Raw genomic sequence first — 122,119 nt, forward strand, 5'->3', positions numbered from 1 at the left:
AAGTTGCCACAGGTGTTATCTACAGTGTATGAAGTTCATATTTTCGAATTAACATGCAGTGTAGCTATATTCTGGCACAGCTAATAATAATTAACTGTAGCTATGTTAGGTATAGTTACTCATATCTTGCTACGTAGCTAATTCTGTTACAATTTTCCACAGGTGAATTTTGCTATTAAAATAAGATTATAATGCTAAAGCATTGCAGCTATAAAGATACATGGCATGGTTGCAATTATTCAAAGTCATTAATCTGGTGAATGTCCTGGGAGCATTCGTGGCATGAAAAAGTTTTTACATTCTTGGCCTCTTCAGGCTTCAGGTTGGTACAGATGATGTGTGACCATTGCTTACATTTATCACATCGTACCTGTAAAAATACATTAAAATGTGCATATATTATTGTGTATTAGTCTTACCCAATCAACATATTGTGGATGACTTATACTTTGTTCCCCTGCACCACACATTATACACCTTTCGGTCATATCAACTATAGAATGTGTATATCAAATACCATAATGCAGGCACATTCGTTTGTAGCTAGAGGTCATTATGTACTATAGTACCTGAGTATGAAAGCAATGCAACACCTATATCAATCCGTGCTTGTGTAGTATTCATTCTGCACAGGCTATTTTCTTCAACGCTTCCTGATAGAAACAGCTGCTCAGCCATCTAACAAAAAACTATAATGCTATACTTATAATGATTGTATGATTATACCTTCATGCAGTATACACCACAGTTGGAGGTATCATACTGAATCTTTCTCTTCAGCTGCTTCAACTCAAACTTAGTGATGTCTAAATGGTCCTTTCCTAATATTTCACCCCTTCTCTTGAAGTAATTCCTGTATAAACAGGTGTTCAGCAATTGAAGTCACATTTTCAAGTAACGTGTATGCCAAAAAACTTATTTGCCATGTAACTAACTAACTTTACAGCAGCAAATGCACCACGGCTTGACCGTGAAGGTCCATAGGGATCAAGATAATAAAAGCTTTTCTGCTCCAAGTCCATAGCCTAAAAACATAATAGCGTAACAGATGACAATGTTACTGATGAGCAGACTTACAATGAGAATCCAATGGTTACTACCTTGGTTGTAGCATCCTCCAATGTACTTATACGTGCTCAATGATTCCTAGCAACCAAGGGAACAACTCTCATTGCAATAATTATACATAGCTTAATTACTTTGTTATTGTGTGCAAAATGTTACTAACCGTCATTGTAACTGTACCTTAGACAATAGGTGTGAATGCTTCCAAGCAGAGGTATGGCTGAGTATGCAAGATAGTGTCTGAGAAATCATGGCAAAAGTATTTCCTTGGATATTTGATAACAGTTCAAGGTATGTATGGATTATCTTTGGAATTTAATACATTTAAATAAGCACATACATGTCAGACATTAATGAACCTCATCATTTACATCTTGATTTGGTTTTAGGCTGTGGAAACTTCTGTGGTGAACTGCATTTCTACCTATCCTTGCTTTAACAACATGACATGGTTTTCCATTCCAAATCTTAGTAAGCTGTTTCTTGAGGAATAAAACACATGATAATATTTTGTGCATACATACATAACATATATTCATTATACATGTGCTCCATGTAGCATAATGTATAGCTGTATAACTACTGTATAGCATTGTTATTATACCTCTGCATTATTAGTGGATCCTGTATCCATCTCACAGTCATTCTTATGAATCTCCTTCACTGGATCACTCTTTACCTTCTTGCAAGCACTCTCATTCTGTACAATGTGCCACATGTAGCAGCACCATTATGCAGATGAATATGCCAAACTTACAGTTTTAAAAACATCTTTCAGCAATTTGCGCTTCCTCTGTGGTTTCACAAGATCAGGACAATTCTTATCAGGACTAGAAAACTGCAGTAATCTTTTACATTTAGTAACTCCTTTAGGCGAATCAAAAATTGCATCTACAATTCTATTCTCTGTAATTTGTGATGAATCAAAATAATACAGAAATATCACATCACAAATAATACGCAAATATCACGCAAATATCACATCGTTGCACCTATGCATTCCGTACAAGATATGGCATCACATTTGTATTACATGCTCATGCAGAGTGCATCTTACAATTTCTTTAGCATCCTTAGATACCCCTTTCCACATAAACCTCTCAGTAATTCTTGCCAGTGTCTTCCTGTATCCAAGATGGCCAGAGGTCTGATCTCCATGACAAGCTTGTACAATCCTAAGCTGTTCCTTTCTTTCTCTAATGTATCGAACTTGTTGCACCTGAACATGCAAATTAAGAAATGATATGGCTACATATACATGCATGTATGTGCACTATAGCCACACCTCATCCTTTCCTTTATGTTTTTTTCTAAACACCAATTCTCCATCAACCACACAAAAGTTTGCTGCCTTTCTTCTTACAATTCGCTTCTGATTTTGAGTAAGGCCTTCTCTATACTGCTTCCTTGTCACATAAACATAAACATCATCTAGTGTGTCAGTTTCCAATTCGTCCTCGAAATGGTTATCCTCCTTATCAGTATTATGAGCCATCACTGGAAGCAAGCAACTTGCGCCACTTCAAGTTGCAGATTATTCACTCTAAACTTGATCTCTGAGCCTTTCGTGTTCGTTAGAGCTAGTATATAGTCCTGCTGTAGCTGCAGTATAGCCGCGGATCCTCAGTCAGTAAATTGAACGCCGGCACGCGACTGCGTCGTATCGAATCTTGCTCCTTAGCCGGATATGCTGTATAAGCTAACTACCAGACTCCCTATACCAACAAGATACGGCCGCAACAACCAGTTATACAGTCTATACACTCCAACTCTGTCTGCTATTTGAGCTAACTAAGCAGTACTGAGATATCTATTGGATTTAGTTTATGTCAGCATGCTGAGAGATTTTGCGAGATTTCTTTGAAGGCACCGCTTCAAAGAGATGAGGCTAACCTATATTTGGTGTATATAGCTATTCTTGTCGACTGTACGGTGGAAAATAGTCGTTGCAGTTTAGTTTGGTAACCCGGACCATTTATGTTCGGGTAGGACCATTTATGTCGTCATAGATGGTCCGGCCGGACCATTTATGTCGAACATATTTGGTCCAGCCGGACCGTTTATGCACCCGGACCAAATATTTTGTTACAGTCATCTGCATACTGTAATAGCTAATCTACCATGGACAATCTGCGAGTACGTGTTGTTCATATATACTAAAAATAGTAACTTAAAGGTCCTAAACCACTGCCTTGTGGTATCCCACCCTGTACTGAACCCCCCAAAAGAGTAGGAACCATTGTACTTCACCCGCCATATCAAAACTTGTGTAAGATATTCCGGATTTCCCAATGGGTTACGCCCGTTTCGTATAAAATAACACCGTCCTCTAAACAAGGCGCCATAACTTCCGCGTACTTTGGTTGACAGACACGAAGTTTGGTTTATCAGATTCCTTGATGAAAGGCGATTCGATTCATGTGTAAGTTCTTTGTGTAGTAACGAAGGGGAAGCTAGAAAGGAGCCTTGTACCGCGAAATTTACGTGTTCAAAATGCCCGTAAAAACACCTGTTTTTAAACATATTTCTATAAACTAACCTGTTTAACAATTTGTACGGTCGGAGTCTTATTAAGCATCCTTCGCTGCGTAGAATGATACCAAATTTAGCGAATTTGGTTGAGGATAACAACTTGTAAATTGGGATTTTCCCGGCGAGATAATTAAATTTTCCAATAGGCTAATGTATGGAGCGCGTATTATGTCATCATCAGCAGTAAATAACTGTCGCTACGGCGACATTTTCCCATTTGTACGGTCGGAATTGGATAGAGAAATTGAAGGGCTTTCTTTTATTGTATGGTGTGCTGTAGAAATTTTGTGAGTTAAAGGTTGTAAATTAGTGTTTTAGCGTGTAGTGTAAAATACATGTATTTTGTATTGGACAAAAAATGACATGGAATGATGAGATTTTATGACCAGCCTGTTTTACCAAGTTAAGGTTTCAAAAAGGATATTAAACAGATATTAGATTTATTTAATGCATAATTCTTAATTTTTAAAGGTTTAACCCATTGTTTGAAAACTTTTAATGTTGACCACCTGAAAATGCTTGATTTTACAAATCCCATACATATGTTTTGATATGCTCACCGAATACCATGCGAGGCTCATCGTTTTGACCTTTGCCATTTAGACTGATCACGTGAGGTAGCTTAAATAAACTTATTTGACGTTTCGATGTCAAGTAATCAGTTTCCTAGTGGATTAGGTCAAGTATAATCGTCGTCCGACCGTTGTTATTGGCCCGGTCTTCTGTCTGGTGGGGATTTTCGACATCACCTGCTGTTGTTGAGTTGTTAATTGCGGCACGTGCAATCGGAGTCTTCACTCCCGTTTGGCCCGTGGCATTTTGGACAAAGTAAAACACGTTGCAGATCTTCACATTATAATACAGTAACAGACTTGCATTTTCATAACCAATCAGTCGCGGTAAACTGAACTACCGTAACTGAAACTTTTTGAGATCCGGTAGTATTCACAGCAGTCTCCTCAGTGCTAGCTACCGACAGTATAGCGAAAACTCGTCCAGAGTATTTCTGATAAACCCAAACTTGTAATCAACGTTACAAAGCTAACACCTCGTATCAAGTAGCCAGTTTGAAAAGCTGACAGTTGATAGCTAGTTGAATCTCAATTCTCAGTGTAATAGCTCAGTAGCTAGACTGACAGTGATTACTTAGCTACCTGTTGGATCACTTCTCCGAGGCATCAAGCAATAAGAATAAATCAGGCTAGCTGCACTTGTGTTGGTGTGTTAGTAGCTAACAGTGTAGGCTTTGCTGTTGTCAACAACTGACCACCCTGATTTGATTACACATCAGTCATTTTTCAAGTACAGTAGCTGCATAATATAGCTAATTCAGTGGAAAGCTTTGACTTGTACAATATATACAGTAAACAGCTAGTTACAAAACTATCTACAGCTATAATTTGTGACTACAACAATACACTGGACAACAGCTAGTGGTGGAGAGTGTAGCATAAACAGGACAAGACTTAGTATATTATAAGAAGTTATTAAATTATTAATGTAAAAGAGATAATTATACAGATATATCAAGTGATAAACTCCAAACTTTTGGTGGTACGTAAGTTTGTGTCATTTGCCAATTTGCTATTTTATTGTAGTTTTCTAATGTGCAGCTGAGTTCCCATTAGTCGTAAACAAACAAAACATCCAAGGACATACTGGTACTGAGTGTATATAAACATATGCGTAGCTAATATAAGAAGTTGTTCAGACTGGTGTTTTGGACTTGACTGAAGAAGATCATCTCATTGGACAACAGATTTAATTTTTCACCAGACTGTTTTAAGATAGTTGTAGGGTTACACTACACAAGTAGTGACCTACCAACACTGACCGCATTTTAGTAGTAGCTATTGAAGTGTCACTTGTGACGAATTTCCTTGTAAGGCCATATGTATAAATAGTCTACATGTGCTGTATTGTATGATTGCGTTCGCAAAAGTTATAGCTACTGTAATCAGTAACAAAATTTAATGTATTGGCATAGTATTTTCCTGTGAATGAATTGTTTGCATAACCACAAGGGAAGTAGTAGCTATGCATGGTAGTAATCATTTCATATGTATATTCAACTGATGTAACGTAATTCATATACAAGTTATTAATACTGCCAGTATTTTTCCGTCTTTGTTTTTGTCTTGAAATTAATGTGGAAAAAACTCACAGCTAGTTAGTAGTTAGAAACATTTATTGTGATTTATTTGTACCTACAGTATAGGACCTACTGGTTATATGTGTTTTATGTATTACTATGGATGTATGTACTTATAAGGAATATACTTTGCTTTGGCCATTTACTATTAACCAAAGTTTGAATATGGCTTCAGTCATGGGATATCCAGTCATGGGATTGGGTAATTTTTTATGATCATAATCATTGCTATTGTTTATTTTATGGTATATGCTGCCACCTGGCCTTGAACCATCCTGTATAATCATTGACAACCTTAAATGGTGTACAATTTAATAAAAATGAATAGCTACTCTCTGTTTAGTGCAAGCTGTTCTTGTCCACCTACTGAGTTAGCTTAACATGTTTGCACTTATATTGCTCCTTTAGTTCTCCTTACCATAAACTTTCAAGACATCAAAAGGATACTTAAAATCTTTCTCATATAGCAATCCCTCAACAACCCATGCACTTGTTTAAGTTTTATAAAACCAATTGGCACAGATTGATATAGAATTTTAAAAGCACAAACAAACTCAATTAGAATTTGTTTATGCAATCAAAGTTACAGACTGTATGATGAAAATTGTGACACACATGGTATCATTTAGATGTTTTGAAAGTTTATGGTAAGGAGGACTAAGGAGCCCCATAAATTACTATAGATATTGAAATATACACCCAAGTAAACAAGCTTTGCTAAAATGGCTCTGTTATTTTTATACCCATAAAATAAAGTCTGTTACCAGAAAGGAATGTTGTTCTCTCTGCAGTGTAATGCAACCACACATCTTCTGAAATCAGCAGCAAATTTACAGTGTAAACTGATTTAGATTTCCTGAGGATTTTCTGGAAAGGGGTTTGAATTTAAAGTGCATGGCATGTCTTTGGGGGAAGGTCTAGGTACTTCCCCTTGACCACATTAGAACAAAAATGATGCATGGACAAAATGTGCTCTTAGGTATAGTAACAATAAAAGGTGCTGTTTGTACATCTAACTACTACACACCAGTGTTTATGGAGCTTACAGAAACTGTAATACTAACTAATCTTCACTTCCAGACAGCATTCATATGACAGCTAACTTTAATTTCCTAGCACAAGGAAGCCCACCACATTTGGCAATACTTTCTTCCGGGTACATATTATTCTTGGCCAGTCCTCCGGTTAATGGTCAGTGACTTCAATAGTTGATGTATATTTACATGATAAATGCTTTGTTTATTTGTCCCATGTTGCGGGCACATGATGTCTCAAATATATTGGAGTACATGTCTCACAGTTTGTGCTAATCTGAGTATAACACAACCACTAAAGTTTATCATAGCTGCTACTTTGTACTATGTCTAGTCCTTCACCATTTCACCATCCATCATAATAATTATGCACAATTGATCATGTGATGCAGTATACCTGATTCATCGATGATTCAGCAATGTGTCAACCCTCAAAAGTAGTACAAAGCCATGCCAGTGTGCAAGTAGCTACTGGAGAACTCTAGGGCTGTAAAATTTGGTCAAATATATTTTAGAAATTTCATAACTATGTTTTACAAGGTATATACATCTAATCCAAAACAGCCAAGCTGTAAAAAAAGTGTGCGGCTCTCAGAAAGGCTATGGTGAAAAAAGATGTGAAATCCAAGGTGGCGGCCAAGAAATGGCTGTGATGGTAGGTTAATGGTAAAAATTTTAATAACGACAATTCAGGTGAATTTTTGTGCCGCTTCACAAAATTTACCTAAATTGTCATTATTAAATTTTTTACCATTAACCTACCATCACAGCCATTTCTTGGCCGCCACCTTGGATTTCACATCTTTTTTCACCATAGCCTTTCTGAGGGCCGCACACTTTTTTTACAGCTTGGCTGTTTTGGATTAGATTTCATTTCTTTTTGTATTTGTATACCCCAAAGCCGGCCTATGGCCGGCTTTGGGACTATTTTAACCTATGTTTTTTTCTTTACTACAGGAAGAAGAAAAGATGAAGTAGATGGACTTTAAATATTTTATCAGTAAATGTACAAATTATATATACTGTATAATACATATGTGACCGGATTTGCGAAAAGGGGTCTTCCACACACATCCAATTTGCCAACTTTGACAATTGATAACTTCAGATTGAAAAGAGCTATTGCCTTGAATTTTGGGCAGTGATGAGCAGCACTATAGCTGAATACATGGTAAAATTGTCAGGTTAATATGTTACTTGAACACTGAGTTATGGTTTCCAACGGTTACGGAATTGGATGTGTGTGGAAGACCCCTTTTCGCAAATCCGGTCACATAATATTATATTGATTACAGAAATCTCCATGGTGGTTTCTTTGTAACTGAACACTCTACAAGGTGACTTCTTCTAATTGCTCTCTCTACAGGGTGAATTGTTTGTAGCTGAACGATCTACAAGGTAACTTCTTCTAGCTGATCTCTCTACAGGGTGATGTGTTTGTAGCTGAATTCTGTATAGGTGATTTGTTTGCAGCTGAGCTCTTTACAGAATGGTTTCTTTGTAGCTGAACTCTCTAAAAGGTAACTTCTTCTAACTGATCTTTCTACAGGGCAATTTGTTTCTAGCAGAATTTTCTACAGGGTGATTTCTTTGCAGCTGAACTGTCTACATGGTGGTTTCTTTGTAGCTGAACTCTCTACAAGGTAATTTCTTCTAGCTGATCTCTCTACAGGGAGATTTGTTTGTAGCTGAACTATCTACAAGGTAACTTCTTATAGCTGATCTCTCTACAGGGTGATTTGTTCGTAGTTGAATTCTGTACAGGTGATTTGTTTGCAGCTGAGCTTTTTACAAAATGGTTTCTTTGTAGCTGAACTTTCTCCAAGGTAACTCTCTACAGGGTGACTTGTTTCTAGCTGAACTCTCTATAGGTGATTTTTTTGCAGCTGAACTCTCTACATGGTGGTTTCTTTGTAGCTGAACTCTCTACATGGTGGTTTCTTTGTAGCTGAACTCTCTACAAGGTAACTTCTTCTAGCCGATCTTTCTACAAGGTGATTGAGTTTTTTGCAGCTGAACTCTTTACATGGTGGTTGCTTTGTAGCTGAACTCTCTAAAAGGTGACTTCTTCTAGCTGAACTCTCTACAGGATGATTTGTTTGCAGCTGAACTCTCTACGTGGTAGTTTCTTTGTAGCTGAACTCTCTACAATGTGACTTCTTCTAGCTGAACTCTCTACAGGGTGACTTGTTTTTAGCTGATCTCTCTACAGGGTGACTTGTTTCTAGCTGAACTCTCTACAGGTGATTTGTTTGCAGCTGAACTCTCTACATGGTGGTTTCTTTGTAGCTGAACTCTCTACAAGGTAACTTCTTCTAACTGATCTTTCTACAGGGTGATTTGTTTGTAGCTGAATTCTCTACAGGGTGATTTATTTGCTGCTTAACTCTCTACAAGGTGACTTCTTCTAGCTGAACTCTCAACAGAGTGATTGATTTTTTTTGCAGCTGAACTCTCTACATGGTGGTTTCTTTGTAACTGAACTCTCTACAGGGTGATTTGTTTGTAGCTGAACTCTCTACAGGGTGATTTGTTTGTAGCTGAACTCTCTACAGGGTGATCTGTTCATAGCTGAACTCCCTATAAGGTAACTTCTTCTAGCTAATCTTTCTACAGGGCGATTTGTTTGTAGCTGAGTTCTCTACAGGGTGATTTGTTTGCAGCTGAACTCTACATGGTAGTTTCTTTGTAGCTCTACAATGTGACTTCTTCTAGCTGAACTCTCTACAAGGTGACTTGTTTCTAGCTGATCTCTCAACAGGGCGACTTGTTTCTAGCTGAACTCTCTACAGGTGATTTGTTTGCAGCTGAACTCTCTACATGGTTTATTTCTTTGTAACTGAACTCCCTGCAAGGTGACTTCTTCTAGCTGATCTCTCTACAGGGAGATTTGTTTGTAGCTTAACTCTCTACAGGTGATTTGTTTGCAGCTGAACTCTCTACATGATGGTTTCTTTGTAGCTGAACTCTCTACAAGGTAATTTCTTTTAGCTGATCTCTCTACAGGCCTATTTGTTTGTAGCTAAACTCTCTACATGATGGTTTCTTTGTAGCTGAACTCTCTACAAGGTGATTTCTTCTATAGCTGATCTTTCTACAGGGTGATTTGCTTGTAGTTGAACTCTCTACATGATAGTTTCTTTGTAGCTGAACTCTCTACAAGGTAATTTCTTCTATAGCTGATCTTTCTACAGGGTGATTTGTTTGTACCTGAACTATCTACATGATGGTTTCTTTGTAGCTGAACTCTCTACAAGGTAATTTCTTCTAGCTGATCTCTCTACAGGCCGATTTGTTTGTAGCTGAACTCTCTACATGATGGTTTCTTTGTAGCTGAACTCTCTACAAGGTGATTTCTTCTATAGCTGATCTTTCTACAGGGTGATTTGTTTGTAGTTGAACTCTCTACATGATAGTTTCTTTGTAGCTGAACTCTCTACAAGGTGATTTCTTCTATAGCTGATCTTTCTACAGGGTGATTTGTTTGTACCTGAACTATCTACATGATGGTTTCTTTGTAGCTGAACTCTCTACAAGGTAACTTCTTCTAGCTGATCTCTCTACAGGACAATTTGTTTGTACCTGAACTCTCACATGATTGTTTCTTTGTAGCTGAACTCTCTACAAGGTGATTTCTTCTAGCTGATCTTTCTACAGGATGATTTGTTTGTAGCAGAACTCTCTACAAGGAAACTTCTTCTAGCTGGTCTCTCTACAGGGAGATTTGTTTGTAGCTGAACTCTCTATACATGATTTGTTTGCGGCTGAATTCTCTACATGATGGTTTCTTTGTAGCAGAACTCTCTACAAGGTAACTTCTTCTAGCTGATCTCTTTACAGGGTGAATTGTTTGTAGCTGAACGATCTACAAGGTAACTTCTTCTAACTGATCTCTCTACAGGATGATTTGTCTGTAGCTGAACTCTCTACACGGAAACCTCTTTTAACTGAGCTCTGTACAGGGTGAATTGTTTGTAGCCGAACTATCTACAAGGTAACTTCTTCTAGCTGATCTCTCTACAGGATGATTTGTTTGTAGCTGAACTATCTACAAGGTAACTTCTTCTAGCTGATCTCTCTACAGGGTGATTTGTTTGTAGCTGAATTCTGTATAGGTGATTTGTTTGCAGCTGAGCTCTTTACAGAATGGTTTCTTTGTAGCTGAACTCTCAACAAGGTAACTTCTTCTAGCTAATGTATCTACAGGGTCACTATAGTTTGTAGCTGAATTCTCTACATGGTGGTTTCTTTGTAACTGAACTATCTATAAGGTGACATCTTCTAGCTGATCTTTCAACAGGGTGATTTGTTTGTAACTGAACTCTCTACAAGAAAACTTCTTCTAACTGATGTCTGAACAGGGTGAATTGTTTGTAGCTGAACTCTCTACAGGGTGATTTGTTTGTAGCTGATCTCTATAGAGGTTACTTATTTCTAACTGATCTCTTGAATTCTGTTCAGGGTGACTGCTCTATTAGGATGACTGCTCTATTAGAGTATCTCGATCTTGCACTTGTTACACCAAGTTGGATTCGTGTTATGGCTTTATGTCTGATTCTTCTACACCATTGAAGAGCCTTTCTAAGTTGATAACTCCATCTGTACAGCGATTTTCAAAGCATTACCCCAAGTGGTTTATCTGGTAGGCGTGGCAAGCATAATAATAATAATAATAATAATAATAATAAAAATTAGCTAATCTCGATTGCGTAATTGTTACACACTGTTGATTTTTTCGCTGTATCTTCCTGGTTTTTAGCTCGATTTCTTTCAAACCACAAAAGGTTTGAGGTTCAATAGTTAACCTATTCACCCACCGATTTTCAGCTTCTTCCCATACGCGGTTTACCCTGTAGGCGTGACAACATATTGGTGTTATTTTTCGTGCATAATCGCTCATAACTCTTTGCCTGTTTATGGTATTCCAGCCAAAGTTGGTACAGAGATGCGCCTTTATACCCCCCTTCTGTGTGCCAAATTTCAAGGCAATCGGATAACGCGTTCGCGTTTTATAGCAGTTTTTGTAAGTGTGCGAAAAGAGGAAGAAAAATAAGAAGAAAAAAAACGAAGAAACTAAGCCAATTTTTGAAGTCGCATATCTCAGGAATGCCTGAAGCGATTTCGCTCAAATTTGGAATGTGGAGTACTGAAGTTGGAGGGAATGTACACAGCAAAATTTGTCTTGTTTCATCAAGGCAGCACAGAGCTACGGAGGTGCGAAAATTACGTTTTCTTTCTTCCTGTCAATATACTCACGGGGTTGCGCGCCGGCTTCTTGGGCCGCACGACACACTACCGTGTGTCTTGATTTTGCACAATAAAATTTGCTTGAAGTCTGGATACCTCAGCATGTTTCTAACCAACTCAAGCAGACCGAGCTTTCATAATGACATTAGAGACTTGATTAAATATCAACATACAGTACAGCTCACTGGTAACGTCGCATGTACACACACGACGCGCATGAGGTGTGCTGTTAGCAGATTCGCAAATTAACCTGACAATTGACTACAAAATAGCTTTTAATCAGCAACTCAATAAACAGTGTCACACAGTGTACAGCTACTCAATTCTACTCTAAAGTATTAAAAGTTACAACTGCTTTTATACCTACAAAACCACAGAAAAGTTCTGTACAGGTCCAGAAACTTCTAGAAGCATGTGAATACAATTACAAAACTAATTCAAAACCTTAACTACATTATGTGGTAATTTACAGAGACAACCTGTCTGATTACATAGCTACACAGTAATACACACATGTATTATGTCATATTACAACACTCCCACTTAATCGACAGGTTACATACTTAAAAGTTCAGTTAGTCCCATAGCATCACGTAACATTGTAAAACGTTCTCTTGGTAATGGTTTTGTTAACAGATCTGCTATCATGTTCTCAGATGGACAAAAGCACAAGTTAATTGTACAGCTTCACGGATATAGTGATAACGAATATCAATGTGCTTAGTTCGAGCATGTGCAACAGGATTCTTGGCAATTGAGATGGCACCTTGATTGTCTTCCATCAAAACGGTTGGTTTTTGTGAAGTAGACTTGAGATCAGTAATCAATAATTTCCTCAGCCATACAACTTCCTGGGTGGCAAAACTAAGAGCAACATATTCAGCTTCAGATGTAGATAATGCTACAATTGCTTGTTTTTTGCTCAACCAACTAACTGGACCTCCTCCCATCATGAAAATATTACCAGTTGTAGAATGACGATCGTCCAAGTCTCCTGCCCAATCTGCATCTGTATAACCAATCAATTCTTCATCTTCTAATTTTTGATATCTAATTGCTAAATTCAAAGTTCCTTTAAGGTATCGCAATATTCTCTTGGCAGCTGTTAAGTGGGATTGATTTGGTGAGGAACTAAACTTTGCCACTACTCCCACTGCTTGAGCTATGTCTGGGCGAGTTGCTATCGCAGCATACAGCAAACTTCCAATGATTGATTGATAGGTAACTGAATCAACTTTGTTGCTGACACCATCATCTTTCTTAAGTTGAACACTAACATCTGCAGGAGTAGAGACAACCTTTGCATTGGAGAGTGAATACTTCTCCAGCATATTCAGAATGTACTGCTTTTGGTGTAACCACAAACATTTCCTTTCTTCATCCTGCTCAATACTTATTCCCAGACAATAATGTAATTTACCCAAATCTTTCATCTGAAAACGTGACTTCAGGGTTTCTTTGATCTGCTGCATTTCTTCTAATGTACTGGCCATTACAATCAGATCATCCACATAAACAGCAAGAATGGCAATTGCATCAGTCATCTTGACATAGATACAAGGATCTGCCGTACTTTGTTTGAACTGAATTACTTCCATATATTCTTGAAATGCTGTGTTCCAGCACCTAGGCGATTGCTTGAGCCCATACAAGGACTTTTGCAGCTTACACACAGGATTTTCCTTTCCAGGCTGAATGTAACCATCAGGTTGCTCCATGTATATTTCTTAAAGGTTTCCATTCAAAAATGCTGTAACTACGTCCATTTGATGGACCAGTAGGTCATTCTGTACTGCATAGGCTAACAATGCTCTGATTGAGGAAAATCTGACAACAGGAGAAAATGTCTCATCATAGTCAATACCATACTTTTGAGCATAGCCTTTTGCTACCAGACGTGCCTTGAAACGTTCAATTTTGCCATCGCTACAGTATTTGACCTTGAATACCCATTTACAACCAATTGGTTTACGGTCACTTGGTAGTTCCACAAGTTTCCATGTCTCATTCTTCATTAATGATTCAAACTCAGAATCTGCAGCAGCTCTCCACTGATTGGCATGTTCTGTAGCTAAAGCCTCCTCTAATGATTTTGGCTCTTGAACCTGGTTGACATTGTATGCAACATGATGAACAAACTCATGCATCACTGTGTCTGCATATTCGTCTTGACCATACCTAACAGGAGGTCTTCTCTGTCGCTGTGGACGCTGCTGCTGTTCTACTACAGGTGTGTTAGCTTCTCCTTGGCTAACATCTACATCAAACTTGTCAGTAAGCTTCTCTTCAGCTTGACCAAAATCTGTCTCGTTAAAGACCACATCTCGTCTTACAATCACCTTCTGATTTTCATCAAAGAGTCTGTATCCCTTAGACTGTATGCTATACCCAACAAATCGCAGCTTCTCTGATTTCTTGTCAAGTTTCTTTCTCTGTGATTCAGGTATGTGAGCATAAGCCATACACCCAAATACCCTCAAATTACTTACATCTGGCTTTCTTCCATACCACTTTTCATAAGGTGTTTTATCTTCTCTGATTGCTGCTGTTGGCATGCGGTTTCTGATGTATGCAGCTGTGGCTATTGCTTCTACACAGAAACTCTTGGGAAGCCCTGCATGTGACAGCATACTACGAGCAGACTCTACTAGGGTGCGATTCATTCTTTCCGCTACCCCATTTTGTTCAGGTGAATGAGGAACAGTAAACTCATGAAAAATTTCTCTTGATTTCAAATAATTCTCAAACTCTTTTGAAACGTATTCACCACCATTGTCAGTTCGTAGCCTTCTGATTCTCTGACCACTGCTAGTAGTGGTAGCTGTTTCAAACTCTTTGAACTTTTCAAACACTTCATACTTGTGTTTTATGAAATACACAGAACAACAACGTGAGTAGTCATCAGTAAAGGTGACAAAATACTTTCTTCCCCCAATGGAATCTGTGGACATGGGACCACACACATCACTGTGTACCAATTGTAATTTCTCAGTTGATCTAATTTCTCCCACTGGCTGAAAAGATTGACGGTGTATTTTTCCTTCGACACACCCTTCACAAAAAGATAACTCTTCCATTTTTGAAACATTAATACCACTCACAAGTTGCTTGTTCACAGTCAGTGAAAGACGTTGTTTTCCAGGGTGTCCTAATCTCTGATGCCATAAATCAATCACACGACTTTTCTCAAATGCCACTGACACACTCTCTGAAGGAACCAGTTCGCAATCAAGATGATACAATTTGTCTACCAGCGAGCCCATGCCACAAACATCCCCAGCTCTATTGTAAATCCAGCATTTGTCATCAATGAACTTCACTGACTTCCCCTTTGATGCTGCTGCTCTCACTGAAAAGAGGTTGCACGCAAGATTTGGAACATATAACACTTTGTGGATCACAAACTCTTTGGATTCACCTTTTGCTAGCTGCATTCTAATATAAACATTTCCCACTCCAATTGCATCAACTGTGTGGCCATCTCCTAGGCCAACTTTTTCAGGTTTCTTAAATTCACGAAAGTTAGCCAGTGTCTTCTTATTTGATGTCATGTGACTAGAGGCACCTGAATCTACCAGCCACTTGTCTACCTGAGGTAATCCCTTTGAACCAGCTGATGTACATGTAGCGAACGCACTTTCGTGTGGATGGTCATTAAGTTTGACTTCAGGAGGTTCCCCAACTACAGTTTTTGCTTTGTGCTCTGAGTTGTTTCTCTGCTTTCTTTTGGGACAGTCTCGACGAAAGTGTCCTGCTTGTCCACAGTGGTAGCACCTCAAATTCTGTGGCTTGACTGTCTTCTTGAATTTACCGATTAATGCAGAATCACCCTGCTCTTCACTGTTGTTCTGCCCTTTCATCTTCAGCTCTTCGTGTATTAATGCCTGCTGGACGAAATCTAACTTGATGTCGTCTACTCGAGCTTCAAGGGCTGTTACAAGAGTAGAATAGCTCTGGGGCAAACTACCTAACAAGGTAACTACCTGATCTTCCTCAGTAATGGGAGCATCAATTGCTGCCAGCTTGTCAGTAAGCTCTTTCATATGCTTCAGGTGGGATTCCATCGAGGTACCCTCCTTCATTTCAGTTCGAAAGTATCGCTTCTTCAAAAACAGTTTATTTGCTAGGGTATCTCGCTCGAAATGCTTTTTCAAAACATCCCACGCATCTTTAGGTTGCTCACATGATGTGATCAGGTACAGCTGTGACGTACTGACAGCTAAAACTATTGTGGAAAATGCCCTCTGAGATTTTTTACGAAATTCAGCCTGTGCCTGAGCATTTGCATCCTCAGCTAGTACCTCAGTACCATCCACATGCCCCCAGAGCCCCTTCGCGAGTAGCAAGTGATGCATTTGAAATTTCCATGTAGTCCAGTTTGAGCTGTCAAGTTTCTCAATTGACCACTTTTCATCTATCGCTGATCCTGCCATTTCCAGCCTATTTATCAGCTGATACAGCACTCGATACCAATGAAATTAAACCAGTTACGTATGCCAGTAACTCCTGTCGATTACTTAAAGCTCAAACACTTAGCTACAATACTCAGTTGCTATGAAAGTTTAACCACTTCGCTCTTCCAATGTCAGATCAGTTAACAACTCCAGGTGTCTGGGCCCATAACCTGTTAGCAGATTCGCAAATTAACCTGACAATTGACTACAAAATAGCTTTTAATCAGCAACTCAATAAACAGTGTCACACAGTGTACAGCTACTCAATTCTACTCTAAAGTAGTAAAAGTTACAACTGCTTTTATACCTACAAAACCACAGAAAAGTTCTGTACAGGTCCAGAAACTTCTAGAAGCATGTGAATACAATTACAAAACTAATTCAAAACCTTAACTACATTATGTGGTAATTTACAGAGACAACCTGTCTGATTACATAGCTACACAGTAATACACACATGTATTATGTCATATTACAACAGTGCTCAAGTGACCCGCGTGGATACAGCAAGGCTATAGTAATGCTCCATGATAGTAAATTTCACTCTAGAGCACCACACAAGGTGAGATATAACAGGACTCACCTAATGATCAACTGAAGTTTCAGCTCTATGAGCCAAAAACTTTCGAAGTTACATCGCTACAAAGTGGCAACAGCATAACTCGCTTTGTACAGTGATAATAAGCTACAGGCGCTCAATAAAATGATCATAACTTATGAATGCAGTCCTCTACCATAGGGTCCGCAATCCTAAAAATCAACTTCTACAAATCAATCCCCCTACCATTGTGGGATGTTCATTGTAGTATCCCATTGCTTGATCCACCATGAAACCGGAGGCACGATTGTTGTCTTCACAGAAATATTGTTTTCAGTATTTCGCAAGATGCAAACTTTATTTTTAAAATTTCGTGCTCCACACATAGGACCGGATGAAACTTGCTACTTAGCCAAATGGTATCCAGAGTTGTTGCAGTTTAAAAGTACTCACAGAAATAAGTAAATGACTCGCTGGGTGCCCGGCACAGGGTTGCTTTCTTTGAAAAAACAGACAGAAATACGACGTTTCGAATTCAAACTGCCCTACCACCCAGGGCAAGAGAAGCCAACTCTTCCTCATAGTGTTTCGATACGGTTGGGTGCATAGTTTGTCTATGCTGTTAGTTTGGAAAAGATCTGAGACTTCTCACCATCTGGGTGACGAACGTCAAAATTTTCTGCAGCATCAAAGAATTGTGTCGCGCTTTCTAGCCAATTCCAGCGCCTCTGCAGCCACAACAATCATCAATTATAAACTAAAACTATGGCAAAAGATGTCCCTGAACGTTTGGTAGCAGCGGTTGTCAATTATTATTTCATCCACGGCTTCCACGCCTCGTTCTAAGCTATGCATCAAGGGAGGCAGCAAAATCGTCCAAATTTGACTTCACCTCTTACGCTCCACAGCGGCTTCAAATCTTCACTAGATCACCCTAAATCACCATTATGCTGCAAAACATCCAAAAACAAACCGAAAAAAGCACATAATCTGTCATTTTTGATTCGAGCTGGGTGGAGCTCCTGGTGAGCTGCTGGTATACTGCATCATATGAAATCACAGAAACACCAACTACTACTACTACCAAACGTTTTGATCCATCATTTATCATCATTCTAAACAAAATTAAGTGACCAGTGTGGCATCAGAAGTACTGGAAAGCACTTTGGTACCATTGAGAGAATCCCTTGAAATGACGCACGAAAATTTTGACGTTCTTCACCCAGATGGTGAGAAGTCTCAGATCCTATCCAGACTAACAGCATAGACAGACTATGGATCCAACCTTATCACATCACTATGAGGAAGAGTTGGCTTTTCTTGTCTTGGCTGGTAGGGCGGTTTTAATTCGAAAATTTGTGTTTCGTTTTCTGCTTTTTGAGAGAAAGCAACCCTGTGCCGGGAACCCAGTGAATCATTTGCTTATTACTGTGCGTACTTTTTAACTACATTAACTCTAGATAATATCTAGCTAAGCAGCAAGTTCTATCCTGTTCTTTGTGTGGAGCACGAAATTTAAAAAATAATATTTGCATCTCACGAAATACTAAAATCGATATTTCTGTGAAGACAACAACCGTGCCTCCGGTTTCATGGTGAATCTTGCAATGGGATACCACAATGAACATCCCACAATGGTAGGGGGATCGATTTGTAAAAGTTGATTTTTCGGATTGCGGACCCTATCTACCAAGACGCAAGTTGGACCATCGGATTTGCCATGAACAAGCGAATCCATTGCTGGGTAAGTTTTGTCTTCCAGGCCTTTCCTACAACCAGGGCGAACCGGCGAAGGCAAAAACGTGAGAAATAAAGTGACAGTGAACCGATTGTACTACACAAGGCAGACTAACGCTCATATTTTCTGTGTCCTTAGGCATACTGACACGAAAGAAAGATATTGGAACTCCTCTTGCTTTTGGTATTATCACTTTACTTCATTGTGAAACAAATGTTTTAAAATTTACGGAATGTTTTTTTCGATTTTGTAAACATTCCACCCATTGTGTCCTGCAAACCCTGCGTTTATTGCATTCTACTGGCTGTAAAATTATAGCTACTGTAGCTACTGTAGGCTTGCACAAACACATGGGATTCTTGCAGCAGTGGCGTAACTAGACTTGTACCGATACCAGGGCCCAGTGCAATAAGTTAAAGTTGTATTCACAAGTAAAGCTATTAAAGTAGCTAAAGTATCGAAGTGATAGTTATTTTTAGAGGCGCTTATACCAATAACCTGGCAGTTTGAAGTGATTTCACAATAGCGAAAGGTAATATAGCTGTTTTGCAGCCAAAAATGTGTGCTTTTGTCAAGGTCTCGATTGATTATTCAGTGAAATAGTCTTTTCTACTACTCTATTGCTAATTCCGTGGGCGTGACTTGATTGCTGACACCCGGGTAGGCCCGGGTTTAGTTTCGCCACTGTCTTGCAGATCCGGTCACAGTTACTAAACTCAGTGGCGAGCGTTCTCATGCGTGTCGAGCTTTTCACGTGGCTAGTGCTTATCCACGCGATGTTCCACAGGTCTTGTACAGTACATTGCAAAGAATGATCTTGTGAGAAGACATGAGCACTACTCGCATGTGTATACTCGCGACGTTACCTGTGATCTGTACTGTACTATTCCATGCTCAATACCTTTTAGAAGTTGTTTATCATAATGATTAATGTGATACCTGCAGAATTGTTCATCTTGATGCAATAATGTGTATTTGTATGGATGTAGGTAATATTAACATCACTGTAGTGTACTATACACTAACATTTACTGTTAACAGTTACAGTGTTCACTGTCACATGTCATTACACGTTATTATAATTACAGAATAATTACACATCGTCCATATGGAAGATCACTGTGACATGGATAACCCTACTAGTAAGTGTTGTGGTGTTTATCAGCTATAGCACTGTTTTTGTATGTATTGACATACACATGCATACACCTTAATCATCTCTTGCTACGTAAGTAGTAAGATGTTATTCAACTCTCTCCATATTAGTTTGAAAACGATTGATACTGCATTTTGTTTTTAAATGTCAAGGACACCAATTGGTGTTCTCGTGCTACAATGTATATAGCAATAGAGATGGCCTGTTTCCACCTTTAGGGAATTCATATACTTCTCTCAATTGCTTCACGATCTCTTCCAATTCCCTCATCTTCTTTGGTGACCTTTCATACAGGTAAAACAGCTATATGGACATGCTATAGCATTAAACCAACAAATAAGCCTATCCTGAAATAGTCACATACCTAAAAACACAGGAACATAGGTAAATGGATCAAATGTGCACAGCAAAAATCATGTTCAAAGATTAATATTGCTTGTATTTATTAGAACTCTCTTGATGTCAGTATTGTAACTACTAGTACAAAATACCTACACTAAAGCAAAAACCTTTTATTTGATCCCTATTTTATATAGTGTGCTAAAAGCAGCGTATATGTAAGTGCAGAACTCCATTGCCATGAAAGTTGGCATACATTATAATGTACTCACGTACCAACTCTAGTGTAAATCTTCACAAAGCTATCGACAATTAAAAATAATATGATTTTTTGTCATGCCTGTAGGATAAACTGCCTAAGGGAATAATAGCTTGAAAATCATTTTGTGTATAGGTTAACCATGATAGCTCAAACCTTTTGTAGTTTAAAAGATCACTGAGAACTACAGGGTTACAAGGAAAAACAACATAATGTAAAACCATGGGGTAAAAACACTCTAATAGAGCAGTCACTAAGTATCAAAAAAAATAAAAATAATAATAAATAAATAAAAAGTGAGAAACAGGGTAGTGGACCCAGGGACCAAGGACCTGTGACCCAAGGACCCACAAGAATCCAACTTTTTTGGAATTTTGTACACTTCACAATAATACTTTTACTAGGTACGTACCTCTGTAGGTACACTGTTAAAAATAGGGTGTAATCCAATCACCTTTGGGGGAGTTCTAACTGCTGTTTAAATTAAACTCCTTTGAAGGGAGTTGTAGTACTCCCCAGGGGTGCTCTAGGAGCAACTAAAAGGTGTTACAAGGGCATTGCAACACTCCCTAAGGGTGTTCTAGGAATAGCTATAAAGGTGTTCTAGTGCTCTCCATGGTGGCATTTTGTTGAAAAGAAATGTAGGCTTGCTATAGCATTCCAGTAACCTTCATGTTGATTTCAATTTATACTCAATGACTACCAACAACAAAGCACATTAGCAGTACGCAATAATATATTTGCAACACCTTATACTTACCACATAGTTGTTTCCAAGTCACTCTTATAGAAGTTAGCAAACTGTACTTATAATCTAATTTTCAATAGAGCATCCAATTGTGGGTTTCAATATACCTAGGTGTAGGCAAACACCCTTACAGTGGCTTAGCTATTATTGGGGAGTAAAATGACATTTGTGGTGTTCAACAACACCCCAAGTGCTACAATACTCCCCTAGGGTGTTGTAAATACCATGGGTGTACATGAACACCTTTACGATGGGTGTACCTGTAACACCTCGTTTTAACAGTGTACTGTAGTCTTGCATGGCCAGTCCACTTTTTCCCAGTCATGGTGTCTCACACAATGTTTAAAACTTACAAGTGCCTCTGAAAAGTGTCTGAAGCTGACTGCATTGATAGGCCACTTGTCTGTTGCATAATAAGCATACTAGTCTATTATGTCACCCATCTCTATAAAGTTTAGAAATATTATGCAAGCACTTATTCTGGAGAAATGACAATTACTAGCTAAGCAAGTTTCAGTCCAGGAGTTTAACAACTAGATCTCATACAACGTGGTGCACATTGCCGTATTATCACAATTTTCTCATCATTAACACTTGTTTATGTAGCAAACGTGTTGTGAAAATATGGGCAACAATATATTCTCCAATATTGCAGTACACAAACTTTATTGCAAAATGAATGACTTTAAAGCTGCATATTTGGTCAAATAAATAGCAATACTATACTATTGCAATTTCTGGTTTCCAAAATAGAATCATAATAATCAGTACTGATAAGAATAACTTTGGTGCAAAACCACCCCCAGAACCAGTTTATGGCTTGGGTTGGGACATTTAAAAAAGAAAGTATGGTAAAAGCAAGCCCCCAAAGTCAGTTTATAGCTGGCTTTGAGATATTTAATTATACCAAAAGAAATGAAATCCATGCAAAATCATCTAGACTTTAAAACAAAAGCCTGGGTGGAAAAGGTTGTGAAATTAAAGATGGCGGCCAATAAATGGCTGCAACAGTGATTATGCCAATTAAGTTTTAATCATACCCTGGCAATTATTAAAATTGATTACCATTTCTTGGCCACCACCTTTGATTTCCTGACTTTTTCACCCTGGCTTTTGAAGGCCACACCCTTTTGTTTTGCATGGATATAGCCTTCTTGTAGGTCCCTAGCGAAACAGTCATTACAATATTAGTGTAAAATTGCAAGATCGAAATACATTAAGAGTCTAAGAGCAACCATCCAGAAGCAATAAAGAACTGTACCAGGCAGATCTTTATTGTCTGTGATAAACAGCCAATGCTTAACTATCAAACCACTCTTGTCAGTTGTTTACCTCACTTAATGTGTACCTTGTAAAATTAATAAAACTTCATGTCTACAAATTGAACAGTTCTACCAATAAAAGTTCTACATGATTATGTGTGCTGCATTAAAAGCTTGTAGCTACAGTGCGTATAAAAATGAGTCAAAAATCTTTCTCTGTTGATCATTATTGTGCTTTTAGGTAAGGTATGGAGCCATAGAGTTATACACTATGGCTCCTTTAAAATACACACAGTGATATTAATGCTAAAACAGCTAAACTGTGAAAAAAAATGTAGCCTTCACTCACGGAAAGCATAAATCATGACGGCCAACAAATGACTATATACAATGATAATAATGTTAGTGTAGTCATCATTCAACTCTTGTTTCACTACTTTTATCACATGAATTCTTTTTAAATTAATAAAGCTACTATTTATTTTAGTGCTCATTATTGTTGTGTTTTCTGGTACAATTTCTCTTTATGTATATGTTAAAGCATTGCCGCGAGTACTATATGAAAAACAAAGCATGACGCGTGTGGCTGAGATGCTAATAAAGTACGAGGTGAAGCCGAGTGCTTTATTAGCATTGAGGCCAAGTGCTGAGTGCTTTATTTTTCATATTTCACGAACAAGGCTATGCTTTAAATGATTTATGCAACTTTGTAGTTGTGTAGCTTCACCATACACTAAGACTCATAATTAATATGCATTACATGAACTATTAGCAGCCTGAATACACACAAGCTAGTTTAACAAAGTAACTCACACGTAGTTCACCATAGTTTGCCATGATAGACATTCATCGCATATTTTGGCAGGTTTGTGTCATAACCCATAATCGATTCTATTGTGACACATAGTGAAGTATTTCCATGACATCTCCAGGACTTGTCTGCTTGCATCAACAAATGTAACAGCAACGTTACCTTCTCCCACCCATCATCGAACCATTTAGGTATGTCTATAAAAGCAATCCAATGGTAGAACTTGTATTGGCTGGGGTGATTTATCACTCAGCGCAGCGAGACTATCAGCCTTCACCAGCTTGGGTGATTAGTCATACTGGCATGAGCCCCGAAGGCTATTAGCCTGCACTAAGGCACGTGGGCAACTGTGCTTTATTGCCCACAAAGAGTGCTTTATTGCACCGCAAAGAGTGCTTTATTGCACCGCAAAGAGTGCTTCATTGCAATAAAACACTCTTTACGGTGCAACAAAGCACTCTTTGTAGGAAATAAAGCACTGTTTTCCCTGAAGTGTACTTTATGAAATTTAAAGTACACCTTTTCCTTTGATCTCACCACGCAAAGTTCTAATAGTATTAAATAAGCACATGTACATATTATATATCACAATTCATCCTATACAACAGATACTGGATACAGTAGTTTACCAGACAACACAACTAGTGACCCAACAGCCACCAGTACACCAGACTGTTTGTATGGGCAACAAGTGATTGGTGTGATTATGAGAAAACCTGGTAAGATAAAAATTATATTTGACCTATTATAGTATTATTAATATCGTTAACAGAGTTTTCATTTCTGATCAGATACTACAACTTGTTGTATCAGAGTTTAATACCTAACTGTAAACTGACCATCAAAATTCTAAAACATCGTTTAGAAATTCCTAGTGATGTGGAGAGTTTTATTGTCAATGGAGAAAGCTCAAGAATCAGATGTCAGAGGATTATCAATCTTCTACTAGTTCAGTTAGACACTACAAGAGATTACAAACATTTCTGTTACTTGTTCAACATGATATCAGTAATGACTGATCTCCCTGATAAACCAGAGACAGGTATAAACACATTAATTAAGTCAATCAGATACAAGTTAAAGTTAAGACAGTTGGCTAGATGATTCCTGGGATGGCCACTAATGCTTCAGTAGACAGAGAGCTCAAGATTCCACTGGTCTTAAGCATAGCCTGATAATTTCTCTATTCTATTGTCTCCATTTTAATACAGTACTCCTATAAGTTGCCCAGTGGCACCCCCCACCCCCCCTTCCTTCATCCCTTTCAAAAACAATTGCATACAAGATCAAGATACTCTAATACAGCAGTCACTCTAATAAATGAGTCACAGTATTCATGAGGCAGTGTAGCTTAACTATGAAGATATAAATAAGGATCTTTATATACTTTATAGTAAACACATTTAGTAAAGGGCAGCCGTTATTTCCGGGGCCCTTTTTTTTGCTCTTCAACTTTTCAGCAAAGTGCACCCCCCTTCCAACTTCTGGATCCGCTTCTGTTGCCCACCCACTTCTCCCACCCTTGCACTATCCTATTCCTACCAGCTGTACTATAATACAAGAAAAATCCTTGCAATGTGTTAAAATTTTTAGTAATATTATTGTACCTTAGGAAAACAATAGTTACCTATGATAAACTCCAAATTTTGCATGCACCACTTTAGCCTTCGCAGTGATAGTGTATGAAAAAGGTACCTTTTCGTAAATTAGATCACAATTGTTGGATCCTAATAAAATGGTCTCCTTAAAAAACAGTTAAATGAATTGTTGTAGTATTATTCACAACTGAGGAGTATTAATATCAAGACACACGGTAGTGTGTCGTGCGGCCCAAGAAGCCGGCGCGCCACAACGTGAGTATATTGACAGGAAGAACGAAAAAGTCATTTCCACACCTTTGTATCTCGGTGATCACTTATCTGATTGGAACCAAATTTGCTACACAGTTGCCCGCCAGCCAAGGGAGTCTACATTCCAAATTTGAAGGAAATCGCTCCAGCCATTTCCGAGATACGAGCTGCCAAAGTTTCGTTTTTTTTCTTCGTTTTTTTTTTTCTTCTTCTTCGTCTTTTCGCACACTTGCAAAAATTGCTATAACACGCAAACGCGTACTCCGATCACCTTGAAATTTGGCACACAGAAAGGGAGAACAAAGGCGAATCCTAGCATCAAATTTGGTACAAATCCGATGAATGGTTCAGGAGTTATGACCGATTATTCGCGTAAAACAAGATCGATTTGTTGTCACGCCTACAGGGTAAACCGCTTCATGGAATGAGTTGAAAATTGCTATGTAGATGGAGTAACCATCGTAGGAGTGCCTTTTGGTGGTTTGAAAGGAATCGAGATAAAGACCACGGAGATATGACACAAAACCCAACCTGTGTCACAATTACGCGATCGATTTTTATGAATAAAAAAGTATTAGTTTTCACGCCTACTAGGCAAACCGCTTAGAGCAATGAGCTGAAAATCGGTGTATAGCTGGAATAATCTTCATAGAAAGTCCTTGCAGTAGTACAGAAGAATCGGATTACAAATCACTGAGTTATGATTCGAAAGCCAACTCCGTGTAGCAAATGCGAGATCGAGATACTCTAATAGAACAGTCACCCTAATAGAGCATTCGGCTAATTTATTATAGAATTTTATTACATCACAAGTTATTCTGTAGGGAGTTCAGCTGCAAACAGTTAATCTTATAGACAGTTCAGCAAGAAGACAGTCACCATGTGGAGAGTTAAGCAAATATATCACTATAGAAATTCAGAACATTATTACAAGTCACCCTGAAGAAAGTTCAGCTATAAACAAGTCATGCACTGTGTAGAGAATTCAGCTACAATTAAGTCACTCTCTAGAGAATTCAGTTACACAGAATTCAGCTACACACAAGTCACTGTGGAGAGAGTTCAGCTACAAACAAATTATCCTTTAGAGTGATCAGCTACAAACAAAACACTTTGCAGGGTGTTCAGCTGCAACAAATCAACCTTTAGAGCAATCAGCAATGAACAAATCAACACAAATCTACCTGTAGAGAGATCAGCTAGAAACAAATCACCCTGAAGAGAGTTCAGCTACAAAAAATCACCCTGTAGAGACATCAGCTAGAAACTAGACACAATGTAAGGAGTTCAGCTACAAGCAATCACCCTGTAGAGAGTTCAGCTAAAACAAATCAACCTACAGAGAGATCAGCTACAAACAAATCACCTTATAGAGAGTTCAGCTACAAACAGATTACCTGTAGAGAGATCGGCTTCAAACAAATCAACCTGCAGAGAGATCAGCTACACACAAATCAACTTGTAGAGAGATCAGCTACAAACAAATCACCCTGTAGAGAGATCAGCTAGAAACTACACACAATGTAAGGAGTTCAGCTACAAACAAATCACCCTGTAGAGAGATCAGCTACAAACTAGACACAAAGTAAGGAGTTCAGCTACAAGTAAATTACCCTGTAGAGAGTTCATCTACAAACAAATCAACCTGTAGAGCAATCATCTAGAAACAAATCACCCTGAAGAGAGGTCAGCTACAAAAAATCACCCTGTAGAGAGATCAGTTAGAAACAAATCACCCTGAAGAGAGGTCAGCTACACAAAAATCACCCTGTAGAGAGATCAGCTACAAACAAATTGCCCTGTAGAGAGATCAGCTACAAGCAAACACCCTGTAGAGAGTTCAGCAACAAAGAAACCACCATGTAGAGAGTTCAGCTACAAACAAATTACCCTGTAGAGAGATCGGCTACAAACAAATCAGCCTGTAGAGAGATCAGCTAAAACAAATCAACCTGCAGAGAGATCAACTACAAACAAATCACCTTAAAGAGAGTTCAGCTACAAAAAATTACCCTATAGAGAGATCAGCTACAAACAAATCAACCTGCAGAGAGATCAGCTACACACAAATCAACTTGTAGAGAGATCAACTACAAACAAATCACCCTGTAGAGAGATCAGCTAGAAACTACACACAATGTAAGGAGTTCAGCTACAAATAAATCACCCTGTAGAGAGTTCAGCTAAAACAAATCAACCTGCAGAGAGATCAGCTACAAACAAATCACCTTTTAGACAGTTCAGCTACAAATAAATTACCTTGTAGAGAGATCGGCTACAAACAAATCAACCTGCAGAGAGATCAGCTACACACAATTCAACTTGTAGAGAGATCAGCTACAAACAAATCACCCTGTAGAGAGATCAGCTAGAAACTAGTCACAATGTAAGGAGTTCAGCTACAAGCAAATCACCGTGTAGAGAGTTCAGCTACAAACAAACCAACCTGTAGAGCGATCAGCTAGAAACAAATCACCCTGAAGAGAGGTCAGCTACAAAAAATCACCCTGTAGAGATATCAGCTAGAAACAAATCACCCTGAAGAGAGGTCAGCTACAAAAAAATCACCCTGTAGAGAGATCAGCTAGATACAAATCACCCTGAAGAGAGGTCAGCTACAAACAAAACACTTTGCAGAGAATTCAGCTACAAACAAATCAGCTTGTAGAGAGATCAGTTACACACAAATCAACCTGTAGAGAGATAAGCTAGAAACAAATCACCCTGTAGAGAGTAGCTACAAGCAAAACACCCTGTAGAGAGTTCAGCAACAAAGAAACCACCATGTAGAGAGTTCAGCTGCAAACAAATCACCTTATAGAGAGTTCAGCTATAAACAAATCACCCTGTAGAGAGATCAGCTAGAAACTAGACACAATGTAAGGAGTTCAGCTACAAGCAAATCACCCTTTAGTGAGTTCAGCTACAAACAAATCAACCTGCAGTGAGATCACCTACAAAAAAGCACCTTGTACAGAGTTCAGCTACAAACAAATTACCCTGTAGAGAGATCGGCTACAAACAAATCAACCAATAGAAAGATCAGCTACACACAAATCAACTTGTAGAGAGATCAGCTACAAACAAATCACCCTGTAGAGAGATCAGCTAGAAACTAGACACAATGTAAGGAGTTCAGCTACAAGTAAATCACCCTGTAGAGAGTTCAGCTAAAACAAATCAACCTGCAGAGAGATCAGCTACAAATAAATCACTTTACAGACAGTTCAGCTACAAACAAATTACCTTGTAGAGAGATCGGCTGCAAATTAATCAACCTGCAGAGAGATCAGCTACACACAAATCAACTTGTAGAGAGATCAGCTACAAACAAATCACCCTGTAGAGCGATCAGCTAGAAACTAGATACAATGCAAGGAGTTCAGCTACAAGCAAAATCACCTTTTTAGTGAGTTCAGCTGCAAACAAATCAACCTGCAGTGAGATCACCCACAAAAACGCACTTGTACAGAGTTCAGTTACAAACAAATCACCCTGTAGAGAGATCAGGTAGAAGAATTCACCTTGTAGAGAGTTCAGCAACAAAGAAACCACCATGTAGAGAGTTCAGCTGCAAACAAATCACCCAGTAGAAAGATCAGCTAGAAGAAGTTACCTTGTAGAGAGTTCAGTTACAAAGAAACCATCGTATAGAGAGTTCAGCTACAAAGAAATTACTCCGTAGAGAGTTCAGCTAGAAGAAGTCACCTTGTAAAGAGTTCAGCTACAAAGAAAACATCATGTACAGAGTTCAGCTACAAAGAAACCACCTGTACAGAATTCAACTACAAACAAATTACCCTGTATAGAGATCAGCTAGAAGAAGTTACCTTGTAGATAGTTCAGCTACAACAATTCATCCTGTAAAAAGATCAGCTAGAAGAAGTCACCTTGTAGAGTGTTCATTTACAAAGAAACCATCATGTAGAGAGTTCAGCTGCAAACAGATCACTCTGTAGAGAGTTCAGCTACAAAGAAACCGCCATGTAGAGAGTTCAGCCTCATACAAATCACCTTGTAGAGAATTCAACTACAACAAATCACCCTGTAGAGAAGAAATTACCATGTAGAGAGTTCAGCTACAAAGAAACCATCATGTAGGGAGTTCAGCTACAAGAAACCACCATGTAGAGAGTTTAGCTGCAAACAAATCACCTGTAGAGAGTTCAGCTAGAAACAAATCACACCGTAGAGAGATCAGCTGGACGAAGTCACCTTGTAGAGAGTTCAGCTACAAAGAAACCATCATGTAGAGAGTTCAGCTGCAAACAAATCACCCTGCAGAGAGTTCAGCTACAAACAAATCACCCTGTAGAGAGTTCAGCTAGACGAAGTCACCTTATAGAGAGTTCAGCTACAAAGAAACCATCATGTAGAGAGTTCGGCTACAAAGACACCACCATGTAGAGAGTTTAGCTGCAAACAAACCACCTGTAGAGAGTTCAGCTAGAAACAAAATACCCTGTAGAGAGACCAGTTAGAAGAGGTTACCTTGTAGAGAGTTCAGCTACAAAGAAACCATCCTGTATATAGTTCAGCTACATTTCAAGTCACCCAGTAGAGAGATCAGCTGCAAAAACTATCCTGTGGGGAATAATGGGCATGTAATAAATATATGTATATAATTAATTTTGTATAATACTAATAAAATCAAAAAATAATTGAAGTACTAAAATTCTTCTTTAAGTTCTTCTTCCTGTAGTAAAGAAAAAAACACATGGGTTAAAAAAGCCCCAAAGCCAGCCATAGGCCGGCTTTGCAGTATACAATACAAAAAGAAGTGATATCTAATCAAAAACAGCCAAGCTGTAAAAAAAGGTGCGGCCCCCAAAAAGGCCATGGTGAAAAAAGATGTGAAATCCAAGGTGGCGGCCAAGAAATGGCTGTGATGGTAGGTTAATGGTTACATTTTAATAACGACAATTCAGGTGAATTTTGTGCCGCTTGGCCTTGGCACCAAATTCACCTGAATTGTTGTTATTAAAATGTAACCATTAACCTACCATCACAGCCATTTCTTGGCCGCCACCTTGGATTTCACATCTTTTTTCACCATGGCCTTTTTGGGGGCCGCACCTTTTTTTACAGCTTGGCTGTTTTTGATTAGATTATAGCTACATGTATATACTAGCTATACTAATGCTAAAGAAAACTTATAATTTTAAAGGTATTAAGTACGTAGGACCTCGATTATCTGAATGATGTAAATGACTGCTCTATACATAAGTTCACGTGAAAATTGCGCATATGGGTACGTGACTCATTGTTTTTACTCTGGTTGGCAACGGAGATTAATGTTGTAATTAGTTAGGCAGTGTTTACTATAGAATGAGTGACCATTTCAACTCTTTGAAAGACGAAGGAGAGATACGAAGAGAAGCTTAATGCCATTGGTTTGCAGTTAGATAGGGATCCTTATCGAGGTGAACACGACTATGAGGCTGACATGACCAGTTGGCCACCAGTGGAATACAGGCATATATTTGCCTATTTCATTGCATGACCAGGTGTTTACACATTTGAACAGTTGCTATCTTGGAAACAACTTGATGGTTACAATTATTTTGCAAGTAACTACGTGAGGACAGTGATGTCAAGAAAAATTGGAACTAGGGGTGTAATGTTAAGGTGGCGGTTACCTCACAATTTTCGGTTTAAAGGATATTTTTAAAATTCAGTTATAAACAGATTTGGAGAACTACACTAAAGTGAACACAGCCAGATTGTAGACCAGCTCTTCCTCTATTTACATACTGGTCTGTATGGCCATTTGAGATTGAACAGCGATGCTAGAAAACCGATTGTACAAGCATGTAAAAATCCTTTTGGTGTCAGTTTACGCAAAGCTCGTTGCACATTGCGGCAAGATAAATCATGGAATCTATTCTTTAGCAGCATAAGCAGGGTGTGATCAACAATGCTCCAGCCTACACCAGGCTGAAACATAGCTATGGCACTATGAAGTCCTTTTGGCCACCGCAAAATGGTCTAAAACCTGCTGTAACTTCGACAGGTGATACAAAAACCTTTTTTTCTTGACATGCGGCCCTGCTACAAATACCAGTCGCCTATTTTACACAAATACAGAGGTCTCCCTCACTAGTGTACTAAAAAACACTGATGCAGAAAGTTGTACTAGCACTCTACATCTTGCTTTACATACCATGCTAAAACCACAAATGACGTATGCCGCCAAAGTTTTGTGCGAAGCACCCGAATCTCGGTGAATAAAGGTTCTAAACTACTCTACTTACTTTAGTGGATGTCTTCTTTAATAATATTCACAAAGCAGTAACGAATTTCATCTTATTACAGGGCAATGGGCCTTAACACACGCAACAACATATGTATCGTGGAGTGACGTTGGATTATCACCTTTCATAGTCTACCCATGTTACTAATGTTGCTAGTAAGGCTACAGGGATGTTAAACTTTCTCAAACGCCACCTTACTAAATGTTCAACTGATATCAAGACATCTGCATACTTATTATTAGTTCGACCATTAATGGAATACGCATGTGTTGTTTGGGACCCACATTACAATGTACAAATAACACTTTTAGAAAAAGTCCGGAAACGTGCTGCAAGATGGGTCCTTTCTGACTATAACTATCACAGTAGTGTCAGTACTGTGCTGGAACAGCTTAATAGGTTGCCATTAGCAAAGAGAAGGAAGCGACAAAGACTAAACATCTTTTACCAAATAATGCACGACATAATTGGCTTATCTCTACCTGACTGCTATCACTTTACCACCACACATACTAGACAACATCACCCATTCCACCTAATGATACCATCCACAAGTACCACTGCATATATGACAAGCTTTTTCCCGAAGACGATCAGAGAATGGAATGCACTACCAATACCACTGATAGAAAGAACAATTTAACTAAACTTTCAGAGGCCATAATTGAATGTCTGTAATGTATTTACTTGTACCTTGTAGGGCCTAATCAGCCTCAGCTGTCTGCCCTATTTAACCAATAATAATAATAATAACAACCATTTTAATTATTGCATAAACACTAATTACATGATGCAATAAATGAATATTTGTGGTGCAACGTATGGCTTCATTTGCAATGGCTTCAAAACCACGACTTCCAGGTAACCACCACCTTAAAAGCATTTGTCAACCCAAGCCAGAAAACACCAAGTAAAGCTAACTGGGCTTGGGTAATGATGAAGTCAGACGGAACAGTTGTAACAGCTCATTGCACTTGCATGGCTGGGTAGATTGCATTATAGCTATACCAAGAGTTCATAATATAGTAGAGCCCCAGTGGCAGATCCAGAGGGGTCACATGGGGCATGTACCACCCTCCACTTCAAATAAAAGATCGAGATACTCTAATAGAGCAGTCAAGTACTCTAATAAAGCAGTCACAGTGTTCATGAGACAGTGCAGCTTACCTATGAAGCTGTTAATAAGGATTTTATTTTACATACGTGATATATATATATATATATATATACACATATGGTAAAGGATAACTGACTATTATTATTGCTGTGACCGTTTTTTTGTGCTCTTCAACATTTTTCAACAAGGTGCCCCCCCCCCTCTTTCTAAACTCTGGATCTGCCCCTGAGCCCTCTCTACTATATTATGAACTCTTGGCTATACTGTATGTATAATCAGTTGCCATACTATTATACATTCAGGTTAGGTGAGGGGTGCTCTCATATTGCAGCAGTCTTGTTTAAAGTAGAGTGTGCAGTTAGGTTAGGATACACTGCAGGAACATCACAGCCTTGTCAATGGAATGAAGCATACTCTCAGAAAGTTAACTTGTGATATTCACACGCATATAGCCATTATATTTATTGTCATAAACAGATTGAACTTACTTGCGTGATTGATATGGACTTCACTCAACCCAAGCGAAAACGATCCAATGAAAAAGGCACCATTACTTCAACTACTTCAAGACAACCTAAGGAACTCAAGACTATCTCACAGAATGGTGAAGACATTTTTTTGGGAAACTGAAAGAAATTTTACCTGATTCGGGAATTTTGACTGCAGTAGAAGCTAGGGAACACACTACAGTTGATGCTACCATACGTATAGTAAGAAAACTACCTCCACTGTTGGCTGCTTTGCAAGATAAGAAATGCAAGGAACTTAATGAAGAAAACTTAAGCCTGGAATGTGTCAAAATATTTCAAAGATTAACTGTTGATGAGCATGAAGTTCAGTACCTTGAGGAGTCAACAAAATTGCAGTCTGAATGTTTCTTATGGCACAAGCATCGTATTGGTCGTGTAACAGCTTCCAAGTTTGGTCCTGTTAGCAGAGCAAAAATAAAGTGTCCACCTCAGTCACTAGTGAGAGATATTTTGTCACACAGTCAGTTCAATTCCATGAAAGTACTTGCATTACACTGAGGAATAACAAATGATCCAGTTGCATACGAAGCTTATGTTCATAAGATGCAGGCCCTCCATGATGAGTTTATGTTTGAATGTGTTGGGCTATTCATCAACCCAGCATTTCCACATCTTGGAACCTCACCAGATGGATTGGTGTCATGCAAATGTTGTGGAGATGGTTTGGTAGAAATAAAATGTCCTTATATACATAGACTCCTAGATCCAAATGAATATATAGATGATAAGTTTTATCTGCAGCCAAGTAGTGAGGGGAAAATGCAACTCTCGCATACTCATGATTATTACCTACAAATGCAAGGAAATTAATGAGTATTACTAATAGAAATTACTGTGATTTTGTTTGCTGGACTCCTGTTGGTGTGCATATTGAACAAGTCAAAGTGGATCAAGATGTTTTTGATAGGATAAAGCTATCACTTAAATCTTTTTTCAGAGATGTACTCCCACCACTCCTGTTGAAGGGGGATTTTACAGCTTCAGCAGCTTCTGAGCTGAAACCTTTTACTTCAGATGAGACTAGTTCTGTGTACTGCAGGTGTAAACGCAATGAATTTGGTAAAATGATTGACTGTGACAATAGTACATGCCCCAAAGGAGTGTGGTTTCATTTTAAGTGTGTCCAATTAACACGTAAACCGCGTGGTAACTGGTATTGTAGTGAACAATGTAAAAGTGTTGCTACTAATGATTAATAATATTGTATACATATGATACATAACAACTGTACAGTGAGTTTATGTTGGTACAACAGATGGCGACAAATTGGTGAGAGCTGCACATGTTATTAATATTTTATCTACATTGGCTAATTCCGTATCTGCTTTGTGTTTTAAACAATTCACAGGTATAGTGCCTTGAAGTATCATGTACTTATTTTTCATTTCCCCAATAACTCGTTCGACATGAATGCAAACTCTTGCTATTCTCTGTGATACTTCCATCTCCTGCTGTGACAATTGCATTTTACCTTTAGTGAATGCTGGCATTATCAGCCTAGCTCCAACATCATCACCTATATCGAATCCTCTGTCAGCAAGTATGGTGTCACCTGGATCTATAAGTTTCAAAAATCCACTCTGCTGTGTTAAAAACTTGTCTGAAACACATCCTCCCCACACAGCTGACACACATGAAATTGTTCCAGCAGGAGTCACAGCAATTAGAAATTTAACTGTGTTGTGTTTTTTATAGTTTGAGTAAGTTTGAGCTCGTGCCTGAAATGAAAGTGGTCTTTCAATGAATATCTCAGAACAGTCGATTATACAATGAGCATTAGGGTAAGTTTCTTTAAATAGCTCTGGCATGTTGGATTGTATTATCTCCCGAGGAGGCAACTTGATTAGAAACTTCAGATGGACAGCCATGACATTGATCCAATCGGTGAAAATTGAACTAGCTGTTGACTTTGCAATATTAAAACAGTATGCCAGATCTTCAAATAACAAGCCTAACCGGAGTCTTATCATTACCAATAGAAATTCATCTTTGAAATTGAGTTTTGTGTTGCCATTTTGTCTTGGTATGAAGGTATATAAAAGAGAAAACACATGTAAAAGAAATTTCCTAAGATGGTAATCCTGTGTAAAACTTTGTTTTGTTGTTGTCTCCTTTAATATCATTAATACCAAATGGTGGTAAATCAGTTTGAGTTGCTTTATCTGCAAAATGAATTTTAGGTGGTGTTTGAATGGAGCTTTCAGTTGCGTTGTCTTCAGTCTGAGTGTGAATGGATGCTTGTGTTTCTAGTTCATCTGTATTACGTTCATCTTCACACTGTGTTTCAGTACTACTAGTACATGTGCTAGACATTACTAATGGTTCAGCAGCACTCTCTTTCGACTTAGCAGCGAGTTTTCCAGCTTTCAATTGTCTATACTTATTATTATTAGCAGCTTGTTTGTCAACTTTCCATTGCCTTCTCTTCATTGCTCTTTCTAAACGGTCTTGCTTTTGTTTCAGTGCTCTTAAGGGGACAGGTTTGTGAGAAAAGATACTTGGAACATAGTCAGTATGAAGAGGGTTGTCCACTGGCATACCTAAAAGGTACAAAATTTCTAATAAAACATGCTTGCCTAGATATTCTACCAGGCTAAAATCAGTAAATATAATTATAGTACAGCTGAGATTCTAATGACCCACCAAAAAGCTCACACCAAGGTCAACTCATTTTTACAACTCTACCATTGAATATACACTCACCACTACATATGCAAATGCACGCAATGATGATATTTTCGAAATACTCTAATAAAACAATTACTAGCTACCCTAATACAATGCACATGAGTCTAACTACCCTGTTACTTATTGATAACTGAAATAAGATTCATGTCCATTGTCCATTCAAAACTTATCTACTCTCAACAGAGCAAATGTACTTGATACAAAATGGTCGCCACAAATACGCAAATGCTCATTCGGCTGCCACACCTTTCTCTTCATTGCCACTACCCATTTCCATCCCCTTTCCGTTTGTGTAGAAGGAACCCTATAGAAACCAAGTCCTTTATGCTTTCCATGTCGGTTCTTCCACCCATACGCACAGCAACTAATAACCATTCTGTACTAGGCCAACTTCAAGCTTGCCAACCATGTGGCCTACCGCGTATTAATAATAACATCACCTTGCGCTAATAGCAATGCATTAACTTATCTATTAGAGTATTTCGTCATTTGGTGAATGTTCTATTAGAGTAGTGTGTGTCCTATTGGAGTAGTTGAACAGAACTCTCTACTGTATGGAGGGAAAATTTGGCGCCGTTAAAATTTGGCAAATGACCATGAATTTGCCAAATTTTCCACATCCAAATATTTTGCTGGTGAAGAAATTAGCAAACCAAGCCTTGAGCTAACCAATTTTTTACTCGACCAAGGGCTACTGGGCCAGGCATTACGCTAGAGCCAAGTCTGCTTTGACTACCTCACTAGGTAACTAGCTCATTACTGTACATGTCAAGGTACACTAGTGTGGTATCCTCAAACCTCGCCTCGAAGCGGGCATGACAAGCAGCGAGTCCTACCATATTAAGTATGATATTCACTATTCCAGAGGGTGTAAATCTACTGTTAGTTGATAGCTGAATGCAGGTGCTGAAGAGGTGTGGCACTCCAAATTCTCGCTTCATACACAGCAATTAGTAATCTAATTAATTAAATAGGGTGTGCGTTTTGCTAACAATTCACCAAATTTTATTTCGCCAACAGTGATATTTTGCTTGATTCGCCAAATTTTTCCTGCTCCAAAGTTTCCCTCCGTACGGTATATAAATGAATGGGCTTCATTTATCTGAGAAATTCACTTATCTGAACACGTTTATGATTTAACTGGCACACAGGTGTTCGGATAATGTAGGTCCTACTGTATTGCTATAAGTAATATATTCGAAATTGTTATCAATATTTTGTCAAATTCAAGCAAAGTATAGCCTGAAAACCACACAAATTGTTTGGTGGCTGAATGAATGGGCCTGGGAATGGAGATTTACAACATTAATTCACTCCTTTGAATACTTTATATTGTACTGAGGTGTTGGGGTAAGTTTACGTATCTTTTGAGACCACGAGATGTTTGTTGATACATGATCAATGGTATAAAGCTAAAAGTAGTGAAACAAGAGCTATAATTGTGTAGCATGATTTATTTAATTATGCTACACAATAATTTATGTGGAAATCCCTACTTTGGCTTGCAGAGAGTGCACATATACATACAATATGATAATATAGTTCAATATACACTTTCCTATTGTAACTATTGTAACTACACACAATTTGTTTTTTCAATAACAGACGTAACCCATAAAACTTATCCATCAAGACTAGTCACTACTAGCCAATTAGACAATTATGCAGTAGACAATATCATTATCCAATGTGTTGATGATGGACCATCAGATGACAGAGCAGACAACTACTCCGTTAGTAGTCACCATCAGATTGTTGGTAGAAGGAGATGTAGACCTGTAACTACTGCTACTAGTAAGTGTAAGTGGTTCATACTAGGTGAAAATTATTTGAATAGTTTTATTATTTGAGTAATTTTATTACTGTTACTACTTGTAGATTAGTAGTCTGTAATTATAGGCTGAGACAAACAGTTTGAACATTCGACTGTTTGTTTGATTCCTTGCTATTTGTATACTTGAATCACTATTCAATCATCCGTGTTTTTTTCAATTGGTGAACTGTTTCATTTAATTACCTTATTGCTGAATTTATCCATCCACAAGGTTTCAAACTCTTGATATTAATCCCAAACACTTACATTGGTTTTGTTACAATGCTATAAAACATCAATTAAGAAATAATTTAGTCTTTTGATTTGCTTGATTTTTATTGCTAAACAATGTTGAAAGGTTTGTTAGGTAAACAGAAGACCGCAGTCACAACATTCAGTTTTAAAAATAGTATTCGTGCCAGGTCTACTACAATTTACATCATCATTACACATTTCACAGATCATCCAGTGAACATGATGAGAACTATTAGAATTTTATCAAGTGTGGACTTGTCATGTCTCATGAACTTGTCAGGTATAGTACAGTAATATTGTACAGCCATGCATAACATTTATGTGTGTTAGGCCTGAGCCTATTGAACTTTTGAAATTGCCTATATATTATTCTTTTGAGCAGTGCCCTAAAATTCACCCTATTATTCTTCAATTATGCACAGTTGTGTCCCATTATGCTCCAAATGTGACCAAATTTTTGATAATCTTTGATCTACGCACACACACACCAGTAAAATTCACTTTTAACCATGATTGAATAGCCACATCAATACTCTACACTTTTACACCACAGCCATGCCTCTAATTTGCTCAGGTTGCTTTTCTTGAATGGATTTCTAGAGATGTGTGCCATCCTCTGGGAATGCTGTGGCACCTTGTACCGTAAACAGCCGAAATTTGTGGAAATTCACCAAACTTTATTCATCAATCAGCTAGTTCCATATTAGCTGTACGGCAAATTCTGCAAACTTTTGTCCACCAACCTGCTTCTCATTCTGATTTGCCAAACTTAAATCTCACCAAACTTTCATTGTTTACAGTTATGCTACTGGTCAGCTGAAACATGAGACATGAACAGCCTTGGACAGTTGTCCAGATATTTCTACATATATTTCTTGAGGGCCCAATATTAAGGCTGGACGCACCATATGACCCACTTGGCTATTTAATGTTCATAATTATATCAATCACCCACCCACCACCCCACTACCACCCATGGTGACATACTTGCGTTACAGATACCGTCATGAAAAAAGGTGCTTAAAATCATGGTTATATCAACAGCTACAGTAGCTTGCTATGGATTAAGGTGGCTCGGAACAGTTTTCATAAGGTTTCAACAGTGTTATGCAAGCAATCACATTAGTTATGAGGCTTAAATATAATCATTACTGTGGTTGACCACCAGTTCCTGTCATTTGCAAATGAATATAATTATGTTGTGTAAGCACACATCATCACAGTGTTTAATAAGATCGCTGCGCACTATTATTACAAGCCTCCATACAAAAATGAACTAGTTGCCGGTTTTTCAAGATACGACTATCGAATTTTGGATAGGCAAGCAGTGGTAAATAAGCTGTCATTGTGCAGAAGCCGATTTTTAATATTCACTTCGACCTGGCAGTGGCGAATTGTAAAAAAAAAACCGTTTCAAATCTTTGTGTGACGTGGGTAGAATTAATGCATGAACTAAAGACCTGGTAGGAAAAGTAGCTCCGCACAATGATAGATAATCAGGTAAATAGTGTCTGACAGCGAATCCAGCCCCATAGCGCTAAGTGCGGAAGAAGGGTTCACTTTGAAGGGCTAAATTTGTAACTTGCGCTACACGCATCCCAGAGAGCTCCCGTTTGTTGTAAACGGTAGAGAACAAATTGTTTCATAGATTTCTGTTAGTTCAATGCACTTTGTGAAGATAGCTTGCTTGTTTTAGGCCCTGTAAATTTCATGGTGAAGCCATATGGAAACTGTTCTCAGCCACCTTAAACTGAAATAAACAGTATGGTTGGCTACATTCACTATGAAAATTTCAAACTCGTAGTTATTGACTTTCCCAAGTTATACTGGATTGAAATGCTTAAAATCACATATCTCGTAATCTATGGATGTGCGTGGATCGATGGTTCTCCAAAATTAAATCACAAATATGCTCATTTAAACTGTGTCTTGACTGTTGTATTAGAGTATCTAATGCATCTGTGAACATCATACAATACGATAGTACTGTATATTAGGGACATCAAAGGTGTGGGAGCGATCCGTGATATAATATAACCCAAAAACCTGCCACGATTTTTCCTCACAATGACATGACAGTATTGGTTGGGTAAAACCAAGCCCAAAAGTGTCTTCAGATCGACCCGAAACGTTTGCGTCTAGTTGTTACAGAATTTAGAAAAAAATTTATTCAACAGAATTTTCTACTGCCTGCCTGCCTGCCTGCCTGCCTGCCTGACGCCTTCAGTCAAGCGTAGTGGAAAAGTGGCTACAGCTACAGCCCTAATTTTTTCGCTGAAACGTTTCTAGTTCGCTTAAGAAAAAATCTTTGGTATATTGATAAACATACAATGCTTGCGCTATTGTCTTACCTTTTATCCTTCTTTACAATGGCCACCAGTCAAGGTTCTACTGCTGAGTGTTAATAGACCACAGTACGGCTTCCATACCAGTGTATATTGCATCAAACTATTTGAATACGTGTGATCTCCGGGTGCACCAAAGACACATGCGTACGTGACTTGCTGTTGTTATCAATCAGAGAGAGCAACTCACAGCAAACTGTATAGCAATGTGTATATACGTAGTTTATTTAGTAACAATGTTAAACCGAGTCAGGTCCTGCTTTACAGATTATTCTGGTCTGACCCCATGTACTAAATTAAATGTGGACGTGTTACTACACGTCATAATGTAGCTCTGCTTCTTTCGTGAGCCACACCCACTTACGTAAATTACAGTCTGTAGACATATGGTAGCCACGTCCATTCATCAGTGTGTAGGTATGCATGAATCCATGCCCACTTACGTAAATTACTGTCTGTAGACATATGATAGCCACGCTCATTCATCAGTATGTAGGTATGCACGAATCCACGTCCATTATTGTCTGCAGGTTTATGTACACTGATCAGTTGTTATTGTATGAGTCATAATCTAGTATAATAGTGCTGTGAGTAACTCAGCAGATATTTAGTGGTCATGAGGTTGCAAAAAATCTTCACAAACAAGTATAAAATTTTTTTTGAATTTTAAATTACATTAGGGACATTGTATAATGCTGCAATAAAAAGTACTGAAATAAGCTGGATCGGAGTAGTACGTAATGTCCAAATACTGTAAAACAATAAGAAGTGAATATCCCTACTGTGCAATTTCTTATACTTGTTCTATTAGGATATTTCAACATGCAGTGACTGTTCTATTAGAGTATATCAATCTTTAATAGTCTTTCCTTCACAGGTAGCTGTATAAATGTTCTGAAAAGGAGCAGAGGCATCCAATATAAAGCATTGGCTGTTGAAGGGTTAAAACAGAGCCATCCTAAATATAAATCAATCTTGTAAACTTCATGAAATAAATGTGTTGGAAATATAAGGATTAAAATCTTGAAAACAAGAAAATCACTAGTAGTAACTACACCAATGATTGCTCAAATCTGGTAATTTATTAAAGCACACACACTAGGCCTGTGCCGATTATACCAAAATAATTTGGGGCTTATTAGGTAGTGAGCATAATGCCAGCATAATAGGCATTGATTATCAGAGAGGCAGAACTTTGCATATTTTAGATGTTGTAGATTGGTTGGTGTGCATAATATATACAATAGCGGAATAGATAACTAAATAAATCACACAAATATAGGAGTTCCTGACATCTGGAACAATTTCATTAGTGATCACTATGTGTTTCCGATCTTTTTCCTCTTTCTTTTCTAATAGCTTGACAGAATAAACGGAGAGTAATTAAATGAAACTCACAAATTTTGCTTGCAAAACAGTATAAACTTTTCTTGAAAACATTTTTCAAACACTGCTAGCATAAAACTGAAGTAAAAGATTGAGGTACCATTCAGCTACTGTAATAAAGCAGTCACTCAAAAAGTAAAGTGACTGCACTATTAAAGCTTAAAGTGTTTGCTAGTAATTGCCTCAACAGTTGCAAATGGAAACGGTTATAATTAGCTGTATTTCAAGGTTCACTCCAGGAAGTTTTAGGGAATAATTTGAGGATTAACAAAACTAATGAAGAAAACAATTGCTAAAAAGAACAATAGGGAGACTTAAAGGCATCTTCTGCAGATCCATACTTGTGACTTAAGTGCATGTGGTTGGTGTTGACAATAAATTTTATTCATGTATGTATTCATGTGAGTTCTCAAAATCAAACCTACTGTTATGGGTGTTTTATATACACAGATCTAGTTTACATCTCTATACCTACAGATTGTAATTTGTAACTTGTGATATTTTTACAGATTGGACAATACTGGATGAACACTTTTCTCTGTTGTGTAATTGCTTACCTGATGATTACCAGTCTACACTGGTCAAGTTGAAGAGGTTACCCCAATTATCAAATGATGACCACCAACCACTGGGTACTATGATATCATCATCATGTGAAGCCCAACTGGTCAATGAGAAGATTGTCACTTTCCTTGTAGTAAAATTATGTTACAATGGAAATAGTGGTAGTCTAGTAGGATTGTGTGATGTGATGGATAATTTACTTGAGTCTGATCAATCAACTGGTTGTGTACAACAAGTTAGATGTGGTGCGTATGTTTGTTAAAATCGTGTAAAGTAATTTTCTGCTATTTAACTGTCATTAAAGAACTTTGAAGGGAAAGTTCAAACCAAAAATAGTGCTATATATGCCATACAGAACAGTTTACGAGACAACAGAGCTATAATTATACCCCCCACAGTGCTAAACATGCAACCTCAGTGCTATATATTGGTGACTGCAATACTATATCAAGGTAGTTATAGCACAGTGCGTGGGCAGAATACGATTTTTCATGCACTGCTAAACCTCAAAATCGAGATAACGAGGATGATTAACTGGGGAATAAAAAACTCCAGAGGTTTGGAGTATAAAAACCAATTCAAAGTGTCTTCAAGATACAGTACGTCCAATTGTTATCCAGAGCAAAGTTGACAGAAGGCTACTTGAATACTTTCGCTTATGTTTTTGTTTCAACACCATGATTCAGCTCAAACTTGGAAGTTTTTAACCCAGTTAAAGCACTTCCTTCCTCATGCTATATATATGAAAAATATGGCATTTAAAGAGTGGTCTCAAGATGAAATATAGCACTTGGTTTTTCCTAGTACTTATTTGTTTCTCACCCTCTCTTTTGCATGCTGTTTTTGTATTGTACTCACAGCAGTGCTTTAATTAATGCTAAATGATACTTGTAACATTGCATATTGCTTCAACTGTGTTTTGAATGTCTTACATGGTTTATACATGCACAATCATGTGTTACACATAAGTATTAGATAAAGCACTGTCGCAAGTGCTATATGGGAAATATAGCACGAAAAGAGTGGGCAAGAGACAAATATAGCATGAAGCAAAGCCGAGTGCTATATTTCATCTTGAGACCACTCTTTGAGTGCTATGTTTCCTGTATAGCATGAGTAAAGGCAGTGCTTTATCTGGTATAGAGAACTGTCAACTTGAGGTACACACAAGACACAAAACAATTAGAAACTCACGGAGTAGTGTTATCATCGGTAGAATAGGCATTGTGCTTGAGATTTGCCTGTGTTGCTCTGTGCTGCGCCTTCATTAGTCGTTTTGTGAGTCTAGTCCGTCTTCTCAACAATTGAAAGTTTTTGATTACGGTACTTTAATAAGCATACTTCCATGATATTCCTAGGACTCATCCGTTTATGTGAACAAAACGTAGTAAGAACATTGACCACAAGCAACCATCATTGAAAGTTAATCTTCAAGTGTGTCTAAATTAAATCCAGTGGTTTTGCTCTTACTAGTTGGGTTGACTGGTCAGCCAGCTCAGTCAGGCTAACAGCCTACACTGGCTTGGTCGATTGGTTGTAATGGCCAGAATAAGTGATTACTCACTCAAAGTAGGCTATCAGCCTGCAAAATAAACCTGGCAGTTCTATAACTACTTGATATAGAACTGTGGTCTATTAAAGTGTTCTAGCTATAAAATACCCAATATAGAACACTTGTGCTTGTATGGCGAATATAGAACACTTTTTTGCTTTGATCCTCCTATGCAAAGTTCTTTATGTTCTGTTATGTGTGGTAAGGGACTTTATGTACTGTACTTATATAGAGTGTCTTCATCTACTGGTGCTCATGTTTTATGCTTGTGCATAATTGTGTGTTTCACATGTCTAGCTATTACTAGAGATTTGTCTTCACAAAAATCACCTTCCACTATACCAGTCGATTTCTCACTTCGGGGACCATCGGATAGTTTAGTTGTGAGGTCACTCAGTCTGAAATGTACACCACAAGTTGTATCAACCGGCTCCAGTGTGGTTGTTGCTCAGAGTTTACCTACTAGCGATAGTGTGATTAGTTGCCAGATTGCTAAAGGAGTGGATTCTTCATCAATTACTACTGAAAGTGCAGAATCAGGTATATTTGTATAAAAAATTACTTTTAAGGTTACGGGATACTGTAAACCCCACATGTACACTATCGATCATTTTTCATGATTAGGGGTTGGATTTTTCTTAATGCATTGTTATCAAATATTTATGCATTCTTAACTTCTCATAAATCGACATGGAATTCAAACGTTGTTATGGAAACATGAGTTGTCCCCATGCCAAACAGTGAAAACTGTGAACCAAAAATCAGACCAATGAAGAACCATGAGAACTTACTAACAATTCTAAGGTTTGAAGAACATCACTTGTGAGGGACTGACAAGAGGATTTGTGAATAATGTGTATAGTTGCTGAAATATGACTACAATATGGCCTAAAGCAAGACACTGTGGTCACAAAATTAATTTTTAAATTGATATCACAAGCACTAGAAACATTATTTCTAACAAATGGCTCCGTCAGGACCTAGACAAGAAGCCAGACTAGTAGTCTGTTTATACAAAATGTTAACAACTAGTTTGACAGTCCTGATTTTTGGTTCAGGAAAATATCGCCATTAGTCAGCAAAACTACGCATGCGCTTACAGGTGCGCCAGTTGTTAAGTGTGTTGTATCCATGTTATCTTGTACTGTTACATGTGTTTTCTTGTACCTTGTAACTGTCCAGTCAGCACGCTATTATTCTCCCAACAATTTAAGCCTGTTACCAGCTGATAAAAAACACAACAACACCAAGCCCGCCTTAATTACGTAAAAAAATTTTGTTTGACAGTCGCTCACTATCCCGTAACCTTAAGGGGTTCTAAATTGGTTAGATTGTGTCACATTGAATTAACCAGTTGCCTTTGAAAACAATGTTACAAATGTATATATTGGTAACAACTGCGTAATAGCTCAGACATTTTTAAATGTCCTGATGGCTTGTATTTCTTGTGCTCTTTTGGCTGGTTATGGATGAGAAAGTATTTTAAAAAGTAATATACATACAGTAAGACAGAATAAGATTGTGTGGAAAAATGCTAGGTTGTCAGATTTTATTGATTTATTATTATTGCCTCTCAATTGTTTAGATAGAATTGATAAGTACAGTAGATATACCAGTTACGTTCAATAGCATTCGATTTATTTTGTCAGGCAGTTGGAAAAACAAAAAAAAAAGTACTATTACAGCAACTGCACACACAAGAAGTATATTACAGGAGCTTAATGATGACTTTCCAGTGCACAGACTAAGATGACTGGGCTTGGGTTAGGGTGTCTCTGGTGAATTCATCAAGTTATAGTGCTTTACCTCTATTCATTGAAACATGAAAGCAACACATATCAAGGAACAATGACAGTACCTGCTGCTTCATTGTTTATTCATAATAGAACTTTCTTATCTGAAATAGATGAAACATAAAGCTAAATATTTCACAGTTGTCTGGTCTAAGCCCAACAAAGATCTACATAGATCAATAATATATATGTACACATCTATGTCACAATGCAGAAAAGAAAAGATAAACAACACCTTAGTAATGGTAACAAGCACATAAAACTCACAAGCCACATTTCATAACCAAAAACTTAATCTTACCCCTGTTAGCCAAAAAAATATGATGGTACAATTATGGTTTTTGTTGATTCAAGCATAGTTTCTTTGCATACTAATAAATAAAGCAATTAAAACATGCATTTTTTTGTGTAGTATTTGTAATTCAAGGAGTTTTATTAGCAAAGTATCAAACAGTACAGTAGTACGGGTTGCTCTCTAAAGTGATGCGTGCCGCTTAAGTGCCATATTTAAAAACCATCATAGAAACATCATACGTAACAAAAATAGCATAAATTCTTACTCCATTCAACATCAAATACACCAGTACAGTGTTAGGAAACTACGTAGAATCACTTACACGCAGGGGGCAATATATAGAATTTAATATAATCATAAAAACCCTTATTTGGTCTGTGCCTCACTATCCACTTGACTACAGTAGCAAGGCTAAAGGCCAAATAAAGCAGTGCACGATCACAGCAACAAACTCATGCATGGTATATGCCTTTTGTAGTTCTGATGAATGTCTGCCTTCTGCGCATTGCTGTTCATTTTATATGGTCATCTTCTTCATGCTAGAAAATCATACCACGGCACATATCAAAACATATGTATTGGATTTGTCAAATCAAGCATTTTCAAGTGGTCAACATTAAAAGTTTTCAAAACACTGGGTTAAACCCATAAAATTTAAGAATTATGCATTAAATAAATCTAATAGCTGTTTAATATCTTTTTTGAAACCTCAGCTTGCTGATCATAAAATCTCATCATTCCTGTCATTCATTGTCCAATGTAAAACACATGTATTTTACACTACATACAAAAATACTATTTTACAATCTTTAACTCACAAAATCTCTACAGCACACTATACAATAAAAAAAGAAAACCTTTGAATTTCTCTATCCAATGCTGACTGACTGTACAAATGGGAAAATGTCGCTATAGCAACAGTTATTTACTGCTGATGATGACATAATACGCGCTCCATACATTAACCTATTGGAAAACTTTATTATCTTGGTGGGAAAACCCCAACCAAATTCGCTACATTTGGTATCATTCTACGTAGAGAAGGATGCTTAATAGGACTCCGACCATACAAATTGTTAAACCAGTTAGTTTACAGAGAGATGTTGAAAAACAGGTGTTTTTAAGGGCATTCTGTACACGTACATTTCACGGTACAAGGCTCCTTTTTAATTTCCCCTTCGTTACTACACAAATATCTTACACATGAATCGAATCGCCTTTCATAGAGGAATCTGATAAACCAAACTTCATGTCTGTCAACCAGAGTACGCGGAAGTTATGGCGCCTTGTTTAGAAGACAGTGTTGTTTTATACGAAACTGGTGTAACCTATTCAGAAATCCGGAATATCTCACACAATTCAAGTTTTGATATGATAAGTTTTCTGCATCAAAATTTTCCTTGAAAGAACATTATTTGAATAGTAGCACTTTCCTGTGACTTTGAAGGTGATATTGTAATAAATTCATGAGTTATGGAGAGTTTTACCAAAGGTATTGTATCGCCTATTTCACTAATGGATGCAAAAATAACCACAAGAGGCAAACTTTGAGTTGCTGTCTGAGACAATTGCTTGCGTTAAACTGCACAGGATATTAGTTTATACTTGTATCAGTTTAAGAACAGCAGACTATCTAATGGTTTTGTACCAACAATCTTGTATTCCTTGCGTATGGACCCTGAATGACTGTCATTCTTTTAGAAAAAGTTTACCTACAATTGTGCCAGAATACTGAAGAACATAAGATAAGGTAAATAATTTTCTTCTTGTTCTGCCTTCTTGTTCTAAGACTTGTTAGTGCAAAAATTTATGGTAGTGTAAATTTGAAGGTGACAATGATTATCTGGTCAGTGTACCATCAGTACTGCTGTGAATATGCATGAATAAGAAGAATGACGAATAGTTTAACTGTTATATATTTTAGAATTTTTACTAGCTCCATTGCATGAAACAAAAGGTTGATGTTGTGCTACTTCCATACACCATGCAGCTAGCTAACTCATCTGGAATTGACCAACTATGTATTATTTTAACTTTGGTTTTTTGCAATAATACATCAGTTAATTAAGTCATTGTAATTTTATATTGTAATTCATGAAATTTTCATAGTTCTTCAATTACATTTCTATGATAACATAGTTACGCACAGAAGTATCTTCTAAACTGTTATAGTTTTACTGTCAAGTGTTTTTTTCCTGCAAAGCTTCAAAACTTATATTCATTTTTGTTTGCATATAGAGGGGGCACACCCGTTTCAACTCAAAGAGATAGAATATTCCCGGTAGTCTACAAGGCTTACATCATTGTTGTTCAGTTGTTAAATGCCTGTAGAGCTGGAAGGGAAGATAATTTACAAAACCTGAGAAGAGCCACATACCACACTCGTATTTCAGACCACCAGAAAAAAACCACTTCAGAGCAAAACTTTACCTCTTCAGAAATTTAATTCAGACTTCAGTTCACTTTCACTTTTATGTGCAAGCTGCTTTTACCATTAACAATTTTGCTCATGTGGACGTGTACGGACAAACATAGATAGGTGGATACACACACACATACGCACGCACACACATGCACACCCCCACACACCCACACGCATGCACACACACGCACGCACACACACTTTTAAGATTGAAAAGCAAACAAATCATATGGCGAACTTTTTTCAAGCACAACAGGCTCTTTAACCAGAATTACTAATCATGTCAATGCTACAACTCACTGATTTGCAGGTTCTGAAGTGACTTTCCAGCATCCAAAACTGATTATATTTTCCTAGTGCAGATAAAAGGGATTGCAAAGTGCCTACACCTTACAGTAACTGCAAGATCCATGAAAACCCATGTATAATTATTATACCAGTCTTGAAAGGCAACCGTACATAATTACTATGTACTCTAACATAGCAATCGATATAGGATTATTTGAAGTTGAAGCATCAATGTGATACAGCATTGCAATAAACTGACATTATTGGCCAAAGGTAGTGAGTGGCATAATAGGGCAATTTTTAATAACATATTAGGTGGTTTTTTGAGTACTACTCAAAAGCACACAGTGTATTAATGCTCAATTTTATGAGCACAATAGCCTTGTGCTAAATACAATAACCCCTTTGTTTGTATGTAATACATGTACATATTATGTTATCTAATGATATAATGATCATTATTAATTGTAATCACTTTTTTCAGCTCTTCAGCTGATGAGGTCAAAGTATGATGATATAGTTCAGTCACTACCTAGTCACTTTGAGAAGACACTACAAGTTGTACAAAATCATTAACTAAAGTGCTCACTAGTCCCAACAAGACTGCTGCTAATAAAGCTGTAATGCAGAAATGTACATCTAGCATTGCGGAACTATCTGATATGGTGGAGGAGTTCAATTCACTGCTACCTGACCTAGGAAAATTAGATACAGTTTTTGATGAATTAAAAATGGGTGAGTACGTACGTTATGTATGTTAATACATTCCATATATTGTTGAATATGGTGGTCTGTATTATGTATGTACTTAATAACAAGGTACATAAAAGTTTGCAGGTTCCTTGATCAAAGTTATTACCATAGGTGCTTAAAACCAGCAAAAATTAGAGAAAAAAATACACTAAAAGAATTAACACAAACTGTATGGATTTGTACAGCTACATACATAAATCTAGCTATTTCTCCCAAGTTAGTTAAACGGCTTCAAACTGGTATACTGGTGGGAATTTAATTGCTGCTTCGATAGGGTTTAACCATGACTGAAATGTAGGAATTAAAGTATAGCTGCGGGTATAGGTAACCAGCCTTGTCAATTACTTTTATTTCTATGACCACGACTCGAATTTGAAATCCTAATTTTTCCTTGTATATATACTTGTTTATTGAAAACATAATAATTGTGAGTGATGAATCACTTCATACTTCATAAATGGTAGAATCAGACATGTCGTAAAGCAAATTTCACTTCTACAAATGTGCATCCTGATTGTTACTTACTGAAAAGCTAAGTGACCAGTCCATTTTCACCTACAGTACCGCTCAGCTACAACTTGACATCGGCACGCGATTTCACTACTAGTTACACGCGGTTTCAACTGGCATGAACTACTGTGCTCACGCAGACCACACGCGTTTCTCTGCATAGCTGGCTCAGATGATACGCCTGGTGCAACGCAGTGGACACGCCACCGCAGCCAGTGCACACGCCACCGCAGCCAGTGCACACGCCACCGCAGCCAGTGCACACGCCACCGCAGCCAGTGCACACGCCGTCTGGCATCACCGCAACTAGTGGACACGCCATCACACGCTAATATCCTTGCGTGTAAACTACAGTACTAACTGGGCGTGTATTCGCGTTGAACCATCGCTGCATACGTGCTCACGCGTTTCAGTTTGCCATATAGATATAATTCTAACATTTTAGTGCGTAAGGCACGTGGACAGCAGGATAAGCCGTTTTAAAGATGTCCCGGACTGGTTGAGTCTAGAACTCGGAAGAGAAGCACATGGATCCAGAAATTCAGTAGTAAGTTATTTTAACTCTTATAAACTGTAAGCCAGCAAATCTTACTTTGTCTGAGAAAACAACTTCAGTTCGACATTTATCTCGGCATTTATAACAATTGCTTAATGATGAATATACTATTAAGACAAGCGTACATACCTCTGATAGAATTCTTTTTTTTGTTCTATTCTATTTAATACTCATCGCTTCTATGCTATTTAATGCCTATCGCGAGATTATGATAATGGAATCTCAGCTGTGTGTGCTACAGTTGTTTGTTGTTGTAGCATGAAAGTTATCTAATACTTTATCTACACTTAATTGACAACCAAGAAGTTGGCTTAAGGGTTTACTATTAAAATAGGTAAGACCTTGATATGGAATGCTAACAGTATGTAGGTATATTCTTTATTGTACTGTCAAAATAATAGAGATTGTATTTATATTCCAGTATGATGCGGTATAGTTTCATGGATGATTGTACGTTTGCTTTCTTACCGGCTAAATAATGTATTTCTTTGTACCTTTATGGCATATTTACAGTGTGGACTTTATCCCCCAATGATGTCATAATTGACAAGATGGCCATCTTAGTAGGGGCAATTTGTCAATTGTTCATCTGTAGTAAAGAAAGCTAACTTAGTTTGCGATTTAGGACATGGAACCATTGGATAATGAAAGTAGGAGACCAGTTAGTATAATGTGGCAATGCCAAATAATCCCACCAATCAAAACCAGTGTGATATGGATGCAGAACAGTGCGCATTTGGCTTATTACACACCTTTTCCCTTGCTGCTGTATGTAACCACTTATATGTTCTCCCAATATCACTGTGTACAAAGTTCCCCTGCTATCACTGTCATTTTTGTGTTGTGATGTAATTGTGGATAGAAGTGTCTTAAGAACAACCCAGGGAGGTTGCCAGTGTGTGTGTGTATATTAAGTTAAGGCATAATGCATCTTCAACAAATAAAAATGCCATTTTTACTTGAACAGAATCAGTCACCTGTGGATTTATATTCCTATCATTGATCTCAGTCTATGTTTTAGCATAATTAAATATCGTATTAAGGTTACGGGATAGTGAGCGACTGTCAAACAAAAATTTTATTACGTAATTAAGGCGGGCTTGGTGTTGTTGTGTTTTGTATCAGCTGGTAACAGGCTTAAATTGTTGGGAGAATAATAGCGTGCTGACTGGACAGTTACAAGGTACAAGAAAACACACGTAACAGTACAAGATAACATAGATACAACACACTTAGCAACTGGCGCACCTGTAAGCGCATGCGTAGTTTTGCTGACTAATGGTGATATTTTCCTGAACCAAAAATCAGGACTGTCAAACTAGTTGTTAACATTTTGTATAAACAGACTACTGGTCTGGCTTCTTGTCTAGGTCCTGACGGAGCCATTTGTTAGAAATAATGTTTCTAGTGCTTGTGATATCAATTTAAAAATTAATTTTGTGACCACAGTGTCTTGCTTTAGGCCATATTGTAGTCATATTTCAGCAACTATACACATTATTCACAAATCCTCTTGTCAGTCCCTCACAAGTGATGTTCTTCAAACCTTAGAATTGTTAGTAAATTCTCGTGGTTCTTCATTGGTCTGATTTTTGGTTCACAGTTTTCACTATTTGGCATGGGGACAACTCATGTTTCCATAACAACATTTGAATTCCATGTAAATTTATGAGAAGTTAAGAATGCATAAATATTTGATAACAATGCATTAAGAAAAATCAAACCCCTAATCATGAAAAATGATTGATAGTGTACAGATGGGGTTTACAGTATCCCGTAACCTTAACTCTTATTTCTGGTACCACTTCATTGCAACCTTTCATCCTGATGATCCTCATAAACTCCATTCCCTTTATCCTTGTAGCTCCTGCATACCCATCAATTTTCCCGTCAATTCCAATCATCTTTGACTTAGGTAGAGAATGAAATATAATTATTAATATTGAAATTATCGGTGGGTTTTTTGAGGTTCTTTATCAGAAAAAGAATGTCAGATATCTCAAGAGTGTACATGAGAGGAAGAATCTGAAGTCAAGTTAATGGGGTATCCACACTAACAGTCATTTGTCCAGTCTTGAGTCCCACCAAATGCTATATTTTGAGAATTGGCTTTACTGTTTATTTTGTAAAATCACTTGTATGGGTGTATTAATGAAAATTACTTCTTGTTTAGAATTTTGGCTTCAATAATAAAGACAATTCATTCAGATATTAAAACTTACCAGTGAAAGAAGGTAGACGATGACCAACTATCTGTATAAACAATGAATGTTATGTTTCATGATAAAGTCATTTGGTATGTATATATGTCACCAGGTCAGGCAATTGTTAGGACAAAACTTATCACCTTCACTCAAGGGCTGGATCATGTGGCCTCCGCAAGAGATGCTCTTGACTAATGGATCAAACGTTGCATCCGGAGTTTTAGCCAAGAATGGTTAGAAGGTGTGTGTACGTACGTGCGTCTGTGCATGCGTGTGTGTGTGTGTGTGTGATCAGCATAGGCAAATAAAACATTCAGGAATAGACCCACCATAATGTCCTATCACATGCAAACTTGGTCGATCGTGGTAGGACATTTTCAATCAAAAGTCGGAATGTACTAGATAAATCAATGCTATTAATAACTTTACACAGCTTTGGTGGTTGTTGCTATGAGCTAACAGGTGCTGCTAATTGAATGGGAGTAAGCCTAGTACATTCATGGCCACCCCCATAGGGTTGTAAGAATGTACTGTATCCAAGCAACCAAGTGGTAGTTATGATTAGCAGTACAAGTCATATATCAAACAGATAAACTGTATAAGTTAGGTTTCTTTTGATGGGTTGGTGTAAACTCTGGACCATGGACTGGACTCTGGACTGTAATATGGACTGCATTCTCTTGCAATATGTACAGGAATTATTCATGCTAGATTGTTTTGCCATTAGGGAACCCATATAGACAGGGTAATGTGGCTCTTAGGCACTCCGCCAGCTGCTTTGGGGATCCGACAAGTCATGATCACTGACTGGTACATTGCAGACACATTAAATTTTTGCGTTGCATCTGGTTGTTCTATTACAACATTCCTCTGAGAGCTTAAAGCAGTATTATACACTGTTTTGAACTTCGTGGCAGTTCATTCCAGAGCAGTCGTTCGTCTTGAATTTCGTATGGCTTGACCAGTTTTCTGTCTAATACATGGTTAGGGTTTTCCCCATACAGAATGCAGTCCCAAGTTGCACTGGATTATCTTGCAGGGCCAAAATACCATGACATTATTTAATCTTGACCGTTGATCTAGATTACTGGGTACTTCTCAGCTCACTTCTCAGGTTTGCATGTGCTTTGACAATCAGCCAGGACTGCAACTGGCCTTCAGTTTCAACCATAATACCTGTTAATGTTAGAAAACTTGGCCTGAAAATCATCAAGCTGCAGTCCAGAGTGCTGCTGCCTAAGGGTACTAAGGGTAAAATGATCCAACATGAATAATTAGAGTACATATGGCGAGAGAATGCAGTCTATATTACAGTCCAAAGCCCAGTCCAGAGTCCAGTGTTAACACCAACCCTCTTTTGATAGCTAGGACATTGTGTCTGAACAAACTGAGTTATGGTCAGACATGTAGACTATTTGGACGGAAATGTCCAGTGACTGACTGTTATATTTGCCTCTGCACTGCGTGTGGTTTGTGCACACACATGCGTGTGTGTGCGATGCGTGTGCATGCGATATGCATGTGTGTAGGTTATTTAGGCGTGTGTGTGTGTCAGGTTAGCAAATTTGGCAAATCAGTGGCAATCTTCCAAGCTTTTCTTTTGCCAAATTTCAGGTTTCACTGATAACGTGGGTAAACACATCAGAACATGTGACGTTGAAACTGTGAGCAGCAGAGTCTCAGTGAAAATAGTTGTGAAGTACAGTATTTCAATTGTACCAGTGAATCTGTGTCATTCACCACAAGTAGTGCCACATTACCTGGTGCTCAGAGTTATCATGCATGGCTCTCAAAGTAATTAAATGTTGTGTGAATTTGCCAAGTCTTCTTTTTCCAAATTTCTGATCAATATAGGTTCCCGAAGTTTTTCAACACTACTGTTCAGTATTTGTGACCCACTGAGTGAAAACCTGACTAGTTTGCATTTTTATCAAACTTTTTTTATAACATCTTTGTTATCCAGAGGTAAAAACCAATGGGCTGTCAAAGGTTTCAGCCTTATCTGGTGAATAGTTGTGGAGTTATAATGATAGACAGCAGGAAGTGCAAAACAGTCGGTTTATACGGTGACTAGACGGAAAAAAATTGCAGGCGCTTGTATAGTCAATCATAACTCACGAAGGAAACATACTACGGAGATGGGACTTGGCTCATTGTCTTCACCATGAATTGGGGCACTCAGCAAGGTATAATGTTTGCCCTACACACACCCATACATTTAGCTGTTTAAACTTAGAAATGGCAACATTTATGTAATGTTTCACCACATTGTAAACAAATGCCCATAACTCACGTTTGCGTCATGACACTGAAATGAAACAAGGATATAATTACTCACCATTAACAGGCGAATCCATTGGTCACTTAGTTTTATCAATTAGAGCCTTGTTTCACTGTTTGCTGAAGTGATTAAAATGCATGTAAAATTATTTATGTAGTCCTTTATTTACCCCGTGTATTTCAATGCTGATTTTCTCAAAAACAGAATTATGCTAACTAGTTGGGTTTTTGCTCAGCGGGTTACATTTGCTATAATTATTATTTCACATATTAAGGTGTCAATAAGTCATAGAGATTATCTTCCAGATTTTACAGATCAGTTCATACAGAGTATCATCCAAACAAATTATTTGAAGTATTTAAATACAAATACATTATGTTTCAAAGGTACAAAATACAATTGCAAATAGTATTTCAATCCAAACACTTGTGTATTTGATCCCAAGACTGGTTTGCGTACGTGTGCGCGTGTCTGTGTGTAAGTGCTTGTGTCTGTGTCTCTGCTTGTGTCTGTGTAGATTGTGTATGGGTGTGTAGTTTGTGTGTGTGTGTGACTGTGTGTGTATGTGTGTGACTGTGTGTGTATGTGTGGTCCCAGGTTTGATTTCCGGTTGAGCCACTTTGGTGTTGTTGTTTCCTTGAGCAAGAAACTTTACTTACATTGCTGCTGTAAGGGGACCTGGTGTCAACTGGGGAAGCAGCCCACCCAGCTGCATCATAAATGGGTGCCTGGTGTAAACTGGGATAGCAAATTCCCAACTTCCCTTGTCTCGCTTGGTGGTGTTGAGGTCATTGTAGAACTTTAGGTCCCGTGACCTCTCTCCATGAGACCTGTACAGTCCTTCTGCAGGTTACTAGTCCTTCTGCGGGTTACTAGCCCTGCCCCAGGAGGTTTTGCCTGCACACGGTTCAATCACCTGAGTAGTGCCAGTGCTGGTTCAGTGGGCAGCAATAACTATGTTTCGCATGGCTGCCATAGGCTTTGCTGTTTGTGTGTGTATGCAGTTTGCGCATGTGTATGTTGTTTGCACGTGGGTGTGTAGTTTGCGTATGTATGTAGTTTGCGTGTGGTAATAGGCAGGTGTGTTTGCATGCGTGTGTGTATGTAATTTGCCGTGCATGCGGGTATGTATAATATGTACTGTAGTTTGCATACATGCTTGTAGTTTGCGCGCGTGTGTGGTTTGCGTGTGTGGGGAGGAGGTTTGTGTGTTGGTATGTGCAGTAGGGGTCATTAAAAAGTTATACTCTGTTTTGTTTTAACAATACTTTACTCTTTGAATGGTTACAAGAAAACAATTAACTATCTTTCATAACAGAAAACGTTCGTTGTATCAACAGAACCTTCTATAGCTGATTTTAACCTCTGATTACAGTGGAACCCCTCTAAGATGGACACCATTGGGGAAATGAAATATGTCCTTTATATGGAGGTGTCCTTATTTAAGGGGTTTTCTAAACTTATCAGTTTTAATGCACAAGAGTGGTGGAGCAAGATAGGTTATGGGTGGCTACCATGTGAACCAGGTGTGATCATGCATTGTTATAGCAACAGAAGTGATGTTATTGAGCATGGGTTACTTATGGTGTGTGGCCTCTACTACACTATCCAGACAATTAGGCACCACAAGAATTTTTTATGCATGCTCCCATAAAGACTATATACTCAGGATTACTCTGTATTTGATTTGTTATCAAGATGGTTGGCTATACAGATTATGTAGTTTACATCCTGTGGTGTATTTTATTTATTCTTAGACAATGGTATGCAGCATTTCGTTTGATATGTGGAGGTCTCTTATTTGCGAAGAAACCTGGTATCAGGTGTCTTACTTGTAAGACACCTGACAGTTGTTTATAACCACAATGTGGCCTACAGTAATGCAATTAGCCTTTTGTGGACAATTAGTATTTCACACATCAGTAAACACCAAGCGATTGCGAGCAGATTATTACAAAGAAATTACACTCAGGTATGCTGTTATTGTGGGTAGCTCAGCGGATTTATAGACCATCGTGATACAAGCCATTAATTCAGTTTGTGGCCATCACCATATTAAAGCACGCTCTGTAGACCATGCAAGACAGCCATGTTGGCACTGGCTATTCCCATTTGCTGCCATTCACACGTATCTATAATGCCTCAAACATACTTTTTATCGACTTTACAAACCTTCAGTTAGCTATTCGCGTTTCATTTGGGCAACCTCACATCTTTTGCTCGCTGAAATACCCTAGGTGTTTACAATGGGAACTCTCTATACTAACTCACTGCTTCTACGCTATTGTCTAAAACACTTAGACACTCACAATAGGCATCTTCGAGGATTTAAAAACCATCGGTGACGTCAATAATTACCGAGGCGCAGCCGAGGTAATTATTGACGTCACCTCAGGTTTTTAAATTCTCGAAGACACCTATTGTGAGTGTCTAACTATTACTTAGACAATGGTATGCAGTGTTTCGTTTGATGTGTGGAGGTCTCTTATTTGCGAAGAAACCTGGTATCGGGTGTCTTACTGATAAGACACCCGACAGTTGTTTACAACCACAATGTGGCCTACAGTAATGCAATTAGCTTTTTGTGGACAATTAGTATTTCGTACATCAGTAAACACCAAGTGATTGTGAGCAGATTATTACAAAGAAATTACACTCAGGTACGCTGTTATCGTGGGTAGCTCAGTGGATTTATAGACCATCGTGGTACAAGCCATTAATTCAGTTTGTGGCCTTCGCCATATTAAAGCACGCTCTGTAGACCAAGACAGCCATGTTGGCACTGGCTATTCCCATTTGCTGCCATTCACACGTATCCATAATGCCTCAAACATACTTTTTATCGACTTTACAAACCTTCAGTTAGTCGCGCTTCATGGCTTGCGCGACCTCACATCTTTTGCTCGCTGAAATACCCTAGGTGTTTACAATGGGAACTCTATACTAACTCACTGCTACTACGCCATTGTCTAAAACACTTAGACACTCACAATAGGCGTCTTCGAGGATTTAAAAACCTGAGGTGACGTCAATAATTACCTAGGCTGCGCCTAGGTAATTATTGGCGTCACCTCAGGTTTTTAAATCCTCGAAGACACCTATTGCGAGTGTCTAACTATTACTTAAAGTGCACCAGCTACTATTTTCAGAAGACTCTGTTAAGAATAGTAACAGCAGTGCTTGTACCTATAGAAGCATTTGTATGGCTTCTGATTTCAGCACTTTGTCTTGCACTTTGTAGAACAGACAATAGTTACAGAGACAATGCTTTTTGCATTAAATGATATAGTTTGATTGATTGTTGTAACTGGAAATTAACCTTTGTTGCTAGCGTCTGCGATTAGCGAGGTGTTGTACTGTAGTGTTTACCATGTTTGAGATTTATGTAGTGTTCGGTTTACGTAGTAGAGGGGTGTCCGCTATTGAGGGGGCATTAATACACACAGGTATTGGAAGTTGCATTCGGGAATTTATTAATTGTCCGTGTACCCCAGGGCAGTGCTCTGGGGCTTCTCTTGCTTTTGGTTTACATGAATGACCTTCCATTTCAGGTCACTAATGGTTCAGTATGCAGAATCTGCAGATGGGTAGTTGGAAAAGGCGGATACGGTCGGACACGGACGCGGACACGGACACAGACATTTTCAAAAAGGACTTTTACATTTATATAACAGTTATTTTTCATACCTAACGCTGTTTTTACAGTAGTCTTCGCCTCCAGACCCAGGCGTCGATCTTTTCATAGCGCTTATCCATTTATAAGCGCACGTGCGAAGGACTAGATCAGCACTCCACAGCATGCCAAAGACCATAATGGTGTTGTACACATGTTCTAAAGTCTAATAAAGAGTTATATAGTTGTAGAGCAACTTAGCTTAACAGGCCAAATCCACAATCCTACGCCTTTTAGTATAAGGCGCAGGCGCTTATACCAAGTGTTGAGGATTTCAAGGACCTGGCCAACGAGATTAAGTTGGGACATGCTAGATTAATCTCTGTGACTCTGACTTAGATTTCTAGAGCACGTACACAACACTATAATGGTCTTTAGAATGCTAGTCTATCCTTCGCACGTGCGCTTATAAATGGATAAGCGCTATGAAAAGATCGATGCCTGGGTCTGGAGGCGAAGACTACTGTAAAAACAGCGTTAGGTATGAAAATAACTGTTATATAAACGTAAAAGTCCTTTTTGAAAATGTCTGTGTCCGTGTCCGCGTCCGTGTCCGCGTCCGTGTCCGCGTCCGACCGCATCCGCCTTTTCCAACTACCCTCTGCAGATGATACCACTCTTATGTGTAGTGGTTTTACAGTTGACGAGGTTGCTGCCACATTAAATACTCAATTGTCTTTATATTCAAGATTAGGTTATAGCTAAACTAAATTTGAAGAAGTCTACAGTTATGTGGTTCTCTGTAAAAGCCTCTAAAAGGCACCAATATATATCCCTCTATTGTTGTGGGAGATTCATTGTTGTGGGAGATTCTCCTCTTTATGTTGTTGATGGATGGAAGTACTTGAGACTAATTTTTGATAAAATGGCATACTGTCACCATTAAGCATAGACATGTTATGAATTCTGCTGTTTTGAAAATGCTAATAAACTGTTTCACACCTCCTCTATGCTCTCACAGTGTGGAGACCACAGTTGAACATACAATCGCAGTCTCATGCTCAATAGAGTAGTACGTATTACTGTTTCTCTCCATAAATATGACGTTCCAAGTTATTTTAACCATCTTGGATTGCTACCCTTACAGGAACTTATTCAGTTTTGCTGTCTATATTCTATGTTTGCTCAGTACCGTCAGCACTGACTGCTGTATCCCACCAATTGTATTTGGACTCCAACATGTATACAATACTAGAAGACCTGCGAGTGTTCCACTTTGTCATCTTTCATTTACTCAATGTTATAAATCTATTCAAATGTGGAATTCTTTGTCCTTGGAAGTAAGGGAAGCATCATATAGTGACTTTGTCTCCTACATTTTATTGCATATTTATTGTATATGTTATCGTGTATGTTGCTGTAGTTGTTATTGTAAGTATGGCTATGCATTGTGGATTGTAATGTGTGTGTGTTTATACCTCTTGCAGGGAAGAACGGCTATTGTTGACTGTCTGGAGTTTAAGTCATCAATAATTTCAGCCACTGATATCCTGACACAGTTGAGTGTTGAGCACAAGTGCTGGGCAAAGCAATTCTGAGGTAGGTGCCACACAGTGTATCATGCTAGTAATGTCACATGTTTGTGTTGCAGTCAGCTCATCGTTTATAACACTTGGTAAATTCCAAGGTTTGCTGACATACACCAACTACTGAATGTGGGCCCAAAGCAGGACTTCTTTAAGACCATCTAACGCATTCAGGTAATAAAGGGATGTCAATTTCTCTTGTTTTTAGTTATGGTGGCTTATGTATCTGCAGCATCATCATAGAACATGGGTTATCTGCCGCTTGTCAGACTCTGCTCTTCCGGGACGTTCACAGCTACCTACATCCCAAAGAGGAAAGCAAACTTGAACAAGTACGAATACTGTATAGTACCTGTATTTGTTTATATCTAATCTTAAGTACGTATGTTAAATACTTGCTTATACTTAGATACTTATTTTTTTTGTGACTAGATTCAAGGTGCAGGATGACAGAGAGTCAGTTTTGGAAACATCTGTAACGTTTGCTAAATTCCCAAAGGTAATAATGTGGTCTGTTTACTAAGCTCATATTTACTTTCACCAGACAACTCTCTGTAAAAGGGGAACATACTTGTTGTATGACTCATAGCAGGCGTCTATACAGTCTGGACGTTGTGATGTGAAAAAACTACAAATGAATAATTGATGTTATATCTCTGTATATTTAGTGCTGTACAGCTTTTTTTACTTGCATGAAGTCATGACTTATTTTTGATGTACGACTTGAAGCTATATGGTATGTACTTGTGCATGCATTAGATAATCAAGTGTTGACACAAATGCATGCACTTAAAAGAATGAATCTCACCATACGCTTATAGAGAACATTCTTTACCACCTATGTGGAAAGTGTGGTCTGATGGTCACTATGGTAACCTTTTGCTTTCCTTTCCACTTCTGTTTGAAGTGAACTGTATCACTGAAAACAATTGGCAATTGTAAAGCTGACACTATACTTGACAAGTTTCTGAGCCATGCATGCTTAACCAAAGTCAAGAAATTCGTCCTCAGCAGTTAAGGAATAGTGGCAGGGTATCAAAATTACAGTGAATACACAATTGCAAGAAAACCAACATTATTTATATTGTGTTCATAGAGTATTAATTGCCATCATTGGCCACTCATCAAATTTTGAGGTTAATGATGTCCATGAAACTACTGTGTTCTCTGCTAGATCTGATTATCTCAAGTCATGCGAGCAACGCCATGTTGCAAGTGTCCTTCAACAATTTGATTCTTTTCATCAACGATCTATTCAACATGCTCATGATAACACTATGTTAGTTTGGCTTTCTGTTGTACCTGTTGAGCAGAATCATTTTGGCTTAACTGCTCAAGAATTTTGTGATGCCTTAGCAGTGAGATACCGAAAACCTCTGTTGGGCCTTCCCTCCAGTTATGATGGTTGTGGCTCTCCTTCAACTTAGGACCACCTCCTTACTTGTAAAAAGGGCGGCTTAATTGATAAGTGCCACGATGAGGTTCGTGACTGTATTGGAGATTTATCTTCAGAGGTTATTAAGGAACATATTGTAAAGGAATTTTAGGAATCTACAAGTGATGAAAGTCAGAGTGCCCTTGTTGCTGATCTTGGTGTATGTGGCAAAGTCAGCCCGAGTCATTGTTTGACATATTATTATGTGTTATTGACACTGACGCCCGTTCTTATTTGTCTCATTCCCCGCAATCCGTACTGGTGTCTGCAGAAAATAGGAAGTATTCTTTGGCTTGTGGTGATCATAGGGTAAGCTTTACTCCACTTTGTTTTTCTGGGATGGTCTCTGTGGCCCAGAGACAAGAAGTCATCTGAAACACCTGGCTTATTGCCTTTCTTTAAAGTGGGAGCAATCTTCAGCACTAGTTATGGGGTGGATCTGGCTTTTGCCATCTTACATGCCAGTGGAATGTGCATCCATGGATCTCGTACCAAGTGGAGGTCCATTGGGCTATAGATGGTGTTGCCATCACTTTGAATTAATTAATAGATGTGTTTGTATTTTAGTATTAATTACCTAATTTGCAATCCTAATTCTGGTCAGTTTCCATTCTATGACAACTGCATTGTCTTCTTATCACAAACATGGTTAGCTACTGTAAGTATACATGTACATCGTGTCCTCTTAAATAATGGATTATTTGTGGATGCATGATGATAATGCATCTTACATACAGGTTTGCTTGTAATATGGTTAACGACCCTACCCTCTTCCCTATAGCTACTTGAGTAGTGGAAAGCCAATGACTTTGTAGCATTAGCTATAAAGTCAAAAGGAAAGGAAAGGTTAGTGGAAAGCTTATGTGGAGAACCAATGACTTTTTAGCATTAGCTATAAGACAGTGAATTGTGTACTGCTGTGTTGTCAGAAAATGAAATGTGCCTCACTGTACACACTAATTATATAAACCACAATATTGTAGCCTTTCTTGGGAGAACACAATTCCACTGTAGATCTAAATCTCCTAATGTTGAAGATGGCCATGGTGCCCAGCTTTAGAGAGCTTTGGGGGTCAAGATAAGATTGATCTAAAACTGGTTGAATTAATAAGCCTTTGGTCACTCCTTATACCTCCTCAAGTTGGTTCGGTTGCAATTGGACACCTCAAATTGGGTAGGTCACATGAGTAAGTGCCTAACAAAACTGTAGGGGAGGGGGTGTGCTACTCCACTTCATGAACAATCGCATGACATCTTGCATCATGATCGTGAACGTCCTAATTATGCACTACCGACTCAGAGGTGTTAATCCTGTGGATCTCATATACGCACAAGAACCAATGTTTATGTCCTGGCTTCTGGAGGAAAAGTATTAGTTAAAATAAATTATCGTGATATCATGCATGAGCTGGTCCTCTTTCAGGTATACAGTAGCTAGTAGCTATAGACTCCTGCTCTAGATCAAGTGGCTACATGGCCATTATACTCACTCCCATCATATCTCTGCATGAATAGGCACCAGCCTATTATGCTTTTAATTTCATCTATTATGCTATGCTGCAGTGCTAAAAAATGTAACCCATTATGCTCAAAATTATGTGCTTCAACCTTTATGTTTAACTAATAATTTTATGCTTTTATGTAGTATATGGATGACCTGAAAGCAATTGTTTAAAATTAACCATAATTTATTTGGCAGATAAATGGCTCTAAGTCAAATGTTTATGTACCTGACTGCTTTGCTAGAATTGCTCATTAGGCTACATCCATAATATACTCACCTTTTTAGTATGTAGGAAAGTAGTGGTATGGCTACACAAGAGTTTACAGATAGAATAGTTATGTTGATCTATTCCATGATGTGAATTTTTGGTTCATTTTTCACTGGTAACAGTTTACTGTATGGCAAAATCTACCCATTATGCTAGCATTATGCTTGATGCTTCAAAGCACCTATTAGCTATGCTAAAAGTTATGCTAGCATAATAGGCCGGTGCCTATGAAGCAGTGTATCTACTCTCAACAGGTGTCATGCTGTTTGTGTCATGATGGGTAGGACTGCGACTACCCCAGCCTCAGCTAAACTAGTATGTACGTATTGGATGCAATTGTATGATCTTGAAATTTGGCTCATTTGTAGTAGCTACTGCTTGACCTGCTAAAAATATTTCAAAATCTTTTCGTTCAAATGTCTGTTTACGACCAATCAAAATTTTCACCATACATTTCCTATGTGGAGACCATAAAAGTCTGGTATTCATTACAGTCCTTTCCCTAACTTATATAATATATACTAGTTGAGCTATATGTATGTTCAGTGTTGGGAAAGTAACTCTTTACATAATACTTGCAACTGAACTATTTAGTTACAATTACATATTACCCATAAAATAAAGCAACTATAATAATACTGCATATTATATTACTGTGTGTCCACAGCCTTAAGCTGTCACGTGTGAAACTACCACCTTATCACGTGACATGATTGCGTTGTTGGACAATGTGCAAATCTTGGTTATAAGTAAGAAGCTGGTGAGTAAGCTTCATTCAGTAGGCCTCGTTACTTTGTTGTGCTAGACGTTACTCAGAGGATAACTAACAAAATTCGTAAGTTCGTTACGAGCGTATTTCGTTATATTACTTTGTTACTTAAATCAGTTACGTAACGCGTTACATTACGTAACGCGTTACCGGCTCCCAACACTGTGTATGTTGATTTTCTAGCTTTGCTGTTATATACCACCAATCGACTAAATGAAATGTTAAGAAAAAATCCACTTTTAGTTTGGAGCTGTTTTTCAGGATTCAGCTCAACTTGTCGTGCTTTAGCTAACAAGCGCTTTATCTAAAACTGACTCAGTCCTCCCAGTTCAGCAGATTTACGGGCTCCCATTCATTGAGTTCTCAGCTGAATGTTACTGGCTTGATTCTAGATCAGCTAGCTTACTGTATGCAATATGTACCATAGAAATAAGTGCTTACGATGTGAGTTCCTTGTGATGCAAAGGTTAGTTGTTGTGTTTATCGCGCGGGGATCGGGTAAAGGCGCGAGTTCGATTCCCGGCTGAGACCCGATTTTTTTTTCACCCTGCTTTTACCAACATTAGGGTTTAAATAGCTCTTAAATTTGCTTGGTTTCTGAGCGTGTAACTAGTGTCAAGTGTCGAGGTAAGCTGGCTGTGAAAGCAGTCAGTGTGGTGCTGGCAAGGGTTCAAACCCAGGGCTAGGAACGGCCAGTCTCCTCCCTTAACTCCTCAAAAAGTACACAAGACAATGAACTAGTGAAGTTTCGTTATAATTCCTCTCATTATTGAAGGTCTTTGAAGCAGCTATGGAGAGTGACTCCTGCACGCTCTTTTTAGCTTTTTCACACTGGTGAGTATGAGTTTTTAGAACCAACAGAACGGATGAGCTGGTCTTGTTCTTGCTAAGCTTTTCTTGCTAAGCTGTTCTTGCTAAGCTACCACAATGTAAACTATTGTTTATTTTAGACTGTGACTAAACTGATTGCCCAGTGAAGCTGCAGAAGCTATTTTATTATTTATGTGATTATTATGATAGGCCATTTATCGTATACATAACTGTTTAATTTATCATGTATGCAATGGCAATAAAATTTTTAGCCATTTTTAATCATCTAACCTGCAGCATGCAGGATGTTTTGTTCTGTTTTCAGAAGCACAGACAAAGTTCCACAGTTTGAACATGGTAGAATAAAATTCAGGCCGTTCATGTGTCAACTACACTGTAGCCTGGTGTTGAAAGGAAGTTATGCATCAAAAATAATGTTGTCTCAAATATTATGTCTAGCTACCATTGTTTCCGTTTGTGGCTGAAGCAAAGAATTAACCACTATATTGTTGACCCATGGCCAAACATGATGTAAACTATAGTGCTTGTAAGCATTCCGCAAAGTGCACTCAGGTTTTTTGCTGATTGACAGTGCAGCAATCATTATAATTATGCACATATGGTGCATCTATAGCTGCACAAAAATGTCACAATGGTTTCTGGTATATCTAGTACCTCCTCGAGGAGTGCACATGAGAATTACAGTGTCCAGCTGCAGGCTTCCATGGCCACCTACTGTTTTGTGGTGACTTATTTGTACAGTGTTAGACCTTCTACCTCTTAATATGCTCTCTCCAACCCTTGATGAACCATAAGGCAACATGCATATGCAGTCTTGCAGGTTTTAGTTCATGAACGTACAACTCCAACAGCAATGTTTTATAATACTGACTTTATGCTGACCTTTCTGGTTTTTCCCGTTCCTCTTCTGTAATTAGTTAATCTACTAACAGTAATGAATCTTTGGTTGTAAGAGCTTTCATAAAATTAAACTGGCATGAGCTTCCAAAAATGTAAATCAGGTTTTTTTGATTATAACTTCATGATCAGATGTACAGCACATCATTATTATGCTAATTCTGTTTTTTGTACATGATTACTCTCATGTCTTCATATATATGCACAGGTTACCATGGCAACAATCACAGTTATGTTGCCATTTGTATATTAATTTTATGGTTTAGCTTGTCAATGTGAAATTCAAGGTTGGTGGGCGGTCTCCTGCCGAGATCAATTCCTGACCACGACTTTTAATGCACACTAACTGAAGTGTATTTGTGATGTTAATAGTGGTAAATGACATAATTAGATCACCAAGAAGCTTTACGAAATGCAAAATTAAGAGTGTGGGCATGTCTTGTGGTCAAACTGCAACCCTTGATTTTCAAAAACTCCACTTCATAATTATATACTTGTTGGCTGTCTCAAAACATGTAACTGAAATAATATTATTACTTGTGCATTTGAAAGATAAAAAGTTGAGAATCATTAATTTTTGTAAATTTAAATTACTGAATTTCACAGATTTTTAATTTGGAATTACTGAGAAAATTGATATAAATTTTGTTTTGACAGATGAAACTTACATGGGTACCTTATTTCAAAATTTGAAGTGTCATAAAGAAAAATCTTTAAACTAGCTATAGCTAGCTATAGATTGTCATGAGAAAACACTATCAGTGATGCTGGTCAAAAAACCAATGTCCCTAGCAATCATTCATATTATAATAATAAGTACTGAAGGTTATGTCAACCCATCAATGAGGTTTCGATAGTCACGAAATGATAGTCAGTAGGTCAAGTCAACGGCTCAATAGTCTCATGATGATAGTCAGTAGGTCAAGTCAACCAGTCAGTGAGGGCTCGATAGTCACAGGATGATAGTCACTAGATTAGGTCAACTAGTCATTGAGGGTTAAATAGTCATGTGATGATAGTCAGTAGGCCACGTCTACCAGTCAATGAGGGTGCAATGGCCATATGATCATATAGTTAGTAGGTCAAGTCATACTGTCAATGAGGGTTTAATAGTCATGTCATAATATAGTCACTAGGTGATGTCAACCAGTCAATTATGGGTTCAATTATAGAGTAAGTCTAGTCAACCAATCAATGAGGGCTCAATAGCCATGTGATGATAGTCAGTAGGTCAAGTCATATTGTCAGTGAGGATTCAATAGTCATGCCATGCATAGTCAGTAGGTCAAGTCATAGTCAATGAGGGTTTAATAGTCATGTCATAATAGTCACTAGGTGATGTCAACCAGTCAATTATGGGTTCAATTATAAGTCTAGTCAACCAATCAATGAGGGCTCAATAGCCATGTGATGATAGTCAGTAGGTCAAGTCATATTGTCAATGAGGGTTCAATAGTCATGTCATGCATAGTCAGTAGGTCAAGCCACAGTCAATGAGGGTGTTTGTGAAAAATGGCTTGTCCTGTGCTGTGTGTCGAAGAAAACACTGCTTGAACTGCAGGCCATTCATATTGCCATCTCCTGCTAATATAAAAGTTTTATAATTCTCCCTCCAATTAAATTGATCATGTCAAGAGTACATTTTTTTTTGCATTATGAACTCTTGATCACGTGCACTGTTATCAGAACTGTCACAGTTAATATCTAATCAGTAACCACATCAAACAGGCCAGACAATATGCAGATCATGACCTCATTATGGCATCTATGTCAAGTAGGCCCCTAACATATGTATGTACAGTACTACTAGGGGTGGGCATATTTTAAAAAACTGTATCACTAAAGTAATGTACCACGTACTGTATGGTTTTCAAAAAGTATTATAGCGCAACTTCTTAGCAACACTGGAGCAAAGAGCCTACCATGGGAGGTACCTCTTTCTAAATTGAAGGGCCAGACACCACCTGAGAATCGTGTTCAAGATTCTGAATCTTACTTAAGCACTGAGCTGGCTTCCAAGCTAATTGGAATACTAGCAAGGCTTGCGTAAACATTCACACAGCGCACAAGTAACTAAATTTATTACAGCACAGCACATGAGATAATATACAGCATAATTTACAAGAAATAATATGGACTTGTAGAACATCTGTTGAGATCCCAGATTCCGTTCTTGCCCAAAGTCCAGATACCATTGTGGGATTCAAAGTGACTTGTGTTGTATCTCAGTCCCTGGTATTAGGTGAAGGTCCAGGTGCCTACACCTCCACCCGTGGAACACGGTACATCCTCATTTGGGTTACTATAGTCCTGCCCCAGGAGGGTTTGTCTGCACTGATCACATAGCACCTCAATAGTGTACAGCTTATGTCTCAGTGTTGGTTCGCTGGGTAGGTGTGATCATGCTAATACAGTAGCCAACGAGTTTGCTCTGTCTTGTGCACATATTTTAGTCAAATATTTGTATGTTATTTTGATACTTCTTTTTATCAGTGCTATTGACTCTGCATGTGCTATATGCATGATGTCTGTATATGGTGATCATTTTTTATGTTTAATTTTCATAGCAACCCCTGAAGTATTTATTGTCTACTGTAAAGAAGATGGTGATAATGTATTGGTTTTGTCAGATTTTTTTCCGTAGAAATGGCTAACACCTCCAATTTGTTTTTCCTACTTGAAGTGAAAGCACTGTATGGTCTACAATGAGGCTGTTTTGTACAGATTTAACACAATATTTATAATAATATTCTGTGGTATGACATTGATCAATACCGCCCATCCCTACATACTATTTATTAGACAACAAGCTAAGCTTCACTGAATGAATAATTATTGTGAAGATGTGGTCAGAAATACAAATGAAATGTAAAATTAACTTTAAACGTAAACCTATATATAAAAGTTATTCTCCCGTAATTCTTGCTGGTTGCAGCAGTGTAGAATCCAGGAAGACAGCCTTTCCCACTAAAAACATCACATGTATTATTCTGGATGCAGGGGAAGTATATGTACTTACATTAGTAATCAAGAGTAAGAGGCACGTGTAGTGTCATCCCATCCAACACCTTACGATAATTCCATCCTGAGGGATCACATAAACAATGAAAATATCTACCGTAGGAGCTATGTAATACTACTGCACGTACCTTCAGATTTCAGGTGCCCTAACAGACTCCTGCAGTGGCTGGACAAGTTCATGTTGTGCTGGTTCTAAAAAAATAAAATATCATAAAACATCTTTGGGAAGGGTTTGGGTAGCCATGCAGCAGTGTTAGGAGTACCGCTTTACATAAGTGACGTGTTACGTAATGATATAAGCAAGTACACGAAAAATGAGGAGTTTTCAACAAGAGTAGGGACCATATCTCATCAATAAAAAAAGTACTGAAACAAGTTTGAGTAGTCTATGATATTAGATCACAGTAAAACAATAAGAAGTGTTATATCCCTACTGTGCTCGATACCATTATGAAAATGCACAGTAGGGGTATAACACTTCCTATTCTTTTACTGTGATTTAATATCATGGACTACTCCAACTTGTTTCTGTGCTTTTTAACCAGGCGTGTGCCCACTTTGGCCGGCTGTGGGCATGCGCCTGGTTACTGAAATTGTTTTCCAAAAAGTGTGTGTGTACGTATGTATGTTTGTATAATTTGTTTGTCTTTCCGCACCCACATGAGCAAAACTTTGTTGGTTAAAAACAGCTTTTATGTTATAAATAAAGGTTATTATAGAGCCTCTATTAAACTTCTGGGCAGGTAAGCTTTGGTTAATACTGCTGAAATACGAGTGACACAAGTTTATAAGGACGAGGTGAAGACCTGTCCCAATGGACTCTATGGACATCAAACAGCCAAAAAACATCACAGATGACCACCTAGGATATCGGATAAAATGAATTCCTTTGAGTTGATAAGGGGGCGTGCCAGTACATATGTGAACAAAAATGAAGAGCAGCCTTGAGGCTTTGCCTGGAGAATTTGTGCAAGAAAATTTTATAGACGAACTATAAAACAGTTAAGAAGATACTCCTGTACATTATTAGTGGGTTAAAGTGTTTCGTTTCAGGTACACCTCCTTAGCAATGTAATTACAGAATTACAAAATATTTAATCTATTACAAAAAATACAAATTCTACAATTCAGTTATGCACACTGAAAGACCCATTAGTATACTGCTAATTAATTCCAGTTAGGTTTGTTTGCTGCACGGCAACTGGTTTTTAGAAGTATCAACTTGTTTTAAATGATGTGCTATGGTCCCTACTCTAGTTGAAAAATTCCTTTTTTTCGTGTACTTGTTTGTTAACTTTTTTTGGTAAATAATTTTATTATAATTGGTGAACATAGAGAGAAAATCTAGTAATATAACTTGAGTTACTTTGCTTAAAAAGACATGTTACATAAGTAATGAAGTTACAATAACGAGTCTAATATATTACATAATACAAGTAACAAAGTTGCTAATCTTGTTGCTAACCGCTGAGTAACGCCTAGCCACAACGAAGTAATGAAGCCTACTAAATGAAGCTTATTCACCAGCTTCTTACTTATAACCAACATTACATAACACTACCATGTCACATGATAAGGTGATAGCTGCACACACGACAGCTTAAGGCCGTGGATGCAAAATAATGTAATATGTAATAATAGACTATGGTATGCATAGTATGCTTTGATGTTTGGTCACTAATGAGGTATTTAAACTGCAATAGATACTTGGGGTAGGCATCTAAACTTTGATACCTGTGACAAAAAAAAAATTCGTCATGTGTGTCATGTGTTTTGCTGGATTTTAGTCTCAGAAATCATCATTATACTATCAAGAAAGCATTGTTGGATAATACAGATGATGGTATACGTCTAGGAAGCTTACCAGTGAGATATTTTAACACTAATTTGATCAGGAAGCTACCAATGTTGGTAGTGACCGGAGCCACACGAACTATGGGTCTAATTCGGTTATTGCCCAACTCCACAGTATCTTTGCTATTATTAGAGACCTTCAGAATGGCACATAATCACCCTCAGGTGTCTGAAATAGTAAAGGTACTTTGATTTGTGCAATAATCTACACAGATCACAGTTACTATATTTTACGAGTAATATGTAACTGTAACTAGTTACTTTTACTAAGTAACTTGCTCAACACTGTCTGCAGACATTTTTGTGCTTGAAAGCTCAACGTGGGAGGGGGGGTGGAGAGGAGACCATGATGTCACAACGTGTAAAGTTTTGTGTAATTTAGTTGAATTCCAAATTTACAGTAATTGAATTACAATAATTTTTGCATGATGAAAAACTTTATCATTGTAGACGCCAAACTTGATTGCATTTTCTACTGGTGATTAAGAATAGCGAAATAACACAGGTGTCTGAAATTACTATCAGAATTTATTGTAAATAAAGCACTATTGCAAAATCCACTGCAGTATCACTGGGGCTGAACAATTTCTACACCAGTGCAGAGCCAAATATAACAATCAGGCACTGAACATTTATGGCCCAAATAGTCTACATGTCTGACCATAACAGTAAACACAGTTTGTTCAGACATAATGTCCTAGCTATCAAAAGAAAAGAATGGAGCCTAAGGAATACAGTTTATTTGTTTGGTTTATGGCTTGTACTGCTAATCATAACTACCACTTGGTTGCTAGGATACACTACATTCTAACAGTGCGTTTACAATTGTCTCATGTCGCGCACTGGCTCGGTTTGGCATGACTCGTCTCGGTTTTCACTACAGTATAAACGCCCATCGAACTGAGCCAAGCCAAACCAGCCCGCATAAAACTGGTGTGCCAGCACGACTTGGTTTGGTTCGGTTTTCTATATTCAATGTGTCCACTAGATATTATATCAAAATAAAGCTTAAATAGATAAAAGAAACACTATATCAAACGGAACAATTCAACACTTCATAGCAGGAAGAGCACATGATTACGGCAAGAGTTCATAACATATATTATATATATATATATATATATATATTTAGGAAAGTATCCAACGCCTATATTACCCCTTCAAAACACACTGCATAATAATTGTGCAACATTGTGTAACATATCTGGAATATTTTAGTACAATTTCAGTAAACTCCAACACATGGCTTCAACATGAAAGACTTGTTGATAGGCATTGATATACCAAAGCAAAGACCTGCAAGCACTTCAAGGCCCTTATAGCTCTTGAAGCAAGTTAACACCTTTGGTGATGATGACTATTGCTTAACATTATTATGCAGTGCGTTTTGAAGGGGCAATACAGCGTTGGATACTCTATATATATATTATGTACTCCTGCTTACCGGTATCGACCACATTGTTATAAGGATATTAATGGCTTGTATAAGCCAACAACCATCCCTAGAGCACAATCGTGCAATTCACCACTGCCTTTCTTCTCAACCACCCAATAAAAGAGCCCTACTTTACGCATCTTCCAGGCCAGCATGCTTTATTATTGTGTGTCTAAACATGTGCCAATAAACGGGATGTTGCAGTTTCATAAACCAGGTTCCAAAACTGCGCGAAGTGTAAACGCAGTATTACAACCCAATGGGAGTGGCCATGAACGCACTAGGCCTCCTCCCATTCAATTAGCAACAGTAGTTAGCTCACAACAATAACAACCACCAAAGCTGTGTACAGTTGTTAATAGCATTGATTCAACTAAAGTGGAAACTGTTAATCAGGAGACTTGCATAATCAGGACACTTGGCAATGGTCCTTTAGCACGTAAACTGACCTGGAAAATCAGGACACCTTGACAGTCAGGACACTTTGGCTGGTCCCAAGGTGTCCTTAATACACAAGTTTCACTGTAGTACATTTTGACTCTTGATTGAAATGTCCTACCACAACCAACCAAGTTTGCACATGATAGGACATTATGGTGGGTCTAATGCTGAATGTTATATTTGCTTCTGCAGTGAAGTACAATTTCTGAAAATAAACATAGTGCTGAACTTCATCGTTAAGACACCTCACACACACATTACACGTGAGACACATGCATTGGATCGTTGTCTCATGCATGGTTTCCCATCTCACGCCTTGCAACTCCTGGAAAATTAAGCTCTAACATGATTAATTTCACTCCAGAATTCTTGGTAAAGTACTTTACAGTGCTGTAAAGGCTAAAAATGGACAGGTAAAAAATAGCTGGGAAAATAGCAAAAACGTGACAAATTTTGCAAGTTTTAAAGGAATTTTTCTACTAAGAGAGAGAAAACGAGGGATCCCATGCATAAGTAAGCAAATATCCCTCATTTTACCCTCAGGTCTCACTCCAAATGCACTTTACAGGTTGAGGTCTCTGATCGTTTACTAAAACTAAACCCTATTGGCAAAATGTACAGTACGGATACATGTATCCTGACATCATGTTCTACCTCCTCTGATTAAGCTAGGGGAGGGCAAAGTAAGCCACATAGGATTCTACTGTCATTCTAGGAGTCTGTGGGCATGTTCCCCCAAGAAATCTTTGAAAATGTAAGTGTATAAATATATTCAATTTTGGTAAAGTTTTAGTGTGATGCGATTAAATATTTAGTTATTTACCATTAAATGGGATCAGTTGAACTCTTAAGGCTTTTATCCAAAAATGAGATTGGGAGCACTGTTTATGTACCAAGTTTGAAACTTTCTTCCTTCACAAACTGCACAAAATCAATATATTCAAGCACTACTGTATGCTGCTCTACTAAATTGAATGTGTCACAAAAGTTTCTTCATGACACAGGAGAAGCAACTTTCTAAAGATATAATAGATGCCCTCCAATAGGTTCTACAGTGGAACCTGTCTAACTTTTCACTAGAATCTCTACATGGCAGGTGGTTTACCAGTGTATAAACTTCTCAATTATAGAGTTTAAGCTTATATAGCCTATATGGAAAGGTGGCAATATATTATACAGGTGGCTTCTACACAAAACATGGTTTCACTTTACTGTCACTTACTGTAATTAACAGAAAATGGCTAGTCATGTACACTATAAGTAGGCAGCAGTGTAGGTTATACTGGGGACAGTCCGTTAGTACAGATTATACTGGGGACAGTTAGCCCAATACAAATGTAATGGTGCAAACTCATATGGAGGCGGTTGTATTGATGATTCTCTGCTGAAATATCCTAATAAGTTGGACAACGAATCTCGGGTTTGTGTCAGTTCAGCAGCCCCCCCTCCACACACACACAAAGCAAAGCCTACGACAGCCATGTGAACATAGCTATTGCGGCCCAGTGAGCCAGCACTGGGAACACATACTTGCACAAACAATGTAGGTTTTGGTTGAGATGGTCAGAAACATTATATACCCTTAAGGGCAGTTACTGACCTTGAAACCTTTCCCAGAGCGTCTTCATGTAAAGACGGTATCTGACACTGTAGAGTCAAGCTGAGATGAGGCTCGACATCTGCAGATGGGGGTATGGCTAACAACATCATCTATTTGCAACCACTTTCAAGTCAGTAGCTGCCTTATGACTGATCACCTGAGGTCAGATCACATGGTTATTTAATTGATCACATGACTACTTACCAATTGTAGGTACTTGCACCAGGCTTTAATTGGAATAGACACTGACTTCTGTGTTTGATGTTAACACCTGGCCACCTCGTCGAACCAGTCCATCCTGTAAAACCAAGAGTACAGAAAATAATAGAATTGAATGGTGTATTATGCTGTGATTAATGACTACGTAAAATAACACAGATATTTCTCTAATTGTTTGTTTGCACAGAGAACTTAAACATCCCCTTTCATGCTATTATGTTTTTGCTTGGTTCAGTGGCCAAATTGGGCTAAATACAGCAACCCTTAATGGCAATATACTGTAAACGAACAATTACTGAAATATCCGTGTTACTTTAAGCATTCATTAATCATGGGGTAATACACCCGTTAGATACTCTTGGTTACTATTATTATACTCTTGGTAAATATTGATGTCACATACTCACACACAAGGTCGCCTCAAGGCACACACACTTTATATAAAAGCATTCTTTGAACTACATGATGGGAAAGTAAATTTTTGCCTATTTCAAATTAATCAGGAAATTTCATAATTATTGTACCTATAGCCATGAATTTTTGAAAAAGGTTCTTGCCCTCCTCAGGTTAATTGTCATGAGGCTCATTGTTCCACCACAGTTTACACAGTTCTCTTGACCCAATCAGAATTGGGTATGGGTAGGTTCAACCATACATACTTAGATCAGAATAAAAAAACTAAGTCCCATTTTTTTTGCACCAATTATGAGCGTGCCTTGTACAAAGTGCCATAACCTTTGAAGCATTCATCCTATGGCTACGCAATTTGTCATTCTACTTGTGATCTAACAAGGAGTAAAAATTGACACCTAGGGTTTTACCCCAGCGCTAAATGGTGAGGCCAACACTAGCCATGAAAATAACTTTTCAGTAAGGAAATAAGGAAAATTGCAAACCCTTTTCATATACCTTTATAAAATATTTGATAACTTGCTCCTCTCCAGGTGCCATCATAATCCAAGCCAATTAGTTTCTATATAAGGAAAGTAAAATCTTGTTATTTGAAACTGCTTCCATTCAATCCTGCGTAAAATTTTGTAACAAACCATATATGACTCACGGGAGTAAATCCACAATCGACATTAAACATGTGACAAGAATTTTGACACAGAGACATGACAAGTTGCTGTTCATCACTTCATAACAAGTAAGCCATTGTTCATTTAACCATAGCCCAGTGAGCAAATTTTTAGTTGATGCATACTTGTAGACTGTAATAATTAAGTTTCCCCACCTAGTGTCGCCACGCGTGTCCATATTGTATAAAAACACACATTCCCAAAAGTGCTCTGCTGGTTTAAGGGTTAAGACCTTGGTATGATACTACTGTAGGTAGACTTCTGATGAGGCTTTAACATATTAAGATATTATAGTGCAAATATACTAGGCTAAAAATATACTAGTACTCAGTGAGTACAGTTTACAATCACATGACCCAGCTCACATGATGTATTTGTCAGGGAGTGAGTTTCATAGGCATGATTTTTCGCCAGGGACACTAACACCAGTAATATTTTTTGCCATTGTTGTTACTTAAAAAGCTGTAAACTGTAACAAAACTAAATGTTGAATGGGTTTGACTACAAGTAGCTAGTATTCATGAGTACTAGATCATTATCAGATTGTGACTATTTTAGGTACGTACCATGAGTATGGTAAATACCCATGGTAATACCATGAGTATGGTATGTAATTTATGGTAAATACCCATGGTACGTACCATGAGTATGGTATGTAATTTATGGTAAATACCCATGGTACGTACCATGAGTATGGTATGTAATTTATGGTAAATACCCATGGTACGTACCATGAGTATGGTATGTAATTTATGGTAAATACTCATGGTACGTACTGCACCATGAGTATTTTAGGTACGTACCGTACCTTGAATTCAAGGTACGTACTGTACACAGTATATTTTAGGGCTAAAGCAATCATGGTTTTTTGTATTCAACTACTCTCTAGAGAATAATTAATTTCATGGTTTTTTGTATTCAACTACTCTCTAGAGAATAATTAATTTAATTATTCTCTAGAGAGTAGTTGAATACAAAAAACCATGATTGCTTTAGCCCTAAAATATACTGTGTACAGTACGTACCTTGAATTCAAGCACTCTTGTGGTGCCACCCTTGTGGGGAATGACTGCAATCGTCCCAGTCTAACTTCTCTAGGTATGTAGTGTGTGTTGAAGAAAGTGCCAGCTAAGGTGGTACATATTATACAGTAAGAGAATGCACACACAGCCTTAAAATAGTCACAATCTAAGGTGTACAGCACCCAGCCAACCCAAAAAATAAATTCTCGGCAGGTAGTCTATGTACAGTAGGTTAACCATGCAAAGTAACACCGTATCTGTGGACATTATAATCCACTGTTTCTCCAGAATTACTTTGAAGAAAAAAGAGACGACAAGACTGAGTACTGCAGTATTAGTGTTAATGTTGAAAATTGATTGGGTTGGCTCAGTTAAGATTTTTCACTTTTACCGATACTGATTATTTGTCTATTCCTGTAACTAATATACCGATATTAACCAATTATTCATAACAGGAGAGTAGGGGCAGAAAATCACCTAGAGTTCATATAGCCTGTATGTGTAAACTGAAATTGTCACGATAATGTATTTAATGTATTGCCGTTGACTTTTTTTGCTATAGTTTTGTCACTATAACCTTTTTTATGGAAAGAAGCCAAGTATAGTTATAAAGCAGCTAAGTCAACATATCAAACAGTACTTTTAGTGGGTTGTGAAGAGTGATCAACTACATATACACATCCTGCTACAGCTTTGCTGCCATCTTTTTGCAAACAAACAAGCCTAAACAGCTACAAAACAGTTACAGTAGACAAACATTGTATTACTTACTGCTGCATTCACCTCTTTCTTTACTTTGCCAGTTCTTTGCCATCACCATTAACTGAGTATTGGTTAGAGACCTAGCATGAGGTTCGCTCGGTTTTTAAAATCCACAAATATCCGAGGGTATGGTCTCCAAATGACTTGGAAAATGTATGGATTTATACATGAGCACATAGATGGAGTTATTGTGGGATTGGATAACATGTCATACTGAAATTGTTAACGAACATTTAAAAAGATTCAACATGCTTTGGTCGAAGTGCTGGAAAATGAAGCCCGCACAGCGTCCTTTAAACTCCTTTCACAAGTTAGACTTGGATCTGGGTGCTGGAAATGGTGAGGGAAATGGCAGTGATTGATAATGTTGAACTGGGTTAGCGGTAGCTAGTGCCTATGGTGTCACAACAGTATGAAGAACACCTGTGTCGAAGAAGCAGGTTGTGTGGACTTATAACAATGGGAACGCTGGAGTTGTCACATGTTGAGACACAATCACAAGCATGAAGAACAAGTACAGTTTCAAATATGGACCACACCCACATTACACATAGCACTAAATCAATTTTCTACAAGGAGGATAATGAGGTCTTTAAAAAACTTGTGGTTAACCAATCTATTCATTTTATAGGCATACCGAAAAGAATTTGATTACGGGTGCTAACGTTGTAGGTACGTTTGCTATGATAAATGGAGAAGTCCAAAAATATCATGGAAAATTCTATTTGGCGCTATTTGTTTCTAGAGTGTTAAGTCTGTTTTTGTCTTCTATTAAACCGTGGATAGACTTTACAAAGACCTAAGCGAGTAAGCTTCCACAGATCAAAGCATATTGTGTATGCCATTTTCTAATTGTGGTTTCGGTTAATCAGCAAGTTATTTTAGCCAATACCAATACTTGTAATATCAGCTGTTAGCGATAGTTATCGGTGCAACACTAATTTTACACACATATTTTTGGGGTTTGTGTACTTCTCAGTAGTAAGGCATTGTGAAAATTCCAAAAAAAAACATTTCAAATGACTTGTTATTTTACTAGATGAATAAAAAATTTGAAATTTTAAAATGGGAATAGGAATCGCTGAAAAAAAGCCACAAAACAAGAAGGGATCGCTGGGGTGGTAATGTAAACCACAAATCCCTATATTGACTTTCTGTCATAAATCTTTAGTTACATGCTCTGTCATTTTGAAGTGGCTCAAAATAGGGATTTGTGGTTCACATTACCACCAACAGAGAGTCAAAATAGGGATTTGTGGTTTACATTACCACCGACAGAGAGTCAAAATAGGGATTTGTGGTTTACATTACAACATGAAACTGATCAAATTGCAATGTGCATACAGACTGAGAATCTCCCAATATGTGCTACAATTTACATTACTGGTGCCTTTAATAGCTGTCAAATTCAGTGCAAGGATTGTTGTTATACACTTGACTGCTCTATTAGAGTATTTAATCTGGATAACCCGCCCACGTACAATAATAACGGAGCAAAAAAACCACCTTGCAACAAAGTCATCAGCCCAGATTAAGCTTCCTGGCCTATACTGAGTTTAATAAAGACGGATTCTATTAGCCACAAGTAGCGCACACCAAAAAACAAACTCTGAGCGCGATCTTGTATGGCTTCTCGAGCGTAATGGCGCTTTGGCAAGAAGAAACGGCCCGGTTTGGGCTGTTTCCATCCGAAAACGACATCAAAAATAGGTCATGGACACGCACAATGATCCATTCAGCAAGCCCTGCTGCTTTTTATCTCAGAATTCTCCTTGTAAACTTCGCTATGCCTGTGAAAGAATAATATTATGAATAATAAGAATAATAATATGAACAAACGGGCATATTTCAGTTTTGTCTGAAATACACATACTGTTTCCTTTCACTTGATACTTACTAGTGGACCTATACTCATCGCAAAGAACCACCAGAGGGTTGTTTTGAGTTGAAGGATGCTTTTCAAGGTGGTTTTTAGGTGTGCGTTCTATTAGGATTTTTGCAAAAAACAGGGCGGTCCCTATTATGAACCCACTATCGTGGTTCATGATACTGTGTGGATTCGTGAACCTATGAATAACTTATTTGGTCAGGCCAACTAAGGTGAAGTTACAGTATGAATATTCAGGGTGCACTGAAAATCCTGCTTTAGCTCGGATGCTGTCTCACTACATCCTGTCTCTCTGTTAAAATAACATGTATATATATATATATACTGTATAAGTACATGAAAAATTTGGGATTTTCAACTAGAGTATGCACAAAACATTGAAACAAGTTGGAGTATAGTCCATGATATTAAATCACAGTAAACAATAAGAAGTGTTATATCCCTAATGTGCTCAAGATACAAATGCACAGTAAGAATATAACACTTTTTACAGTGATTTAATGTCATGGACTATTTGTTTCAGTACTTTTTTATCGATGTGTTATGGTCCCTGCTCTAGTTGAAAATTCCAATTTTTCATGCACGTATTTGTTTGCTAGCTTTTTTGTAAATACTTTTATTATGACTGGTGAACCAATGCAAACAGAACTGGCAACACGTGCCCCAGCTATATCAATTATCATCTGAAAAAGTGAAGTATTCTTTATGTTTCGTTGTCAGCTATGTTCAACCAGTTACACAGGATTTGAATTAAGAACTGTTCAAAAGGCACCTCTGTGATCCACGCATATCGAAAGAAGCAACACTACGGTGCTTGGGCCCCAGTTATATTAATAATCGTCTGAAAAGTGAAGTATCCATTACACTTCGCTGTTGGCTATGTTCATCCCGTTCACAGCAGTATAAATCAAGAACTGGCTGAACTGCTTGAAAAGCACCTCTGTAGCCACTAAGAAAAATACGGACAATTTCTGCTTCAAAGGGAAGCCTGTCACGTGCTACTGCCAAATCAACACCTTTCGCTATCAGCAAAGATGAATGACACACAAAGGAGGACACTGGTAAGTCCATGAAGAATGCATGGTACGTACTGCGGTATGCTTAAAGGTACCTCTTGGGTAGAAGCAACATTGAAGAGTAACAGTGAAAACATCAGGCCCATAGCCTTACCCATTATCGAGATACGCTTGTCCAAAATCAGTCAGTCAGTAGAAAATTCCATCGAATAAAAAAGCTTAAAATTCCATAGCAACTTGTTCAAAGCATTTCGGGTTGATCTGAAAGCTTGTTTGGGCTAAGTTCAATAGTGCCTCATTGTTGTGTGGGAAAATTGAGGCTGCTTTTTGGGTGATGTTACTTCGTGGGCCACGCCTACTGTTTTGTGGTCCCGGCCACTATAATATTATATTTATATATAGTCTTGCCATTGGATAAGCAATGAAGCCACCTACACTTCGGAATTCATTGTGCTAAAAGGTAGAAGTGGTTGAACCAAGGTTACGGGATACTGCAAACTCATAAGTACACTATCAATTGGTGATTTGGGGCTTTTGGTTTTCTTAATCCACTGTTAACAAATATTTATCCATTCTTAACTTTTTCTCATTGGAATTCAAATGTTGTTATGGAAACATGAGATGTCCACATGCCAATTAGTGAAAACTGAACCAAAAATCAGACCAATGAAGAACTTACTAACAGTTCTAAGGTTTGGAGGACATCACTTGTGAGGGACTGACAGAGGATTTGAGAATAATGTGTATAGTTACTGAAATATGGCTACAATATGGCCTAAAGCAAGACACTGTGGTCACAAAATTAATTTTTTAATTCATATCACAACCACCAGAAACATTATTTCTAACAAATAACTCCATTAAGCCCACAAGAAGCTAAACTAGTAGGTATACAAAATGTTAACAGTCCTGAATTTGGTTCAGGGAAATATTTCCAGTAGTCAGCAAAACTACACATGCGCTTACAGGTGTACCAGTTGCTAAGAGTGTTGTTTCTACGCTATTTTGTATTGTTACGCGTATTTTCTTGTACCTTGTACCTAACTAATCAGCACACTATTATTCTCCTAGCAATAAAAGCCTGTCACCAGCTGATACACAACACAACAACACGCCTGTACATGCTGTGAGTGCAGACATACGAAAAACTTACTTGCGCTGAGGTGACGTTGATATCACCCTGTTCAACATGTAGACGGTATACAGCTCGTCCATAGATAATACACACGCATAACTCGTCCGAGCATGCTTAAATGAACAACAGTTCGCATTAATTAGAAGCTAAATTTATTTACTGTGGCGCTTATTATAAGCTACTCCAAACGTAAAGATAGCTCTGCTGCACTGTGCAGCTCAGGGTAATGATGGAGGTAAAGAAAGCTCGCCGGAAGTAACAAGAATTTACACAAAGGTACGTTATTATAGTAATTTTTATACTGAATGAGTCTTGATGTGAACGGTTCAACGCGTTGTAAGTCTGGTTCAACGCGTTGACTGGCAGCATAATATGGCACGACGGACAAACGCGTTGCACCTACCGGAGCGTGTAAACTGCAAAGTTATCAATGCGTGTGCACTTCGCCATGATATTCACGTCGTTGTAACGTCGTTGTAACGCGTGCTGAACCCGTGCTTCTGTAGTTGACAACGCTTATTACACGCCAAACCTATGGTAGACACGCAACAGTTGCTGCGTTTCGGTAGCACGCGTTTGTCAAGTTGTAGCTGAGCGGTACTGCTATTTCCATCCATTACACAGTGGAGAACAGTATTATGCATGCAGGATTTATTTTAGAGAATCCAGCAAGAAGGGGGGGGGGGGGGGGCAAAATAAAGTATCAAAAATTGCTCTAGTTAAACAAGTATGTGAAACAAGAGGATCTAGGGGGTCTGGGGCATACCTCCCTTAGGAAATTAATTTTTTGAAATTTACCTGTTGTAAGATCAAATTTGGAAGCAACGATTTATGAAAATGCATGCATCAATAAACTTGACTACAATTGAGTAATGTATCATACAGTATAGGTCAATATAGGGTTGTTGGTGTATTATTGCAAATTGGGTATTAGGCTTGTTAGACTGTAAGGGAGATATAGAGGAAGCTACCAGCATAAAAAATTACCACTGAAGAGTTAGGCTCATTTGAAAAGAGTACTGTAGAGCCATTTATACAGGACTTAAAATGTGACATTGAAGTCGTTTAGCTCCAAGAATATTGTAGCTGCTCCCAATATTTTTAATCCCAAGAAAATCACAGACATTGAATCCAATGAATTTAAAACGTTTGGGAACAATCACGAGAAACATTGCTACAACATTATTGAGTTCCAAAGGCTGCAATTACACCAAATGGTGACCATTTTACAAAGAAACCACTGATCTCCTCAGATATCTGAACTGAGTGGAAATGTTGGCATTACTGCTCAAGACAGCAAGTAAATGACACCAAGGTACAGCTGAAAGAGCTAAGTAGTCGTGAAATGTTTGTGACTATGTTCCCAAATTTAAATGTGTTGGCTAACATTTTGCTTAGCCATTCCGGTTTTGACTGTTTCTGTGGAACGCAGTTTTTCACAGTAAAACGAATATTATTAAAGACCAGACTGTAAAGGTCATAAAGGGTTTCTATGAAATGGATTCATTACTCAGTAGTTCTACAATGGAAAACTTTAAGGGCTTCTATTCTTTAGACTTATTACACTGTAAACTCTACTATTTGCAGCATCTATTCCTAAAAATTCCGGGGGGGGGACAAATTCCACCCACCTACCCCCACTAAAATACTGTAAACCCTTCTGTGAAAAATTCCTTTGCGATAAATTCAGTCACTATGGAATTAGGACAGTTTCAATTATATATCTAATATTAGCTATTAAGTGCTACCCGTGAAGCAACACCCATTCAGTAGTGAAGATAGAAATAGGACACAAAAGAAGATAAAGATAAGTCCTTGAACTTGATGATAACATTAGGATTGCTCTAAAGGCATGCTTGTACTTGATTATGCTAAATCAACACTGCGAAGCTATCCTGAAGGAAAAGTGATGCTGGATGTTTTGGATAACATGATTGAGCAGGAAAATCTAAATCTTCATGCCAGTGGAGCAACGTGGAATGTAATTGCAGTTGAGCCATAAACTTTAAACTCTCACTATCCATACTACCATACTGTATAATACAGAATTTTGGTTTGGTCCTTCTTAATAACTGCAAATTACAACTCTCCCTTTACCCCCTTAGTCATCTCCATTCCTTAAGGTATAGTCACTGATAATCATTCAAAATTTTGAACATCTATCATTACTTTTTAAGAAGGTTATAAAACCAATCTAGCAGCATGAAAAGTTTTAAGTGAACATGAAGCCTTCATATTAATTTTATTGTTTTTGTGGGGTTAGTAGAATTCAAGGAAAACAGGAATGGGACGGGAATGGAAAGCAGGAACAGGAACAACCTACAAAAAATGCCTGATAAAGGTCATCATCAAGACACACGATAGTGTGTCGTGCGTCCCAAGAAGCCGGCGCGCCACACCGTGAGTATATTGACAAGAAGAACGAAAACGTCATTTTCACACCTTTGTATCTCGGTGATCACTTATCTGATTGGAACCACATTTGCTACACAGTTGCCCGCCAGCCAAGGGAGTCTACATTCCAAATTTGAAGGATATCACTCCAGCCATTTCCGAGATACGAGCTGCCAAAGTTAGGTTTTTTTTTCTTCGTTTTTTTTTCTTCTTCGTCTTTTCGCACACTTGCAAAAATTGCTATAACAAGCAAACGCGTACTCCGATCGCCTTGAAATTTGGCACACAGAAAGGGAGTCCAAAGGCGAATCCTAGCATCAAATTTGGTACACATCCGATGAATGGTTCAGGAGTTATGACCGATTATTCGCGTAAAACAAGATCGATTTGTTGTCACGCCTACAGGGTAAACCGCTTCATGGAATGAGTTGAAAATTGCTATGTAGATGAAGTAACCATCGTAGGAGTGCCTTTTGGTGGTTTGAAAGGAATCGAGATAAAGACCACGGAGATATGACACAAAACCCAACCTGTGTCACAATTACGCGATCGATTTTTATGAATAAAAAAGTATTAGTTTTCACGCCTACTAGGCAAACCGCTTAGAGCAATGAGCTGAAAATCGGTGTATAGCTGGAATAATCTTCATAGAAAGTCCTTGCAGTAGTACAGAACAATCGAAGTACAAACCACTGAGTTATGATTCGAAAGCCAACTCCGTGTAGCAAATGCGAGATTGAGATACTCTAATAGAACAGTCACCCTAATAGAGCATTCGGCTAATTTATTTACTCCATTATAGAATTTTATTACATCACAAGTTATTGTGTAGGGAGTTCAGCTGCAAACAGTTAATCTTATAGACAGTTCAGCAAGAAGACAGTCACCATGTGGAGAGTTAAGCAAATATATCACTATAGAGATTCAGAACATTACAAGTCACACTGAAGAAAGTTCAGCTATAAACAAGTCATGCACTGTGTAGAGAATTCAGCTACAATTAAGTCACTCTCTAGAGAATTCAGTTACACAGAATTCAGCTACACACAAGTCTCTGTGGAGAGAGTTCAGCTACAAACAAATTACCCTTTAGAGTGATCAGCTACAAACAAAACACTTTGCAGGGTATTCAGGTGCAATAAATCAACCTTTAGAGCGATTAGCAATGAACAAATCAACACAAATCTACCTGTAGAGAGATCAGCTAGAAACAAATCACCCTGAAGAGAGTTCAGCTTCAAAAAATCACCCTGTAGAGACATCAGCTAGAAACTAGACACAATGTAAGGAGTTCAGCTACAAGCAATCACCCTGTAGAGAGTTCAGCTAAAACAAATAAACCTGCAGAGAGATCAGCTACAAACAAATCACCTTATAGAGTGTTCAGCTACAAACAGATTACCTGTAGAGAGATCGGCTACAAACAAATAAACCTGCAGAGAGACCAGTTACACACAAATCAACTTGTAGAGAGATCAGCTACAAACAAATCACCCTGTAGAGAGATCAGCTAGAAACTACACACAATGTAAGGAGTTCAGCTACAAACAAATCACCCTATAGAGAGATCAGCTACAAACTAGACACAAAGTAAGGAGTTCAGCTACAAGTAAATTACCCTGTAGAGAGTTCATCTACAAACAAATCAACCTGTAGAGCAATCAGCTAGAAACAAATCACCCTGAAGAGAGGTCAGCTACAAAAAATCACCCTGTAGAGAGATCAGCTAGAAACAAATCACCCTGAAGAGAGGTCAGCTACAAAAAAATCACCCTGTAGAGAGATCAGTTACAAACAAATTGCCCTGTAGAGAGATCAGCTACAAGCAAAACACCCTTTAGAGAGTTCAGCTAAAACAAATCAACCTGCAGAGAGATCAACTACAAACAAATCACCTTACAGAGAGTTCAGCTACAAACAAATTACCCTATAGAGAGATCGGCTACAAACAAATCAACCTGCAGAGAGATCAGCTACACACAAATCAACTTGTAGAGAGATCAGCTACAAACAAATCACCCTGTAGAGAGATCAGCTAGAAACTACACACAATGTAAGGAGTTCAGCTACAAATAAATCACCCTGTAGAGAGTTCAGCTAAAACAAATCAACCTGCAGAGAGATCAGCTACAAACAAATCACCTTTTAGACAGTTCAACTACAAATAAATTACCTTGTAGAGAGATCGGCTACAAACAAATCAACCTGCAGAGAGATCAGCTACACACAATTCAACTTGTAGATAGATCAGCTACAAACAAATCACCCTGTAGAGAGATCAGCTAGAAACTAGACACAATGTAAGGAGTTCAGCTACAAGCAAATCACCGTGTAGAGAGTTCAGCTACAAACAAACCAACCTGTAGAGCGATCAGCTAGAAACAAATCACCCTGAAGAGAGGTCAGCTACAAAAAATCACCCTGTAGAGAGATCAGCTAGAAACAAATCACCCTGAAGAGAGGTCAGCTACAAACAAAACACTTTGCAGAGAATTCAGCTACAAACAAATCAGCTTGTAGAGAGATCAGTTACACACAAATCAACCTGTAGAGAGATAAGCTAGAAAAAAATCACCCTGCAGAGAGTAGCTACAAGCAAATCACCCTGTAGAGAGTTCAGCAACAAAGAAACCACCATGTAGAGAGTTCAGCTGCAAACAAATCACCTTATAGAGAGTTCAGCTACAAACAAATCACCCTGTAGAGAGATCAGCTAGAAACTAGACACAATGTAAGGAGTTCAGCTACAAGCAAATCTACCTTTAGTGAGTTCAGCTACAAACAAATCAACCTGCAGTGGGATCACCTACAAAAAAGCACCTTGTACAGAGTTCAGCTACAAACAAATTACCCTGTAGAGAGATCGGCTACAAACAAATCAACCAGTAGAAAGATCAGTTACACACAAATCAACTTGTAGAGAGATCAGCTACAAACAAATCACCCTGTAGAGAGATCAGCTAGAAACTAGACACAATGTAAGGAGTTCAGCTACAAGTAAATCACCCTGTAGAGAGTTCAGCTAAAACACATCAATCTGCAGAGAGATCAGCTACAAATAAATCACTTTACAGACAGTTCAGCTACAAACAAATTACCTTGTAGAGAGATCGGTTGCAAATTAATCAACCTGCAGAGAGATCAGCTACACACAAATCAACTTGTAGAGAGATCAGCTACAAGCAAATCACCCTGTAGAGAGATCAGCTAGAAACTAGATACAATGCAATGAGTTCAGCTACAAGCAAAATCACCCTTTAGTGAGTTCAGCTACAAACAAATCAACCTGCAGTGAGATTACTCACAAAAACGCACTTGTATAGAGTTCAGTTACAAATAAATCACCCTGTAGAGAGATCAGGTAGAAGAATTCACCTTGTAGAGAGTTCAGCAACAAAGAAACAACCATGTAGAGAGTTCAGCTGCAAACAAATCACCCAGTAGGAAGATCAGCTAGAAGAAGTTACCTTGTAGAGGGTTCAGTTACAAAGAAACCATCATATAGAGAATTCAGCTACAAAGAAACCATCATGTACAGAGTTCAGCTACAAAGAAACCACCTGTACAGAATTCAACTACAAACAAATTACCATGTATAGAGATCAGCTAGAAGAAGTTACCTTGTAGATAGTTCAGCTACAACAATTCACCCTGTAGAAAGATCAGCTAGAAGAAGTCACCTTGTAGAGTGTTCAGTTACAAAGAAACCATCATGTAGAGAGTTCAGCTGCAAACAAATCACTCTGTAGAGAGTTCAGCTACAAAGAAACCGCCATGTAGAGAGTTCAGCCTAATACAAACCATCTTGTAGAGAATTCAACTGCAACAAATCACCCTGTAGAGAAGAAGTTACCTAGTAGAGAGTTCAGCTACAAAGAAACCATCATGTAGGGAGTTCAGCTACAAAAAAACCACCATGTAGAGAGTTTAGCTGCAAACAAATCACCTGTAGAGAGTTCAGCTAGAAACAAATCACCCCGTAGAGAGATCAGCTGGACGAAGTCACCTTGTAGAGAGTTCAGCTACAAAGAAACCATCATGTAGAGAGTTCAGCTGCAAACAAATCACCCTGCAGAGAGTTCAGCTACAAAAAAATCACCCTGTAGAGAGTTCAGCTAGACGAAGTCACCTTATAGAGAGTTCAGCTTCAAAGAAACCATCATGTAGAGAGTTCGGCTACAAAGACACCACCATGTAGAGAGTTTGCTGCAAACAAATCACCTGTAGAGAGTTCAACTAGAAACAAAATACCCTGTAGAGAGACCAGCTAGAAGAGGTTACCTTGTAAAGAGTTCAGCTACGAAGAAACCATCCTGTATATAGTTCAGCTACATTTCAAGTCACCCAGTAGAGAGATCAGCTGCAAAAAAATATCCTGTGGGGAATAATGGGCATCTAATAAATATATGTATATAATTTTTATAATTACTAATAAAATCAATAATAATTGAAGTACTAAAATTCTTCTTTAAGTTCTTTTCTTCTTCCTGTAGTAAAGAAAAACACATGGGTTAAAAAAGCCCCAAAGCCAGCCATAGGCCGGCTTTGCAGTATACAAATACAAAAAGAAGTGATATCTAATCAAAAACAGCCAAGCTGTAAAAAAAGGTGTGGCCCCCAAAAAGGCCATGGTGAAAAAAGATGTGAAATCCAAGGTGGCGGCCAAGAAATGGCTGTGATGGTAGGTTAATGGTTACATTTTAATAACGACAATTCAGGTGAATTTTGTGCCGCTTGGTCTTGGCATCAAATTCACCTGAATTGTTGTTATTAAAATGTAACCATTAACCTACCATCACAGCCATTTCTTGGCCGCCACCTTGGATTTCGCATCTTTTTTCACCATGGCCTTTTTGGGGGCCGCACCTTTTTTTACAGCTTGGCTGTTTTTGATTAGATACAATATACAGGTTGGAGTAGGTAGGATTTTACAATGCAGTGTCTTTGCAGCATTGTTTAGATCCTTTGAATTCGCTAAAATGATTGAAAAACTCTAATAGAGAAGTCACTTACATTAAATTACTCTAATAGAGCAGTCAAGAATGTTTTGTTAACTGTCCCTCATATCGAATTAATGGGATATAGCTGTCATACATTAACTCTTGTCGGACTTTATGAATTACCTTCCCTTCATGTTTTACAGGCATTTAACAAGTGAACAACAATGGTGCACGTCCCATAGGACTACTGACCCTTTCAATTTGAAAGGGGCATGTCTCCTACATGTGTGAACAAAATGTAGAGGTGCATAGCAATGTAATTGAAGAATTGTGTGAATTTCATGAATTTGATATTACAACAACTGAATTTATTGATGCATTATTGCAAGATCAATAACCATTAGCTAAATATGTATTATTACCCTTAAACCCGCATAATCCAGAAAACTGGATTTGATAAAAAACGAATTGAAAATGCACAATACTTTTGCCAATCTACATAGGCAGTTACAAACAAGCATATCTCATGAAGCATTTATCTGATCGATTTGAAAAATGGATTTTATTAATTGGTAAAGAGTAAGCTATCTGCCAGTATATAAATTTTCAACATACAAACAAGGAACTCACCCACCACGATGCGCTGAATCAGTTTCAGTCCTTCCACATTCGTATCACCACTGTGCTCATCCGACAGTGACATTATTACGTGACATCTATATGTGACCGGATTTCATATAACAAGACTTCCACGCACACAAAATCAAACTTACGATTTTACCAGAAATGGATTGCTGGTCTAATACACTATCATATTTCACACTGTACTTCCTTCAGCACTGGCGAGTCTGGTTTCTGTAGCAGCTTTCTTCCGACCCTGTCAAAGCCACGAGTGTGAGATTGGCACCATTAAATGGCCATGGCTTTGTGATAATGGTGTGTAGTGAGCTGGGACTTCACAGAGAGCTCGCCAATGGTGTTCTCAGTCAATTTGGAGTAATTTGAGGGCCATGGAGGGCCATGGAGAGCCCAAACTTGGCCTCTGGACTCCAATCGTCTTCTTACTCCATTTTATACCCGTATATTAAGACCACCGTCCACCCCCACCCTCCCACCCTTAGTACTACCATCTGTGATATCATTACCCGCTCGAAAAAAGCTGCTCAAAACAGGACAAATTTTGGGTATCAGAAATGTATACACCCACTCAGTGATAGCCAGTGAACAGATGAACAATTGGTGCAAATTGTGTTTGCACAGCTGTAGGCACTGGGAAGTTATTACACAATGATTCCTTAAAATCGCCATATCTCCTAACAAAGCTTTGTGCGTCGAAGCCTTGTTTTGTCAAATTCAGTCACATATATCAACTGTCACCATTACGTGAGGAGTAACATGACACCAACAAAAATTGATATGACAAAGTATGGCCGAGTTATGGACCTTTGTACATCGTTATGTGAAGAAGGAAGATGGAGGGATAGTTCTTGTACTCTTTCAAAGTGAAGCAAGTATCTCTGGGTTGGATGAACATGACAAAGTATGAGACAATTTAAACCAAAATTTATTGGTGGGTAAAATACTAAGATGATGTTTGTTATTTTTAGATAGCTTTAACAGTTTTTGTGTTATATAGTTTAGTTTTACAAGGCATGCATGCGATCCAGTTTGCTGGATTATGCATTTTCAGTGCTTGTGTTTTATAAAACAACTGCGCGTTTAAGGGTTAATTCCTGATGAGGCATGTAGCTAGCTGCATAGCACCTGAGTTTTAGAAGTAGCACGACATCAAATTATTTTGTTTTCTCAGAGACCCAGCGCAAACATTGTTATGTATTAAGTGTACAATTCCTTGTAATGTGTGTACATTTAAAGCAGTCCAGTATGCATAATGCAGATGATGACCATTACTGAGACACTTTGTAGAGTGATATCATGAAGGGTTATAATTATAGCCATGTAACGTTTTCTAATATTACCACATAAATGGAAGTTGTTAACATTAAAAATGTTGCATGTTTCAAATAGTTCCATTGCCTTAAACTTCTGTGTTTGGAGATTCAAGTCCACCCAGAAAGATTGTTCTCAACAGAGGTATGCACATACTGTATGCAGTACAATTATAAATTAACTATACCAAAGCAGCAAAGCTGTGAAAAAAGATGCGGCTTCAAAACAGTATTCCCACAACAAGTACCCATAACTATAGTGGCATATTAGGCAGGCAAATGCTTTGAACATAAAACCAGCATAATAGCCACAAGTTTTGTGCATTGGTTATCAGAAAAGCTGATTTAGAAACTATTGTACGATACATGATAGTTTAGTTAATAAAACATGTAAACATTTAATTTATTCCTTTGAATACACACTAATAGAACAGTTGCCGTTTGTTAAAAAATACCCTAATAAAAATTTCACAGATGTACACTGTATTTGGTGCTCCATTAGAGCAGTAGGGCACAATGTAGCATATTAGGGAAATATTGGAGCATTACTCAAAACCAAAATAGGCAATTTCAAAAGCATTAGTAGGCTCAGACGTACTACTAAGTCAGTGTGAAACAAAATTGTGAAATCGAAGAAGGAGGCCACAATATAGCTGTAATAATGTTATACCGAAGGTGTGATCAATAAAAATGATTGACATTCTTATCATTGTTGGCCAACACAACACCTTTTGATTTTGAAACTTTTTCATACTGGCTTTTTGGAGGCCACACTTGTTCACAGCTTGACTCTTTGGTCCAGACATCTTTTGGTATGTATAAAGCCCCATAGCTAGCCACAGGCCAGGTATGGGGCTAACTTTTACCTGTTTTGTTTTCGACATGACCCATCACAATTGTCTTACATTAAAGACTTGCTTAGCTGGTACTCAATACTATCAAGGATACTACAGTCCACGGTTTAATAACCACCAGCTTTGGGGCAGCTACAACAGCTGAAACATCTTTTTTCACATTGTACCAGTTGCTGTTGAAAGTTTTGTGACAAGTCACATGTTTCATTAGTTGTAGTAAGCCTTGTTTAAATTAATTAAGCCATTGTAATCTTGTACACGCCCTTACAATAAGGTAGTGCCCCTGCATGGCCTTCATTTAGGACCCTGTCATTTATTTGAGCTTGGCTTTAAGTACAGTACACAGAAATTTTTATTTTATCACTATACTACTGTGTGTCTTTAAATATCATATAATACTCAAATACCATCAAATTAAGCTTCATTGTTTGCAGATTTTGCTCCACTCAAGGCACGTTACCACACTATTCTACAACTAATGCCTGATAACTATGAAAAGAGTGTTGGAAAGTTACAAGAGTATATCAATGATGACCAGAGTTGTGTGATATTGAATAGTAGTAACTCCACTGCTGCTAATAAGATAATATTGGATTGTTTGATTGAGAGGATGAGCTGTAGAGAAGAATTATTTGATCTGTGTTGTCAACTGGAAACTATTACTACATCACAACAGTTGATGATGCTTATCAGTGGAATAAGATCTGGTGAGTGACATTTGAAATTACATTAAACATAAATGTGTGACCCATGCAAAAAAACTTCATGGTTGTAAAAAAGGCATACACATGCATGAAAGCAAAAGTAACTGGAAACTAAAAGTAATGTTGCACCGACATGTTTTTTTTTCACATTTATGGATACCGATTATTTGCCTATTTCTGTAACCGATTATTTGCCTATTTCTGTAACCGATTATTTGCCTATTTCTGTAACCGATTATTTGCCTATTTCTGTAACCGATTATTTCCCTATTTCTGTAACCGATTATTTCCCTATTTCTGTAACCGATATGCTGATACTAACCAATATTCTTCAGAACAGAGGAGAAAATCACCTTAAGTTTATGTGTAAATTGCATTTGTAATGCTAATGGAATTAATGTAATTAATTTTGTGGGCAGCAGATTTTTACAAAATTTGTCAGTTTTGTTACTAACTCTTTTCATGGAAAAGGAAGCCAAGTACATAGTTATAAAACAAGCTAAGCCAACTTATCAAACAGTGTTTTTAGTGGGATTCCAGACCCTTTGTGAAGAATGATTAATTGTATGCGCGGCTGATAAATATACACAGCCTGCTTTAGCCTTGCAGCCATACATATGTACTTGTATCCATAACAATATTGTACATGTAAGAATATAAATATAGTGTACATAAAGTAAAAAGGGAGGGGAGGAAATAGAGAGCGTTACCAAACTACAAAAATGACTGGTCTATTAGAGTAGGACTGTTTTATTAGGGTAGTTAATAATACTGACTTTTTTAATGCATGCTATTTTATAGTTATTTATGCACAGTTTCAAAGATATGTGACTCTTCAGACTTAAGAACACCTCTGATCCCAAGATTTTCGGATAACCAAGGTTCCACTGTATGCCAGAGTTAAGACTGCTTATTATGCTGCCTTTCTCTCTGCCTGTAAGGACACTAGGAAGCTTTGTGGCTCTTAACCTGAGCTCTAGGATTGTAGATACATCTGTAGCATAATTATATATTCGTAGGGGCAGGTAGCCCAGGAAATACATTTGGTCTGTCTTTCCAGTCTAGGCATATTGGTTGTCTCTTTGTGATGCATTTTGGTGCTGTGATTGTTGATGATGGTTCAGATAAAATGAATTGTATGGTCCATGTCCTTGTGTTTATAATGATACTGAATAGCTTTTTCAACAAATAGTGACATCTGTAGTGGACCACTGTTCGGTGTGAGTAGCTGATACTTTCAGATGAACACAGGCATCATAAATTATCCCCTGCAGTGCTGTGATGCCCGTATTATGAGGCTTTTATACTCAAGGAGATCAACAACACACTTGGGCTTTTGGCAATAATTGATTGCCTTATAGATTCCAAAGCATTGGACCCAATCAATGATGTCAGATACCACAGAATACTTATGAGATCCAGTGTGGTGGACATCTGTATTGAGGTCAACAGAGTCCAGGTAGCTTGGCAAAATCTCTGCTATCTCGACAAATAGTCCATCCTCCACACGCTTCACAAGTCTGAATGGGACAGGAGGTATGCCATTGCTGATTAACACTGGTGGATGCGACTTCTCAGTTGGGAATAACACATCCGAGTCATCGCTATCAATGCTGACAAGGTTGTCTGTATCAAATATGGCTCCAGCTGCTGGATATGGAAAAGCTGACTGCCATCAGGGAACTTGGCTATGGGATGAGATACAAAGACAGTGAAGAGGGGAATATGCTGGTATAGGCATACTGCTTGCCGTTACATATTGACTTTCTATAGTGACAGGAATTAGGGTACATTGTTTGAGTGGTCATACACTGTGCATTATAAATAGCTAAGTGTGGCACGCAAGAGGCTTAGGCATGGTGCACATTATATAGAGCTTGAACCTGGAGCATGTTATACAGAAGCCTGAACATGGTGTACTTTATTTCAAGTGATGCATGTGTGATGTTAACTGCAACAACACAACACACGCTGTATTATAACTTACCAAAATCCTTCTTTTTGACATCTTTGTCGGTGCTGTCCTGAGAGTCCTTGATGCCTGGAGAGCTGGTGTCTTGATTTGATGCTTGGCTGGGCTGATCGTTATTACCCAACATGCAATGGCTTGATCTTCTTGTAGGTGGGGTTGCGTACTCTGACTGCGGCAGACCTTTACCATCGCTGAAACTATGTCTGGAATGTCAGCTGCTATTAACCCATTAACGGCGGTAGCCGCCATATGGCGGCATGGATTTAGAAATCCACATGATTTGGCAAAGCACGCTAGTTTAACCATAAGGCAGCTCCATAAGGGCCGACGCACGTGTGCTAAGATTTGTACGACCACACCCCTTAGGTTACTAGGATAAATGGTCCTTCCCGCAAAGCAATTCGCATTTTGCGCGTAAATGACATAATGGCATCCCGACTTTCCGTAACAGACGTTCTCGATACTCTTCTTGATGATGGATTCAGCAGTGATGAGAGCGACGATAATGAAGGAGAAGAGATATATGCCTACTTGGGCGAGCCTGTTCTCCGTCGAAGCGAATTGGAGGCTGAAGCTGTACTCGAACCAGTGGCAGACGCTTGGGATGCTGCTGACGACCTGAATGAGGACAGAGATGATATTGAAGACAGGGACAATCCTTCTACTGAAGACATGAACGATGCTACTACTGAAGAGAGGGTTGATGAAGAACAGTTTGATGATGCTTCCAGCGAACAAAGTGAAGCCATCAGTAGGACAGGAAGTATTAGTGATCACAATGATAGAGATGAAAGTGTAAGTGATTTCACATAGATATGAATAGGTGACAACTAAGGTATAAATGGTTGATGATAAACATGCACTGGTGAAAAGAGATAGAATACATACAAGCATACAAATAGAAAACATACAGACAATAGATAAAAAAATACAAGTTGTGACTAAGTAAAATTATTTATGAGTGACTACATAATGCAAATAAATGTTTGTATTCCTCTGCAGCAATCCAGTTCAGAACACCCAAGTTCTCCCAAGCAGCGACGACTTGATCCTACTGATAGTGACACTTCCGATGATGACTTCATACCAACATCACCTGATCGACCAACCCGTGCCACCACAGCAGCTCGAGGAGCAGCACGTGCACATAGACAAGGACGGGGTACAACAAGAGGTGGTGGTGGTGTAGGACCTACTGACAGTGCCAGGCGTGGACGTGGTGTACGTCGCAGTGACAGCAGAGGACGTGGTCGTGGCAGGGAGCGTAGTCGGAGTAGAACAACTAGTCTTGGTAGAGGACGTGGACGTGGCAGAGGACGTAGTCGTGGTGCTGGTAGGGGACATGGGACCATACCTGGTGATGGAAGAGCAGCTGGAGTAACTTTTCTACCTGGAGAGTGGGAGAATATAGAGCCCACACACACTAAATTTAGCTACTCACCAACTCCTGGTCCAAATGTACGATTTCCACCAAACACAAGGCCAGTTGATTTATTTTATTTGTACTTTACTGATGATGTTTGGGACTTGCTGGTCACTGAAACCAATAGTTATGCTGCTTTGCGGTTTCCCTGTCGGCAATATGCAAGACCGTGGAAAGATGTCACCTGTGAAGAAATGAAGGCATTTATTGGAATGCTCATAATGATGGGGATCTTACACTTGCCACACCTTGACATGTACTGGCAGGTTGATGAGGAGATCCTGAGTACTCCTGGTATCTCAGAAATAATGAGTAGAGACAAGTTTCTCCAGATCTACCGTTTCCTTCATCTTGCTGATAATAGACAGCAACATCCAGCAGGGCATCCACGACATGACAAACTTTTCAAAGTGAGAAACTTGCTGAACTTGGTCACTGCCCAATGTGCTTCCAATTACACACCTCACCAGGCTGTGACTGTAGATGAGGCTATGATTCCTTTCAAGGGTCGTCTCAACTTCAAGCAATATATGAAGAACAAGCCTACAAAGTGGGGGATAAAAGTGTTTGTGTTGTGTGATGCAACAAATGGGTACATATACAGAATGCAAATATACACAGGCAAAAACTTGGAGTCAAACCTTGATGTTGGGCTTTGTTCAAGAGTTGTACTGGAACTTATGGATGGACTTGAAGGGCATGAAGTTTACACCGACAATTATTATACCAGCCCTCGCCTGTACATGGCCCTGTATGAAGATCAGAACAACGCTTGTGGGACAGCTCGAACAAACAGAACAGGGTTTCCTAAGTCAATAATTAGAAGGACAAGGGAAGATAGGGGATACTATAATTACCTATCAAATGGTCCACTCCTTGCAGCAGCATGGTATGATCGAAGACTTGTCTATTTTCTATCAACCTTTCATGACGGGGCATCACATGGAGAGACAGTCCGACATACTAATCCTGATGGGACATCAAGTGATGTTTCTTGTCCGCCACTGCTACCTGATTATCAGCAGTACATGCGAGGGGTGGATCGCAGTGATCAGCATATAGGATACTATAATGTGGGGAGGAGATCCCGCAAGTGGTGGAAAAGAGTTTTTGCTCACCTGATAGAATGTGCTCTTTACAATGCTTACATCTTAGAGAGGTACTCCAATCCATCACTGTATGCTGGTTATCCAAGTCGACGAAAGCGAAGTTATCTTAGCTTCCGCATTGCAGTAGCCAATCAGCTAATCGGACCTTATCGTTTCCGGCAACGAGCTGGTCATCAGCGGAGTGGGGAGCATAGTGAAACACGACTAAACTTGAATCTTGGTCACTGGCCTATACAACAGACAAAGAAACTTGAATGTGTAGTGTGCAACATGACAAGGAACAAGCAACATCTTTCTAGAAGTGAACTGAGGCATGAAACTCGATTTAAATGTTCTTATTGTAATGTACATTTATGTGTAAGTGACGATAGGGAATGTTTCAAACTTTATCACACAAAGGTAGAATACTGGAACACTAGCTAGCCCAACTGTAGTAACTAGTACGCAGCACTTTATTGTTTTGCATATAATGTTTTGTAACAAATGCTAATTGCTTGTATACTAATCTATATTAGCCAGTAAACAATAACCAATACAAATACGTCCATTCACTCACGTAAACATCACGATACCATTGATCTACTTCGATAGACTCGTTTGTTTTATACTTCCCCCTAAGAAATCGCTCCGTCATTGATCGTTCCTTTGCTGCTATGACCTCTATCATCACTGAATTTGTGAAACGTGACGACGCCATTGTTATTGCATGAGTATTTACGCATGCGCGTACGGCAATCGTATCAAAAATCTATGGCTGAATACGCTTACCTGAAACATCACCTTCCGCTCTCAGGGAAATGAAGCGCTTCACCCGTCGGCGTATACAACGCAGTTGTGATGAAGTAAGGTTTGTTGTTAGCTGTCTAAAGTTAGAATAACTGTGTCAAGTATGGTTTTATCGTTTGCATATAAAAATACGAAGTTATAAAATATTGTAATGTATATGTGGTTGCTGCTATGGCAACAAATTGCATATAGTTGTATTCCTTGGTCCATGGGGAACATAGTGATATATGGTTTCCAAGGGGTTTAACCGTTTGTTTGCTTAGAAAAGAGGCTTGTCTTGAGTCATGCGTTTTTTTTTAATTCCCTCCAGGAATTCAGCTGTTAATGGGTTAAGGATGTGTTTTCGATCATTTTTCATGCAAAGCTCCAGTGCTGTAGGTCTATCTTCTGTTTTTGCCTGTTATTATGGTAGAATCATTGGCAATGTTGTTGGCCTGTCTTCCACAGCAAGGTGAAATACTCAAATTTCATTGGATACTTACAGGTATCTATATCCTATAGATCCCTTGTTCATGTCTCAATGGATCCCTGTCTCTGGGATGATACAAAACACGACTATTACGCACCTATAACATTGGCAATGCATGGGCATTTAATTGGATAGCAAATGCTGTAAAGTGCGTTACAAGTTACAGGGAGGTGTATTGGGCTTATTAACGCTTGTGTCACAAGCAGCTGTGAAGGTACAACAAGCAGCAGCAGCAAAGGTACAACAACAAGCTGTTAGTTATACATCGAAACTCAAGGTTCTACGGAATTTAAAAATACTCAGGCCCTGCAGTAGCACTCTTGCATTGCTCATGAGCCACAACACAAGATCTTTTGATTTTTTAGATTCTGTAAAACCCTGTGTTTTGATGCCTAACTATTTTACGTATAAAATACAAGAAGTAAAGTCTATGTCAAAACAGTCAATTTGTGCAGTCTTCAAAGTTCTGGTGTTTAAAAGCTGTAAAAATCAAAGGTGGCAGCCAAGTAATGGCTGCAATGATGTAAATGCTAATAAATTTTAATAATGCAGGCCACACCATTGGCTGTTTTATGAGGATTATGTTTTACATTTTGTTTAGTTTTGCTTTGTAACTTTGTAGCTGTTACTCTGATTCTCTAGTTCCCCTAAAGGTTTGGTTAGTCTAGCTATATGAGCATACCAAATTTCAAGCCATTCTCATAAGTGGTGTGTGTACAGTGTAGCTGTGACACAAAGATTTTTTGTACACAAGTATTCAACCATAATACTATGATTCTTAATTGGATTAGAATTAAACTTGGTACCTATAAAAATATGAAAATGTGGCTACCTATATCTTGAGAAAGGCTAAAATGATTTTAATAAATTTTGGTGCATTGATAGCTCTATGTAGCTGACAGTTACTGTATGTATAATGCAAAAAAATTATGCAACTCACAGAAGGGATCATAGAGTAGTGCAAGTGTGCAATTTCTACTTTTTCTGTCAATTATCTGTGATATTGTGCACCAGTTTTCTTGGCTACACATACGTAACACACTGACACACCATCAGGACACTGTGAAATTGAGTAGACATTAAGCGATTTGCCCAGGTATTGTAACCTTTTGTTGCTTCTTCTTTCTTGCATAAGTTTCTGCCAATTTTGATGTTTGCTTTAAGCATTGGGTCACCAATGTCAGGGCCGGATCTAGCACTTGAATGGTGGTCAATAGGCTTGAGTCTACTATGTTCCAAAATTTGTCTATTATGCTTTTTGGCGTATCCCGAATTTTCTGTGTATTACTGTATGCTTGTTTTTATGCTTTTCAGAAATGCATTATGCTTTTGCAGAGAAGTTCTTCATATGATAGAATGTAAACAGAAAAGTGTCACTTCAATTGCAACATCCAAATAATAGTAATAGCTTGAAATCGGGATGCGCTCCAGAATTATGTATAAAATATTATACATGATTTCTGATTGATCTTCATTGGTATTCAAAGGACAGTAACTACTCAGTATAATAATTATGTAACTTGCATAATATCAAGAACATATTAGCCTACTGGGGATAAACACTTAGCTAAATGGTTCTCTTTCTCTCTATTGCATAAGATGGCTCTACTATTAGAGTGTTTGACTGTTCTATTAGAGAATCTTGATCTTTTTGAAATAATTATTTTCTTGGTTTGACCAGTCTCACTGCAGACTTGCAGAGACTTCACTATTTTCAATGTCCAGACATTCACTAGCTATACTGACTTGACACCAACTTGGGTATCATCAGAGCTTCTATTGTATTGTCTTCCAATCGAGCTTCCAATATATCAAAATCATAATAATTCAAAACAGATGATGAGGCACATTTTATAATACCAAATTCAATGATTGAAGCTCAGCGAAACTGCATTGCCATGCCTTGGTACTACGTAGTTGGCACATGACTGCATGTGTCCTATAAAACTCAAAACCACAATGAAAAGCATTCATTCCCTTAAGTGTATAAACTTGTAGTAAGATTGTAGTGCAATTTCTACACATTTTCAGGAATCATTTCACCATCCAAAATAGGTTAGCTCTTGACTTTGTGACTTACAGCAGAAGTTATTGTGGCAGAAATTTACCCAATATGCTTCTAATTATGCTCCATTTTGCAGCATTATGCTTTATGCTTTTCATCCCCTATTATGCCAAAAAGTATGCTGGCATAATAGATACAAGCCTGGTGGTCAGATCATCTGAGCGGAGTATAAGTAGCTGTTACCGAAAATAAAGCTAGGGAGGTTAGAGGGCATGCCCCCAGGAAATTTTTGAAAATTTAGTTCTCTCAAATGGCATCTGGAGCACTTTTAGCATCAAAATGTGATGTTAAATTGTTATGAGAATAATGTAAAATTCAAGATCATATTATGTAAAATTCAGGATCATATTTGTACACATTGTTGGCTACATTATTATAAAAAATATGGTATGCCTTACTGGACAATTAGCAATAAACCTATTGATAGCAATCTTTAAATCTAATGAGTCTGTATACTCCTTGTGGATATGCATAAGGATATATCAAGACACATGGTAGTGTGTCGTGCGGCCCAAGTAGCCGGTGTGCCACACCGTGAGTATATTTACAGGAAGAAAGTAAATGCTATTTTCACACCTTTGTAGCTCCGTGATTCCTTATCCGATTGAAACCACAGTTGCTACAGAAGTGCTGGCTAGGTCGGGGAGTCCACATTCCAAATTTGAAGAAAATCGCTCCAGCCATTTCCGAGATACGAGCGGCCAAAGTTTGGGTTTTTTTCTGCGTTTTTTTCTTCTTCTACTTCTTTTCGCACACTTTGCAAAATCCACCATAAAACACGAATTCGTACTCCAATCGGGATGAAATTTGGAACACTTTAAGGGCTCATTAAAGCGAATCTCAGTACCAAGTTTGGTAGAAATCCGATGAACATTCATGGAGTTATGACCAATTATTTGCGTAAAATAAGGTCGAAGGTCTGTCACGACCACAGGGTAAACCGCTTGAAGGAATGAGCTGAAAATTGCTATGTAGATGGAGTAACTATCGTAGGAGTGCCTTTTTGTGGTTTGAAATGAATCGAGATAAAGGCCATCGAGATATGACACAAAACCCAACCTGTGTCACAATCACGCGATCGAATTTTATGAATAAAAAAACTATTAGTTTTCACACCTACCAGGCAAATCGCTTAGAACAATGAGCTGAAAATTGGTGTGTAGCTGGAATAATTATCATAGAAATTCCTTGCAGTAGTACAGAAGAATCGGATTATAAACCACTGAGTTATGATTCCAAAGCCAACTACATGTAGCATGTGCGAGATCGAGATACTCTAATAGAACAGTCACTCTAATAGAGCATTCAGCTATGTATATAACTTGCTCCATTACAGAATTATATGACATTGCAAGTTATTCTGTAGGGAGTTCAGCTACAAACAGTTAATTTTATAGAAAATTCAACTACAAGCAAGTCACCCTGTAGAGAGTTCAGCTACAAATATGTTGCTGTAGAGATTCAGAACATTATAAGTCACACTGAAGATAATTCAGCTATAAACAAGTCACCTTGTAGAGATAACAAGTCACTCTGTAGAGAATTCAGATACAAACAAGTCACTGCGTAAAGGGTTCAGCTACAAAATAGCTACCCAGTAGAGAGTTCATCTAGATCAGCTACAAACAAGTTACTTTATGCAATGTTCAGTTACAAGTAAGTAGAGATTTCAGCTACAAACAAGTCACTCTGTAGTACAAACAAGTCACCGTGTAGCTGGAGAGTTCAACAACCAATCAAAAAAACCACTCTGTAAAGAGTTCAGCTATACAAACATGTTATAACTCTATAGAGAAAGTTATAACTCTATAGAGAGATCAGCTAGAACCAATTAGTCATCCAGTAGAGAGATCAGCTACAAGTCATCACCTTATAGAGAGTTTAGTTACAAAGGAACCACCATGTAGAGAGTTCAGCTACAAACATATCAGAGTGCAGCTATGAACAGATCACCCTGTAGAGAGTTCAGCTAGAAAAAATCATCCTGTAGAGAGATCAGCTAAAAGGATCACCTTGCAGAGAGTTCGACTACAAACAATTCACTCTGCAGATAGTTCAGCTACAAACAAGTCACCCTATATAGAGAGATCAGCTAGAAGAAGTTACCCTGTACAGAGCTCAGCTACAAAGAAACCATCATATAAAGAGTTCAGCTGCAAACAAATCATCCTGTAGAAAGTTCAGCTACGAACAGATCACCCTGTAGAGAAATCAGCTAGAAACAAGTCACCCCATAGAGAGAGCAGCTACAAAGACACCATCCTGTAGAGAGTTCTATTACAAACAGATAACCCTATAGAGAGTTCAGCTACAAACAATTCACCCTGTAGAGAGAGCTCCTAGAAGATGTCATCTTGTAGATAGTTCAGCTACAAACAACAAACCACCCTGTAGAAAGATCAGCTAGAAGAAGTCACCTTGTAGAGAGTTAAGTTACAAGCAAACCACCACGTAGAGAGTTCAGCTAGAAGAAGTTACCTTGTAGAGAGTTCAGCTACAAAGAAACCATTCTGTAAAGAGCTCAGCTGCAAACAAATCACCTGTACAGAATTCAGCTACAATCAAATCACCCTGTAGAAAGATCAGCTAGAAGGAGTTACCTTGTAGAGAGTTCCGTTACAAAGAAACCACCATGTAGAGAATTCAGCTACAAACAAACCACCACGTACAGAGTTCAGCCAGACAAAGTTACCTTGTAGAGAGTTCAGCTACCAACAAACCATTCTTTAAAGAGCTCAGCTGCAAACAAATCACCTATATACAGAATTCAGCTACAAACAAATCACCCTGTAGAGAGATCAGCTAGGAGAAGTTATCTTGTAGATAGTTCAGCTACAAATAAATCTCCCTGTAGAGAGATTAGCTAGAAGATGTTACCTTGTAGATAGTTCATCTACAAACAAATCACCCTGTAGAAAGATCAGCTAGAAGAAGTCACCTTGTAGAGAGTTCAGCTACACACAAACCACCTTGTAGAGAGTTCAGCTAGAAGAAGTTACCTTGTATTAGGGAGTTCAGCTACAAAGAAACCATCATGTAGAGAGTTCAGCTGCAAACAAATCACCTGTAGAGAGTTCAACTACAAACAAATCTCCCTGTAGAGAGATGAGCTAGAAGAAGTTATCTTGTAGATAGTTCAGCTACAAACAAATCTCCCTGTAGAGAGATCAGCTAGAAGAAGTTTCCTTGTAGAGAGTTCAGCTACAAACAAATCACGCAGTAGAAAGATCAGCTAGAAGAAATCACCTTGTAGAGAGTTTAGTTACAACTAAACAACCATGTAGAGAGTTCAGCTATAAACTATACCTTGTAGAGACATCAGTTAGAAGAAGTTACCTTGTAGAGAGTTCAGCTACAAAGAAACCATTCTGTAAAGAACTCAGCTGCAAACAAATCACCTGTACAAAATTCAGGTACAAACAAATAACCCTGTAGAAAGATCAGCTAGAAGAAGTTACCTTGTAGAGAGTTCAGTTACAAAGAAAACACCATGTAGAGAATTCAGCTACAAACAAATCACCCTGGAGAGAGATGAGCTAGAGGAAATTACCTTGTAGAGAGTTCAGCTACAAAGAAACCACCATGTAGAGTTCAGCTGCAAAGAAATCACCCTGTAGAAAATTCAGCCACAAACAAATTGCCCTGTAGAAAGATCAGTTAGAAGAAGTTACCTTGTAGAGAGTTCAGCTACAAAGAAACTATTCTGTAAAGAGTTCAGCTGCAAACAAATCACCTGTAGAGAATTCAGCTACAAACAAATCTCTCTGTAGAGAGATCAGCTAGAAGAAGTTACCTTGTAGATAGTTCAGCTACAAATAAATCACCCTGTAGAAAGATCAGCTAGAAGAAGTCACCTTGTAGAGAGTTCAGCTACAAACAAACCACCATGTAGAGAGTTCAGCTAGAAGAAATTACCTTGTAGAGAGTTCAGCTACAAAGAAACTATTCTGTAAAGAGTTCAGCTGCAAACAAATCACCTGTACAGAATTCAGCTACAAACAAATCTCCCTGTAGAGAGATCAGCTAGAAGAAGTTATCTTGTAGATAGTTCAGCTACAAATAAATCACCCTGTAGAGAGATCAGCTAGAAGAAATTACCTTGTAGAGAGTTCAGCTACAAATAAATCACCCTGTAGAGAGATCAGCTAGAAGATGTTACCTTGTAGATAGTTCAGCTACAAACAAATCACCGTGTAGAAAGATCAGCTAGAAGAAGTCACCTTGTAGAGAGTTCAGCTACAAACAAACCACCATGTAGAGAGTTCAGCTAGAAGAAGTTACCTTGTAGAGAGTTCAGCTACAAAGAAACCATTCTGTAAAGAACTTAGCTGCAAACAAATCACCTGTACAGAATTTAGCTACAAACAAATCACCCTGTAGAGAGATCAGCTAGAAGAAATTACCTTGTAGAGAGTTCAGCTACAAACAATTCACCCTGTAGAGAGAGCAGCTAGAAGATGTCACCTTGTAGGGTGTTCATTTACAAAGAAACCACCATGGAGAGTTCTGTAATAAATATCTAATCCAAAACAGCCAAGCTGTAAAAAATGAGTGCGGCCCTGAGAAAGGCTATGGTGAAAAAAGATGTGAAATCCAAGGTGGCGGCCAAGAAATGGCTGTGATGGTAGGTTAATGGTAAAAATTTTAATAACAACAATTCATGTGAATTTTGTGCCAAGACCAAGCGGCACCAAATTCACCTGAATTGTTGTTATTAAAATTTTTACCATTAACTACCATCACAGCCATCTCTTGGCCGCCACCTTGGATTTCACATCTTTTTTCACCATAGCCTTTCTCAGGGCCGCACTCTTTTTTTACAGCTTGGCTGTTTTGGATTAGATTTCACTTCTTTTTGTATTTGTATACCCCAAAGCCGGCCATAAAGCCAGCCTATGGCCGGCTTTAGGGCTTTTTAACCTGTCATTTTTTCTTTACTACAGGAAGAAGAAAAGATGAAGCAGGGTGATTTCTTTGTAGCTAACCTCTCTGCAAGGTGGTCCTTCGAGCTGATCTCTCTACAATGTGACTTGTTTGTAGCTGATCTCTATACAGGTTACTTGTTTATTCTAGCTGATCTCTTGAATTCTCTTCAGGGTGACTGCTCTATTAGGATGACTGCTCTATTAGAGTATCTCGATCTCGCACTTGCTGCACTAAGTTGGATTTCGTGTTATAACTCCGTGGCTTTAAGTCTGATTCTTCTACATCATTGAAGAGCCGTACTAAGATGATTATTCCATCTGTACAGCGAATTTCAAAGCATTACCCCAAGCGGTTTTTCTGGTAGGCGTAGCAAGTAGTCGTTTTTTATTAGCTAATCTCGATTGCATAATTGTTACACACTGTTGGTTGTTTCGTTGTATCTTCCTGGTTTTTAGCTCGATTTCTTTTAAACCACAGAAGGTTTGAGGTTCCATAGTTAACCTATTCACCGACCGATTTTCAGCTTCTTCCCATACGCGGTTTACCCTGTAGGCGTGACAACATATTGGTGTTATTTTTCGTGAATAATCGCTCATACCTCTTTGCCTGTTTATCGTATTCCAGCCAAAGTTGGTACAGAGATGCACCTTTATACCCCCCTTCTGTGTGCCATATTTCAAGGCAATCGGATATGGCGTTCGCATTTTATAGCAGTTTTGTAAGTGTGCGAAAAGAGGAAAAAAATAAGAAGAAAAAGAAAACTAAGAAACTAAGCCAATTTTTGGAAGTCGCATATCTCAGGAACTCTTGAAGCGATTTCACTCAAATTTGGAATGTGGAGTGCTGAAGTTGGAGGGCAAAAATCGTCTTGTTTCATCAAGGCAGTGCAGAACTACGGAGGTGCGAAAATTGTGTTTTCTTTCGTCCTGTCAATATACTCACGGGTGTTGTGTGCCGGCTTCTTGGGCCGCACAACATACTACCGTGTGTCTTGATATTCCCGTGTCCTTGGACCCAATAACTATTAACTATCTCTTTTAGTATTACTGTGGTACTGTACTTGAAGCATGAAATTCATGTTGTTTTTGTCTGCTGTTCTTTCCAACAGTATTTCACAGTTTGCTGTTTAAATTAATGATGAATGCTATGTACTTTGAAATACTTTTTATATTTTCTATTGTCATGTTGATTGTCTATAATAAACCTTGTGCTGTAAAATTTTGTGCAGTTAGAATATATTATGCCGATATGGCAATGGGATTTGAAACAGCCATTTATTCATCTGCATACCGAGTACATATTTAAATGCTTGACTAACTCAATTGAAATAGTCAGGAAATCTCCCTCCTTATACCCTTTTCATTAGTCAACAATAGACAATAATATTATGTCTAAAAACACAAGCTAAGGCTATCACAACAGAGAAAACAAAGAATACTATGAAAGTTGTCTAACATGTAATACTGTTCTGCAAATGAATATTTTAAACCATTACAGTATTGGATAGTATGGTTGGCTTGGACTTATTTTTAGTTTAACAAGTACACAGAAAAATTTCCATGAAGAATGCACTGTTTGTACTGCAGTATGCTAAAAGGCACCTGTCGGACCGAAGCAACATTGAACAGTGAAAACATCAAGCCCATAGACTTAGTTGTTATCGAGTTATGCTTGTCTGAAGGAATCTGTTAGTTACTTACTCAGTCAGGCAGTCAGTAGAAAATTCCATTAAATAATTTTTTTTAATTCCGTAGCAACTTGTTGAAAGCGTTTTGGGCCAATCTCAAAGCTTGTTTGGGTTGCATGGCCAATGCTGCCTCATCGTTGTTAGGGAAATTGAGGCTGGTTTTGGGTGATGTTATTTCATGGGCCATGCCTACTCCTGTGTGGTTTCCCTACTATACTACTATCGTACTGTATGATATCAATTATAGAGACCAACCTCCAAAATTTATTTATAATGTACAGATAATGTTTTGTATAAAGTGAAAATAATAATATCATTTGTAACATCTTCATTATAATTATTTGTAATGTCAAAAGGGACATTCAACTATGTAACATCATGAACATTTCACAAAAGAAGTTGAACCTTGTGAAAGTTGGACATGAATCCCATAAAGTATGATTTGCATGCCTAGTTTCTGAACCAAAGCTATTGAGCAGTGCAAAGTTTAGTGCAGACTTCAAAGTTGATAGTATGAAAATGATGTACAATGGAACCTTGATTATCCGAACATTGACTAACCGAACACTTGATTATCCGAATGCCTAATAGATTACTCAATTAAAGTACTTTGTCAACAAGTGTATGCTTCATTAGAGTAGTTGAGCAAAGCTCTGTATAAAAATGTATGGATATTCAATTTTACGTATTTGATTATATGAACACCCTTTCCCCCAATTAGTTTGGATAATCGATGTTGCACTGTATCAACGGTGATAGTACAGCAGTGATTGTCTCTAGCAAGAAGTAAACATGAGAAAGTAATAACCATAAATGAAAGTAAAGTAATAGCTACGTATAAAAGTATCCACCTGAATAAGTAGTTTACCTTAATTCGCTTTATTTTTGTGCAAATTTTTTTGTGATAAAAATTTTCATGTAAAAATATATTTGTATCAGTTACGTGAATGACTGCTCTATTAGAGTAGTTCAATGTTGTGTAAAAATTTTCGTGGAAGAATTTTGCATACAAATTTTGCATACAAAAATTATTTTACAATGAAAAAAAGCAAACTGCGGTATTGCATACTTCAATCATAAATTTTGGGCTACAGTATGCACCAGCGAAAATCTGAAGGGAGTAGTAAAATCAATACAGTTTTCCTAGAGCTTACAAATGTACATTATTACTACTGCATTCTTTTCTTTTACTACAGAATTATTGGAAGCTCTCTTTTCACTACCACCTATTGTAACTACTGATATATCACTACTGCCTAATAATAGTATCAGTTCATCATCTGGATCACATCATCCTGCAACACTCCACCAGATAACAAATAATTCATCAGGAGGGACTGACTCAACCCCTGTTATCAGTACTCCAATAGCATCACAACCCACCCAAAGTATACATACTCTATCATTTTGTGTGCAAGCATGTTTACAAGTTGTTTGATAGAAGTGTGGGTGTCTCTTCAGAGTGACTTGTAATGTAGCTAAACTCTACAAAGTTACTTGTAACTTAGCTGAACTCTCAACAGGGTGTCTGCTGAACTCTTTACATGATAACTTGTATTTAGACCAAATCAGTCAAGCTGGTAAAAAATAGCGTGGTTCCCAAAGACCAGGGTGAAACAATTTGTAAACTGCCAAGAAATGGCTGCGATGGTACAGTGTAGGTCAATGGCTAAAAAATTTAATTTCTTCCTGTCTATATACTCACAGTGTTGCATGCCATGTTCTTGGGCTGCATGACACACTACCTTGTGTCTTGATATGTAGGCTGGTATGCGCAAAGTAGGAGACACAGCTATAACACTTATAAAGGCCAGGTTATTAACACCGATTGTGGGTAACCAAGCCGAACATTGCGATGACGTTCCCTCTACAGTACTGTTTCCATCTGAGATATTGAAAGCTAGTACGCTATGAGATATATCACTAACCTGCATTCGCTGTTTGACTCTCATCATGTAGTGCTCAGCATGACAGCGTGATCACATATAGACTACGCGCCTGACTTATCACCATGGTGATTATCTTGAGTGAAAAAAGCAGCTAATAGTAAACAAAACCTAACTTTATCCCTCTTCACTAGGTGTGTGATCTTTTCAGTATAAGCGTACTACCTACAGAAATGTTCAGCAGCATTGATAGCGAGTTGAAAATATAATCAGTGTGTAAGTTAAGCTTTGTGGTACCATATGGCCCCTATAGTGGTGAGAGAGATAAATTATTAACAAGTAGAGTTTATTTTTTAGCAGTTCAAAAAGTGCATAACACTTTCCCAGCCTAGTGATATTATTAGACTAGTAGAATCATCATGTAAGGAGTACGACCATCTGCATGTTGTCAACATTGTTTCATGATGATAGTACGTAATTCCTATATGCATGCTAAATAAAGCCATCCAAGAAAAAAATTGTTCCATCTCAGAGTGAATTTTCATGCTACAGATTGAGATGCATGAAGTTTTATCCTTTACAAACATGTACGTACTTTTATGTATTATCCAGCGTATATAATCATAAATTAAATATCTATTTCATTGATTAACAACTTGAATTGAAGCAACACATAGTTATCATAACACATTAAATGTAGTTGTTGCATTGTGTAAAGTATTGTAGTTCATAGTGCTTACATGCAGCTGCAATTTAAATTTATTATTGTAGTATTACTTACATGTATATACACAGGAAATGTGTCATCACAAATAGAAGTAAGGGAGCAACTGAATTATGAGTACAACCGTTTGAAAAAAGGTTAGTGTTGACAGAATTAAAAGACCTTCACTCATACTATAGTCTAATGTATCTACGTAGTGGCATATTAAGGCAATTTTGAGGTTATCACAGAAACCATTTTTATCATGCAGTATGATAGTACTGTATAGTAGGGACCACAAAGGAGTAGGTGTGGCCCATGAAACACATCACCCAAAACCAGCATCACTTTTTCCAGACAACGATGAGTTGGTTAGGGAAACTATGCCCAACAAGCCTTCAGATCAACCCAAAATGCTTTCAACAAGTTGCCATGGAATTTTGAAAAAAATAATTATTTAACAGAAAACAACTGACTTGACTGACTGACTGACTGACCGACTGACTAGTAACTGACTGAATGATGCCTTCAGACAAGCATAACTCAACAACAGCTAAGGATAAGGGCTTGATTTTGTCACAGTTCAATGTCGCCTTGGCCTGAGAGATACCTTTTGGCATACCATAGTACGTACAATGCATTCTTCATGGACCTACCAGTGTACTCCTTTGTGTCCCATTCATCTTTGCTGACAGCAAAAAGTGTTGATTTGGTGGTAGCACATGATGGCTTCCATTTGTAACAGAAATTGTCCATATTTTTCGTAGTAGCTACTTTGATTGCAGAGGTACTTTTCAAACAGTTTTTGATTCATACTGCTGTGTAACGGGTTGAACATAGCTGACAATGAAGGGTAGTGGATACTTCAATTTTCAGATGATAATTGATATAACTGGGGTGTGTGGCACCATTTGATGTGGTATGCATGGGTTCACTAGTCATAATAGTTATTTACAAACGAACAAGTATCAAAAAGTGTGGAATTTTCAACTAGAGTAGGGACCATAGCATATTGATATAAAGTACTGAAAGAAGCAGGAGTATTGCATGATATTAAATCACAGTAAAAAATAACAAGTGTTATATCCTTACTGTACATTTCCACTATGGTATCTTGAACACAGTAGGGATATATATATCTACAGTGATTTAATATCATGAACTACTCCAGCTTGTTTTAGTACTTGTTATCAATGTGCTATGGTCCCTACTCTTCTTGAAAATTTCAAATTATTTCTGTACTTGTTTGCTAACTTTTTGTAAATCATTATTATAACTCCAGATTGTTTCAGTGCTTTTTATCAATGTGCTATGATCCCTACTCTAGTTTAAAATTGCAAATTTTTGTGTATAGCTATCTGTAATAACTTCAGCTGCTCTAAAAAGTATTTAAATATTATTAATAATTTATTCATCCCTAGCTAGGTGGCTGTCCAATAACACTATTCAAGACTGGTACTTACAATGCCATACACTATAGAGGGGTTTGGTATAAAAAGTAGGCCTGGGAACAAAGGACCAGAGATCCAGGGACCAATGGGAAATTTAAATACTTCATAATGTTATACTTGTACTAGGTACTTTTCAAAGTCACAGTAGCTAGTCTCTCATAGCCAATCCACCTGATGTTAGAAATATTGTAATCACCTCTGAAAAGGGGTCTGCAGCTTAGGCCACTTGTGCTGCACTATGAGCATTCTAGTCTAATAAGTTGTCTAGCTATGTACTAAAGTTATACAAACAAATACGCTAGGGAAATAGCTTCAATGAATCGATCAATGCATGTTACACCACTGATCATGAGCAGCTCGACAAACAAACTTCTTGAGTCATGTGGCACATGAAGGTGAGGATATCCACTTGATTAACACTACCAGTTGCTGTAGGTGTGACGAATGAGTAGCTTGTGATAGGCAGTCCAGTACAGATCCACCTCAGAGTATACACTTTAATTTCTAATTAACTTAGGTGTCGTGTGAATCATCCTGTGATTGTGACAGAGAAAAGGCGGTCTGACCTACAAAGATATGGTATCTGGTACAAAATTAGAATGTATACACATTGTGTAGTATGTAAAATTCCATGCGAGTTTGGGTTTCTGTGGGTCCTTGATCCCCAGGTCCACTGTTTATACTGTAGATGTGCACTATAGGGTGACTGGATTTGATGCCTTATGAGATTTCTCAGTGATATAATTATAATATTATAGTGAATTTGAAGAGGTGAAAAAAAAATTTTTTTAACTGGTATGTTGCTCTGAAATTTACTTTGGTATAAGAAACCATGCTTCTAATAATTTGTAGCATGTGCAGCCCATACTGTACAGTACAGTTACCTTGCAATGCCAGTGCCAAATGGTTGATGTGCCATAATTTAGCTCCTAACACAGTACGCCAGATCATTGTCAATCAAGACCAAAGCTTTCCATTCAGGCTTGTATCTGTGCCAGGATAAGATGGCTTTCAAAACGTTTTATTGTAGTTTGGAGAATGATGAAGCTTTAAATGGTAGTTTTGTATAGTCATTAGAGTTTCTCTGGTATGCAATTTGGATCAGTTTTGTAAAATCTGATTCAGAATTATGTATTTTCCACTACAGGAATAAAGTGTCCTCCACCTCCACCACTACCACCCAACTATGTGTGTCGACAACATCTGTTAGAAGAAATGGTCAGTAAATTATGTCAATCCACCATTGATCCAAATAGTTATGGAACAAGTTTAACAGTGACTGGAGCTGGTGGATTTGGCAAGACTTCTGTTGTTACTGCTCTATGTCATCATCCTATGATAAAGGAACAATTTACAGATGGTGTTGTGTTTATGGAACTTGGACCACAAGCTACTGATCCCAACATGAAACTGAAAGGGTTATATAATTTATTAACTGATGATTCGTGTGATGTTAATGTTGTGGAACAACAAATCAATCAACTTACAAGTCTTTATTGTCGTAATCTTCTTGTCATTATTGATGATGTGTGGCATGTTGAAGATGCTGAGCCTATAGTGAAGGCATTTAGTAACTGTAAAATAGTTCTCACTACCAGGATGAATGACATTGAACAATACATACCTACCAAACAGGTAGTTAGTGTAGGTCCAATGGAGCCGAGTGAAGCTATCTCCTTACTTGCCTGTAAAGTGATTGATATCAGTCAACTGTCACAAGAGGATGTAAGCTTACTTGATGAACTAGCTCAAGATGTCCACCTGTGGCCATTGCTTCTCTCCCTTGTTAGAGGACAATTATCTCATAGCCTGAAACAACGTAAGTTGTGTTATCACGATGCAATTTATAGTGCACAAGCTAAACTACACGATAAAGGACTAATAGCTTTTGACAAGAATAATATTGAAAGAAGTCGTAAATATGCTGTAAAGAGCTGTATTGAAGTGACCTTGGAGTTACTAACAAAATCTTTATCAAATAAAATGAAAACATTAATAATATACAATGGAATTGGTATATCACTACAAACAGCAGTATTACACAATTTATGGAATATTACTGAGCTTGAAGCAAGCGATACTGTCGATGTATTATGGGGCTATGGCCTAGTCCAATATACAGATACTGCATTACCTCCATATAATAATAGACAACATTGTGTGGAGGTTCATGCTGTCATCAGTCAATACATCATTGAGTGTATGGATAGTCTTGAAGTGCTCAACCTATCACCATTTGGGGGTGGATTAGATACTATTACATCACTTAGTGATGGACTGCATCAAGAATTTCTAAAATGTTCTGCTGTGCATGTGCATGACACATTAACAATGACTGCTATTGACTATTTGAAGTTTAAATTAAGTGAAATAGAAAATCTTTTGTTACCTTTCAGTCTTAAAAAGATCAACGTGCAAACACTAGCTGACCCTCATCATGCCATATTAATGTTACAAGGAATAAAAGATGATCTATTGGCATCACCGAACATTACTACGTTTTACCCCACATTGAATGATGAAATTAAATCACTGATCAATGACTGCCACAAAATAATAAAAGATGTTCATAAGTTAAGTAGAACATTAAACCAAAAGGTTCAACAGTGTCTTACTCAAAGTAACTATCACAATTTGATTGAAACAGTCTATACATATAGCAATAAATATCCTATTGCAATGGTAGCACAACGAGCAGTTACTATGGTGATGAAAATCATCTCACACTGTGATGGTAAAGTAGGTGATAATATCATGAAGAAATTTGAGCTGCTGAAGATGATTACACCTGACTATCACTTCATAGCTCTACAAATATTGCCTTATGTACAGTTGTACTCTAAAGAGCTTCAACAAATTCATACCTCATTACAGGCAGGATCACCTGATGTAGAAGCCACTCAACAGTATTTCTTGTTTGGACAGCATGATGAAGAAATTGTGTTATTGAAGGCTAATTATCTCATCAAACTACAAGAAGTTGCTCCTAACTTTGTAGCTACACGAAGCATACATTAGAGAATATAATTAAAGCAAACTAACATTAGGTATATTTTAATCATCACAATTTAATACATGCACACATGTATTTATACAATACAAAATATTCACCCATTGCTCACTCTAATAAGTCTTTTGTCTTAAATTATGGCAATCACCTACTATAGTAGTACAGTCTGGAAATAGTTCTTCACCCTACCAAATATTGTTTTTTTTGCGTGTGAAGATTTTCATGTTCATTTGATTTACATGTATAACTACTCTATTAGAGTATCTCAATCTTCTGCAAACAAATTGTCATAATTATCAGCTGAACATGAAACATTATTTTACAGCAAAGACAGGTATATAACAGCATCACAACAGTCATGCAAAGGTCTTTGAGTTTATGCCTCCAGCACCAATGTTTACTTTTGAAGCTAATAATGATGATATAGCACCATAGTTTAACAATTATAATTATGTACAATATCGTAATAATATAATTACAAGGGAACAGGAGTCTAGTCTCAGGGTTAGGCTTGCATCAATTATGCTGGCATAATTTTTGGCATGATAGGGGATGAAAAGCATAATGGAGCATAATGGGCAAAATTTCTGCCACCATTAAGTATAACTTTTGCTATAGCTAATAGTCATAAAGTCAAGGGCTAACCTGTTTTGGATGTGAATTGATTCCTGACAACTAGTAGAAAAAATATACTACAATCCTACTACAAGTTTGCACTTGACGGAATTTGTGCTTTTCATTGTGTGTTTGAGTTTTATAGGACACGTGCAGTCATGTGCCAACTAGTACCAAGGCATGGCAAATCAGTTTAGCTGAGCTTCAATCATTGAATTTGGTGTTATACATTGTCTGTAGCTATATTTAACTAACCTGTTCAGATTATACAGTAACACTAAAAATGTTAGAACAAGATAACTATACCTGATGAAATCTTACAAGGATCTATAGATATGAACTACAAGAATGCTAGGAAGACACATCCTTATCAATATCACAAGTGATGTAGTGTTCAATTGATGGGCATTAATTAGAATCATTACAATCATTGGCTTCGTGACAGCTCAATACTAATAATTTGCTGAGTAATTTAGTATAGAATAACTAGTTTCACTTGTTAGATAATGTGATGATCCATGAAAAGTTAATGAATGTGGGTTTAGTAGTCTTCAGTTTGGTAGGGCATTAGCCAAATTTAGCAGGGCCTAGGCCCTATAAATCCCTGCCATAGATACGCTACTGATATCAAACCAGGAAAATATTTTAAAAGATTGAGATTCTGTTAAGTCAAATACTCTAATAGAACAGTCATCACATGCAACAGAGAATGAACACTGTGAAAAAGGTGGGATATAAGATGGTATTTCCAGTGGCTTATTGAATACAAATAAGCCTTAATATAAACCCTGTATTATACTCATGTTATTGTTTTAGTATAATGCATACTATACTATTACATATATGGTTTCAGTTTATTTGCCACATTACCTGAAATAGCTTATATCGAATATAATACCCACACTATACCATCACATATATGGTTTCAGTATGTTTAACACATTAAATAAAGCCTTACATGAGATTGTTAGTATAATACAGATTGTATCAAGCTTTTTTGTATTCAATAAGCCACTGGAAATACCATCTTATATCCCTCTTTTTTCACAGTGGAAAACCATCCAAGTGTTTATCCCTAGGAGGCTAATACTTTCTTGACATGGTGCTGCATACATAGCAGTTGCTGTCCTTTGAATACCAATTGCTACAAGATCAATCAGAAACCATGCATATTTTTATACATAACATGCCCACACCAGTATTTATTTAACACTTCTCTGTGGTCACATGTAAACGAAGACACATTCACATTTTATTGTGTGTATACATTCTATCATTGTTTCAATGATGTTATCACACTTATTTGTATACAAAACTGCAAAGATACTAGACAATAAAATGTTTATAGCTTTTGAGGGACTATAGACATGCCCCCAGACCCCTTGCTCTAAATATGTCTACTACTTCTGGAGCTCATCCTGACTACAATCTATATTATTTATATGTTGCAATTGAAGTGACACTTCTATTTACATTCTATCATAAGTGACCGGATCTGCAAAACCTGACACAATAGTGCATTTTTTGAATTCCTGTTTATTAAATATTTATACTAATCTACTTAGCCAAGTATACTTATGGGTATACTTATGGGTATACACCATTGTATTGAGAAGTGTGCAATAGGTGAAACACATTTGCTCACCACAAAGCATACAAAGATCGCTGAGATCTGATATGACCTCAGGTTACTCTCATTACATGTACAAACTTGCAGCTAGAAGCAACTGCAGTTTCAAGACAGTCCAGGTTGCTAGATGGCTTCCTAATTCAATTGTGCCATTTTTTTCCTTTAAAATATATGAAGAGCCCTGGAGGAAAAGTACCTTTTTCAGTTTTTAAGCACTGCATGTGCATGCCAAAGTAGCTAGTTAATTCAACTATATATTTCTGAGATCGGCAATCAATACTGTATCTAATGATCATATAAAGTCCATTTTCCAAAATTTAAAAATCAGGCTGGAATGCCTAACCAAAGTTTAGAAACGTTGTGAAAATGCACTGTGCTGTATGAGGTCCTCCCGGGCTGAAACTTTCTGGCTACGAGGCTTAGCCTGCTAGCAATTGTTATTTCCCTGGAAAAATTGTTTGCACAATGTTTCTAAACTTTAGAAGCTGGGCAACATAAAAGACTAGTATGCTCATTGTGCAGCAGGTGAGTGGCCAATAAAATGCTGTCAGCTTTATACACTTTTTCAGAGGCACTTATAATTAAGTTCTGATTGGTATAAACATCATAATATATGAAGGGAAAATGGATTGACCATGCAAGTAGATGTACCGGAATATTGTGAAGTGTATAATAATCCAAAAAAAAGTTGTGGGTCCCCAAGTTCACTGTTCATACGTACCTACCCAAATGTGAAACCATATAGATATATCAAAGTAGTATATACTTGGATACAAATAAACAAGAGGTCATAACATTATTGGGGGAGGAGAGTATCCTATTTCAGTATATATAGCCTATACAAACATGAATCATGAAGTTACGTTACAATATCTATAGTCACCTTTAATGTGTTCGTTGGTATGGCTTTTGCTCAGCCTATTGAGTGTACCAAGCTACAAAGGATTGTTTTAGTACGGTGCATGGGTAGATCAAAGGCTGCCACTAGTATTAAACGTCAGTTGTAAACTGGTTTACATATAATTGTAGCATGGCTAAGTATCTCCTTTAGGCCACACAGTCTGCCCACTAATTAGTTTAAAGACATCTAACAAAACCAAACACCAGACCAACACAGGAAATCACAATAATTTTGGCTAATACATCTGAAGGAGATGAAATGCACTGGAACATATAAACACACAGCACTGCACTCTCCTGAATGCCAAATGGGAAGCAGTACAACTGAGTCTGTAGCTATCTGTATACCACATGCTCGTTTGCCAATAAATTTATAAGCTAACCAAGACCATTCTAGCACTACACCCCTCAACAATGAATATCAGACACTTCAGCTACACCTGTCTAAACAACGTGAGGCAGTACAGTGTATAGTTGGATTGATGCATACCTTGCACTCATGCATGGAAAATGTGCTACCAATGAATAAACTATGAATTAACTTACCATCAAAGCAGTAATTAGTAAGGTAAAATCGTTCCTTGTATATTATAGTGTTCAGCAGTATTATTAGCCTTGCTTTCTTGTTTCTTCCGTGTTATATACAAATGAGAGCCTTTGATCTGCGCATGCCCCATACCACAAATCAGTTAGAATATACCTAATCAATTCCACTCTTGGGCATGTGGACCTCAGGTGTCATGTTTACAAGTTAGCCTCATGGGTGTGTTACAACTATAACTTTTAGGGTGACTTCAATAAGCAACTCATAGGAAGTATCATCAGCACTCAATTAGTGCTATAGTGATATCCTAGAGAAACCAGTGTTATACTAAAATGCTTCATGCTATTGATTCATAACTTCATGATTCGCCTTTGTACAGGCTATACTGAAGTAGGATACTCTTCACCCTATAATATTATGAATAAGCCAGTTAATTGATATCACAGAAGTCATAGATATTAACAGTAGTCCTTGGTTGTATGAAGTCATGCACATCAAAACACTGACAGTCTTTTATTTGGATACAAGCCAGTTATAAATCTTAGTCATTAACACTCGTTCTTGGCTAAGCCTTAGACTCATGTCAATTATATAAGATATCCTACTTCTGCCATGATTATATGCTATACTTAAGTCACCTTCTGTACTTAAATGAATTGAAGTCACACTGCTTATAAGAAAACAATGGAAAAACCTTATAATTGCTGTGCTGATCAGTGACAGCAGATATAATATAGGATTTTACTAGAGTTGTAAATGCGAGAGCACATCAAGGTTCAAGTATAGTATTATCCAGGATGCATGGTCACCATGCAATTAATTCCTTTGTAATTATTGTAGAAAAGAACATGATTAACTGATCATTGCAAACAATTAGCCTTCTTAATTGCCTCAAATTTCACTAGTAGTAGTAATGGTGGTTGTGAATGGAAGCATTTCAATCTGAAAATCAAGTACTTGCAGCTAAATATGTTTATGGTCGGATCTGCATAAAGGAGTCTTATAACTATTTCAAATAATTATTCACATTTACTATTATTTTGACCATTTGATTATGACTAATCAAAATTCCTTATGTTGTTATCCTATATCAGCTAGAAATTACACCAGACAATATTATGTGACCGGATTTGCGAAAAGGGTCTTCCACACACATCCAATATAATATGAATTTGAAAGATCATAACTTATTGTTAAAGAAACATACATGCATGAATTTTCTCCACATATTATGCAATTTTGTTGCTGACCAAATTTCAAATCATTGACATTTTCCAATCTAAAGTTATGGATCACCAAAGTTGGTATATAAATTGGATATGCGTGGAAGACCCCTTTCACAAATCCAGTCCCATATTATATAGTAGTATATTCAAGTTATGATTTCAACGTATTTGCAAGCAACTCAATTATTAAAGTTATGGATTGCCAATTGAAAAGGCCATAAGACCCCTTTTCACATACCCAGTTACAATTAGATATTATTACCAAGCACTATTAATACTGAATGTTGTTTAAATTAGCATACTGTAGATTTTCAAGGGCACAACCATTTCACCTGTCTTGTATAGAATCCCAGCGAAGCTTCAACATTGCAAGATATTTGACACAATGGTGAGATATCTGTGCTGAAAACTCAATAAATAAGAGATTTGATTGCAATTACAGCTTACACACCTGCCACAATCACTTTCATTATAATTATTAATGAATTTTTCTAAGAATCTTGATGTTCGCTATTCTTTCTATATATATATAGGCCTGAGTTAAATATTTTGCTCAAAATTGTGCCTAATATTCTTTCAGGAATTGCCCAAATTTTTCATCTAATATGTTCTTCAGTGTCATTATCCTAACTCCTAGGTCAGCACCCTTTTCTTAAACATCTTGGAACATTATAATCAGTGAACACTCTATTGGAGTATTTCACTTCAAAGTGACTGTTATATTAGAGAGTGTCAATCTAAGGAATAATGTACAGTGTCGTTTACAGGATCTATTTGAATTTGGACTATGCCAGCATAATAAAACGTGTAACTAATATTATAGGCTGGAGTGCTATACCAGCATAATGCTAGCATATTGGGTGGATATTAATTTAGCTTAATTCCATGAAAATAAATTGATACTCTCTAATAGAGCAGTCAGTGGAAAATGTGCAAACATATAACTTTGACCATAAGTCATCAATTCTCTGAAGAGTATATTAGTTCTTTTCCTTGCTTAACTTCAGCTCTTCATTATTTATTCATACAATACAATGATTCACGAATCACGAAACACGAAACATTCAGCACCTAATTACTTCAAATAATCATTGTAGCTACCTATTCATTGCCTGAAATCCTCATCATCTTTGATTTTAGCTGGTTGCTGCCCACGAAAGTGATGTGTGAATGGATGGAACCAAAAATAACCATATTTAAAAGCAATTATAGTATTTCTAAATATTTATTGATAAATTTAATACTTATTAACTGTTTGAAATACTTAATATCAAGACACATGGTAGTGTGTCGTGCGGCCCAAGAAGCCGGCGCGCCACACCGTGAGTATATTGACAGGAAGAACGAAAACGTCATTTTCACACCTTTGTATCTCGGTGATCACTTATCTGATTGGAACCAAATTTGCTACACAGTTGCCCGCCAGCCAGGGGAGTCTACATTCCAAATTTAAAGGAAATCGCTCCAGCCATTTCCGAGATACACATACCATTAGGGAGAGGAAGTTTCCATAACACGGAGTTAGGATATTACTGTATACTACTGTACTCTAAATGATGCACATTTTCAGTAGCATTACACAGTTAGGCAGTTAACTCATTGGAGTCATCAGAGTGATTGGAGTGATCTAAGTGATTGGAGTGATCTGAGTGATTGGAGTGATCTGAGTGATCTGAGTGATTGGAGTGATCTGAGTGATCTGAGTGATCAGAGTGATCTGAGTGATTGGAGTGATCTGAGTGATTGGAGTGATCTGAGTGATTGGAGTGATCTGAGTGATTGGAGTGATCTGAGTGATTGGAGTGATCTGAGTGATTGGAGTGATCTGAGTGATTAGAGTGATCTGAGTGATTGGAGTGATCAGAGTGATCTGAGTGATTGGAGTGATTGGAGTGATCTGAGTGATTGGAGTGATCAGAGTGATCTGAGTGATTGGAGTGATCTGAGTGATTGGAGTGATCTGAGTGATTGGAGTGATCTGAGTGATTGGAGTGATCTGAGTGATCTGAGTGATTGGAGTGATTGGAGTGATCTGAGTGATCTGAGTGATTGGAGTGATCTGAGTGATAGGAGTGATCTGAGTGATCTGAGTGATTGGAGTGATCTGAGTGATCTGAGTGATAGGAGTGATCTGAGTGATCTGAGTGATGGGAGTGATCTGAGTGATCGGAGTGATCTGAGTGATTGGAGTGATTGGAGTGATCTGAGTGATTGGAGTGATCTGAGTGATTGGAGTGATCTGAGCGATCTGAGTGATTGAAGTGATCTGAGTGATTGGAGTGATCTGAGTGATCTGAGTGATTGGAGTGATTGGAGTGATTGGAGTGACCTGAGTGATAGGAGTGATCTGAGTGATCTGAGTGATAGGAGTAATCTGAGTGATCGGAGTGATCTGAGTGATTGGAGTGATTGGAGTGATCTGAGTGATTGGAGTGATCTGAGTGATTGGAGTGATCTGAGTGATCTGAGTGATTGAAGTGATCTGAGTGATTGGAGTGATCTGAGTGATTGGAGTGATTGGAGTGATCTGAGTGATTGGAGTGATCTGAGTGATTGAAGTGATTGGAGTGATCTGAGTGATTGGAGTGATCTGAGTGATCTGAGTGATTGGAGTGATTGGAGTGATCTGAGTGATTGGAGTGATCTGAGTGATTGGAGTGATCTGAGTGATTGGAGTGATCTGAGTGATTGGAGTGATCTGAGTGATTGGAGTGATTGGAGTGATCTGAGTGATTGGAGTGATCTGAGTGATTGGAGTGATCTGAGTGATTGGAGTGATCTGAGTGATCTGAGTGATTGAAGTGATCTGAGTGATTGGAGTGATCTGAGTGATCTGAGTGATTGAAGTGATCTGAGTGATTGGAGTGATTGGAGTGATCTGAGTGATTGGAGTGATCTGAGTGATTGGAGTGATTGGAGTGATCTGAGTGATTGGAGTGATCTGAGTGATTGGAGTGATCTGAGTGATTGGAGTGATCTGAGTGATTGGAGTGATCTGAGTGATAGGAGTGATCTGAGTGATCGGAGTGATCTGAGTGATCGGAGTGATCTGAGTGATTGGAGTGATTTGAGAGATTGGAGTGATCTGAGAGATCACTCCGATCACTCAGATCACTCCAATCACTCAGATCACTCAGATCACTCAGATCACTCCAATCACTCAGATCACTCCGATCACTCAGATCACTCCCATCACTCAGATCACTCCTATCACTCAGATCACTCCAATCACTCAGATCACTCCAATCACTCAGATCACTCCAATCACTCCAATCACTCACATCACTCCAATCACTCAGATCACTCCAATCGCTCAGATCACTCCAATCCCTCAGATCACTCCAATCACTCCAATCACTCCAATCACTCAGATCACTCAGATCACTCCAATCACTCAGATCACTCAGATCACTCCAATCCCTCAGATCACTCCAATCACTCCAATCACTCCAATCACTCCAATCACTCAGATCACTCAGATCACTCCAATCACTCAGATCACTCCAATCACTCAGATCACTCCAATCACTCAGATCACTCCAATCACTCCAATCACTCCAATCACTCAGATCACACTGATCACTCAGATCACTCAGATCACTCCAATCACTCAGATCACTCCAATCACTCAGATCACTCCCATCACTCAGATCACTCAGATCACTCCTATCACTCAGATCACTCCAATCACTCAGATCACTTCAATCACT

At 38.0% G+C, this 122,119-nt stretch overlaps 3 protein-coding genes and 1 long non-coding RNA gene across 13 annotated transcripts; 3 read left to right on the forward strand and 1 right to left on the reverse strand.

Moving 5' to 3' along the window:
• Positions 1–205: 205 nt before the first annotated feature.
• Positions 206–1,968, reverse strand: LOC136246685 (uncharacterized). The gene is made up of 10 exons (XM_066038229.1): positions 1,823–1,968; positions 1,670–1,765; positions 1,425–1,547; positions 1,246–1,371; positions 1,078–1,146; positions 940–1,025; positions 727–853; positions 570–678; positions 420–493; positions 206–370 (listed from the first exon to the last, which is right to left on the reverse strand). The coding sequence occupies exons 2-10, from the start codon at positions 1,697–1,699 to the stop codon at positions 236–238; spliced, it is 879 nt and encodes a 292-aa protein (XP_065894301.1). The 5' UTR covers positions 1,700–1,765; positions 1,823–1,968; the 3' UTR covers positions 206–235.
• A 2,281-nt stretch (positions 1,969–4,249) lies between these two features.
• On the forward strand, positions 4,250–113,608 carry LOC136246692 (uncharacterized). Of its 3 annotated transcripts, none has more exons than XM_066038233.1 (11): positions 4,250–5,151; positions 5,211–5,479; positions 19,849–19,902; positions 23,944–24,054; positions 24,108–24,377; positions 37,380–37,574; positions 38,048–38,122; positions 42,083–42,382; positions 43,987–44,229; positions 48,972–49,222; positions 90,529–90,598. In XM_066038233.1, exons 3-10 carry the CDS (start codon positions 19,869–19,871, stop codon positions 49,061–49,063), a joined length of 1,320 nt encoding a protein of 439 aa, XP_065894305.1. In that variant the 5' UTR covers positions 4,250–5,151; positions 5,211–5,479; positions 19,849–19,868; the 3' UTR covers positions 49,064–49,222; positions 90,529–90,598. The 3 variants fall into 3 exon arrangements, with proteins under 3 accessions (XP_065894305.1, XP_065894306.1, XP_065894303.1); XM_066038234.1 differs by having other exon boundaries at positions 37,380–37,568; XM_066038231.1 differs by lacking the exons at positions 4,250–5,151; positions 5,211–5,479; positions 19,849–19,902; ... (4 more) ...; positions 42,083–42,382; positions 43,987–44,229 and adding exons at positions 91,738–92,010; positions 107,641–107,832; positions 109,126–109,191; positions 111,632–113,608 and having other exon boundaries at positions 49,066–49,222; positions 90,529–90,594.
• On the forward strand, positions 50,095–60,712 carry LOC136246687 (uncharacterized). Of its 8 annotated transcripts, none has more exons than XR_010696749.1 (9): positions 50,095–50,297; positions 52,171–52,221; positions 52,275–52,540; positions 52,623–52,751; positions 59,892–60,003; positions 60,056–60,164; positions 60,223–60,322; positions 60,423–60,489; positions 60,535–60,712. It is a non-coding gene; the product is annotated as an uncharacterized lncRNA (long non-coding RNA). The 8 variants fall into 8 exon arrangements; XR_010696750.1 differs by having other exon boundaries at positions 52,623–52,743; XR_010696747.1 differs by lacking the exons at positions 52,171–52,221; positions 52,275–52,540 and having other exon boundaries at positions 50,139–50,297.
• Positions 94,388–97,624, forward strand: LOC136246691 (piggyBac transposable element-derived protein 4-like). The gene is made up of 2 exons (XM_066038230.1): positions 94,388–94,774; positions 94,982–97,624. Exons 1-2 carry the CDS (start codon positions 94,406–94,408, stop codon positions 96,932–96,934), a joined length of 2,322 nt encoding a protein of 773 aa, XP_065894302.1. The 5' UTR covers positions 94,388–94,405; the 3' UTR covers positions 96,935–97,624.
• Positions 113,609–122,119: the final 8,511 nt, after the last annotated feature.

This window comes from Dysidea avara, chromosome 2 (genome assembly GCF_963678975.1).
Source record: "Dysidea avara chromosome 2, odDysAvar1.4, whole genome shotgun sequence".
NCBI classification, from domain to species: domain Eukaryota; kingdom Metazoa; phylum Porifera; class Demospongiae; order Dictyoceratida; family Dysideidae; genus Dysidea; species Dysidea avara.

Bases quoted from the DNA above. Each gene is read 5' to 3' on its own strand.
- LOC136246685 (XM_066038229.1), bottom strand. From the start codon at position 1,699: ATGGATACAGGATCCACTAATAATGCAGAG. The intron at 1,548-1,669 runs GTATAATAACAA...TTATTCCTCAAG, and splicing joins GATCCACTAATAATGCAGAG to AAACAGCTTACTAAGATTTG. The intron at 1,147-1,245 runs GTACAGTTACAA...CTTGGTTGCTAG, and splicing joins ATTCACACCTATTGTCTAAG to GAATCATTGAGCACGTATAA.
- LOC136246692 (XM_066038231.1), top strand. From the start codon at position 91,782: ATGCCTGATAACTATGAAAAGAGTGTTGGAAAGTTACAAGAGTATATC. The intron at 92,011-107,640 runs GTGAGTGACATT...CTTTTACTACAG, and splicing joins TATCAGTGGAATAAGATCTG to AATTATTGGAAGCTCTCTTT. The intron at 107,833-109,125 runs GTATACATACTC...GTATATACACAG, and splicing joins AGCATCACAACCCACCCAAA to GAAATGTGTCATCACAAATA.
- LOC136246691 (XM_066038230.1), top strand. From the start codon at position 94,406: ATGGCATCCCGACTTTCCGTAACAGACGTTCTCGATACTCTTCTTGAT. The intron at 94,775-94,981 runs GTAAGTGATTTC...ATTCCTCTGCAG, and splicing joins ACAATGATAGAGATGAAAGT to CAATCCAGTTCAGAACACCC.